This window comes from Podarcis bocagei (genome assembly GCF_964188305.1).
Source record: "Podarcis bocagei genome assembly, chromosome: 1".
NCBI classification, from domain to species: Eukaryota; Metazoa; Chordata; class Lepidosauria; order Squamata; family Lacertidae; genus Podarcis; species Podarcis bocagei.
This window is the reverse complement of record NC_138125.1, coordinates 48,368,936-48,474,199: the sequence shown is the minus strand read 5'-3', so window position 1 is coordinate 48,474,199 and position 105,264 is coordinate 48,368,936. Positions and strand designations below refer to the sequence as shown.

Genomic DNA, 105,264 nt, shown 5'->3' with positions numbered 1-105,264 from the left:
CGACAGCTGGTGGATACAGTGTCTTTAGAAAGCACTCCAGACCCCACCCCATCCATCCCCCAGAACCCAGAGAGCCTTGAAAGTAGGAGAGCAAAGAGCTCAAAGGCAGAGGGCACGTAGCAGCACCCGTAGGAGTGACAATGCGAATGACAAACGAGGAAGTGGGAGAGATGGGGGGGGGGAGATTCACTCGGAGCAACGCCATTATCCAAGAGGCTGGATTCCATAGCCTCTTTCTGTAAATACTGACTAAAAAGTGGATGGTAAGAAAAAATACCTTGTCTTTGTACATTCCTTGCAACCAGCTGGGAGTTGCTGGCAGCAGCCTGACAATATTAGTATATTGTATTGTATTGTATTGTATTGTATTGTGTATATATATGTTTGTGTTTATTAGTATGTACTGGTAAATGATGTTTCCATGCGCTCTGGTTTCTGTCACGGTGTTCCATTGCACCAGAGGTGGTTTAGTCATGCTGGCCACATGACCCAGAAAGCTATCTGCGGACAAATGCCGGCTCCCTCGGCCTGAAAGCGAGATGAGCGCCGCACCCCATAGTCACCTTTGACTGGACTTAACCATCCAAGGGTCCTTTACCTTACTTTATTAGTATATGCTATAATAAAAATTTCTGAGTTTAAAATATTCCAGCAGTCCATCCTTGAGGGTAAAATATAGCATACTGTTGTCACACTGCAACACAGATTAAATGAGAAGACAGAAAGAAAAGCATCCAGTTGAAATTGAGAGATTAAAATATGAGACGGGAAGCCACAAGAGGTGGCAAATTCAAACCATGTGTTGCCTGATTTCTTGGCACCGGGAACCTATGAGTGGCAGGTTTTAAAGACATCAAAAAATGTCTTTAAATGTCTTCACAGACACCCCATGAAGCTTAGGAGAGATATGAAAGCAATGGAATCTTGTTCTCTGCGCATCAAGAACAAGTTCTGCAAGATCTATGATTCTAGTCTTCTATGAAGATGGGTTAGATGGGCGGCAAAGGCAGAGCACCACTGAAAGAAAAACAATGAAGGAAGCAGGGGGATATGCTGTAACAATACAAGCTCAATACACAAATTCTTGACATTGTTAATTAGATGGCTGCCATGCATCCCAGTGAGGAAGCAAGGTGAATTTCAAGTATTTGATTGTCGACTGCAGACAATGCTGTATTGTATTAATTAGATTTTGCCAGTATCAGATCTTTCTAGTAGGAATAGTGAACTTATAAAGCCTGATCTAAAAAAGCAACAAAACAACTGATCCTATCTATTCCCAGTGTGAATTTAAAAAGTGGAATCTTTCTTGGAATATAAGGTAAACAGCATGACAAACTATTAGTTAAAACATGAAATGAATGGTGAGAGTAGATGATCTTAAAGTGGGGGCAGTGGAGGATCCAGTCTCAACCTTCATTTTAAACAGACAAAAATGCCAAAACATTACCAGACAACCCAAAATAAGCTGTACATTGTTCAGACTGCAGCCTTCATCATTTAGAAACCAGTGTTTCTAAAGAGTTTAGTGTTTAGGCAATTGTTTAGAAATATGTATATCACATACAAAAGATTCCACTTATTTAATGCAAAATCAGCCTCCTTGTAGAGTGGTGAAATGTTGTGCTTTTTTAAATGTTACACTGGCAAATGCAGTGGCTGGGATTTGCCCCCTCTTACATCTCTGCCCAAAGCATTGGAGTGGATCTGATACTGACCTGGGTAAATCTATACAGTACTCTTCATAGACTGGATGATGATGCCATAATGCGTAAGGTATTGTGTGCATGTCTAATATTTCTCTGAATCAGGATGTCTCATTCTGAAATTGCACTGCAAGCATTCAGATGACCTAGGCAACCACTCCTTTGACAGAAACCAGGTTGCCCCCAGGTCAGAGTGAGTTGTCTCTCTCATTTAATGTGTACTTTCTAACCACCAGTCCAAAAATATTTAGCTTAAACTTTCAGCCACAAACGCCTTCTCAGGTCTCTGCTCAAATAAACATCTACTCCATGGACTAGACTCCCCTGCTTGGTAATCTATATGCTACCTGAGTTTCAAAACCAGTGGTAACCTTAAAAAAAAAGTCTCAGCCATGCCCTGGAATGTGCCTATCTCTACAATAAATACCTTGATGGACGTTTCCATTCATGTTTGGACATGGACAGACTTTTCGTCCCATTTGCATTGTGTCCTTAAAACTCTTAAAGTCAACAAACACTGTCTTTTGTGGCCATAAACATGCTGACTAAGTAGATAGTCACAGACAAGGAAAGGCTGAATATATCCTTGTCCTAGTCATCACCCAACCCCCTCAGACTACTACTACTACTACTACTACTTCTGTTTTGCTTTAGGAGATGTACCAATCTGTTAATTCTTTAAAACTAAGTAATTGCAAGAAAACAACACACTTACATGAAACTGCCTGTGCTCCCATTCATCCCTTGATACCTTTGCTTCACCCCTCCCTTTGTTCTCACCCCGGCTCCACCAGACTTTAGATTTAGGAGGAATGGTGGAGACTGCCTCCCCACCCTAACCCTTCCAGGGAGGAGGAGGAAGAAGACAGTATAAACTTACAACAGGGGTTTGAGGGAGGTCACGGGGACGCGGGTGGCGCTGTGGGTAAAACCTCAGTGCCTAGGACTTGCCGATCGTAAGGTCGGCGGTTCGAATCCCTGCGGCGGGGTGAGCTCCCGTCGTTCGGTCCCGGCTCCTGCCAACCTAGCAGTTCGAAAGCACCCTTAGGTGCAAGTAGATAAATAGGGACTGCTTTATAGCGGGAAGGTAACGGCGTTTCCGTGTGCGGTGCTGGTGCTGGCTCACCAGACGCAGCTTCGTCACACTGGCCATGTGACCTGGAAGTGTCTCCGGACAGCACCAGCTCCCGGCCTCTTGAGCGAGATGAGCACGCAACCCCAGAGTCGGTCACGACTGGCCTTCGGGCAGGGGTACCTTTACCTTTACCTTGAGGGAGGTCACAGCTCAGAGGCAGATGAGGGGAAAAGTTGGGAAATCATGGAAGAGCCGGAACAACACCCAGCTGACACATTGTCATTAGAGAGCATTCCAGACCCTCCATCTCCCAGAACCCGACGAGCCTTAAAAATAGGAGAGCTAAGAGCTCAAAGACAAAGGGCACGTAGCAGCACCTGTAGAAGTGACGAATGAGGAAGTGGGAGAGACGGGGTGGAGATTCACTCGCGACAACACCATTATCCAAGAGGCTGGGTTCTGTAAAGATTGAAATTAAAAAGGACTGTAATAAACTTTCCTTTGTCTTTATACTTTCCTAGGCGACCAGCTAGGAGCCGCTGACAGCATCCTGACAGCTCCCTGAGGAAGTGGCCTGACTACTTTCTAATTATTCTCATGCTGCAAAACTCCCTGCGTGTGCATTGTTGGGTTTAAACAACAAATAAACAAAAGATCTGGATGAAGGGACTAAGGCCCTGGTGGTCAAAGAGCAACAGACAGATTGCAATCATGTTTAAAAGAGAGTGCACATAGTGTAACGGTTAGAGTATCGGACTAGGATCTGGAGGCCAGGGTTCAAATCCCTGCTCAGCTATGAAACTCACTGGGTGACCTTGGGCCAGTCACAGTCTCCCGGCCTAACCTACCTCACAGAGTTGTTGTGAGAAAACAAACATTTAAAGTGAAGAATATTATCCCAGTCTGTAATAGATTTGAAATTATTTTTATATATAGGATTGTGTAGAGACAATGCCAGGCTAGGACAGGCAAACGGTCTAACATGGAATAAGGCTCCCTCCCATCCCCATCTCTGCTAGATCCATTTTACCAACAGGAAACTAAGAGCAACTTGCCAATGGTGGATATCATGTGACTTCATGGCTGAGCCTGACTTTGGAAGCAGGGTCTCAGGTCCAAGATCGACACTCTGATCGTTGGTCCGGCCATCATGCAAAAGGAAGATACTCTACATAGTGAAACTGATGTTCTTCAGCAGCTTTTTGAGCAGAGAAAATGTTTGCTCAGTTAGACAGTACATTGTAAGACTAGCTGTGACTAACCAGAGTAGTGTGTGTGTGTGTGTGTGTGTGTGTGTGTGTGTGTGTGTGTGTGTTGGATGTGACATTTGTAACAAGTCTATAATGCAAAACACAGAGACTTTTATCTGGATGGTCTCTAGCCCTGCTATGCTGATGCTAAAATTCTTTATCTGTTGTTTAAGTGCTTCCACCCGCTTATTTTATCTCCTTCTCCAGGCTTTATCTGTCTAGCTTTTTCTGCACTAGTAAATCCTGCCATGTTTGAGAAAGTCTGCCTGGCACTACCATCTTCCCCTTAAGCCCTTGTAGGAACTGCTTGCCTTGTTTGTTGTGGACAATGTCAGATAAGTGTTGACACCTATTATAATGAAAGTATCGCTAACTCCCTGGGACAATTTCCTTTTCCTCCTTAGGCAAAGAGAATACTTTAAAATACAGCACTGTGCATTTTAGTGCATGGAATTCATCAAAATGCAATTAAATGCCATCAACAAAGAGACTGATTGAGTCTTTTATACCTGAACTGGATGACTAACGGCAGTCTAGTAGGATTTTCGTCTCTTTTACTTCTATGACACACCCACACACCATATCAGTAATTTATATGATTAAAGCTCACAGGTCCTGTCTCTGGTTTCTACCACACACACCATTATTTGTTGCAGAAACACACGCAAACACCCCCCAAGCCTTTACTTTTTTTCAATTAACCTATATTTTCAAACAATCTATCTCACGTGTCCATGTATGCACACATATGCATATGGAAGTCCTTCATATCATTTTTGTTGTTGTTGTAGCTTGGGGGAACTGCTAATCTTGAAGGGAGGGGGACAAAGTTTTTCCAGCTGGGCAGCTGGGCTTTGGTAGTAACCATGGCATAATGAATCCTTTGACTGTGTCGACCACAGCAAACTATGGCAAGTTCTTAAAGAAATGGGAGTGCCTGATCACCTCATCTGTCTGCTGAGAAATCTCTATGTGGGACAAGAAGCTACAGTTAGAACTGGATATGGAACAACTGATTGGTTCAAAATTGGGAAAGGAGTACGACAAGGCTGTATATTGTCTCCCTGCTTATTTAACTTATATGCAGAATTCATCATGCGAAAGGCTGGACTGGATGAATCCCAAGCTGGAATTAAGATCACCGGAAGAAATATCAACAACCTCAGATATGCAGATGACACAACCTTGATGGCAGAAAGTAAGGAGGAATTAAAGAACCTTTTAATGAGGGTGAAAGAGGAGAGCGCAAAATATGGTCTGAAGCTCAACATCAAAAAAAACCAAGATCATGGCCACTGGTCCCATCACCTGCTGGCAAATAGAAGGGGAAGAAATGGAGGCAGTGAGAGATTTTACTTTCTTGGGCTCCATGATCACTGCAGATGGTGACAGCAGTCACGAAATTAAAAGACGCCTGCTCCTTGGGAGAAAGGCGATGGCAAACCTAGACAGCGTCTTAAAAAGCAGAGACATCACCCTGCCAACAAAGGTCCGTATAGTTAAAGCCATGGTTTTTCCAGTAGCGATGTATGGAAGTGAGAGCTGGACCATCAAGAAGGCTGATCGCCGAAGAATTGATGCTTTTGAATTATGGTGCTGGAGGAGACTCTTGAGAGTCCCATGGACTGCAAGAAGATCAAACGTATCCATTCTTAAGGAAATCAGCCCTGAGTGCTCACTGGAAGGACAGATCGTGAAGCTGAGGCTCCAATACTTTGGCCACCTTATGAGAAGAGAAGACTCCCTGGAAAAGACCCTGATGTTGGGAAAGATTGAGGGCACAAGAAGAAGGGAACGACAGAGGACGAGATGGTTGGACGGTGTTCTCGAAGCTACAAACATGAGTCTGACCAAACTGTGGGAGGCAGTGGAAGACAGGAGTGCCTGGCGTGCTCTGGTCCATGGGGTCACGAAGAGTCAGACACGACTAAACGACTAAACAACAACAACAATGAAGGCGGAACACAGGGGAGCAGAACTTTGGTACATTTTCAGAGCAGGTGCAATGACATCACCAGTTGGGAGCACAGGGATCATTTATGGAGCCTCCTTGGTCTGGCAAGGGAAAGAGGTGATAATGAGGCTTTCAAGTACGCTTGTACTAAGGAATACGCTTTCAGCAGAGACTGTGTTGTTGAGCTCAGGACCTGCTTATAGGTTTCCCACAGGCCACCATGAGAACAAAATTGCAGAGCGCTCAAGCATTCATCCTGACCTGTTTGCACAAAGTCTGCATAGAGATTATAAGGCACCAGCTGATTAGTGAGCATTCAATCCAAGTTGTTTGTGGAGGGGTTATACCACCATGCCATGTCAAGCCACAAATGTTACCCCACATTTCCCAGTGCAGTTCGCCACTTTATTTACCACAAGAAACAACTAATTATTGGGGGGGGGGGAGTGGTTCATTGCACAACAGCTCCAAATCCACTTTAATTGGGCGACTTGAATCCAGTCACAATGGAAATAGGGGAAAGGTGCCATCTGGACACAGCCTTAAGCAGAAGTTAATATGGCCAAGGACCTGGGCAGAGTGGGAGCATGTGGGAACTTGTAGGACTGGGAGAGGCTTGTGACTCTGTTCTGAGGGGGTTGTGGGTAAGCATGGGGGAGTGTGTACAACTGGGCCAGCAAAAGGGATGGTCAAATGCATTGAGGAAAAGGCTATCAGGGGCTAGTAGTTATGATGGCTATGATCTCCATGATGTTGGCTATGATGGCAGTGGGAACAGGAAGGAGATTATCGGACACTAAGGTCCACTTCTGAGGGTCTTCTGGAGGTTCCCTCACTGTGGGAAGTGAAGTTACAGGGAACCAGGCAGAGGGTCTTCTTGGCTGTGGCACCCTCCCTGTGGAACGCCCTCTCATCACTTGTCAAAGAGAAAAAGAACTACACAAATTTTAGAAGACACCTGAAGGCAGCCCTGTAGCAGGAATTTTTTTAATGTTTGACTTTTTTATTTTTAATATTTTTCTGGAAGCCACCAGTGGCTGGGGAAACCCAGCCACATGAGCAGGGTTTAAATAAAATAACAACAACTACTACTACAGGGGTTGTACTAGATGACCCTTGCGGACTATTCCAACACTATAATTCTTTGATTCTATGACACGAAGGACAGACCTTCCAAAGACCCAGAGCCATTTGAGGATGAAAGAAAAAGGCTCTGCATGCAAAAAGCCCCAGGTTGGATCCATGGACATAGACAGGATTTTTGTTTGGGTGGGGGGCAGGCTTTTGTTGGGGGGGGCAGAACCTCAGATTTGTATTGATTCTTTTTATTTTATTTTATTTTATTTTATTGGGAGGAGCAGCTGCCCTCCTGCCCGTGGTGGCTGGATTCCCCCAGCAGCTCCTGGTAGGGCCGGGAATGTCCTCTGAAAAGCAGCTGCTGCCACTCAATGTGGACAATACCGACGAGACTCCGCGCAAGGCAGCTCTTGGACTCTGAAACCAAATGGGCCGATCATACCCTCCAACTTTTGGACTTCAACGGTCCCGCCACTGCCCCCCTGAACTTTGTGTCCTCGCGCCCCCGCTCCAGTCGCTCAGCGCAGCTCCCATTTTGCGGGAACCCCGCGCGTTTTACGCCGAGGTCCCCCTCGTACCAGAGGCAGGCGCCGCCCGCTCCTCTCCCACAGCCAAGCGCAGGCGCCGGAGAGCCCCCACCTCCCCGGTTCCTGGCCCTAATCAGAAAGCGCCGCCTGCGCCTTTAAGAGCTCGCGTACCTAGGCTGTAAACAGCGAGGAAGGTGGGTCGTCGCGGCGCGCGCGTGGCTCGGCGTCCGTCCCCCCGATTTGCCGCGCTCTCCTTTGCCTACTCTTCCCCTGCCTACGTCGCCTCCTCAGATTTTCTCGTTGCCCCTGAGTTCTGGAGCGCCCATTTCTCCTGGCGGCGGTGAATGAGTTCGTGTTCGGGGAGTGAGCTGAGCTGATCCTCGCGCCCCCCCCCCTCGCCTCCCCTCCCGCGTGCGAAGCCAGAAGCTCCTTCCGGGTTAGCCAGCATTGCCCCCTTCGCAATCCTCGCCCCAACATAACACGACGCGGGAGGCGGCAGCAGCCAGACACGCGGCGCGCACGGGGAGGAGCAGCAGCAGCAGGAGGAGCGGCGGCGGCGGCGGCGTCTCCCTCCTGGCCGCGGGAGGATGGGAGCGAGCAGCCGAGCCCAGCCGAGAGGTGGCACCACCAGCCGCAGCCAGACGGGAGGCTGTGGCGCCGCCTGAGTGTCCGGGCGGGCAGGCAGGGCGAAAGGCGGCGGCGAGGAGCGAGGCAGCGGCGGGCATGGAGCGGCAGTACTCCGGCGCGGTCGGGAAGCCCAGCGCGGGCAGCCGGACGGCCCCGGACGGCGCGCGGGGCGCAGGGCCGTCGTCGTCGGTGGGCGCCCTGCAGCGCGGGGGCAGCCAGAGCGCCGAGCCGGACGAGCTGATCCGCAGGGCTCTGGATTTCAAGAGCCAAGGCGCGCAGTGCTACAAGGAGAAGAAATTCCGCGAGGCCATCGGCAAGTACCACCGCGCGCTGCTGGAGCTCAAGGGGCTGCTGCTGGCCCAGGAGGAGGACGACGACGTCGGGGACGGAGACGACGCCGCCGCGCCCTCGTCCTCCTCATCCGGCGGCGGCGGCGGCTTGGGCAGAAGCCTCACGGGCGAGCAGAGCCAGCTGCTGGAGAGCATCGAGATCGACTGTTACAACAGCTTGGCAGGTCAGCAAAGGGGCTCTTTCCTTCCCTCTGGCGGGAGATCACTCGAGGGGGGCGCGCCGTTCCGCTGCTCTCGCCCCGACGGCACCTGGAAATAAACTTTGCCCGGAGAGCAGAGCGTGAGGGGCGCCGGGGAACGAGGGAGGGATCATGGGGAAATGTGCCCAGTCTAGCCCCCTGCTTGCAAGGTCGATTGGAAAGCGCCGCGCCGACGACAGGTGCCGTTTCCCTCCCACCCCATGGCCGGAATTCCGGACTTGGGTGCAGATGGAGGCCGCCCTCCGGTTTCCCCAGGGTCAGGAGAGGCCGCCTCTCCAAGGCATTTCAGGAGCCCCCCCCCTCCAGCGAGGCAGCAGATTAAACGCTCCTGGCTCAGGATGGCAGGCGGCTCTCTCAGGTCTCCGTTGCATGTTGCCTCCTAGTCTTATTTATTAGAAAGAGCCAGCAGGCGATAGAACTACTGCCAGGAGCCCCAATATCTAATGCTCGAGTGTGCAAACGTGCAGGTCAATACACCAGGGAACTTTCTCAAAGTAAAATAATCATGGAGGTAGGACTCTGCCCCAGAAGGTTGCCATTTATATTTTAGCATTAGAAAGGAGGAGGAAATGTCTGTCTTGTGGCATCTTAAAGACCACATTTTTCTCCTGGCATAGGCTTTCATGGACAAGAGCCAGCTTTGTCAAGGGAAAGCCTAGCTCAGCAGTAGAGCATCTGCTTTCCATGCCTCGAGTCGCAGGTTCAATCCCCGGCATTGCCAGGTAGGGATGAGAGAAACCCTGGGGAGCATCTGCCAGTCAGTGTGGACAATACTGAGCTAGATGGCCGAATGATTTGACTCCGTGTAAGGCAGTATCCTGTCAGATGCATGATGTGTTGTCCCTAGTTGACAGATAGAAATAGGTATCTGTTGACTGTGAGTAACACTTCATGCATCTGCCAAAGCGGGCCCTGCTCCAGGAAAGCTGAAGCCACAATAAATCTGTCAGGGCCCCTCCAGACGGGTGTTTTTCTGCAACATGTCATCGAGGCAATAACAGGGCATTTGTGGTGGATTTATACCCGGCTGTCCACACATCATTCTGCTTTATTAATCGCTCTGCGATGCTTCCCAAATGATACTGCATTATTGCCTTCCGGGGGTGCGCTCTTGAGCACAGACCTGCAAAAGCAGAGCAAAAACAGCCCTGGAACAGGGGGGTTGGGTATGAAGAGTCACAGGATTTTGTCAGGAAGTTACAGGACGTTCCCTGGCTGGATGATATGAAAAGTCACAGGATTTCATCAGGAAGTGACAGGACATTCCCTGTCTGGAAACGAAGTAGTCTGTCTACCCCAAAACTCTTGCCGGTGTTGGCAGGATTGAAAATGGGATTGCATATAAATGTCCTTATACCATCTTTTACAAATAACCATAAGATGTGCAATAAGGGGGACACCAGGAGAGGTCCTTCATCTTTAAGGTCTGCGGGTTCTTTCTGCTGTTTTTCATTGCAGCCAAATAACACAGCTCGGTGTAGGTCCCGTGACAGCAGATCTCTCTCTCTCTCTCTCTCTCTCTCTCTCTCTCTCTCTCTCTCTCTCTCTCTCACACACACACACACACACACACACGGAGAGGAGGGAGCACAACAGCAGTGATGTGTGTTTGGAGAGAGTAGGGAAGCAACAGCAAAGTTCTTAGGTCATGGTGTATAATTTGTGTTAGGAGACCAAGAGGATAAGCCAGTGGCTCCACTAAAGAAGAGATAAATTGGAAGAAATCCAGTGGTGGCGGGAGGAATATTTCCCTAACTGTGTGGTGAAGAGAGGGGGACAGGAACAGAGGGGCAGCATCCAGCAGATCTCTCTTGGAAGTTGGAGCAGTCAACAAAACAAGCAAAGCCAACTATGGTGCCTAGCAATGTTCTAACTCTTAAAACCCGCCATGCAGTGGGGTTAACGTCTCTGTTCTTTATGTCTTTCAAGAGCTGTGTAAATAGGAACCTGCAGTTCTGATGTCGGGGGACTTGAAAGTGCTTTCCGTCCTCCGAGCTAATACACCAGCTTTTTCCGCCTGCCTGTTTCCTGCAATTGTTTTTACCATGGCTTCAGTTCAGTCATTTGGTATGAGGAGTGTTGCAGGAGCGGAGTACTTGTCTGTCCTAGGATCAGTCACCATCACATATGTCGGGTGTTTTTGATTTAATTGTAGATATCGAATAGGTCAGTTAAATTTTAATTTGGGCCAGCTGTGGGGAACCAACAGGAACTTGTGGCCAAGCCTGGATGTGCAACTTACAAACAGTTGTATTCTGTTCCTGCAGTATTTACTCCAACCAAAACTGACTTCAGCTGTGTGTGTGTGTGTGTGTGTGTGTGTGTGAGAGAGAGAGAGAGAGAGAGAGAGAGAGAGAGAGAGAGAGAGATGATACAGTGGGGATCATATGCAAGTTTCTTTCTTGTCCTTCCCTCTTTCTCAAGCTTTTGAATACACATTTTATTAACTATATGCTATGAATATATAAGAAGCCTAAAGCACTTTGGTGTAGAGAAGAGTGTGACAGCCCCATGAAAAGGATGGCAGTTGTTCTATACTGGCAGATTTGTTTCTGTGCTTTTTGTAAGGCATGCAATTATTAATAACAAAAAATGTTGACTGTGACCTACGAGATGGCAAAGACTGGCCAATCCAGTCTTTGCACTTTGGAAACACTTTGAGTAGGGCAAAGACAAATGGAAAACCCTGTCAAGAGAGGGTCAGCTGAACGAGAGAGCTCTGGCCTGCTCCCGTGAGCTATGATGGCTGAGAGTGGCTCCAAAGGTCTGGCAATGAGATTCCTACCTTGGGACGACAAGGCAGCTGATTGCTTTGTTGTGCTGGCAGAGCTATCCAGCCCTGCTCGGTGCAGCAGCATCCTTTGCACTGCTGGGTGCCAATTCTCCTTCTCCAGCTCTTAGGAAGAAACAGTGGCCAGTGGGTTGCTCTGACATGGGTGGGGAAAGGAGCAGGGCACAGTAGCCTTTTTGTGCCCACAGGAGCTCTGGAAAAGGGTTCAATTTCTCATAGAAAAGGATCTTTCTATGAATTGCACTTTGCACTCACAGAACAGAGGCATGAGAAACCAAGAATTCAGAAAGCTCTCTTGCTCCTCTCCTGCCTACCTTTTGCATGTTTCTCAGGTCTGCTGGATCTCCATACACCTAGGAACCGTTTAACATGTGCCTGTAAATCAGTTGATGCTCACTGCCGAACATGTGAATTGCCTCCTTTGAGAAGGTTGGTATTTTAATGTTGTCAGAGGCAATGCAAGGTCTCTTTATGGTGTTTGATCTGCAGTAGCTTTTTCTTGCATTCAACCTCTCCTGGGATGTTGCAGTCAAGGAACGATAAACATATATGTGTGAACTCCCCCTGAAGCTATAAGGCTGAAACTCTTTCACTTGCAAGTCAAAGCAGCAATTAGCTTCTCTCAAAACACATTTGATGATTTTGTGAAATGTCGTCCCTTCTTTTCATCCAACATGCAATTTTTCCTTTTGCTGTAGTGGAACATTTTGGAGAGAGAACATCAAATGACTTTGGGTTGTCCTCACCCCACCCCCACCCCAATTCATTCTTGTATATGTATAAATGCTGCAACATTGCTATCCTTATCCAAGGCTAATTCTTCCTCTTTTGTGAAAAGAAGCAACACTACACACATTGATTTGTTTCCCTCTCCTATTGCACTTTGTGCTTGCATGGTACTATATACATTATCAGGGCTGCGGCATTAATAATTCAGCAAATGCTGAAGTGCTCCCTAGTTTTGAAAAATAGATATTGTTAACTGGAAAACATCTGCATGATCGTCAGTACAGAGATGCCAATCAAACAGATCTGAAATGGCTTTGGGTGACGTTTTGGCAGTGCTGGTAGCCTTTCCGCTGAGCCTGCAAGTTCTCTTGCTGAAAATGTCTACCCGGGTGCTCGGAACTGTTTTGCATCACAATAGCGGCGTATGATACGACGTGCTTTTTCTAATTCCTTGTACGGCTTTGTTATTGTTCCTTCCACATTTTACTACAACAGAGGGGCGAGCGCATTTCTTGCACTTTCTCTCGATGTTCCCACAGGGCTTTTTGCCTTGGAGTGGCAAGGATGCCCACTGACAGTTACCAGCCCATTGTTTTGTGTACCATGCAAGTGAGACAAGTTTGTGTGCCGTCCTTTCCGAATGAATCCCGCAGTAGTACACACTGCTGTAGATCAGGTGTACAGGTCTGTGTAGACCTACATGATTTCCTAAGGGTCAGAATGCTTTCAGAATGGCATAAAAGATGCCTTTTGCTCTGACCTGCTTTGTCCTATCCAGGGCAACTCCATTGATCCATCTCCTCCTATTTCTGACATCTTAGTACACCTGCCTGCCATGGCTCCTCTGAATGCACCCAGCTTCCCTTCTGCATAGCTTGACATCCCAAGTCACCTTGCCATGTCAGTGCAAGACAACCGGCCTGTTAGAGGACAGCATAATTAACCTTAGCAGCAAGGACAGTCTCATCCACAAATCACTGAAATACAGATACGCATTGACACTAATGGGACTAAATTAGCTGACATCCAAACAACCTGGCATAGTTTATTGGTGGGTCAAGCCAACAGGGTTTCCCTGGCGACCGTTCCATACCTTATAAAAAATTGACTGTAACGCGTGATCTCCTGCCCCTCCGATGTCTCCAGCTACAAAAGGGAGCACAGCTGTAGTGACTTCAGCGCAGTGTTTCAAGTCGGGGGGTGTCACAGTGTATTTGAAGGATGCTTGGCATATCAAAATGGAATGCCCATCGCCAAACAAAACAGGGCAGGCTAAAATCTTCATCACTAGAAGCCTATTTTGTGTATGTGTGTGGCAGAGTTGATGTACCAGAAGAAGGGATAATGTGTGAGGAGGTGGCTGCTATGGCTAAAGATGCTTCTTAGGATGCATTCCCATCTACCCATCCTTGGAGCAGGTGACACTGCAGACACACACAGTTCATTAAAAAGGATGAGGGGAGCAGAAGGTATGTGGAACTCTTTAGGCTGGCAGAAGCAGGCACCCATTTTCTCCTGCTGCTTTTCCGCTGTGAGTGCCTGCCTGCAGATCTGGGGTGCGTGGGGACTTCAGCAAGATGCTCTCAGTGGTGCCCCCTCCATCAGTAGGCCTGCCTCCTCACTGCTCTCACCACTGCCTGTTTGTTGATTGTCCTAGGAAGTGAAGTTCCTTGGCTACACCTGTATTGCTCTTAAAGACGCTTGACTATGTTCTTCTGAACAAGTTGCCCATTTGATCTGCTAAATAGAGTACGTGGACCTGGGAGAGAACAGGATTCAAAGCCCAAGCTAGTTTACTGATCACTATCACCACATAAGCAAGGCAGCTGCTTCCGGAAACGGTTAGGGCAGGTCCTACGAAACCTAAAAAATCCCTCCTTCAAAACTAAATCCCATCATGTCGGCATATGATTACAAGGCAAACAGAGCTCCAAGCAACCATTTGGTTATGACTCATTGCCTGTCTGTGACTTTGAGCAAGGGAAGGACTTGACCTTCTTTTGCCTCTGTCAGAATGAAACCACAAACAACAGGGGGAAGGGGCGGGAACGATGTCTTGATGTTGCCACAAAACTGAGATTAGCTGGGTCAGTAGGTTAGATTCTAATGGCGCTCTCCCAGTCAGTAACAAATAACCAAATAACGGCTCAAGTGAATAATTGCTCATTTCCACCGTTTTGCTTGCTCTTTTTATCCATTATTGAATCACAGGTGACCCTTCCATCTATTTCTGTTCTTGAGCTGTCCTTAACCTCTTGTTGGCGGTATTGAAGGCACACTGTTCACCATTTGCTGCTTTCCATCTCTTGCCTACCTTGCTTCTGATGTGGAAAGTATTATCTCCTGTAAACATATCAGAACAATAAACATTGATGAAGCGGAAAACAAGAGAGGGGAGTTTCAGAGGAGTTCCCTCGCATGTTAATAGCAGGCATAAAAGGACCGACATTGCACAAACAAGCGTTTTGCTGGGCCTGCTGGCTGCATCTTCCTCTAAGCATATCTTCAGTGAACACGAGAGGGGCCTTAGGCATGTATGAATGGATCTGCCTAAGAATATTAAGAAGAGTCCTGCAGGATTAGGCCTGTGTCCCATCTGGTCCAGCCTCTTGTTCTCATAGCAGCCAACCAGATGCCTATGCGAGGCTGGCAAGCTGGGCATGAGCACAATGGCTCTCTCCCCAACTGTGATTGCCAGCAGCTGGTATTCGGAGGCATGCTGCCTCGGACAGTAGAGATAAACTCCAGATTGTCCTAGGTTATCTACTTACATCTACATGTGCACATTCATGTATGCATAGGGTCCCTTCTTACAGTTGCTGAATGTATGACTGGCAGGTGAGGTCTGGTTGGTGGGTGTGGCAGGGGCAGGGGCAGGGCTAGGCTGCTCTGCAATCCCCTCCTGAGTGGTTTTCATGCAGGGATGGAGTGTGTGATCATCCTTAGGGACTGTCCATGGTCTGTATACATCCGTAAAATGGGACTATTGCTGATCCTAATATTCTCCCGCTCCCCATTATAAGACTCTTTGGGAATGAATAAGGTAAGGACATTTTGTTGCATTTCCTGAACTTAGCAGTTACTAGCAGCTTTTCCGTTAGCACCAAAGTTTGTTTAGGTACTGTATCTTTTAAATATCTTAACTGTATTTTTAGAATACTTAACAGTTTTAACTCTTTTTCATTATTTTAACTGTTTTTAATTATGAATTTTAAATTCTTGTAACCGGTCCTGAGACCTATTGGTGAAAGGTGAGTAGTAGTAGTAGTAATATCCAAAGGGAAATTAGAATCCACTATATCTCTTATCACTTTTATTACAGCTTTTTTAAAAAAATGGTACCGTTATTCCACAAGCACCATGTGATATTTTGATGATTCAAAAGCATCTGAACTGGCTGCCTATATGCTGAACCCAATTCATGGTGTTAATGCTATTCTATAAAGCCCTAAATGATTTAGGACAAAGATACCACTCCCTATACCAGACTGCCTGGTGGTGTTGCTACACCAGCTTTGGTTTCAAATGGATTCTTGTGCTTTGGACTTTGGAGGTCTTGTCCTCTGGGTAGCCTAGAACCTCCATACACGCTGCCCAGGCTTGTACCCAGAGGAGGTCACTTTGGGGCTGCTAATGCAGCTGTTTGACTTCACCCCCAGAGGCGCACTCCATTGTCTATCGAGACAGATGGATGCCAGCAACAACATGTTCTGGGATCATTCATTGTATCAAGTGTGGGCTAGAAATACAAATCAATCAATTATCAGTAAATAAAATACCTTCCATGCAGAAACATGACCTTAGGGCTAAAACCAACCCTGACTTGGCAGAACCCAATAGCACATTCATTTGTCCATTTCCCAATGCTCAGAGAAATGCAAGAGCCCAAAGGGAGAAAAGAACAAAGATGTTTATTGTGCATATTAAGTACAGAGTTGTGAATCAACAGCTTTGGGTTTTATTTCTGATTCACAGGCTTTGTGATCTTGAGCTGGCACTATCAAAAGGAGATAATGAAGCTTACTTACTATCTCAGTGGGGGGGTTTTGCAAGGTTTAATTAATTAATTACACCCATTCCAATTTTCATCTTAATTAACAGAATAAATGTTTCTTTTTTTTTAATCTAAAGAGTTTGAAGAGGGCCATTAGGCACCGTGGCTGAAGGTGCTGCTTGTGTTTAACTGCAAAGGCTTACGGTTATGGTTAGCATTAGCATTATGGTTAGATTAGCATTCAACAATCAGAAGACCAAAATTAGCAACTTTGGGATTTAAATATATTCTCTGATTGTCCTCTCAAATGGAGGATGGGATGGGGAGTAACCAATACAGAATGATGGGCTGCCTTCACAGCCTATTGAAATCGGGGAGGTGTGCAATAAATTGGCATGTTATGTAGGTGCCCAGAGGAAAGATGATGGCAGCTCTGGTCCTGCTGTGCTTACCTAGAGCTAAGCTATGGTTTGGTTCAGCATGTCATCCAAACCAAGACTCACAATCTGTCATCTAGACAAAGCACAAGTGGTAAGCCAAGAATAAACATTGGCTTAAGCGCATGGCTTCATTAGAGCTACACGGACTGTAACATTATGGTTTGGCTCAGCATTATGTTCAGACATAATGCTGAGCCAAACCATAGCTTAGCTCCAGGTAGTGTACATTGGGGAAGGAGCAAAGTGGCAGCCATTTTCCCTTTGGGCACCTGCAGGTCTGCTGCTTCACCCTCAGCCACGGTTTGGCTCAGCATTATGTCTGAACCAAGCCTATGAGTATGGGTCAGGGACTTGTGTTCTCCCTTTGGATTCAGTATCACAGTCTCCAAGGGCAAATGGTTCTTGGTGTGTTCTTTCTCTTTTGTAGCAACTGTAGCTCAAATCCAAGGCTGCTCTGTCCTTTAACAATTGAACCGTTCAAGTTGGTTTTGTGTGAGTATCCTCTAGGGAAGTCAGAGTAACACAGCAACACCACGCCAGCCATCCTGGAGCCTTGTGGATAAGCATCCTTTGTATGTGTAAACAAACCAGTCCTACCCATTGTGGCATTAAAGGATTTCAGTCCACTTGGCATGAAGGCTAGGAACTATTCTGTTCCTAGGACTAGTCATTTTTAACAGATACTATGGACACATTAACCCTGAAGCTTTACACCAACGTGCCATACTAGTCACAATCCCGTGCTCTCCCAGAAGCAAAGTTCAAAGCACAAGAATCCATTGGATACCAAAGCTAATGTAGCAACACCCCCAGCTGCTCCCACAAAGGTCATTCCTTTGACCCTCACCCATCCTCATGATTTTTGCTGATGATGCTCCCATGGTACCAGTGGCATCGCATGAGGGGAGCCAGAGGGGCGGTGGCCCCAAGCACATTTCAGGGACGCATTTTACTCCTCGCCAGCCATACGCTGTGCTGCGCCTCTGCCTGCCCATGGCCCTTGGTGGGTGCAACAACCACTACCACCCCACACTGCTTTGCGAGGGCTGCATGAGGAGGATGCAACAGGGAAGTCCCTAACTCACCAAGAGTTTGAAACCCATCAGCTACCCTCACCTGGTTTAGCTGGCCTGTCAAAGCCATTTCCAGGGTGTGACTGCTGAGTGCAGAGTGGACAAACTACCCCAGAAAGGAGCTGCTGGGTGACCTTGGGTCACACTTATCTGAAGTCTCTCAGCCCCACTCACCCCACAGAGTGTTTGTTGTGGGGGAGGAAGGGAAAGGAGAATGTTAGCCGTTTTGAGACTCCTTCAGGTAGTGATAAAACGGGATATCAAACCAAAACTCTTCTTTTTCTTCTTCTTCCTAACACCTCACACACCCCATACCTTTAAGGCACTAAAATCCTAAACGCATTACATGGAAGTGAGAACCATCAAAACCAGACTTTCTGTGGCTATATCTGCCACTTGGCTGTCCATTTCTTTTGCAAACAACAGCAATGTGGTCAGCCACTTACTAGAGAGGTTCATTCAGACAGAGCATACAAAATAGCCAGAGAACCATGACTGGACTGCTTCAGGGAGCCTCGGTGAGCCTCTGAGGCATCATGAGTTTTGTCCTGTCTTTTTCTGTCATGGTTGTTGTAAGGCAGGTAATGAAGCTCTCAGCTTCTCCATAGGGTTCAGTCAGCAAAGACATTCACAAGAGACTAGCATCCCTTAGGGATAATACGATCATCTGCTGCAGTAAAAACAACAGTGTATTCTGGCACCTTGGAGATGATCACAGTATTATGGCATAAATGGACAAGACTAGAGCCTGTTTGTCAGGTGTGTGAAATGTGTATGTGTACACCAGCCGGAGCAGGGAATGAGATTTCAAAACAAGTGAACATAGATCTTGAAATCAGAGCGGTCAAATTACACTCCAATGGTTTTCTTTAAATAGTCTCACAGTTGGTTCCAAGAGAAAGAAGGAGGAAAGGACAGAACGATGCAAGGGATCTTTCTGGGAAAGAGCAGCAAGGAAGGAAAAGAAAGGGGTTCTTCAGCCAGTCTTCTGGTGCTTCCAGGCAGGAACTTAGTTTGTAAATAGGTCACTGAGATATTGCAAATGGGAAATTGTCAACAGGTGGTTTTTTTTAAAAAGCTTGCTTGGTTTCCTCCAGATAAGGAAGCTCTTTTTTGGTGGGGAGGAATAGGGGCTGGTATTTTGATGCCAACAACATTGCATGGATGCTGCCCAAAAACCTGCATGCATGATGAGAACATGAGAAGAGCCTGCTGGATGAGGCCAGTGTCCCATCTAGTCCAGCATCCTGTTTTCACAGTGGCCAGCCAGATGCCTGTGGGGAACCTGCAAGCAGGATCTGTGCACCAGAGCACTCTCCCCTCCTGTGGCTCCCAGACATTGGTATTCTGCTGTGGAGGCAGAGCTTCGCCATTGTGAGCCCCAATCCCCCAGTCCACACCCACCTAAGAGTCTGCTTCCTGACAGGCCTTGCAAAAGGAGGAAAAGTAAGCCAGGAAATGAAAAGGAAGAGCCTCAGCAGGCTCTACAAGATGAATATTGATTCCGAAAGATAAAAGCGAGGGCAGAGATGATTGGGGTAATTAAAAAACACACACAACAGGAACAGAGATGAAGAAACTCCCCGGGGCATTTAACCTGCTTAATCAACAGTAACAAAAAAAACTGAAAAATCCACAACCAGAATCAAAAGGAACAGTAGAAACTGGTCAGAAAGCAGAGGAGGTTGGTTGGATGGGTGGGTGGGGAGCGGGGGGGGGGATATTCATCAAAGCAACATAAGCTGGTTAATACAGAGAACTGGGTCTTGCCTCTACTGAGTTCCTATTATTTATATGGTTTCAGCTTTTTTAACAATGTGAGCAGTACCCGAACAAAGTAAGGCTAAAAGTCACAGTGAAACTGCAACCTGCAGAAACCCTGGAGAAGGCACTGTGTGCATGTGATGAAAGATGAAAGATGAAAGCTTCCTCTAAGCTGGGTAGCCTTTGAAGTTGCATCCAAGCCCATGCTTTTCCTATGCCATACTTTCTTTCCTTGAACTTGCTTTCTCATTTGCCTTTCCATAAGCCTGGGCTGAATGGAATGGACTTGACTGACCTTTTAAATGAATCTCACCACAAATCACCTGTTTGCTTCAATTGACAAATGGTTCTCATTAAGACTTACTTTAGTCAAGTTTTCATGATTCTGGAGCCTCTCGGAGGACAAAGTAGGGCAAATGGCATAAAGCGGACAACCCAGGGCCTGACCTGCGACATGCAGTGGTCCAGTTGCACCCAGAGGCAGTCCCATAGTTGTCACAGTGGCAAAGAAACCCTCATCTATCCTAGACAAGGAGGCCTCGCAAGGATGCTGGTGTCCCTTACTACCAGCAGAGTCAGGGTCCTCAAAACTGAGCCTGAAACAGCTTTTGTCAACTTAGGTTTTCCTTCTACCAGCCATGATGGCTCTGTTTTACCTCCACTGCCAGAGACATGATGCCTCTGAATACCAGTTGCTGTGACTCACAGGTGGAAAGGATGCTCAGGTCCAGCCTGCAAGCATCTTGTAACGGGCATCTGGTTGGCCACTGTGAAAACTGTGATGCTTGGCTATTGGCCATTGGCCGGATCCAGCAGGCTCTTCTTATGTGTTTCTGTTGGGTGGTGGGGTGGTTGATGCACTAGCTGAATCCCTGTTCTGTCTCCCAGATCCAGAACTGGGCACAAGGAGACAACATAGGTCACCTTTCCCCATGCAAAAGCTGATGGTGGAGATTCATCCCTGCACTGTCCGCTGTCTCCCACACTCTTTCCCTAGGCTGCTGCAGACATGAGAACTCAATGGGAGACAGCAGAGATAAAGTAGGTTTTTCTCCTGCTTCATCCAACCATATCTTAGTAAAGCATGCCAGGCTGGTGGCTTCAACCCATCACTGACCTATCTTTGCACATCAGACGCTATAGCCTCAAAAGCCTTTATCTCCCAGAAATCCCACGATTGCAGGGAAATTCAGAATTTAGGGTCCCAGCTACCTTAGTATTAATTTCCGTTCCCTGGCCTGTAGTTTTATTTATTCAGGACATTTCGGGATATCTATGCCACCCCTTTACCAAAAGGCCGCAGGGTGGTTTGCAAATTTAAAATGCTATAAATGCACCAGCTCCTTCCCCATTCCGAGCCTGTTCTTCCAAACACATCTCTCAGCAGAGAAGAAACAGTTGAAAACATTCCACCCTGTTGTTGCTGTTGCCTCCACCCACCCCATACCCCCAAATTGCTAAGTCTACCTTTGGGCCCCTGAATCTTGCCTGGTGCAGCACAAATCGATTCTGGCTAGATTTTCAGGCTCACACACATTCTGCTGCACTTAGTGCCACATTGTATGAACACTGAAGGGCATAGCTAACATAATTTTAATAAACTAATAGGAAACTTAAATGAATCAGCTGCTAGTTGGAAAGTGGCACTTAGTTTTTTTAATTTTCCCATTTACCACAGTACGTCTGCCAAGCAGTAGTATAGCCAACGGATCTAATTAATGCCAAACACGATCAAGGAGGCTGTAAGTAGCATGTCATTTGTGAGGCGGTTGAAAAACCCTCTTTGTTTGCAAGCTGATAGCAATGGGAAACCTCTTAAAGAGATGTGCTTTGGAGTCCTTAGTAATATGGACAGCTATGCAAAGGATCTTTTTAAGGAATGCTGACAGCACTGGGTCAATGTGGGAAAGGATGCCTATAGGATTAACTCAGGGGTGAGGAACCTCAGACCTTGGGGGCCTCATGTGGCCTTCAGGGCCTTATCAGTGTGGCCCCTGGGACTCTTCCTAAGCCATGCTCCCTTCCAAACTACACCTTCCACCGGATCTGCTCTACATTCTCTTTGACTGTTTTTGCTTGGCTGGAATGGGTCCTTGTTTGCTTCTTGCTTGCCTGGATAGAGAAGGGTGTGTGTTTGTGTGTGTGTGTGATTTATGTGTGACTGGAATGTAGCCTACCCTGTAAAGGTTAAAAGTCACGTCCATTGCACCACTCACTTTTACCTCTGGCCCTTCCAGCCCCTGGCATCTGGCCCCTGAAAGGTTCCCCATGGCAGAATAAAGCACCTCAAGCTGGGAAAGATTCCCTAGCTATGGCTGAAGTGTGATACAGCTATCAGATGAACACTGGGAGCTGCCTTATGCTAAAGTCAGACCATTGAGACATGTAGCCCAGCCCTCTTGACTCTCAGTTGCATTTCCAAAAAGTAGCCTTCCTGCTTGGGCCTCTCACACCCAAAATCAGAATGGTGATGTGGGATCAATAAGCTTGGCCTGTCTCCTTTCTAACACTGAAGCCCAGTCTCTCTCCATCGGAACTGGCAAATCCTCACCAGTGAAGATCTGACAGAGTTGCTAGGCAGGGGTAGGTCTGCCAGATGTCGTTGGGCTACAGCTCCCATCATCCTCTACTGGCTTGATGGGATTTGTAGTTTAGCAACATCTGGAAGGCTGAAGGTCTTTGCTGTAAGGGAAGGGGTGTAGCTCAGTGGCAGAGCATGTCATTTGCATGCAAACACTCACAGGTTCAACCCCAGCCATCTCCAGGTAGGACTGGAGAAAACTGTTGTCTGAAACCCTGGACAGCTGCTGTCCATGAGCTGCGGGTGAGGGACCTGTGGCCCCTGCAGATGTTGTTGGGACTCTAACTCCCCTCAGCCCCAGCCAGGATGGCCAGTGGCAGGGGTGGTGGGAGTTGCCTCCCAGCCACATCTGGAGGCCACCAGGTTCTGCATCCTAAATGTTGACAACCCTGAGCTCAATGGACTGATGTCTTCACTTGGTGCAAAGCAAGTTCCCTGTTAGATAATTAACGCTGAACATGTTGATGCCCGGAGCACTGCCTTTCTTCACCTTTCACACTTTGTATAAGTTTGCTTTCTCCGGACCCTTCTGAGACTATCCCATGCTGAGGGATTGCTCTCCAGTGCTGTTGGACGGGCCTCTTGGATACCTCAAGGGCAGCTGCTGCCAAGGCTGTACCTGTTATTCAACACATAAATATAGAACAGCAGTCGCCAAGCTGTCAAGGGCTCTAGCATGAAATTCACACTTTAAACGCAAAAGTGTTGAGAGAGGGAGGGGGAGAGGAAGCCTAGGCAGATCATTTCAAGCTCTGTTAGAAGTGGGGACAGGAAATCAGCATTTGACAAGCAGGAGAGAATAGTAGTGAATAAAAGAAGCATTTTGCACATCATTTTTGAGGCTGCACCGCAGCATAGTTTGCTATGGAAATCTGCTGTGTGTCCCCTTCTCTGATGACAGCCACCATTTTACAGGTTTACATCTCGCCACAACCACCACAGGGATACAGTCTGTAAAGCTCATTTCTCTGAGATGTAACTAGTCCAGACAGCTGCTTCCTGCCCTGCTGGCTTCATGATTGGCTGCACTGAACTGGAAGCGAAGGACACACGACGAGCAGGAGAAGAGAGGGTTAAAGCTGCATGGGAAGCTTGCAAAACAATTCCTTGGCAGTCCTTGTCGGGAATCCCAGGCGGCAAGGGTGCTCTTGCCCTCATGGGCTTCCTGCGAGCAGGTGGTTGGCCACGACAGGAACAGGATGCTGGACTAGATGGGCCATTGGCCTGATCCTGCAGGCCCTGATGTTCTTCATTTGGACTGTGTCACCCCTGCTGGTCCCCTGCTCTGCACAGTCTTCTGCTGCTTGGATCAGCTCAGGGGCCAAACGAAGGCAGGACCTTTAAATATGCACTTGCAATGCAATGCAGCCTGCTCTAGCACTGAACCGCAGCCCCACCAATGAGTCCTGCCCACAAAGCCTGAAAACAGCCTCCTGCTATGCAATTGCCACTTTGTGTACGCAGTGGGTTTGCTTCTTCAGCAGTTGTTAAGTAGCTCTTAGTGACTCAGAGGCTGAGCTGGGAGTGCCCAGGAGAAATCTTGTCTCTCCCATGAACTCTTAGGCAATTCAGTCCGCTCCTCATTTGCAATATGGGGGGATGTTATATACTGACCCGGCAACTTGGATAAAGGATACTAAGATAATGTATGAGAAAAGCTTTACTTTAACGTGATATGTAGTAGTATTATTAGAGGGGTATAGAGAGTTGGGTGAGTCTGCAGGTGCAGTCCATGAATAAGACCTGCCCAAAGCAAACTTTGACCAATGAACAAATTTTGGGTTCCTATCCTCATCCTTTTAGATGAGGAAGCAGTATTGCTAGTGCATGTGTTATGTCGTCCTTTTAATTCGCTCTAGTCATAACTCACAACATCAAAAGAGAAATCACAAGAGTGAGAAAGATTAGGAATAATGTGTATCTTTGTACTCAGTAACCTATTATGTTCAGGTTTTTTTTTTAAAGTCCTCCCTTTGTTTTGATCTGCTTTGAAACTGCTGGTCACAATTCACTGCCCACATTCACTTTTCCTTTGCTAATTCAAAGCCACCTACCTGTTTTTCTAATGTTTGCTTCTTAGCCCACAGAGAATCCCTGCCTCTTTTACAAGGAAAACAACACCTACCAATGTATGTTTACTGAAATATCTAATAATAGGCCATTTCTCTTGAGATTAAGGACTGACAAACTGGATTTGATGCTCAGGCTAAATGGCCATGCCATTTCCTGAGTCATCAGCATCACCTCTCGCTCGCTGTTTCCCCAGCAGTGGCGAAGAAGGGGAAAGAGCAGCTCTCTAAACAGCCTCACGTTGTCATTCATTTCCTCTTCTCTCATAGCCTGCCTCCTTCAAGCTGAGCTGGTGAATTACGAGAGAGTCAAGGAATATTGCCTGAAAGTACTGAAGAAGGAAGGAGAGAACTTCAAGGCACTCTATCGGTCAGGCGTAGCGTTCTACCACCTGGGAGACTACAACAAGGCACTTTACTACTTGAAAGAAGCAAGGTCCCGACAGCCAACAGGTACTGGTGGTGAGGAGGAACCACTGTCAGGTTGCACCTGAATTTGTGCTCTCTTCTGCTCCTTTCACATTTGTCATCCACAGAGAGCACACACAAAAGCCAGGAGGAGGTATTAAACTTGGGATGGAGTTGCCACTTCAATGTGATGCCTTCTCCTCCCTCTCCCCGTTTACCCGTGTCATAACATCATCGCATGCCACATTTCCCTGCACCATTTCAGCAACGAATGATGATAGAAGCAGGGAAACACATAACATAATGGTGCCTCCGCACAGATAGGCTATGATGGATAGGCCTCCTGTGCTGATTCAAGAGACAGCTGGGAGCACTCACAATTCACAAAGGGAATTGCTAGCAGGAAGGGCTTTCACCTGCCTCATGGAGCACTTTCTCCAAAGCTGATCCTCAGAAACAGAAACCCAACTCTAACCCATCCAGCTCTGAGAGGCATCAGCTCCGAAGCCTCAAATAGAGGGTCTTTCCCAGCCCTGGTACCGGAGGAATTTAAAAGTAAGGCTTGCGAGGAATGGACCTGGGAACTTCATTTATGCATGTCATGGGGACCATGAAGCTGTGGCACATGTTTTAAAAATAATTGGCTTTCTGCCAGAATAAATCCTCTCCACACCAAGGATAGTACATGCATCGGCCCTTGCTGCATTACAGGCACATCACCTAAATACTGCTGGCAGAGTCCATTTTGGTAATAATAATAATAATAATTTATTTATACCCCGCCCACCTGGCTGGCTTTCCCAACCACTCTGGGCAGCTCCCAACAGAATATTAAAAACACGACAAAACATTAAACATTAAAAAACTTCCCTAAACAGGGCTGCCTTCAGATGTCTTCTAAAAGTCAGATAGTTGTTTCTTTCCTTGACATCTGATGGGAGGGCGTTCCACAGGGACCTCTTTTGGACAGAGGTGCTGAGCCACCTTCATGATGCCACCTCCACCAGTTATCAGCGCAATCAAAACAGCCACCAGCAAGCATCTGACTGGCAAATGACTGAAGCAGGGGTGGGATCTGCTCATAAGGACCCATGGATTGGGACTCTAATATCCAGATGGGTTGAGGTCAAGGTCTCTACTTTAGTCAAAGAAATGCAAGATGCATGGTGTTCCGTTTTCCACAAGACATGCAACAAATTTAGGCTCGTTCTGTCCTCTTAATATCCCATGTGAAGCATTTTGTTTCCATCTGTCGTGTTTGGGCAGCATTCTGCCTGAAGCGGTTTCCATTTGGCTTGAGCAGCTGCACACCCTATACATACTCAGCCAGTGTGTTTATACACCCTTTCAACTAGCCTGGCTAGATTAGAGGCTACCATCCCTCCTCTGCCTTTCAGTTAGTTCTAGGAAATGCCTCGTGAAGATGACTACTAATGAGAGGAGGGAATTGAATTACGCTCAATTCTTCTTCTTGAGGTCCACGTAAAGTTCAGATACAGGTCAGTTTTTCCAGCCATTGTACATTGCATCAGAATTATAACCCCTCTACACATCTCTGTTTCCCTTTTATGGCATACAATCTGCTTTTATTCATTTATATAATAGATGTTTGTTTACTTTTTTTAAAATAAGTTGCCTCTAAACCACATTTTTTGAGAAGAATGTTTAAAGACTAGAGTGAGTTCCTGTTTATGTAAAGAGAGAAAGAGAACTGATCTGAAACTGCCAACAAACCATGGTGGTCCACCTCTTTGTTTTCAGAAAAACCAGGACCAGTTGCCACAGGTTAGCCACCCTTAATTTAGGTGCTCCGTTGACCTCAAGGCTTTTATTTAGCTTCCATTATTGCTGTGAGTTTGCCCTGGGAGCTGTCCCTGGTCCTGCCCTGCTTGACCCAACTTTAGCTATTTGGGTCCTGGATATCTGGCTACAGGGATGCCTCCCGTCCTCCAGCCCTTGTTCAGTTGCCCCTCATGGCTTTGCCAGAGGAAGTGTCTCCTGGATCTCTGCATTTTGAGGGGAGAGTGGTGCAGCCAAGAAGAACTGAGACAGCTCTTTTTTAGAAAAATAAAAAGGCTGGAGTGGTGCTATAAGAAACTTGGAGCACTTTCAACAGTAATGTGTTATATAAATGTTTATTATGACTCTAACTACCATTCTAGCCTTCCTTGCCCCCAGTTTTTCTGTCTGTGAAATGGTGGCATTTATTTCTCTTTAGCTTTTTGTGAGGCCTCACGCTTGAAGTATCCCAAGAGTGTGCTGTCTGAGTATATCTATTTAATAAGGATGCATTAGGACAAGCCGGTGGAAAATTACTTCCCCGAACAAAAGAATTTCTTAAATGGCCAGCAGGAGTTTGCTTCACAGAAGGCTCCTCTGTTCTGAAAGCCTGCTGGTGGTGAAGCAAATCTCTTAAAGCTATTTATTTTCCTGCCAAAGGCTTACAGAGCTGAAAACTAACCTGCCCAAATTGCTTTTCTCCCTGCCCTTTAACCTCAACCCACAAAACAAGCTGAGAGGGATCTGAGGTAATTCTGCAGTTCCCTCATTAAACAAGGCAATCTGAAGGAGGACAGCAGGCCATTAAAAAGTTGTGGTAGCTTCTCATACTCCTGATATGAGCTAGGCTGTTGGTACAGCTGAAACTTTTGACTCTTCTTCTTCTGCAAGGATCTCCCTGTCTAGAGAGCCTCAGCATACCTAACAAGAAACTAATTTCTGGCAATTTCTTCTCTGGAAAGGTAGGCAGAGGCTGGCTCCAACCATCAGTCCTACATTTACAGAAAAGAGGAAAGGCCTCCTCTTTATGTTGCTCCCACCATCCCTGACCACCAGCCAGGCAGATGGGACTTGGGATCCAAGAACCTATGGGAGAAGGGCAGAATAGAGGATATTATTACTAGAACTGTGATGGTGATAATGTCTTCTTCTTACTCCTCTTCTTCTTGTCGCCGACAGAGTACAAGGCACTTTTCAACATACCAGAGGATCGGGTCCCTGCCTCAGGGAGTTAACAGTTCAAAATTTGACATATGGGAAAGAACAGAGGGAAGGGGAGGAATGGGCAAACAAGGGAGTCATATGCAGCTATTTCAGTGGCGTGTGCTTAGCCTTAGTTACAGGCTGGGTCGCAGAAGTTCATGAAAACTAGGAGGTTGTACCAAAAGCTTCACAAAAAAGGTGGTATGGAGGAGGAACTGAAGGAACTAAGAGATGTTGCATCATGCAGGTATTCAAGGAGGCAGTATCAAGCATGTGGGACAGCAACAGAGAAAGGGTGGAACTATTGTCAGTTTAGCAATGTACTGTTTACTTGCATTCTTTATTTCCCAAGTATGTCAGCTCCTTTAGAATATAAGACCTGCAGACCAAAGGCACATCTAGTCTAGCACCCTCTTCGCAGAGCGGTCAGACAGATATCCCAGGGAAACCCACAAGTGGGACAGGAGCATAGAAGCAACTCTCCCCACTGGTGTTTCTCCAATAACTGGTGTTCAGAAACATGTTGGAGATAGTACACAACCCTAAAGACTAGCAGCCATTGGTAGCCTTATCATGAAGAAATCTGTCTATCACTTTCAAAGCTGTCCCAAGTCGGTGGCCATCACAAAATATTGTAGCAGTGATGTGGGCTGTGACCACTTTGCCGTACTTGCAGTCATGCTTGGTGCCTTTGCAGTACACATTCCCAGACCAACAAACACTCTTGTGGGTGCCCCAGCACACACATAAAAAATGTAGCATTGCAAGACATTAACCAAATGGAAAAGAGGTAAGGGATGTTAAGTTGCAGTATTATCAACTCCAACTGAATGCAAAGCCATTCGTACTCAACTCCTAAGAAGAGAAGAGGGCCTATTATCAATGGAAATGTTTGCAAAAAGATCTTGGATCAAAATTTCAGCGAAGAGTTTCTTTTCGCGGGGATCTGGGCTTGCAGGTGGCTGGGGAAGGACTAGGCCCTGCAGCATCTTCCAGACTTTGCTTCTGAGAATATAAGTGGTTTGTTTGTTTTTTTTAAAAGTCTGAGATTCTGTGCTAAGACTTGCCTGAGAGACTTTTAGCCTGAGAGTGTCTTCTGGCATGTTAACTTGCTTCTATTCTGCCCCTAGCTCTTGAAAACAGAATGTCTTTGATAAATTATCTACGTGGATGGATATGTGCTGTGGTGGGTCACTGCTTCTCTTTTTTGTGGTGCTGATGGTCTCCAATTGGCACATTACTGGGCTGAACCTTCATCTATTCCCCCTTCTCCCTCCACTTTTAGTTATCTGGTTGCTGCAAGCTTCAGCATGTGTGATTTCCTAGCATGCCTAGGCAATTAATGCTCACTATGTTCACTTGGCATGCATTCAAGATGTAAATGTATGTCATGAGGAAATTTACAGAGGATAAGAGAGGAAGCTACATTCATTACTTTGGTTCCATTTGGGGGTTAAGATCCATTAGGAGTATAATGACTTACATTGTAGTTCCACGTATTTGAAATTTTCAGCAAGGAGTCAAATCCGGTTTTCTTTCCTTAATATGAAGGGTGCTGAAGGGATCTGATTAGCCACAAAGCTAGTAAAACATGCACAGATTTTCCTAATTGCCCATGATGTTATTTATTTTGATGCTGCTGTTCCATCCAAGGACTCTCAAAAGTGGTGTGCAGATAATTAAAACAATAAAATTTGAAAACAGCAATACAAAAATAGGAAACGGTACCAACAGCAATACCCACATTAAAACAAAAACAAAAGAACTGGGACACTTAAGATAGGAAAAAGATGTACTCAATATGTGCACAAGTCTTTTTGGCTACAACTTCTTCAGCCCCTGTTGTATCAAGTTGGCAAAGACTGCACTATTGGCCCAACAAATGATACCTCTTATCTGTTTGAACTGAGGATATAGCATTTAAACCGAGAAAATAGCTCCAAAGATCCAGCTGACAAGATGATGGTGGTCACCAAGGGAGGCTAGGAGAGAATTAGATAGACAGACCATAGAATCGTAGAATTGTAGAGTTCGAAGGGACCCCAAGGGTCATCTAGGAATCCTGCCCTGAGTGAGCCCAAACTGCCAACTTTCTGGTTAACATTGACCCATATTGCCACTCTTCTCAGGCTACACCTCAGTACCAGTAGACAGAGGGAGATGGTGCATTAAAGAGAAACAACAGTGAAGTCCTGAAATATATACAGTCATACCTTGGTTGTCGAATACCTTAGTTGTCAAACAAATTGGCTCACAAACAATCGAAACCTGAAAGTAAATATTCCAGTTTTTGAACTTTTTTTGAAAGCTGAATGTCTAATGCAGCTTCCGATTGGCTGCAGATCAGAAGCTGCACTTTGGTTTCCGAACGTTTTGGAAGTCGAATGGACTTCCGGAACAGATCCCGTTCGACTTCCGAGGTACAACTGTACTGAGACTGGAAAGGGCATCAGATGTTTTTTAAAGGTGATTTTAAGGGATCCCTGGGTACAGTTCTTTGATCATGCAGTATTGTCACTTCAGACTGCAAAATGTCACGGGCGCTCACCCTGAGTGCAGGTGGAGAATCAGATTTCTTGTTCTCTTCTGTCTCCCCCCCAAGGTTAGCTGCTAGGATCTCAGTTTTCATATTTCTTAGACAATGAATCTGTGCGCACTTGACTTCAGTAATTAAAACCACCCTTCCTGTATGCATGATCACGTTACAGGGCACAGTTTGCCGGGAACACTGCAAGGTTGCAGCATCATCTGCATAGTATCATAACTTCCTGAGCATTTGACATTTACCTAGCAAGATGGGTGGGGGGAAATTGAGAAGGGAGATGAAGAAGGGCATGGGTAGAGGAAAAGAAAAGATATGCAACAGAGGCCACAATTCCAAACAGTTCCAGAGACAGAGAAAGCAATTTTGCCCTATTCTCTGAAGCAAGTACTAGAACCCAAGAACCCTGTTAGGCTGTCAAGTCTAAAAGTCCACCAAGAATCCTGTTTCCAACAGTTAATCAGACAGAAGCTTCCAGAAGGCCCGCAAGCAAGGTGCAAAGGCAGCACCCCTCTTGTACCCAGAGGCATAGCCTGACCATGGCTAGGAGGCATTTGATAGTGCATTTTGGTGTTGCATTTGAAGTGCAAGGATTCATCATGACAGTGCCCTCCAAGATGTGCCCCAAGCGAAATCTAAAAATTCAGGCAGTCGCATTAATCCATGCTTACACACAATGCGGCCCACAAAAAAAACAGTACATAGCATAATGATCAGTTTATTAGGCTCACTATGACTGCACCTTGTGTCTCAGAAGCAGGTGCAAGAAGACAGGGGCTATTGTGCGCAGGACCTGCTTGTGGGCATCTCGTTGGCCACTGTGAAGACAAGTTACTGACCTTTGCTCTTATTCAGTGCTATTTTTCTAGAAAAAGAGGTGCCAGAACTCTCCAGGAATGCCTCCCTTGTTCTCTTAATAACAGCAATGGTGCTCACCTGAGAGGTGCTGGAAAGAAGTTCCATCGAGTTCCGGCTGAAAAAAAGCCCTGCTTTTATCCAGCAGGTGTCTTCTTAAGTTCTAGCGTGCACAGCGACCTGAGAGTAAGGCTGACTGAACTCAGCAGTGCTTACTTCTGACTGCATAAGTTCAACTTGTTAAACAGAGTGAGCTTTAACAAAAGACCTTCAGCCAGCTGAAATCCAACCTTGAGCTTTTAATTAGAAATGAAAATGATTGCACAAAGAAGTGTTCGAATTTAAACTGCTAGCTCAAGGTAGGAAAGGAAAAGAGGCACCTAGCTTTTTCTCGATGATCTCCCTCTTCTCTGGCTCCCTCTGTGCTAACCTGTCAGATGCAAACGTTTTCACTTCACACAGCAAAGAGGGCCCATCAATTATCCTGGCTCTCTGGCAGGTGACATCATTGCTCCTGCTCTGGAAAAAGTCCCAGAGTTGTGCTCCTGTGTGTGTGTGTGTGTCCCCTCCCCACTGCTCTGCACCAGTGCCTCTCAGGCTGTAGTTGCTTTTCTGACATGTTCACCTGGAGTCACTTAGCAAAGTCTAGCATGTCCAAGAAACAGAACCAGGCGGGGTTATGCAGATGAAGGGGTGGGGTTATGTTGATTGGAATGGACTCACTTCTCAGCGGCTCTATGGGACAAAGCAAATAATCTGGAGGACAGAGCCTGCCACATGTCTGCCATGGTGTTGCTAGTGATCCCTGCAGCATGTAGACCAGCCTTCGCCAACCTGATGGCCTCCCGATGTCTCAATCATGCATATTTCACACTTAACAACTATGGTCTAACACAGGCATAGGCAACCTCGGCCCTCCAGATGTTTTGGGACTACATTCCCATCATCCCTGACCACTGGTCCTGTTAGCTAGGGATCATGGGAGTTGTAGTCCCAAAACATCTGGAGGGCTGAGGTTGCCTATGCCTGGTCTAACATGACTGGTGGCTGTGCTAAGCTGGTGTCTTTTGACCCTCTTCCCCCTGCAGATACCAACGTTGTGCGGTACATCCAGTTGACAGAGATGAAGCTGAGCAGATGTTCCCAGAGGGAAAAAGAAGCTTTGTGAGAAGGCGTTGGACTGCATGAGAGGATGTTTCCTCCCCTGAACGCCCCTCAGGCGGACTTTTCCTCTCTCATGGCTCCACCTTAGCTGACAGTCTCTTCCCACCAACTTCCTGCTTTACTTTTGATCCCAGCTGGAGTGGGGTGGGTTGGGGTTGCTCATTGGTATTCGAAAGAAGAGACTCAAAATCCCAGTTCTGGCTTTGGCTGCTTGACGGCACAAATCGAAGCCCTCAAAGCACAATCGATACAGCCAATGGCCTTCCGGGACTTCTATCCAAAGGTTCAAAGGGAGCAATGGAAGGCCATCTCCTCCACCTTGTGCTTTTACCATTCGCTGCTGCTGTCACACTCACCAGCAAACAGAAGGATCATCAGCCTTTCTTCTCAAATCCAGAGGCAACAAGGAGGGCTGAGAGTCTGCAGCCGCCTCACAAGAACCAGACCCCCATTGGGCAGCTTTCTACACCTGCAGATTTTTAAGTTGCAGCAAGAAGCGGCCTCCCATCCCACAGAGGCTTATTTGGCAATACATTCTGATGAAAGCACACTGGGGAGAAATGTACTTTAAGCAAGTACTTTATAGAGTCCAAAAACTGGGTGGGGCTTTAGGGACATGGAAGAACCTGAAACAGAATGTGAAAGGACACTGTATTGTTTGGGGAATGGAACTGTGGAATGGTTAACTAATATCAAATACATGTTGTTTAACAGGCAGCAACCCCATATATTATAATAATAATATTTTTCGGAAGGTGCACCTGGTCCCTTTGACCTAAAGAGGCAGCATGACCATGTAACTAGTCTCAGCTCAGACAGTGCAAACTGGAGCACCAAATTATGATTTTGCCATCATCTCGATAACCACCTGTGGGCAAGTCACTTACCCTTTCTGTGCCTCAGTTTCTCCATCTGTACAGTGGGGACTATAATGCCTCCCTACCTCACAGGGGGTGTTGTGAGGATTTGTTTAGTTGATGTTTGTACAGTGCTAAATATTATTATTGGTACGCTGGACTGAGTCTGCAATCCTTCCATCTCGTATTAGTGCCTCTCTGAATCGTCTCTCTTTCATTTGTACGGGGAATGCTGATGCCAGGAAATGGTTATGCAGTGAAGACACCTTAATCCAAAGAGCCAAACAGGAGGGATGGAGCAGGAAGACTTGTTTCAAGCCTCCCCTCCAAATCCCTCTCGTGGCCTAAGCCATTATTATTATTATTTATTAAAATTCTATATCACCCTTCATCCAAGGACTACAGGTCAGTTTACACTATTAAGTGCACGTGCTTTTTAGGCTCACTTATTTCATTGGGAAACTAAACATTTTCTGAATGTTCTCTCTCATAGAAATCAGCTTTAAAAATGTAGCTCTTCACTCAGAGGCACATTTATTATTGCCGAGTGGAATGCTGTTGTGTGTCATAATCACCCAGCTCTCAGACATTTTCTGCAGTGTGAATGGTAGAAACACACTTCTCTTCCTTGTAGCACTTCGTCATTTAAAAAAATGCTTTTGGGGGCACAGCCCAGCACTCTTACACAGCTCCCTGTGGAGCAGCAGACGGAAACCTATCGTTCTAAGTGTTAATAACGGTCCTGTTTTATGGGCAAGAGTCCCTGTCACATCTTACCATGCAAGTACCTTCTCACAGGTATACCAGGCTTTACATCCAACGCTATGAAATTGGCCTAAACAGTACTTATAGGCTGCAGGCCAGTCAAAATCCTCATGCTGTCTTTGCATCCTGATGATGAAACAGTATTTTGTAGGTCATGTTTTTCAGTCTTCTGTAAGCTGTGGGCTATTTATTTTTCTTGAGGTTTGTGCAGTGCCCCTTGTTCTGTAGTAGCACATCTCCATCATCCTGAGAAAACCCCTTCATCCTGATTTTATTTTATTCTTTGTTAGATTTACAAAAAGAAAAACACACACCAGTAAATAAATTTTAGAAACAGAGAAGATTAGAAAGCATTTTTTTAATTAAAAAAAATCGAGACTCCTTGCACTCCGCCCTGCTCCTCTTTTCTTCCCGCCCAGTATGTCATGTGGGGTTGGGTCTGTTGGGATGCGTCCGGGGAGACATGGGCATTTGGCAGGCCCCCAGTTGGCTCCAGCCACCGGCGGCAGCCGGGCGAACTCCGGTTCTTGGAACAGCATCAATCAACGACTCAAGCCTCAGAAACCTTTAGATACTGAGCACACTCTAATCAGCAAAGTGAATAACTTTTCACAACGGAAGTAGCGGACAGAGGCATAAGTAAGCATATTTACAGCATTTTATTCAGCAGCAGGACAAAGGAAAAACATGTCTGCTTCCCTTCGTGTCCAAGCAAACAGCAGTATAGCAAAAGCTATATACAACGGAAGTTCCCAGCAGACTGTGCTGAAAGTAAACAGACATGTGACATACAACAACTCCACACGCCTGTTCTAAAGGTGGAATGGAACTATATCCTAACAGGGCCCCGGGGGCAGCAACCTCTCCTCCTCCTCCTCACCTGCTCTCCAGCAGCTGTTATGAGCTGCCCAAGAGAGGAGGCCAGCAGCAGTGGCCATAGAGAGGGCATGGAATGCTCCTTTGCTGCCACTGCTCAAGAGCAGCGCCAGCTCATCCTGCTCCTTGAGCTTGGTGGCAACAGCACTTGTAGGAAAAACAAAGACATTGCGGGATCCAATCAGAAGTCAGGATGGCTTTCATAATTCCAGGACTGTCCCTTGAAAATCAGGGCACTTGGTGGGTATGGTAGTGGTATGGACCTGGGACCTCACTTTTGGTGAGCAAGGGTAGGATTTTTCTCTCTTTTTAGCAACACGTATTGCAGAAATTGTGTTAGCTTTGTGAATCAGTGAGCCACAAGGAGCCTTGTTTCCTTTCCTTCATGTATCAGAGAGCAGAGAGCTGTCAGTGGGAAGTCGAGGCAGAAGTGAGTGGCAGGCTGGATGGAGGCCGAAATCCCTTCAGGATTCCACACAACTTCAGACTTTTCCTGGTCTGGAGCCGGCCATTGGTTTCCTCATTCCAGCTTTAGGGGAAAAGAGAGACCTCTCAGCAGTAATCTTCTTTTACCATTTCCATAATTGCATGAAATCAACTGGTTTATAACCATATGTGATTGAGGCCTTGCTTGTCACATTAATTTGCAGTGCATTATTAAGGCCATTATGGGGGGGGGCAGTCTTTATATCATGCCTTCCTGCATCCCCGTGTGATAAATAATATGCCTCCATGTGTGTGTTTTTTAAGTATGCCAGAATCCATTTCAGTTTTCAGAGTTTCCCCTTGACACGGTGAAGACACACAAGAGTGCCTTCAAGTATATTATTGACTACACAAACCTGATACAGTGAAACACACACGTAGCAACTCCTCCCACCCTTAAAAAAGGGGGGGGAGTCACAGGTGATGTTTGGTGAAATTACTACAGCCGTTGGACAGCTTTTTCACCACACATATGCTTGCATTTGAAGAGACCAAAGACATACAGAGAAAGAAGCAAGCCATTGCCAAGACAAGAGTAGAACAAAACATGATTGGAACGGGCCCCGAGTGAAGGCAATGTAGATGCACAGAGACTGGCTCCCCTTGCCTATCCATTAAAAACAACAATACTCAAGTCGCACAGAGACTTCTAACTGTTATCAGATGGAATTGCCCTTTAAAAGTTTCTAAATGGCTACCTTCATAAAGTTATTAGCTTGACTTCATTCACTTGCTCAGAAGGATGCCCAGCTGAACAAAGATCCAGGTCTTGACAAGCCTTCCAAAGAAAAGAAGGGAACTACAGGGAAGTTACTCGCTTTGAAGTGGAAGATGATTGCGTGACTTGATGCTTTTTCTATTAATATTTACCGTAGGTGGAAATGAAAGAACACCTGCAGATGTAATGATACCACTCACTTCACATTTGCTATTGGGCAGGCATAAATTTCTGTCAACCATTATATATGTGTGGGTGGCTGCTTGGCTGTGTGTGTGTGCGCGCGCGCGCTCGCATTCAAGCACACAGGTTTTCGTTTTGTTTCTAAAGCCACAGCAAATGAAGAAGACTCAATTGAAAAATTAGTTTGATGAGAAAAGTAACAGGGTGCGTCAAAGACAGAGCATGAGAGGAATAAGAACTTGATTGGCTTTCAACCAAACTAAGGACGTGGCCCATGCAGAAAGGAATACCCAACCCTTTCCATGCATTTAAATCTGGCAATTGCAGGAGTGCTTGACTAGTCTTAAAACTAAGGTGCATGTGGGGTCAATTTTACCATGTGCATGTTTGTGCTCTGCTGTTTACACAAGTGCTTTCAGTTTTATGTCTCCAAAATAGTGGATGAACAGTGGACAGTGCTTTAATTTTTGGTGTGTGTGTTCATGCTGTGCATTGTTGTCCCCTCCCCGCGGTGCTTCTCCAACTTCTGTGAGTTCCCCAAACCTGAGGTCAGTTGTGAGCATGCACACATGTATCTGTTTACCTGTGCGTGTGTACACCTTTTGAAATTAAAAAAGAATGTATGTGGAATTGTGCAACAACAAACTTCCACCAAAGCCAATGTAGACGAAATAGTCATTCTTTTAAAATAAAAATAAAAAGAATATACATTTTTTATCTACCAGATTAGTTCAAAAGAGCAGGTTAAAATAATAATAATAATAATAATAATAATAATAATAATAATAATAATAATAATAAGAAGAAGAAGAAGAAGAAGAAGAAGTGTATGTTCTACCCAGCCACACCAGCAGCCCACCCAGAAGTGCCTTGCAAGGGCAAAGAATAGCCAGACAGGTGGGGGCCTGGGCACCTCTGATCCACAAGGGAGAGAAAAGGAGAGGTCCTGCTTTGTCTCGGGGTTCTGCAATTGACTAATTGAAAACTGCTCACATTTCTGAAGGCTGTATAATCATCCCCCGCTGCCCCACACTCCATTCATGTGCTGCACTTGCCTTTTCGCATGCAGGAAGCAATTTTCATTTTTTAATACAGCTGTTTTGCGCTAGAGCAAGTCTAAAAAAGCAAAAAAGCTGTTTTAATTCATTCATTTTTAATCCACAAATGCAGCATCCTTTCCTCTGGGGTGATGGGAGCAAGGAGTGTGGCAGTAGACGGCACCCGGCAAAACATCACCACACACATCAATGAAGCCCCTGGCCAAACAAGGCGTGTCAGTGCCTCCACAGCTGGGCAACATGCAATTTTATATTGGATTCACTTCTCTGATTGGATTGTCTCTGGATCAGGAAGATCCAGATTGAACAAGGGGAAAGTGCAGGCTGCCCTTTGGGTCAGGGGGATGTTCATGTGGGTGACACTAAAAAAATGAGGCACAAGTAGCTTCAAATCCACATTAAACTCCCATGTGGATGATGTAGGAATAGTCAAGCTTGGATTAGACAAGAGGGCAATGCAGCTAAGAAGGGAATTTGGAAGGGAAGACTTAGGTAATATGGTGCCTTGAGGGAGGACAACATTTGATTGCCCCGCCCTAAATAGTTCTTTTTTACATGGCCTCCTCCCTCTTGCCTTCCATCCTGCGCCCCTTTCTTGGCACCTCCTCAGCTGGGCACCCTGTGCAGGGGAACTGCCTGCCCCACCCTCGATCCAGCACTGGGTGCATCATCATCATTTGGGTCTTGGAGAAATGAAGATTGTTATGCGTTACAATGTGATAGACTCTCTCTAATTTTTAAAACAACGGAAGCTTTCTTCATATGTTACTAGCCTGAAGGAACACAGACAACAGAGGGCTGTGGAGCTGCACATTTAGACTTGGCCTTGAGGTTTAGGGGCTCCTTCCAGTCCATCACATGCTGAGGGATAACCTCTGCAGCCAAAGAAGTAGGCGTATATAAGCAACCTTTCTAATAATAATATTAATTCCCCCCAAGGCAAAGTGTGAAAAAGAGATAATAAAAAAATAGACGAAAACCTCCATCAACATTAAAATTATGAAACAGGGAACAATAATTCAAAGCAGTGAAAATGCAATAACGTCATTTCAATTTAGCCAGCGTAAAATTTAAACAGCCGTGAGAAAACATAATACAAGCCTGACTTTGGTGATGGTTGGTGCACATTGGGACTGGTAGGGTGGAAAGCAAGGAGATCAACAGCCAGAGACAATGACAGGCACAGCCAACTCATTCTGGTTTTGTTCCCATCCTCTTCCCTGCTGAGATTTACAAGTGCAATACTGAGAACAATACTGAGGAAACTGTCAGGCAGCTCCATCTCCTGGGCTGGTTGTAAGAAGGCAGGCCAGTAGGGGCTGACTTGAAGGCAGACAGAGATTGATGGGGCTGTGTCTCATGGACACTGATGGACCAGCCTCAACTGCCTAACCTACTCTCTTCCTTAAAGCACTGCAAAACAGAAGCATTTTCAAGACTCATGTATCTCCTTAGGAAGAGAATTCTGTAACTGCCCAAAATCTTTTCTGCCTGGCAACCTAACCATCCCCTCCGTGGCTGTTCTTTATATCTGGGCAGGTTCATATGGGCGCAGACAATTCTTTGAGTAGCTTGGCCCCAAACTGTTTAGGGCTTGAAAAATGAGAAGATGGAGGGCTTTGCAGCAGCAAAAGGGTCTTGCTTCTTCCACAGCCACAGCCTTGGATCCCAGCAGAAATCAAGCATGGGTCTCTCTCTGCCTTGCCATCCTCCCGCTCTCTCATCTAGCTTCTAGCTCAATTCTCAACTCTCTGGCCATTTGTATTTCTAACTAGCAGACAGTGAGGGAACTGTCTCTGGAACAGAGGCACTTCCTTTGTTCCTTATGGATCCATACTTAGGGGGTGATTAACAGGCTGGCCTGGATATTCCAAGAATTAGAAGGTGGGCCCAAGCATTATAAGGGTCTGGGCCTGCCCCCCTCCAAACTCATAACAATACAAGGGGCGGGGCAGTTTCATGGATGATTCAAGTTTCTCTCCTTTTCTGTTACTTGATAGAGATGACAATGTGTCCTTAGCAGTGGTATAACCTTGCTTCAGCCAACTTCAGACTTCTCTGCTAGCTATTTTCTGCTCTGAACAACTTCTTATTTATAAATCCATGCATTCTCAGCAACCCCTACTCGAATGTTGGCATTAAGCACGCAGTTTAAATGCATTGTAATTGCTGACAGAACTTTTAATGTTCGGCTTACCCAGAAGGAAACATATGGACAAATGTCTCTCCCGATTTTGCTTAGCAAAGGCAGCTGGGGATCTGAAGCTGGAGGTAGATGCTGATCACAAAGGGTTTTTCCCCCTCCTCCCCCATGCCATCTTTCAAGCAACAATGGCTCACAAGGGTAACTGATTTGTCAGCCATTTTCATTTCCTTTCTGGGTTTTGACAACCTGAGACAGACAGCTTGGAACGAACTTGGGGAGAGTCAGCTTCCTGGGCAAATTGTAGGAGTCAGCTTGTCAGCTTGTTCAGAGAACCTTGCAGAAATAATACAGAGCCATTTTGCAGCATTGCATTAATCAGTAAAAACTATTCCTGGGGTGTTTTGAAGTGTAACAACTGCTATAGGAAGAAGGCTAACTACTTCCTTAAAGCAGGCTAGGCAGCTGAGAGACAGAGCCACACCTGATTATGGGAGAAACAAGACCCTCTTGGGGTGTTAATGCTGTGAGCCCCTCCATCATAGACTCAGGCTGTATGTGTGTGTAAATAAACCATACTTTATAAAAACACAGCAGTCTCTGCTGTTCCTCATTATGAGGAAACCAAATCCTGGGAACCCCTGGAATCTCACACCACTCAGAGATTGGGGTGGCATGCAACAATTACAAGTGAAAACAATAACCCCCCAATTTTATTTTGTATTCATATTCTTTGCCACTGTATTGTATTTCATTTAAGCTGTTAGCAGTTCTGGGTGCTCCATGAGTAGAAAAGATGGGGTAAAAGCAATCACAGAATAACTCTGCAAATTCTCATATTTGCTCATTTTATACCATTAGCATAATTCATGTAAATTGTAAAATTAAGATTTTCTTGGGAGAACGTTTATTCAATTTTGGGTCCCCCTACAAATTGGAAGTTTGGTTATAGCACCATCTAAGCCACAAACTCATGAGAGAGTTCCATTGCTTGACAGTTACTCTATTTCAGATTGCCAGTGTAGTTCTTCCTTTCCTTCTAGCAGACAACTGACAATCTCACTAAGTGGGGAAAGAACAAGTGGGCTTTTAACAGCAGATAGTATTTCTGTGCTAACATCAGCAGATATGATTTAGCTCTCAGAACAGGGAGATATTGCTATTTCTCAGGAGCCCCTGTCCCGGGAATATAATTAGAAGACGTTCTTAATTGGACTGTGAAGATGGGTTCTGTATTTCTTTTTGCTTGTTCAGCTTATTGTATGGTCGAACAAGACATTAACTTTAAGAAGGGATTGCAGACTTTAAAGAGGGAAAAGCAACTGTCAGCTCAATGTGCCTTGTCGGAATCTGAACAGCTATGATTTCACAAGGCTGAGGAATCCCTCTGTCCTCTTTTTAGAAACATATCATGGGAAATATTCAAATGAAGAAAGATGATTAATCTCCAGGGGTGGCTGTGCAGTGGATGAATATTAACATCATAAACTCTGCCTGGACTGCTGGACTACTCTGTATTCACAAAGGCTTTCGTTTCTGCAGTATCCAAAATGAAGACAACACATTAACTAGAGTTAAGATGAAACACTCAAGTGACATAGAAGCCACACCTGCAGGAACAAGAAATATAAATGGGTAAGGGTATCTGAGCCAATCCCTACAGTTGGAGTGGCTTTAGATCAGTGGTGGCTCATGTGTTGTCCCCCAGATGTTGGTGGGACTCCAGCTCTCATCAGCCCCAGGCATTATTGCAAATTTGTATTATGATGTTTTGAATGTTTGTTGTAAGCCACTTTGGGCACAGCTGATGGTGGAAAAGTGGCATATAAGTAATCTTAATCAATTAATCAATCAAATCATCAGGAGTGGTGATGATAGAGGAAGCCCACAGAAAACTTTTGGACCCTTAACTGAAGCTGTCATATCACTGTCCTGTCAACACAGGTGGCAAGATTGACATGCTGTGCACATTTTTTATATGTTCACACAACACAGACTAAATCAGAATGCCTCAGTCATTCTGGGAATCTTTTATCTCCATTCTCATTGAATTGCTGAGAAAACTGCAATGATTTCCACAAAATCGTTTGAGCATGCTGGTAGCCACCTATTCCATGGCATTTGCTTTATTTTGTATACTTAGTCAGGGTAGTTAAGAGAAATGAAAGGGGGAAAGCTAGCGGAGCGCTGCGCTAATCCTGAAGCTTGGGGCGTGCGGAGCTCAGCGTGCCCCAAGCTTCTGGGTGCAGGCAAGCTCTCCGCTAGCCCTGGGAGAGCTGGGTCTCCCACGGCTAGCGGATAGCTTCCTGAAGCCTGGAGAGCGAGAGGGGTAGGTGCGCACCGACCCCCCTCACTCTCCAGGCTTTAGCGGAATCCTGCATTCGCCCCATAGGACGCACACACATTTCCCCTTCATTTTTGGAGGGGGAAAAGTGAGTCTTATAGGGCGAAAAATACGGTACTTGTCCCTGCTATTCTACCAGAGCTTTTCCCAAAGATGCTGCATTTGCTTCAGCAGATGTGTGAAATCCCAAAACATATTACACAATCTGGCCAGAAAAACTAAAAACATAAAGGTCTTTGTTGCCACTTTGCAAACAGTACAAGACTCTGAAAATGGACTCTTGGATCATTGCATATACAGAATTTTTCAATATGGCATCACCTACAAGGTCCACTGGGAATTGCTGCCCATGAGAGCTCCTGATCAGAATTCCCTTGGACAGGTGATCTCTGCCTCGAGCAGGGCTTGCTTTTGGCACTGCATTTAGCATCAAATGCAAGACCTGCCCCAGATTCTTCTTTTACAGAAAGGGCTGGAATGGAAGACTCGGGAGTGCATGCTCAGTGTGCTCCCAATTCTTCCTTTGAAGCATAATCACCTGATGACAAATGACATCATGTGATTGGCAGGTGGGTGCCTCTGCTCTTATGGCAAAACTGGCCGACAGAAGTTTGGATGTAGTCTGCCTGCAACTTCCAGTTCATCCCTCCTGCTCTACATAGATGGTTGTTTGAGGAACTGAGCATGCAAATCCTTGAGCAGTCCCCCTAATAGGATGGGACAGATATACCATTGCTCGTCCCCCCCCCCCCCACTGCAGGCAGCTTTTTAACTGAAAGAGAATATACACCATTTATATCAGTCATTAAAAGGCAAGGGAAGCAAAAGCAGAGATAGATGGTGGTGTGCTAGAGTGTCTTAATAAACATGTGTGCTCCTGTTTCTTCAATAGGAACATGCAGAGCTTCTGTAGTCAGAAACACCTCTTGCCAAAAAGATAAAATGTCAAAGTGTTTCATCGTGTAGCAACGGTGAGTAAAAACCCTGTGAATTGCTTTCCGTCACATTTAAAACTAGCTGGAAGGAGCTGCAGAAACTCAAGCTACGATTGTTGCTGAATACAAGAACAGCTTCCGATGCTGAATAATTCATCTGAAGCCAGGAACAGCCAATGAGTCAACGAACAAAAGCAGTGTACAATGCAACATAATTATGAAGTGGCGGCAGCAAGTGGAACACACAGATGGAGCTTTCAGATCCACTGATTATGACATCAGACACCAGGCAATAATACCAGATGAGCACCCAAGTCTGTTTTCATTTTTAATAATGGTGCTTTGTTCTTGTAAGATGAGCCTCTTAAAACTGCTTTTAATCCTTGATTACACTTCACAGGATCACTGTGAGACATCCAAGCAGCAACCTTTCTAATCACAGGGAGAGAAATTATTTTTAAATGCTTTCCCCACCTTTAAAGGTCTCTGCTGGGTACTGATGCTTTGCTGTTGACTGAAGAGTGAATACAGCTGCACAGAAAACACTGATGCATGATGCCAAACAATTTACACCTCAGTGATAAAGTGCAAGCTATAAACCCTGGGTACCTGAATTGCTAAAGTAGTTCTATACTAGTGGTTGCCATACATCTGGAATTTCCTGTCTGGATTTTCACTTTTTGAAATACGACAACCCTACCCTATATATGGGACACAGATGGCACTGTGGGTTAAACCACAGAGCCTCGGACTTGCTGATCAGAAGGTCGGCGGTTCGAATCCCCGTGATGGGGTGAGCTCCCTGCTCCTGCCAACCTAGCTGTTTGAAAGCACATCAAAGTGCAAGTAGATAAATAGGTACCGCTCCGGTGGGAAGGTAAACGGCATTTCCATGTGCTGCTCTGGTTTGCCAGAAACGGCTTAGTCATGCTGGCCACATGACCCGGAAGCTGTACGCCGGCTCCCTCGGCCAATAAAGCGAGATGAGCGCTGCAACCCCAGAGTCGGCCACGACTGGACCTAATGGTCAGGGGTCCCTTTACCTTACCCCATACATAGCTGTCAACTTTTCCCTTTTCTTGCGAAGAATCCTATTCGGAATAAGGGATTTTCCCTTAAAAAAAGGAAAAAGTTGACAGCTATGACCCTATACCATAATGGCATATAGATAAAAGGATTTTTATTATGTTTGGTTTAGCAGTTTACATTAAAACCAGAGAAAGGAAAACACCAGCTGCTGGGAAGCTACGTGGGTAGTTTGATGTTGTGCTGTCCAGAACATACAGGGATTCTAGGAAGAAGCAATAGACATGTTAGGGTCAAAAACCACCTGTCTGCGAATTATGCAGCTCATCCCTTTATAACCTCCTCCCAGAAGGATTTCAATGGTGAGCATAATGGTGCCAAAAGACCCACTCTCATTCTTATTTCTTCAGCATAAGACACTACAAGAGCATTGGATATGAGCCATAAACTATTGTGTAAAACCAATGGTGAATTAAGAGAGTTTTCCTGAATATAAGCTGGCACAAAGGTAAATGGTTTTGTGGACCATTATCCATCTGGCCAATTGAGCTATAGCTAGGTCAGCTCCCACATCTCTCTCCCAGACTGCCTTCAAACCCATAAAATGAGAGAACGAGGCTTCCAAAATGACAGAATAAATCAAAGAGACCACGTCCTTCTGGTGACCTCACCGCCAAGCTTTCAAAATCTATCAGGGACCTCTTTGCTTGACCTTTAATGGTGACATCTGATAGAAAATAGCTGGACTGATGAAGTTTTTTTTTTTTAAATGCATTTTTATTGAAGTTATGCACAAAAAACAGACATATATGAAAATACAGAGAAAAAATTACAAAGAAAAAAGGAAAAAAAAGGAAAAACCACACGTCCGGAAAAAAAAAGAAAAACACACAATCTGAACTTCCCTCCGTCCTTTTGATAAGTATCGAATATCTCCTTCCATTACGTATTTGATTTTCAATCTATAGTCTTAAGTTCACTTGCTGGTCGTATTGTTCTAACCCCGTCAATTCACTTTAAGCATTTATTCCAATATATTTCCAAAATTTACTCCAATTTTTCAGAAATTTCTGTTCATCCTGATCTCTTATTTTACCTGTTAGTTTGTCAAGCTCAGCATAGTTTACCATTCTAATCTGCCAGTCCTTTATGTTGGGGATGGTTTCCACTTTCCAATATTGTGCCAACATAACTCTCGCTGCTGTGGTGGCGTAGAGGAATATCGTCCTATCTTCCTTTTTAATTTCTTTATCCATCATTCCCAACAGGAAGGCTTCAGGCCTCTTGGGAAAGGTATACTTAAATATTTTTTTAAGTTCATTATAAATTAATTCCCAAAAGCCTTTCACCTTTTTACATGTCCACCATAAATGATATAGGTCACCCTCCACCTCGCCACATTTCCAGCATCTCTTATCCTTTAATCTATACATTTTGGCCAATTTCACAGGGGTGTGGTACCATCCATATAGCATCTTCCAGATATTTTCTCTCAGTGCCATACATGCTGTGAACTTTATGTTACAATTCCAAACTTCTATCCACCTTTCAAAATCAATATTATAACCAAAGTCAATTGCCCATTTAATCTTGCCTCCTTCACCTCCTCATCTTTTGTGTACCACTCTAGTAATATATCATAGATTCTGGACAGGGTTTTATTTTTGCCTTCTATTACTTATATATTAAATTTTGACTTTTTATCAGGACTGATGAAGTTTTAACCCATTTTACCGTATTTTGCGCCCCATAAGACGCTCCGGCCCATAAGACGCACCTAGTTTTTTGGGGGGGAAATAAAGGGAAAAAATTATTTCCCCCCCAGGCGCGGGGCTGGGGCAGCCCGAGCTTCCCCCGACCCCAGCCCCCAAACAGGCAGCTCTCTGCAAGCCGTGGGAGCCCAGCGGTGGTTCCCGCTGCTTGAGGAGAGATCCGCGAAGCCTGCACGTGCTGGGATCAGCGCTTGCAGGCTTCGGGATGCCTGCAACTCTCCCCAAGCAGTGGGAACGTTCCCGCTGCTTGGGGAGAGATCCGCGAAGCCTGCACGTGCTGGGATCAGCGCGGGCAGGCTTCGGGATGCCTGCAACTCTCCCCAAGCAGTGGGAACGTTCCCGCTGCTTGGGGAGAGATCCGCGAAGCCTGCGCGTGCTGGGATCAGCGCGCGCAGGCTTCGGGATGCCTGCAACTCTCCCCAAGCAGTGGGAACGTTCCCGCTGCTTGGGGAGAGATCCGCGAAGCCTGCGCGTGCTGGGATCAGCGCGCGCAGGCTTCGGGATGCCTGCAACTCTCCCCAAGCAGTGGGAACGTTCCCGCTGCTTGGGGAGAGATCCGCGAAGCCTGCGCGTGCTGGGATCAGCGCGCGCAGGCTTCGGGATGCCTGCAACTCTCCCCAAGCAGTGGGAACGTTCCCGCTGCTTGGGGAGAGATCCGCGAAGCCTGCGCGTGCTGGGATCAGCGCTTGCAGGCTTCGGGATGCCTGCAACTCTCCCCAAGCAGTGGGAACGTTCCCGCTGCTTGGGGAGAGATCCGCGAAGCCTGCACGTGCTGGGATCAGCGCTTGCAGGCTTCGGGATGCCGGCAACTCTCCCCAAGCAGTGGGAACGTTCCCGCTGCTTGGGGAGAGATCCGCGAAGCCTGCACGTGCTGGGATCAGCGCGCGCAGGCTTCGGGATGCCTGCAACTCTCCCCAAGCAGTGGGAACGTTCCCGCTGCTTGGGGAGAGATCCGCGAAGCCTGCACGTGCTGGGATCAGCGCTTGCAGGCTTCGGGATGCCGGCAACTCTCCCCAAGCAGTGGGAACGTTCCCGCTGCTTGGGGAGAGATCCGCGAAGCCTGCACGTGCTGGGATCAGCGCGGGCAGGCTTCGGGATGCCTGCAACTCTCCCCAAGCAGTGGGAACGTTCCCGCTGCTTGGGGCGAGATCCGCGAAGCCTGCGCGTGCTGGGATCAGCGCGCGCAGGCTTCGGGATGCCTGCAACTCTCCCCAAGCAGTGGGAACGTTCCCGCTGCTTGGGGAGAGATCCGCGAAGCCTGCGCGTGCTGGGATCAGCGCGCGCAGGCTTCGGGATGCCTGCAACTCTCCCCAAGCAGTGGGAACGTTCCCGCTGCTTGGGGAGAGATCCGCGAAGCCTGCGCGTGCTGGGATCAGCGCGCGCAGGCTTCGGGATGCCTGCAACTCTCCCCAAGCAGTGGGAACGTTCCCGCTGCTTGGGGAGAGATCCGCGAAGCCTGCGCGTGCTGGGATCAGCGCGCGCAGGCTTCGGGATGCCTGCAACTCTCCCCAAGCAGTGGGAACGTTCCCGCTGCTTGGGGAGAGATCCGCGAAGCCTGCACGTGCTGGGATCAGCGCTTGCAGGCTTCGGGATGCCGGCAACTCTCCCCAAGCAGTGGGAACGTTCCCGCTGCTTGAGGAGAGGTCCGCGAAGCCTGGAGAGCGAGAGGGGTCGGTGCGCACCTACCGCTCTCGCTCTCCAGGCTTCAGCGAAAGCCTGCATTCGCCCCATAAGACGCACCCACATTTCCCCTTCATTTTTGGAGGGGAAAAAGTGCGTCTTATAGGGCGAAAAATACGGTAACTTGAACCCCTAAATCTCCTTGAGTGCTGTAGTTTAGTCACTGGGGAATTGTTGGGAAAATTTTAAGGCATGCACTTAAAACTGTAACAATGAAAGAGAGATCAGTGATGCTTCAAATCAGAGATTTGTCCTACATGAGATCCTGTACACATGTACAGTTGTATGTCTACTTTGTCCAGTCAGATTATATGGAAGCAGCTGCTTGCTTTTTTAAAAAATGAAAATCCATATCAGATTTTTTAACTTTGAACCTTTCAATCTTTTTTCATGAACAAGGAAGAGAAAGGAAACCCGCGATGCAGAGCATAGGGCACACAGCTTGCAGCACTTATTGGCAAGGCGTGTTGCAATTTAACTAACTTGGCGTACTGGCAGAAGCCAGCGCAAGGGCTCATGCTAGCACAATGGGGCTTCTTTGTACTTCTCCCATGATGCCTCCCCCAAATCTACTCTGGAGGGTCAGGAATATCGCCCAGAGCAGGGCACAGAGGGAACTTGTGCTGATGGAACGATCAGAAGACTGTTACATTGAATTCCCCTCCTAATTTCCCAGTATGTCCTTTTAGGGTGGTCTTCAACCATGTTTTACTCCAAGTACACCCATTAAAATTCATGAACACAACCAAGTTAGGTCCATTAATTTCAAGGGGTCTGCTCCGAGTACAATTTAGCTGAATACCAATCCTGATGTTTTAATTTAGGTATCAGAGCATTTAGTTTATTGTGCTAAGGTTTTGGTTATGGGGGAGGGATGGTTTTTACTTGAAATAACAGAGCTTCATGTGAGATAAACAGGAGTTACTTACCAGGGACTAAGGAAGGTGGCGGCTGAGTGGGGGGTTAAGAACAAAGCACCTATCTGTAATGTTGTCAATTGATGCCCCAGTGTACCACAGAGTATAATCTCTTGTGCTTCTACGTCTCAGAGGATTTAGGCATATTTCTGATATAACTTAGCCCTTCCATATATTTTTCCTTGAGCAAATTTGTACCTTAGATATTCTGTCGTTGATCCTAAAGGCAAGTGATGGTCTGCTGCACTCAGTCGCTCTGAATAAATTTCCTGGCTACAAAAGGCCTTCAAGATGAGATTGATCTAAAAATGTGGGATTTTCTTCTGATGTTCACTCATCTATTGCACACAATAATAGGTTGCCTGCTGAAAAACTGTCTTGACATTAGAAGTAATGAACAGGATATTTTTTTTGTTCATAACTTGCCAAAATGCTGTAACCCATGGCCTCAAAAGCAGTGAGCAGAAAATGGATCATATCTCAAGAGACTGGTCATTCACAAACAAATGTTTAAGATATTCTCAAATCTTTTCCTACATTGTCATAAAACCCCTATGAGACAAAACCCTGTGGGCGTTTCATCTTCCATTTCCTTACACACAGTCACTACGTCCCTCAGGAAATTAAAGGCATTTCTTGACCGGATGCCACCAACAGTTTAATTAAGATAGTTTCTGAAGTCTCATTTAATTATCTAAATTGATGACAAATTTGGCAATTAAGGAATTTATCTACGTTTCACTTTGTTGAGCAGGGAGGGAGAGAAGGGATATGGGGGCATGTCTAGCAACTGCTTCTACTACATAACACAGCTTTAAAATTGTGTGGTTTAGTAGTAGCAGTAATAAATTATTATTTCTACCTCACCCATCTGGCTGGGTTTCCCCAGCCACTCTGGGCGGCTTCCAACAAAAGATTAAAAATACATAGAACTAGGGAGGACTGGGATCCAATCCTTGTTCTGCTAGGTGGTCTCAGAACACTATTGCTCAGTCTAACATTCCTAACTTAACTCACAAGGATGTTCTTTGAGGATAAAATCCCAGCAAGGCTGTCACAAACTTCTTGGGGAAAACAGAAGGATACAAATAATACTGTTATGAGTTTGTGGGTCCCAGGCCCCTTTCCCATGAACACAGCAAGCATTAAAATCTAATCAAGCCTTCTGATCCCTAGGTCCATCAAGTGTTAAAATATAAGCCAGGCTAGTTTCCTGTTGGGCCATTAATTACAAATGAAAGGGGGCTCTGTGCCAGGCGGCAACTGGGTGGGGTCCCTCTTTCAACTCTGAGATAGTTAGAAGGGCAAAAGCCTGAGTTTAGAATTGAAAGGGGCTAGAAGCAAAGCAGCAAGCTGCAAAGCGCTGTCAGACAGCAATGTTTGATTTCTATTTGAATCCAAAGCTGTGGCTATGGAAGAAGCAAGACTCTTCTGGGCTGCTGATGCTGTGAACCCCTCCATCGTAGGTTCACGTTCTAAATATGTGTATGTGTAAACAATATATCATGAAGACACCACAGATTCCACTGTGCCTCATTCCAAAAAGAAACATGAACTCTGGCTAAGTGCTCAGAACTCTTGAAATCTCACACCTCTTAGAGATAGGAGTGGCATGCAACAATACTGGAACACAAAGCCCTGGTTCCAAGGGACAAAGCCAGAATACCTCAACTCTATTCCTCAAACTTCTTTTGGCACTTACCCAAACAACTGGTACACCTATGCCGCAGCAACATGTCACCTTCCAAACTGGGGTGGGGAAGGCAGAAGCTGCAGAGCTATTGCATGAAGATAGTATCAAACACACATGTAATAGACTGTGTATGTGGCATCTGGAAGCGGGTTAGCTTTGCTACAAAACTATGGCTCATTCATGGTTTTGTTTTTTTTAAGTATCAAGGGAGATAAGCAACATGAGCAATGGAGCATCTAGTCTTCAAAGCTCTAAAATAAAAAAAAAATAAAGTTCACAAAATGTCAAGCCGTTGCTTGCTTTTTAAAGGTACCAATAAAAAACAGCAAACAAATTCAAGTCTGCTCACTTTTCACCACCCCTTCCTAGAACTTCTGGTGCTTGCTCACTTCGCTAATATACTAAAGGCAAAGTACCGTATTTTTCGCTCTATAACACGCACCCGACCATAACACGCACGTAGTTTTTAGAGGAGGAAAATCCGTAGGCATGCCACCCGTAGGCATTCCCTCCATAACACACACAGACATTTCCCCTTACTTTCTAGGAGGAAAAAAGTGAGTGTTATGGTGCAAAAAATACGGTATCTATTATCTTCCGCAAAGCACCAGTTTTACCAGGGCCATATTCAAGGATGCTGTTGCTCTCCAGAGATGCTCAGTTTGCAACGTCAGTCTAGCAGTTGGATCTCAACCTAAAGCAATCGCTTTACATAAATAATAAGTGTGTATTAGTTGAAAGATTCCTGTATTCTGATTCATGAAACTGATTTATTCCCAAGGAGTAGTTGTGGAAAAATAGTTTAGGTTCAAAGGTAAGGAAGTTCCATACGCCCACCAAATTCACATTGTTTGCAAACCTAATCGAGGAGGATTGTAACCACTGGGAATTAAAAGACTAGCTCCTCAGAAAAATTAGATTTCCACATGACTTGTTCAAGCTAAGGCAGCAACAGTTCACAGAGTCCCTAGAAAAGCTTATAGATATTCCCTACATACAGTAGTGCCTCACAAGACGAAATTAATTCGTTCCGCAAGTTTTTTCTTCTTGCGAGTTTTTCGTCCCATAGGAATGCATTGAAAATCAATTAATGCGTTCCTAGGGAAACCGCCTTCAGACCAGGTCTGGGGACAGTCTGTCCTCCGACCTCTTCTGAAGGCTGGCGGTGGGAAGAAAAGCCCTTCTTCCCACCTCCCGCCCCGCAAGCTCCGGGGACAGGAGGGCTTTGCTGCCGACCGCCAGCATTTTAAAAGCCCCTGCTGTCCCGGGGCGATTTTAAAATGCTGGCGGGTGGGAGCGAAGCCTCCGCTGTCCCGGGGAGATTTTAAAATGCTGGCGGGCGGGAGCGAAGCGTTCGCTGCCGACCCCCAGCATTTTAAAATCTCCCCGGGACAGCAGAGAAGCTCCGCCCCGCTCCCGGTGGCCGTGCAGAGCTGCCTGCGGTCCTGGGACCAGCGCAGCTCTGCGCCGCCATCCCGAGCGGGGCGCTAAGTCCCGCCCCGCTCTGGATGGCGGCACAGAGCTGCCTGCCGTCCCGGGACTGCAGGCAGGTCTACGCCGCCATCCCGAGCGGGTTGCTAAGTCCCGCCCCGCTCGGGATGGCGGCACAGAGCTGCCTGCCGTCCCGGGACTGCAGGCAGGTCTACGCCGCCATCCCAAGCGGGGCGCTAAGTCCCGCCCCGCTCGGGATGGCGGCACAGAGCTGCCTGCCGTCCTGGGACTGCAGGCAGGTCTACGCCGCCATCCCGAGCGGGGCGCTTCGCTCCCGCCCGCCAGCATTTTAAAATCTCCCCGGGACAGCAGAGAAGTCTCTGCTGTCCCGGGGAGATTTTAAAATGCTGGGGGTCGGCAGCGAACGCTTCGCTCCCGCCCGCCAGCATTTTAAGATCGCCCGGGGCAGCGGAGAAGTCTCCGCTGTCCCGGGAAGGCCGGCGGGGGGGAGCAAAGACTTTTGCCCCTCCGCCGGCCTTCAGAAGAGGTCCAGGACCTCTTCTGAAGGCCGGCTGTGGGCGAAAGTCTTTGTTCCCGACCGCCAGCAATTTAAAACAGGTCCCCGGAGATTTCCCTATGGGCTTTCGTTTTGCGAAGCAAGCCCATAGGGAAATTCGTCTTGCGAAGTGCCTCCAAAACAGAAAACCCTTTCGTCTTGCAGGTTTTCCGTCTTGCGAGGCATTCGTCTTGTGGGGTACCACTGTACCTGATATCTTCAATTCCTTTAACATCTCAGTAGAATAATCCTAGTTGCTAGGTATAATCCAGTGAAAAGTCTAATGGAGCTGAATAATCAATGGACACAATCTCTTCAAAATGTATTACTGCAGAATCTAAATCCTTGCAGATTCATCAGCTATAGCTGGAGATCCTGAATACTCTCTGCGATCCCTTCAATCTAAAACACATTTTTGCCACCTTTGGGCTGCCTGAACATACTGTAGATAAACGTTCCTTTATCAGCAGTCACTGTGAAACAGCAAACAGCAGCAGAACTTCATTTTTTGCTTATCAGACTGTACAGAACTGCAGAAACCCTGAACAGCTGACTACAGAGGCTACCTAAGTCCAAGTGATGCAGAGTTCAGTGTATTTCAAACTTTGTTATCAACAGATCAAAGTAAACCTCTCCAGCTGTAGTATTTGGTCTCAGATATAAGTATGGGGGACCACCAAGGAGGAGGGTCAACCCTGAAAAATGACCTCTCTAGTAAAAAAAGAAGAGGGAAAAGTTGGCCTATGTGTTTACTGGGGCTTGACTGGCATTGCTCTAGAGCAGGGTGGTTCAACATGCAGCTTGGGGGTTGCATGTGGTCTTTGAGGCTGTTTTTGGCAGCCCTCAGCAACATTTGATGCCCTCCTTCATAGTCCTCAAGCTGCCTTCCCAAAGCCAAGTACAGTGGTACCTCGGGTTAAGAACTTCATTTGTTCTGGAGGTCCGTTCTTAACCTGAAACTGTTCTTAACCTGAGGTACCACTTTAGCTAAAGGGGCCTCCTGCTGCCACTTCGCCACCGGAGCACAATTTCTGTTCTCATCCTGAAGCAAAGTTCTTAACCCGAGGTACTATTTCTGGGTTAGTGGAGTCTGTAACCTGAAGCGTCTGTAACCTGAAGCGTATGTAACCCGAGGTACCACTGTAAAGGAGGTCAAAATTTGGGTCAAATGACTTACATCCCATCCTTCAGGTGAACTTAGATCCTTCAAACTATGTGGTGGAATGCATCTTCAGTTTAAGGACTGGGGGGAGAAGTCTGCTTCTATGGCTATGCATCAATTGAGGATAATTCTATACCAACAGCCCCAAGGCATTTTCATTCCCATGTGAAAGTTTTTAACATATATTATGTCACAGAGTTAGAACAGATTAATTCCAGGATACTTGCATGCTGGATACATGCATCACGCTTAATCCATTCTTCCTGATCTCCAAAACTAATTTCATCATCATCTTGAGTTCATCCATTCTCTTTCCCCTTCAGTGCTTTTAAAATCAGTTTATAGGACTGCTTTATTTCCCCTCCCGAGAATATGTGGATTTTTATCAAGTTATCAGAGTCCACTCATCCATGCTTCTCTCTTCTGTCTCCTACATCAACATATTTTTAAAAATAGGCTTAAAATGAGAAAGACCTCCACAATCCGAGCTCACAGAGTTTAAAATGGCATCAGCTCCCCTACAGTTGCTTCCAATTAGTCCAACCCTCAGCACTTAGGGTTCTCGAAAGGAGAAACTCATTGGCAATTGACTGCTGTTCTAAGCTGCTCCTGACCAACAAATGTAGTGGACAGAACTAGTCTGCATTTTATAGAATGAATACGTTATCTCATAGTTAAATACAATGCACCATTTGCAAAGACAGAGGGAAGGGAAGCATTTCCAGAAGAGCAGCTGTGTTGATCTGTCACAGAAAAAAAGCAACACAAAGTATTGTGGAACCTTACAGACTAAAAAAAACAACCTCAAGCATTTGTGGGTGCTGCAGTTCATTTCCTGCCCAACATCATTTCATTATTTTCAGTTCACCAAATGCACAGCTTATTAGGGTTGCTATTTTGAATAAACTAAAAGCCTTTCATCAGACTAAAAAAAAATGCCCTTGAATCAATCAATTTTATCAGAAATCGAAATAATTCATTTTTTACAAAGTTATTTAAAACCTGCAGGTGGTGGGTGCCCTTTTGAAAGTGGCACCCCCCTCACTCTCACCCACAGAGAGGGGCTCCTAAGGCACTGCCTGCTGTTACACAGGCGTGTTCACATTTCGAACCCTACTTTTGTGCAGAGGAGCTTTACTGGTTGTGTAAATTTACACAGAGATAATAGACAGAACTGCAAGTCCTCCCAAATCTGCAATTGTACACCTCCTCAGCAGGCTTTACTGCACAGAAAGTAGAACCCTGCCCCAACTAATTCGGCTTTTCTTCAAGACAGTGAGTGTCATTCTTCCATTTCTAAAGAGGCTTACATCTGTCAGATTTTCATTAGAAATGAAGGGGAATCAATGCTCATTAGTATTAGCTGTGTCAGATGGAGAAGTGTGAATTTTCCTTCCTTAATCAGATTATATTAGGGGAGCTACTAGGAAATTCTGAAAAGAATGAGTTAGTGCTCAGACCACCTTGGTTCACAGGAGAATAAAATGGTTTCTACAGTGCAGTGAGCGCCATCTTCTGGCTACTGTGAACTTTTTAAATTTAAGAGATGGCAAGAAATATTAACGTTTAGGCTGCTGTCCTAACCATGTCTATTTAGGATTAAATCTTAATCAATTCAGTAGGGATTATTCATAGGTAGGTGAGGGTTAGGATTACAGCCTTTCTCTTCTAAATTAATCCAAGAGATTACAGGTTAAATTAGCAAATGCTGGTGAGATTATGCAGCCTGGGTCTCATGGAATTAATAAAAGAAAACTATTTGTTCTGGATTCAATTTGAGGTGGGTGGGGATTCAATTTGAGGTGGGTGGGGGAGAATGTTAAGCTGCATGGAGTGGAAGGAGAAGAAAAGTATAGAATAAAAATGAATCACATCAAAGAGTATGGAAAGGGGGGGGGGGAGAAACAAACTTCTGACCAAGTCTGGAAAAGCATGTTGTATGGTGGGGAGAAGAAATGGCTAGCAGGTGGAGCGAAGACAATATTTCATGTCTATGCCACTTGAAGTACAGTGTGGGCCATATTTATCCATTGCCTCTACTTAAAATGCTAAAAGCTGCTTACTAAACACACATAAGAATAAAATCACTAGGGCAACAGAAAATATATAGCCTACCTCACCAGGAAACTTTAAAAGATGGAGAGAAAAATGATTCTCCTTACTATATTTGCTGTTCTGTCTGAAGTTTGTTTCTGTTGCTATTGATGCTGTCTGCCCTTTGACCTTAGGGGGGAAGGTTGATACAAATCCTAAAAATAGATAAATAAATCCTGCGACTATTTACCTGGAAACGAGCCCCACTTGGTTCAATGGGACTTCCATAGGCATAGATCTGCAACTTTTCCCTTCAAGTAATCAGTTTTGCTTAGTACCCTTGCATGTGTATGGAGAGCTAAACAGTCAAACAGAAATATAGTAGCTTGTCTATAAATGGACAATCTACTGTGTATGAGGCACATCAGCTGCACAGTAAAAAGTTTTTGATTATGCTTCTAGCTGTATAAAGCCTCTGATTAGCAGCAAAGTAGTATGTTTTAATTGATAAAGCAGTGCTTGTTCAAGAAATATATGCTTTTCAAAACGGGAAAACTTATTTCAAAATCTATGATTGAAATAGTCTTGACTGAAATCAATCCACGGCACTCAGGCTCCAGACCAAAGAGAACACACAAAGGGTGCTCTTCATCAGAAATTACCTGTATTGACAAAGCAGGTTAGGATATGATAGAAAGTGAGCACAAGGATATAACACACACACAACATCATTAAAGCCCAACATTTCTAGGTAACATTTGCAAAAAAGAGAAAATGAAGCTCTCACTACAGAATTGGTGTTTATAACGGTTTTATTCAAGTTTGTGTGCTCTAATCTTGAGACAAGGCCTAGAATAGCATTACACTGTAATACAATAATAAATGTAGCCATTGAACCAAGCCTGCTTGGCATCCTTGTTTTAATTTCCCATCCCCCACCATACATCCAGGGAGGGGAAGCAAAGAGAAAAGCAAACATATATTATCAACTTCAATTACCTCCATTTTAATTTAGTTATTATTCTCTAGCATAAATTAAAAATGTATCAAAGGTATACACATAACACATTGACAAAGAACAGAGATACAGTAGATTATGCAAAAGTATAACCTGTAGATGTGTTAGCTACAGTGAAACAAACCAGTCACTGATGCCATTTAATTACCATTTTTAAGCCCCAAAGGGTAAGAGGCAACAGGTTGTGTCGCAAAGCTTGTTTTTTTTTTGGGGGGGGGGTCAGTCATTCCCACTGCCAGCTTACAGCTGAACCGAAGTTAAAAGGCAGGCTCCAACATCACTTAACCACCATCACAAAACAAAGCACACAGTAGCATTTATGTAGTAAACAGACTGTAATATTAATTTTGGGACTGGGTTGGGGAGTGCTTTCTAATGCTACTGCGTTAGAGATACTTTTGTGAACATGGCAATTGGGACAAAAGCCCTGAGGGGGGTTCAGCACAGTAGACTGAATCAGCAGATATCAAGAACCAAACTCTCTCTACAAGGTGCCTTACAAAACATTTGTCACATTGCACCTACACAAACATCAGACGTGAGAGTATGCTACACCTGGGCATGCAAGATCACAGGGACTAGCCTATGAGAAACATCCTACATGCGGAATTACTCCACATGAACACAGCCTTTCAACAAAACATAAATCAGACCCAAGCAAATCACCTTAAGTAGTTAAGTGCTGGCAAACATGAGCTCTTCAAGAAAGTTGATTTTGCAAGCCAAAAATAAATAAATAATAATAGTTGTTTTGGATTTGGCATCCTGATCAAAAATAGAAACACAGATATTAAATTGTTATTAATGTTAAAGTGGTCATCTGCAGAGTTATACAAATGGGATCTCCAGGTATGCACAGCAACCTCCAGAACCACAAGAATTTGGGCTGACAACCTAGGATGCCTGCCTTCTCCTCTCAGGAAGAGCTTGGGAGAAGAGGAGTGAGCACCTTTCACTCAGCTGTTGTGGAAGTAGTGAAGAAACTGCAAGAAACTCTTGCAGCAGAAAATGCAGGGGGGTGTTGTATGATTGCACAGAGGACCATGCAAAGAACAGTTACAAGTAGGAAACTTGCATACTGTGGGCTTATAGAAGAGATTATATACTAGGAAACTGATGTTCCTGAAGGACAATTTCGTGTCCTAAAAGGCAACAGCTTTAAAGAAATGGTGTACTGAAAGCTGCATTTGATGCAGAATGTACATCAGATGCAAAGCTGGCTAGCTCAGTTGGTAGAGCATGAGACTCTTAACCCCAGGGTGATGGGTTCAAGCCCCATGTTGGGCAAAAGATTCCTGCAATGCAGGTTGTTGGACTATGATTATTTAAATCCTAATGGTACTCACACAGTTTTAGTAATGGGCCTGAATTCTTTAAAAAGGTATAGTGCCTAAACATCACCATGAAGTAGGAACAGGGAACCTGTGGCCTTTTGGCCTTTTGGGCTCCAACTCCCATCAGCCCCAGTCCTCATGGCCAATGGTCAGGAGTTATGGAAGCTGTAGCCCATCACTATTTTGGGGGCCACGGGCTCCCCAACCCCTTTCCTAAAGTTCAGAGTTCAAGGGCAAGGGCAAGACCCTGCCAGGGCTCGTCTTATCTTTTTTAATGGATGCAATCTAGAATAAGGAAAGTTGCTGACTTCAAATTACCAGTACCAGAGTTAGGAATGAACCACCCTTGACTTGCAGGTGCTTATAACTGCAGTAAGTTAAATGCTAAGCAGGGCTTGACTCTCATGGAGTGAGCCAATTAGACAGTCTACATGTCTTCAAGAAAATATAGTTTATATTGGCTCATCTGGACTGGCATAGAGCACAAACTCACCTTGAACTAGCAGATCACTTACATAGCACTAAAACTGCCAGAGGGGGACTGCTTCCTCAGCATACAGAACTCAATAAAGTTACAAAGTTGTATAGCCCCACTTCTATTTAAGGTGCACTGATATGGTTCAACTTGCACAATAAGACTACACTTCTGCTGCATGAGGTAGCTCTTGGTACAGATGGAGAAACTGAGGCACATATGGCAAAAGTGATTTGCCCAATGTCATACAGCAAGCTGGTGGCAGAACCAAAATTAAACCTGAACTAGCACAGATTTTCAGATTTTTATTATTTAGATGCTAGACAACAATATGTCTACAAGTTTACACGATACCCCTTAAGAGTGACCACTTTTGATTTCTAGTAATGATCTATACCCACGTTTTCAACAGAGATAAGTAGTAAACCGCTATAGATACAATTCATGACACGTCAGGAACATAGGCAAAAGGGATTTATGGCCTAGGAATAAAAAAAGGAAACATACATGAGAGAGGTTTTAAACACCTTTTTCAAAACTTCAGATAGGTCTTTATTTTAATATGGCAACAATAATTTAAAATCAGATGGGAGAAATAGATCTAATCATAAAAGAGTGTGATAGCAGCAGGGGTCCAGGGATTTGGCTAGCCTCAGTAGCTTGCCAAAATTCATGCACACCAAAGGTCCTGGAAGGGGCCTTAAATGACAAAATGCTGAACTTTGGAGGCACAATGTAGTCCTCCTGAAATCTGAGATGGTGGGGGGGGGGGGAGATCGCAGAGGGCAGGGTAATAAGCTCTGTTATGTTCTGAGCACTATTTGATACTAGACCAGTGGGATTGCATGTGCTCTTCAGTTCCTGCTGAGACCGGGAGACAAGTATCCCCAAGCACTGTCATTAAGGTCAAGTGTGCAAACTGTTTCTCTCCACCAGAATCTCTATAATGCTCACTGTGATTTTTCTTTTCGGAATAGCCATGTACATGGTATTGGGGGTAGGCTATTTGTCAGCACAACATTGGGGAGACAAATTGATTATTAAATCTGGAAATTACTTACCTAAATGAAGTAAGATTCAGGGGGGAAAGGGCATATCCTGACTTGCAGTTTTTCATGCAATGTACTACCAAAATTTATGAAAGAATGCAACGTTTCATATCAAATTACAAGACTGATCATTGTGTTTCACCACTTCCTGGTTGTGTCTCATTAAACTTCATATTTATGTATGATGGGTCCGAGCCAAAATCTCAGAGTCCCACCTCTATTTCTCCACTATCAGAGCTCCACCCTGTTGCCCCAATCCTTTTGCACCACTGCGACCTGAGACATCCCTTTTCTATTTAACATTTAGTTTCAGAAACTAAGAAACAGGTGGCTCCGCCTTTTTTCAGCACGATAGAGGTGGGTGCTATGGGTCATTGGCAAGATCCTGAATGCCCCCCCCCAGCAGCCAGTTCTAGTAGGAGGAACTGTATGCATACCACAAATGAGCATTTGTTCTGGGACGTCAAGGGAGAAAAGCTCAATCAAATGCAACAAGAATGCTGGTTCAGACACACTTAAACCTTTATATATATTCCTGCATTGTAACAGTGTAGACAAACACTGCTTATCATTGCATTTAAAAGGTAGGAGTTGAGGTTATTACAAAACCCATACCAACAGAGGGTATCTGAGTTCTTGACGGTTAAGAATGGAGGCTTACTTGCCCACATTACTTGTTGCAGTTTAACACTGTAATGAAAATACAAGGAAGACCACAGGAAACCCCACAAGAAGAGCCAGCAGCTCTGTGTAGCATAGCTACATGTACTTACAAAAGGCCAGGTACCCCAGTACCATATCTGTTAGTGGAAACAGCACTGTGATATGACCTCAGCAGCATCTCTCTACTTCACCTGTCTTCAAAGTGCATTCTTAGTGCAAGAAGTAGAACTGAATCTAAAGGAGCTTACCAATCCCTTGTGGATTTCATGCTAGGACCAGAACTCTTGCTTGAGTTCATATGCTGCAGGTTTGCGTGTTCTGAGTTCAGTTCTGCATAGCGGCACGGTGCTGTCCTGGCTCTGCCCTTCAACATCCATGTCCAACAGTGTCCGCTCCTCTTCAGGCAATCTGACACGGAAAGAAAGCAGTGCAGGCCTCTCTTCAACAGTGCTGCTACTGCTGGCAAAGCAGGAGTCCAGGTTACTGGGAGTTTCAGTACTGGAGCTATTAGCAGAGGACTCACCCCTAGCATTACTGGGGGATGCAAACCACCAGGGGTCAACCCGCTGCCTGTTAGCTGAAGGGCGTGGCCTAGGTAGGAATTCCAAGGTCTTGGGTCTCTCCAGCATGGAGTCTTGCTGAGCATTATAGCGCCTGGGGGTTGGAGGAAAGATGAGGTTGGGGTCTGGCAGACGAGGGACTTCATTTGGACCCTGACTTGGACTGGGAGTTTTTAATACACCTATTCCCCCACCAGAAGGAGGGAAAGGGGGGGAAACACAATGAACACAAGAAAGGAAGGGGGAGGAAGGGAGAGAAGAAAGAGAAACCAACTGGTTAGACAACACTGATGAAGAAGACACCGGGCTCATTAAGTAAACAAAGGGTGATGTCAGACAAAGGATTGATTCAGTTCACCTGATGCATGCAAACCACATGGGAGCTGCAATGATCTTCATGCTGATCCCTGCAAGCTAAAATGGTAGATGTTGGTGGTAGCAAGGCAACAAGGCTGACAGAGTCCAGATATGTAACTGTCTAAGGATTGTTGTGTGAACGCACAATATGCATCTCTGTACCTCCTTTTTCCTTGATTTTTCTTCCCACACCAGCATCTTAGTGCCAAAGTGCAACCAGCAGTATGGATGCAGCCACAGACAGGGAAGAGGACAGCATACTTAACGTTGAAAATATGTTGGATGCTCATAGTGAAACATGAATCTTATGAAGCTAATTTGCTTCTTTACTACAGAAATGTTACAATTACATTTTATTTACCAACTGTTCGCAGCTCTTAGGTAGCTGTGTCTATCTATCACTGGCAAACATATCCCAGGGCCAGAGAAAACCGATGAAGGTTCTGAAGTTTCTCCCCATAACCACTGCTGTCTCTAGGTAATACATACATATTTTCAGGGGAGGGTATAGGTTTTATAATTAGGAAGCGTTAACTTGTGCCCAGAAACTTGTGCTCCCGTTTTAGAACCAATTTTGCAATTCAAAAAAGGAAAATGGAGAAGGAAAAGACTCAGCTTGGAATAGATATCTCCCATTTTTAAAGGATGGTATTGCCGTTTTTACTTGCTGAGGAAATTTCACAATTCTTCCCAGAGGGAGTTGTGCAAGTGGCTGGGTCAGTACCAGATATCTTGCACCCACTTCAGTTTGCTTATTATAGTTGGAGCTGTACAGCACTGAAACAGAATGTTAAGGCAGAATGAAGTGGTAGGAATGGTTAATCCCAAGAGATGACAAGTTGATGTTAACTGATTAAAGATTTATTTCCTTGACTGTCTGGATTTCAATCAAATTTATCAGTTAATTTATAGAATTCAAATGAATCTTTGTATTGCAAAGCCTAAAAGGTGGAAGAGAAGGTGAGTTTCCCTTAAACTGTAACTGTAGTTACACCTTTAGCCAACACTACCATTCACTGTTTGAAGTAAAACGAATGTTCAATTCCCCCCCCCCATTAAATAGGGAACAAAGCACTCCTATTACAGTTAACACATCTAGACCAAACGGACTTCAAACTAGAGTCACATTCAAGTTATTCTTAGGAGTGTTACTGAAGTTTCATGCTTAAGCTGCTAGTTATGGGTGACAACTGGAATTAAAAAGTAATCTTATGAGACAAGAAATGTAATTTTATTTTGCCATTCTTACTGTGTTTTATTGTATTAATTTTATACTGTAAGCTGCCAAATCCAAACCAGATCAGTATATGAATGCTAAATAAAGAAATTAGGCACAGGGGCTGATGCAATATAATTTATACGGCTACAGGCTTTCTCAACAATGTAAGAGTATTTACTTTGCTTTAGAAATTACATTTTATATTCCACCAGATCCTGTGTCTAAAAGGTTTCTTATGACAATAGCTAATATTCAGTTTAGGGAAGAAATGCCTATATTGGACTATTTTGCTTTGATAGTCCAAGCCTGTGTTGAAAATAAATCCCCCATTGAATGTCTATTACACTGTTAGTAAAGGGAATAGATTAGGATTTTATGTTGCAGCAGTGCTGTTCTACCCAAAGTAGTATTTCTTTTGAAATACAGCAGAGGGGATGCTCAGTGACTTGTCATTTACCAATAAGACAATATATCAAGAAGCAGAAATTCCTACTGGCATGAAATTTAAGCACATTCAAACAATTATGGTGAGAGACTCTGAATCACTTCCAATGCCAAATCTGATATTACATGCACCAGATAGGGTTAATTCAACACATTTTTAAAATGGGAGAGGAACTGGGTTTGAGGAAGAGAAGGAAGCAATCATTAGGGTGGCAAGAATTCTTGAGAGGAAGAAAACACTTGAGGAGAACCTGGATACGTTCAATTTGTGTGGCATGGGAAAAATGTGTTTAAGGAGGGAAACCATATTAAGGGAAATAGAGGAGGAGGGGAAGCTGGAACTAGCAGCCACACAGAAGGCTGCAAAGTATGAGGAAAGATGACTGAAGACCACACAAAAGCAGCCTTCATTACTCCAGTGGTTGGGGGATTCTTCTCTACTGTCCACCCTACCCATATATGGAGGACACCTCCATCCTCAAAGAATGCTCTGTTGTTGTAAGCATCGGTCTGTCTCGAGAGACAATGGACTGCGCTTCTGGGGGTGAAGTCAAACCACTGTGTTAGCAGCACCAAAGTGACCTCCTCAGAGTGCAAGCCTGGGCAGTGTGTATGGAAGACCTGGGCTGCCCAGATGACAAGACCCCACTCCCTGCCTCCCTGAGGTGGTCCAAAGGAAAGCAGAACAATACATTTGGCACCAGCTTGGCTGCAGGAGTTGCCAGAAGTAGGCATGCAAGGCACTTTCCAATCATCTTAGGGACTCCACTCCAGAATTGTGTAGGGTTTACTCATTAGTCTTATGGCTAAGACACAAGGCCGCAGAGGTTCAGGATCAGAGTTTTCCTTCTCCTAGATTGGCTACTTTCCCAGGTTGATGAGCCCCACCTACCCCTCACTTCCCTCTACATCATGTGCAGAAACCGCTCTCTTGACTGCTGAATCCACTATTGGTCTCATCCGCTCAGTCCACAGAGCTTGTATTCGCATGCAGGGGAAATCCCTAACTCACTGAGGGTTTGAGACCCTCAAAGTACAGAAGTAAAAATTATACATAGTGCCTCTCGTTTCCGTCAGCTATTGCCTTCCTTCAATCTTACCTCAGAGGCAACATCTGCAGGAAGTGCAATGGCAAGAGCATTCACTTTCTTGTACAAGGATGGAAAAGAATAACGTACCTGATCCTAATGCTGCTGCAGGAGAATTCCTGGAAGGGGATCCATTGGCAAGCGGACCAGTCACATTTATGGCACCATCAGAGGGAGTCCGTCTGTGCCCCCTTTGCCGGGCTTCAGAAGAGAGAGTCATATGTGTGGGAGTCAAGGACTGGTTGGGATCTCGCTTGAACCTTTCAACACAGATATTAACTAGGGGGTTACTAACTACTGGCAAGGGAGCCTTCACTGTCACGGGGCTGACTGGCATCTCATACACCACAATCTCATCACTGTCTGAGCGTAACAGGGAACGGGTTGAGTTACATTCAGAAATGGAAGACAAAGAGAGAAGGGTCAGGGAGTTGGATGGCTCGCCCAGCAACAATGTGGGCTCCTCTTTTTTGAAGAGCTTCCTTGAAGGTGGGCTGGTGCTCCGACGGGAACGTCCAGCCCGCTGGAAAATACTATCACGTTTCTTCTTCTCTTCCTTGGGGGCATCCAGCTCATCTTGGCTTAGCAGCTGGCACTTGCCAGCCTCCAAAAGATCAAAGCCCAGGCCAGCAGCAGCTAATACAGCCCCACAGCCCAGAAAGGCAAGCTCGCATCGTTTGTGCTGGGAACCTCCACGTTTCAGGCTGTTAGTGGGGGTGAGCTGAGGGGTGCTTGTGGTAGAGTTCATAGGAGTGGTTTCCTCATTGGCATCACTGGACTGGCCATCCCCGTCCTCACTTCTCTGAAATGGGATGCAGAGGTATGATTGGTTAGACCCAGGTGATTGCTGCATCTTGGTCTCTCCGTTTTTCAAAGAATCACTGTCTTCATTCTCTGCAAAAGAGATACATACACACACACAAAGGAGTAGGGCTTTAGCATTTTGACTATGAGTAAGAATGGGTTATGCTTCATCTTGTGTGTAAAAGTAGAAACACACTGCTACCATGGAAAAAACATGTTTGCATTTTGAACAAAGAATATGGAAACTTCGCCCCTTTCAAATGATGGCAGCTGTCAAATGTACATGCCACATGCAGTTGGATTCCAATAAGAGTTCCAATAAGGAGTTGAGATTTGAAATAATGCACAGCTAAAGCAGAAATGAGCCACTTGTTGCTCAAAGCAGCCACACATGTTTCTAAGGAAAGCTCCCCTCAGCCTAGCCGCTGAAGCAACACAAACAGAAAAGAGGGAGGAAAAAGGAACCCTCCGATATAAAAATATTGCATGGTTTGTGTGAGAGGGTATGTGTACACACACACACATAGCAACTTCTCTCAAAATAGTCCACCGCTTCAATGGCTCATATATATCAAGGAGAAAACACCTGAAGGTGAATGACAGCACACACATCTACCCAGCGAACTGTCTGAGGAATCACATTCTATAACACTGGAATTTAAGTTTTTATTTTGCCATTTAATCACTATTTTAATAGTGTGTTGTGCTGACTGTATAGCTCCTTATTGTTTTAAATAACCATGTACCGTATTTTTCCCTCTATAACACGCAGATTTTTTCTCCTAAAAAGTAAAGGGAAATGTCTATGCGTGTTATTGAGCGAATGTGTGGTCCCTGGAGCCGACTGGCCTGAGTGCATCACACATTTTCTTCGAGGGTCGTCTTCGTTGCGGTCAGCAGAAGCCATGGAAGTGCTTGCTAGGAGGTTTGGCCACTCTGCAGCGCGACTGTGTGTTTGCTAGTGTGTGTGCTTTGTGAGTGTGTGGTTGCCTGTGTGTTTGTTCGCTAGCGTGGGTGCTTGGAGGGAGTGAGAGAGTGACTGACTGCTGCATCTTCTCCTGCAATTTGCCTTTTTAAAAATTGGAAGCAGCGGGGCAGTAAAAACCACCTCCGAAAGCCCCATTTTTCCCTTCTAAGGCTGCAGCTCGGCTTTGGGAGCCCTGAACCCCTGCCTTGTTCTTGAGGGATCTTTGAGGTTTTCCCTTTAGCTTTAACCCAGCCCCCTTATTTTACCAGTTTATCTTCATTCTCGGTGTGGTAAACTGATTGCAGGCAGCCACACGTGCGTTGGAGCCTCCCGAGAGAGAAAGCTGTTGCTTTCCTGCATTCTGCCTCAGGGTCTTACTGCCCACCCTCTTCTGTTTCGTTACTGTGTTTGCTCAAACGGAACAAAGAGCAGAGAAAACCCTCCCCTCCAGGCAAGCAGAGGGGAAAGCAGAGCGTCCTTCCTTCTACCATAATTCCTCTCCGTGCTCTGGTGCTGCTGCTGCGTCTAGGGACTCGCAGGCAACATGCAGGTGGGGGGGGGGAGAGAGCGAGTGAGTGAGAGAGAGAGAGAGAGAGAGAGAGAGAGAGAGAGTGCTAGCTGGCTGGCTGGCTTGGGTGGGTGGCTGGGGAAACTTTTGCCTTCCTTTCCTCCCTCCGGTAAAACCCCTCTCCTGCATTCTTAGCCAGCTGCTTCTCCGCACACCCCTCTCGGTGCTCCTTGTCCCTTCTATGTTTTTCCTTCCCTCCCCACTTAAAACGTGGTTACAAAGCACGGATCCACATGGCTCCTCAGGATCTTTGCATTGGGTAACCCCAAATTCACCATCAGATCACATAGCATATCCATGGCTACAGCCTGCACCAAAAAAATCACGCACCCACTGTTGCCTGGGGCTGCAATGGTACAAAAACGTGGTTACAAAGCATGGATCCACATGGATCCTCAGGATCTTTGCATAGGGTCACCCCAAATTCAACATCAGATCACATAGCATATCCATGGCTACAGCCTGCACCAAAAAAATCACGCACCCACTGTTGCCTGGGGCTGCAATGGTACAAAAACGTGGTTACAAAGCACAGATCCACATGGATTCTCAGGATTTTTGCATTGGGCTACCCCAAACTCACCGTCAAATCACATGTCTGTGGCCACAGCATGAAGCACAAAAATGATACATTCACTGTTTCATTCAGAATTTTTTTTTCTTGTTTTCCTCCTCTAAAAACTATGTGCGTGTTATGGTCAGGTGCGTGTTATCGAGCGAAAAATACGGTACTTAAAAGCCATAAATGGCTTTGGACTCAGGTAGCCTTTCCCCACATGTACTTGACTATGCATTAAGTTAATTGTTGGACATCTTTATCTGAGTGTTCCCAGTTTCTGAAGTGACCTGATAAATCTGGGAGGGGAGGAGCAGAATTGCATTTGGTCCCAACCAGGCCAATGGTGTGAACAAAACTTTCATGATACTGTACATCTTTTTTTTAAAAAAAATGTGCAAGTCTTGAAATTTAAGATTACAGAAGCAGATTCTGAGGTTTGCTTTTTTGTAAGAGGTAAGTGTTGGTGGACAGAAACAAACATGAGATTGAATACAGTGCATTTAAGAAATTCATTTAACAGGTACTTACCCATCTCTGTTAGGCTTGTAAATCCTGGGAAAATGACTGGTGTTCTCTGAACTTTTCCTAGATTTGGCGCACTAGATGACCACTGTTTGGATCCATCCAAACACTTTAGACTAAAGTAAAGAGAAGAGAAGACACATTTAAATGCAGATACTTTATTTCCTCTGTCTGCTTTTATGACCAACATTTATCTTCTCATTCTTAACTATTCTAATTATCACAAATATTAGTTTATTTAGAAAAATAAGCTACCATGGCGACATATAGTTAAAAAAACCAAATTCAGTGATATATAAAAATACAGAAAAACAGCAGCATCACATTCAATAACTCATATAAAACAAAGATAATTATTATGCATGCAAGAATATGTGGATGTTAAAAAAAAAAATCCCTGGACTCAAAAAGACACAGCATACATCACACTAGCTTTTCTAGCATCTTTTCAAAATGTAGCATTTTGTCACCACCCCCCTAACTGCAGATGGTAGTGGGACTCTTGAGGGGGACTTCTGAGAGCCAAGCCTCTAGTCATTTAGGGCTTTGCGTATAACCATCAGCACTTTGAAATGTGCCTGGGAACAGACCATCAACCAACTGTTTATACAGCATATCTTGCCAGCTCTTCTAGCAGATCCTAGTTAGTAACTTAACAATCATATTCTATACCAAGTGAAGTCAAGCCTATAAAAGCTTGTTTAAAATGTATGGAGGCAGTCCAGTCTTAAGGTTACTAGGGTAACCTTACCCCCAGAGCATATGGTTACCCTTTGATACATTTTCCATCACACCAGTAAGGCCTAGGGTCAGGTTAGAACATGCCTTTTAGCACACAGCTTTCCAAACTGTCTGTTACAACACATTAGTGTGTTGGCTGCAGTGTGTAGGTGTGTTGTGCGAATGCTCCCCATGCTCCTCCCAGGGCTGGAAAGGGGTTAGTTTAACCTCTGGTTTGCTAGTAAAACTGAATTACTGTGTCACAAAAAGATGCATGTCTAAAAAGTGTGTCACCAACACGAAAAGTTTGGAAAGCTCTGCTTTAGCATATTGTACCCTCACAATGAGCCTGTGAGATAAGCCTAGAAAAGTCCAGTGAATTTATATAAAAAAATTCCTTCCTGTAGCACCTTAAAGACCAACTAAGTTAGTTCTTGGTATAAGCTTTCGTGTGCATGCACACTTCTTCAGATACACTGGAAGTGTATCTGAAGAAGTGTGCATGCACACGAAAGCTTATACCAAGAACTAACTTAGTTGGTCTTTAAGGTGCTACAGGAAGGAATTTTTTTATTTTGACTATGGCAGACCAACACGGCTACCCATCTGTAACAGTGAATTTATGTCAGTTTTAGTTATAACCATATACTCAAAAACTTATTTTCCTTGCAGACCAACCTATTACTGAAGGAATCAGCCTAACAGAAGATGTTCATGTATTGAATATTTGCAATAAAAATTATATTTTATGAATTTGCCTTTGCAAGTGCATTATTCTCTATGTTTCATTCATCCTTAGAGATATAAAATTATAGGAAAAGCATACTTGCAATGTTATTTATCATCTCATTTATACTCTGCTGTTTCCCTGAAGAGCTCAGAAAACCTTTGATATGATTCACAGTTGGTTTCTTATCTAGGCAGTTCATAGGGCTAAATCTGTGTACCTTTAGCATTTGAACTGCAACATAAACCTTACATTCAGCGCATTATATAAGGAGGACCGCAATTTAAGTACCTAGATAAACATCACTAAGCAGGCGACACATACAAATGTGGAGTTAGCATGCTCACTTCAAAAATAAGAAGAGCCAAGGTAAAGTATGTAATTTGGTAGAAGGCTGTATTCTTATCCTCCACTCAGTTAGAAGGTTTGTGTTGCATTTCTTGGTTTTGCCTACTACAGGCAAAAAACCCTCTCATATATAGAGACAAAGTATAGCCTTCATCTTGGTCTTGAGTGTTACACAATGTTCTGAGTTGTCCTTTGTAGCATGGCAGAGCAAATATTGCTTCCTTCATATATGAAAACAGAGGACGACAATTCTTTGGCAAGCCTTAGCTGAGGAACAAAACCTGTGAGTTAAAAAAAATATTTTTTTTTCTTATTCTGGAAAAGGTATTCTATTTTCCTGGGTTGTAAAAAACCAAGGTGGTCACTAGAGGGTGCTAAAAACAATTCAGTCTCTTCCCTACATAGCACAGCAATTAATTTACAATAAAGTAGATTGTACTTTATACCTTGATTCCATAGTGCCCTGGAATAGGACTTACTCTGAGGCCTACTGAAAACGAGGGCCTATTTGAGCAGTGGGGTCAAGTATAAATTCCAAAGTATATAAAAATATGTGGCAACAGTGCCCTTCCTGCCAATTCCATCATTGCTGCACTCTTTAAAGGAATCTCTCCCTGCCTGCTCATCACCCTCCCACATGGTCTTCCAGCACCTAGTGCTTCTTTCCCAGACAGAATAGCATGTTGTTGGTCTGCTCTATTTCTTTCAAAGAGATGCTCCTTTCAGACCATCATAGCAGGACGTCTGAACTATCACAGCTCTCCCCAGGCTTAAAGAGCCAGGAGAGGGAATATATTCCCATAAAAGCCATTTTTTGTGCTGTGAGTGTTCATTATTTCTTATTTAGGGAGCAAAGTCCAAAAAATCTTTGAAGACTTTATTGTCTAAAGACCTCTCCCTCCCTTTACATTAGGGTTGACATACGGCTAGAATTTCCCAAACATAGCCAGGATTTAGCTGTCGGAAACAGTGTCTGGGCAGAAAATGCTGAAATGTCCGGAAAATCCAGACATATGACAAGTCATTTTGGAAGTGTTGATTTTGGTGAATTTCCTTAAATAGCAGAAAAACTGGTTTTTTCCGGGGGGACTCAACAAATTTTGTGTCTGGATTTTCTCTTTTTTAAATATGTCAACCCTACATTACATGAAGATGGAATACTGCACTATTGCACTGAAAAATCTGAGTGTCTAAAATGTAATTATAGAACACTTGACATGATTATGTGGAGAGACTTTGGTTTTGATGCCTGACATAAGAAACCAAGTAATTCTTGGTTGGAAAGACCAACTAGCCTGAAACTTGAAAAATCCTGTTCTTAAGAAAAACTCAAAGAATAATCCGCACTACTGCTAGTAACTGCTACTTAACACCGCAATCCAAAAGGAAAGCATGTGAGCCATCTCTCAAATTTGATGGGAGTTTTACTTGCAGAACCTGTTTCATCCACATCCCCCATTTTCTGACCACATATACAAACTGTGTATCCAATTCAGCAATAAGCATCTTCTAGATTTCACTCTTACATATTTATGAAGGATGCGATCAGCTTTTGGGAGGATAGCCCAAAAGATATAGAGAACTGATTACATTAACAGCTGTCACTTTTCGCAGTGGTACAGTGCTCCTGAGGGTCCTTGTAGTAATCACAACTTTGCCAACAGAAGGCTTAAAGATGAAGTTTGGCTGCTTTATTCTGAGCAAATGAGTCTGAATCATAAAATATTCCTCCGTCATCTTCCCTCCTCAAGGTAATCCTACAAACTGGTTGCAAACGTTACAGGCTGATAAACCACAAAACAGTAATCTGGGAGAATCCACTGCCCGAGGAGTCTCCACTGGATATAAGTCAATTGCACAGATTGAAGGAGTCCTTCTGTTTGTTGAACAGGGCTGAATCCACCCAATATGGTTCTTCCATTAATCCTACCTACCACAACAGCCATTTGTATCAATAGATTTAAGTTCTTGACTCATGTATACTTTATTACATAATGTAATCCAAAGTATGAGAAATGTAACACAAAACTCAATTGAAATGTGTGCCCCTTTGTCTCCTAAGAGAAATAGGTTTGTCCAAATCAAAGATGATACTACTGTATTAATAGGACAGATATTGCAAAGATGGCCAAAGCCCAAAGCACTCAAGAAGAGCTGGATGTTTTGTTTGGATGTTTTTGTTTTTCCCCCAGGACAATTAGATGCCCAATTCTCTCCCAGCCAATTAACAGAAGCAACTTCTGCCTTTCTCATTTCAGGAAAATGCCAAAAGTCCGTCTATTTTCTTCTGAAGGACAGCAGGAGGGTCATGGTGAAAATTCTGGCTAGTTACCAAAGCAAGCCAAGATTTGTTGAACCTTGTTTTGAAAGTAAGCTGCCATGAACACACTGTTTTTGGCTTCATGGAATATTTGATTGCTGTCAAATAGACAACTGCCATTATTTGGCTGGTCAAATGACCAGATGGCCAACCCTATGACAATGAAAGAATAATTTATAGCTTGAGTCAGTGACTTTAGCCAAATTCTCCCTGTCTGCATTCACCTAAGTGCCAGACTACAGGACAGGAAAGAAAGGCATTTCTATACCTAGAAACTGAGAAATAAACATAATTCTGATTAAATGGGGTGGGCAAGGGAGCATGGAAATACTAAGATTACAGAACAATCTTTGAAGTAGCAGAGATGTTACTGGGAAATCAGACTGGCTAAGAGGAGATGGGATTTTGAACATGAATCTCTTGCAGATGAGATGGCTGATTTTGTATGTTTTATGCCTCTAATCTAAAAAAAAATAAGAGGCAATCCTCTCCCCGTGCGTTAACGATCAACTAAAGAAATGATGCTTCAAACACCATCAGATTACATTGTTAAAACTGAGAGCAAAGAATGCCAACACCTTCTCTGAGACAGTTGCACCTTTGTGGAATAACCTCCACACAGATCCCCATGAGACCACATTGTTGTAGTATTTAAGGGGACATTTTTTTGTTTCAGGTTTGAGTTGGGAAATTTTCAAGTATTAACAGTCAAGAATGTTCTGTTTTATTTTTAACAAGTAGGCAGTGGTGTGAGCCTTTTTTCTTTCTCTCTCTTTTTGCTATCTGCAGTGAAGTATAAATATTATTATTTATTAAATTTATATACCACCCTATACCTGCAGGTCTCAGGACGATTCACAAGATAAAATCACAATATAAAAACACAAAACACATAATCAAAATAGAAAAAAAACAACCCAATGCCCCCCAACACATTTTAAAAGGGCATATTATTATTTATTAAATGTATAATTTATTATTGGAATAAATAACATGAATGTAAACTGCTTTGGCAAACAATTATACCAGCTAAAGTATGGCAGGTTGGTGGAGAAAAAAGGAAGCTGGACTGAGGCTTTATGGCACAGTGGCAGCTAAGATTACGCTTCTCACCCATCCTCGCCTGCTGTTAGCTCCTTGTGACAAAGAGAACTTGGGCCCCATGTGCGACCTTTCTTCTTCTGGCCTCTTTTTTCTTCTTCTTCACCTTCCTCTTCCTTCTGGCATACAGAGTTGCGCCCCCATGTTTTGCAGCTTTCACTGGGAGTTACTGGGAGGGGACAATAGTACAGAAAAACATGAGCATGCATTTATGCCATTATTTTGTATTACTGCAAGCAAATAATCAGACGCCCATAGATTTTATTCTTCACCCTATGTTCTTAACCAGCACTGATCAGTACCATACTGACTGCCCATATAATGAAAATAGACTACAGGGGAGGGGGTATCCAGTGTGGTGTAGTGGTAAAGAGTGGTAGTCTCGTAATCTGGGGATCCGGGTTCGCGTCTCCACTCCTCCGCATGCAGCTGCTGGGTGACCTTGGGCCAGTCACACTTCTTTGAAGTCTCTCAGCCCCACTCACCTCACAGAGTGTTTGTTGTGGGGGAGGAAGGGAAAGGAGAATGTTAGCCGCTTTGAAACTCCTTAAAGGGAGTGAAAGGCGGGATATCAAATCCAAACTCTTCTTCTTCTTCTTCTACTGTGGAAAAGATGGCCATTTGCCACTTTTGATCTTGATTTTTTAAATGGTATTAATCTAATGGGTTTTTATTTTATTTTAATGTTCTTATGTGGGTTTTTATTAATTTGGTGGTTTTTTTAGCTGTAAGTCATTTTGAGTTGAGACCAATAAATTCAATAAAGTATTATTATTAATTATTATTATTATTATTATTATTATTATTATTATTATTTGGAAGGGGGTTTGTGGGGAGAAAATTTTGCTTGGGGGCCAGATCAGGACCTCTAATTGGGCATCAGCCACCCTGCTATACAGGAAGCATTGTGGAATCCTGTCCTAAACAGAAATCATAACCTATTGGCACTTGGCCAAATTTTATAGCAAACTACTTACACTGGATGGCCCTGAGCCTGGGAATGATGGTAGGGCTGGCAGGAGGGCTGGAGCAGCTACTGATCAAACTTTTCCTTTTATCCATCGTTGGAGAAGCCTGTACAGTGAACTTGTGTTGGAAATCTGTTAATAAAACAAGACCTGATATACTCATTTGTCACTTCACTATGACATCACCTAAGGAAATGAATTCCTTCTTTCTGCTATAGCATTTTAGCAGCATTGTAATATGAATTTAAATTTAAATCCCCAGTGAGATGTACATTTTTCACTAAATGATCCAGTATGTATTTTTAGTGAATGCACTTTTTTCACACAAGCCCAAGAGGAGGTAATAATCAATATGTCTTTCTTTGTCAACAGTTGCAAAGAGTGTTTTGGCAGGTATGGCTAAAATTCTGTTTTCTACTCAGTTATAATAGGCACAGGAACCAGTGCCCAATACCCTGCCTGCTCCCAAACAAGAAGGTGACAATTAAACAAACAATTAAACTGTAGCCTGTAGACAAATCACAATGCATTTTCAGGTAATCTGCAAAAGTAAGATGAAAATGTTAGCGGTCTCTTGCAGAGTACACAGTGAAGAACGAAGAATTTATAAAAATGCATTATAGTTACAATGAAAAGCATGGGGAAGAGGTGGCTTAGTGGAAAAATGTTTGTTAACTTTGCACATACCCCATGTGATGATACATTTGCTAGTCAGATATGTATACTAAAAATGTATTTGTAGTAGTCCTTTTAGGATATTTCAACCACTGTCACCAAGGTCACACAGAGAATATTCTATATACATGTCTAGAAGGAAGCTACAGCAAACGATTACCGTACTTTTCCATGTATACGACTATGCTTTTTTACTCTTTTACTCTAAAATAACGTTCAAAATCTGGGCTCATCTTATACATGGACAATATCTCCTCCCATTTTCTTAAATGGGAGTCCCCAAAAATAGGGGGTGTTTTACATGCAGGTGTCTTATAGACGGGAAAATACGGTATAGGAGTGCAAGACAGAACTTTGTTTAGCCCTGTTATACTGGAACGTACCAGAAGGGAGGCTGATGCGATTGCCATCTTTCAACTTGAGCCGGTTTTTCCTGAACTTGCCCATACGTTTTTTCACACGCGGCTTCTCCTGACACAGTTGGTGGATAATTATGTTGAGTTCCCTTTCCAATATGTCAATCTCCCGCTCTGCCAGCTCCTGCTCCCGTCGCCGCAGAAACTCCTCATGGTTCTTTTGCTCAACAGCAGCTCTGGTTAATTCTTCTTCCCATGTCCGCAGTTCCTGCAAGGAAACAAGGCAATATTCCAAATTAGAAGTATAATATATTATCTCAGTTGCCCACTGAAAAATGGCAGCAATTATGATTGGTAATCTTCTGCTCTTTAGTTCTAAGGCCTAAGAATGAAAACACTGGAAAAGGTTTACACTAGAGGTGAGGAAATGCATCTGGCTGGATCCTTAACTCTCCCACCTCATGGGCCAAATTTATCAACCACCTGGTGTCACCATGACATGACGTGACCTGTTTTCCTCCTGTGTGGTGCACAGCACTTTGAAACCCTGATAATCAGCTGTGTGGTACACAGCTCTCTGCAGGCACCAACCATCAACTCTATCTGCTGATGGATGGCCACACAGACTCGGCCCCGGGCACACTGACCAGATGCTTGGAAGCTGTGGCTGGATAGTTTCGTGGGAGCCGACTGAAATGAAATCCTTCGAAGACAGAGGTCCTATGGCTGGGTCAGGATGGCATGGGGATGAGGGGCAACTCCCTTCTCTTACGGGGGCCCAGTTAGTGCCATTGCCTTTCGTTAAGAGTTTGGGTGTAATCCTTGATGTCTCCCATGGAGGCGCAGGTTACAGCAACAGCCAAGGTGACATTTTTCCACCTTCACTGCATCAAGCAGTTGGTCCCTTAACTTTCCCGCCCACAGTGATCCATGCGAGGGTCACCTCCAGGCTTGACTACTGTAATTCGCTCTATGTGGGGCTGCACTTGAAGCTGTCCCAGAAACTCCAGCGGGTGCAGAATGCTGCAGCGAGGCTCCATATGGGGTCTCTGCCATGGGAGCGTATTCACCCACTGCTTTTCCAGCTGCACTGGCTCCCGGTGGAGTACAGGGTCAGATTTAAGGTGCTGATTTTGACCTTTAAAGCCCTTCACAGCCTAGGACCCACGTACCTACGGGACCGCCTCTCCCAGTATGCCCCACGGAGGACCTTAAGGTCCATAAATAGCAACACCCTAGTGGTCCCGGGCCCTAAGGAAGTTAGATTAGCTTCAACCAGAGCCAGGGCCTTTTCAACTCTGGCTCCGGCCTGGTGGAACGCTCTGTCTCAGGAGACCAGGGCCCTGCAGGATCTGATTTCTTTTCGCAGGGCCTGTAAGACAGAGTTGTTCCACCTGGCCTTCGGCTTGGAGCCAATTTGATTCCCTCCCCCTCTTTCTTTTTCCTTTCTCCTCCTGTGATGAGGATGCATTTTAATGTTTCAATATTTTAATGTTGTATTTTAATCTTGTTTTTAAGTTGTATTCATTCAACTTGTTTTTATTATTGCTTGTTAGCCGCCCTGAGCCTGGCCTTGGCTGGGGAGGGTGGGGTATAAATAAAAATTATGATTATTATTATTAACAGTCAAATGCTGCTACTTGCAAAGACACACGTAGCACACAATACACAACGCTTTGCAGGTGCCACTGATCAGCTAATTGGTGGTGTCTGCAAACTCCTTCTTGGTCCAGCCACATCTTCAACTTCTCCATGTTTAATTTCCCAGGGATAAATGGGGAGGCCTGGTGAGCCTAATTGGCCTCACAGGTCCTCATCACTGTGCTGTCAAACACTGCAGAGAAATGGTAATCAGTGTGCTGTAGCTTCTGATGGTGGTTTAGTTGCGTATACGTATCATCTGAATAATAAGTCTAATTTATTTTTAAAAATAAAAGTCATCATATTGATCAGACTTTAAATATAGTACTACTGGATTATGCCTGTCTACTTCAGTACAGTGGTGCCTCGCAAGACGAAATTAATCCGTTCCGCGAGTCTCTTCGTTTAGCGGTTTTTTCGTCTTGCGAAGCAACCCTATTAGCGGCTTAGCGGATTAGCGCTATTAGTGGTTTAGTAGCTATTAATGGCTTAGCGGCTATTAAAGGCTTAGCGGATTAGCGGCTAAAAGGCTATTAGCGGCTTAGCGGCTTAGAAAAAGGGGGGGAAGCGGGGGAAAATCGGAACACTCGCAAGACGTTTTCGTCTTGCAAAGCAAGCCCATAGGGAAAATCGTCTTGCGAAGCAGCTCAGAAACGGAAAACCCTTTCGTCTAGCGGGTTTTCCATCTTGCGAGGCATTCGTCTTGCGGGGCACCACTGTATTCCACTTCTACCAGCAGACTGAGGAAGAAATCTGGAGGAATCACCTTTTTTACAACCTTCCTATGTTCTTTTGACAAGTGCTCAGTCTTCAGGTAGAATTAGATCTTTCATGTAGCCAAATAGCACATAGTGTTACACAATATCTCATATTGATAATATCCTTAATTTTAACAAGAATTTGCTTTCAAAATTGAATATTCACTGGACATTTCCAAAAGATGTGAATATTGGCAGTTTTTGCTCGATAAATTTGTGAGTATACATTCACGCAAACCACTGACCCAAGATTTTATTTTATTTTTAATTTATTTATATCCCGCCCTCCCCAGCCGAAGCCGGGCTCAGGGCGGCTAACAACAATAAAACAGTACAAAAGTACAGCACAAACAACACTCTAAAATCATTCATTATAAAATTAATTCGTATCAAGCCACTGGCAACCATTGGGCCAGAGCTCCGCGAAGATTGCCAAGGGAGGGAGTCAGGCTGTGCCCTGGCCAAAGGCCTGGTGGAACAGCTCTGTCTTGTAGGCCCTGCGGAAAGATGTCAAGTCCCGCAGGGCCCTAGTCTCTTGTGACAGAGTGTTCCACCAGATCGGAGCCACAGCCTCGATCTAGCTGTCTACGAAGATCATCTGTTAGGGCAACCAGAGCCGTCTCGGTCCCATGACCAGCACGGAAGCCAGACTGGAATGGATCCAGAGCCGATGTTTCATCCAGAAACCCACCAAGCTGTTCAGCAACCGCTCTCTCAACCGCTCTCTGGAGGTGACCGTCGCGTGGATCACAGTGGCTAGCTCAGGGCGAGAGAGGTAAGGAGCCAACTTAGCTTGGCGGAAATGGAAAAATGCTGCCTTTGTTATAGCTGCAATCTGCGGCTCCATGGAAAGGGAGGTGTCGAAGATTACACCCAAACTCTTAATGGACGGTGCTGGCACTAATTGTGCCCCCGCAAGAGATGGCAGTTGCCCCCCCCAATCCCATATCGTCCTGTCCCAGCCACAGGACCCCTGTCTTCGAAGGATTTAGCTGCAACCGGCTCCCACGTAACCATACAGTCACAGCTTCCAAACATCTGGTCAGTGTGTCTGGGGCCGAGCCAGGATGGCCATCCATCAACAGATAGAGTTGGGTGTCATCGGCATACTGATGGCAACCCAGCCCAAAACTCCGGATAAGCTGGGCGAGGGGGCGCATAAAGATGTTGAAAAGCATCGGAGAGAGTATCGCACCCTGAGGTACTCCACACACCAAGGAGTGGCGCGATGACAATTCCCCCCCCCCAAGCGCCACCCTCTGTCCCCGACCAGAGAGAAACGAGCGCAGCCATTGAAGGACTGTGGCCTGGATCCCCACGTCGGCAAGGCAGTGGTCCAGGAGTTCATGATCGACCATGTCGTAAGCTGCTGACAGATCTAAAAGAATCAGCAGCCCCGACCTGCCTCGATCTAGCTGTCTACGAAGATCATCTGTTAGGGCAACCAGAGCCGTCTCGGTCCCATGACCAGCACGGAAGCCAGACTGGAATGGATCCAGAGCCGATGTTTCATCCAGAAACCCACCAAGCTGTTCAGCAACCGCTCTCTCAATCACCTTACCCAGGAACGGAAGATTCGAAACCGGGCGGTAACTGGATAGATCTAAAGGATCTAATGATGTTTTCCTTAAGAGCGGGCACACCACTGCCTCCTTCAGTTCTCCTGGGAATATCCCCGTGCCAAGGGACAAATTGATGATATCCCCCAGGAGGGCCCGCACCTTGTCTGGACACGCTCTAATCAGCCAAGACGGGCACGGGTCGTGAGGACAGGTGGTGGGCTTTCCAGCTCGGAGGAGTCTGTCCACATCGGCTGGGGATATCCGGTCAAGTGGTCCAATACTGGACCCGAGGACAGTCAAGGGGCCTCCAGTTCCTTTATTGTATTCAAATTGGGAGGGAGGTCATGGCGGAGCAACAAGACCTTCTCCACAAAAAAGCTCGCAAATGCCTCACAGCTGTGTGTCAAATTGTTATTTAAATTTGGCTGTCCCTCAAGGGACGTTAAAGACCTGATTATACTAAATAATTGCGCCGGGCGAGAGCTAGCGAATGCAATGGAGGCCAAGAAGTAAGACTTCTTAGCAGCCTTCACGCCATCTCGTAGGTTTTCATGTTCTTGAGGCTCCGTCACGGGCACCCCGCCATACTCGCTCTAGCCGTCTGAGGTCCCGCTTCATTTTCCGGAGCTCCTCGGTAAACCAAGGAGCCCGGTTTCTGCGGGGTCGCAGAGGGCGCTTAGGTGCGATCTCATCGATGGCTGCCAGGAGCTGGATATTCCAGTCCTCAACAAGCTCAGTCAATGAGTTGCCAGGGGGAGCAAGGTCCCGCAAGGCTTGGCGGAATCTCTCAGGGTCCATCAGCCTCTACGGGCGAGCCCAAATCGGCTCGCCACCTAAGCAGGGTGGGGCTGGAAAGTCAATCCAGGCTTTCAGAGTGTAGTGATCAGACCATGGCATCTTCATTGAAGGAGACATGATCACATCTATACCTAAGCCAAAGATCAAATCCAGAATGTGGCCTGCTTGATGCATTATTTCTACCAGCATTGCAAGATCAGCTCTGATTAAAATAAAATCACTTAATTAATATAAAATACAATAACAACATGCTTAGTATAAAATCAATATCCAGTGCCATTTACGTTTTCTTTGGCCCTGAGTTGGTCGAACATCTCCTGGATCTCAATCTTCCAATCTTCTTGCAAGGAATGGAATGAGTCCTTTGGCATTTCAAAGAAACCAGACTCTTCTATGTTGGTTAGATGGTTTAAAATATTGGCAAAGGAGGGCCTTGAATGAGGGTCAGCATTCCAACAATCTAAACAGATAAAGACAAGACAGAACAACAATCTACTTCAAAAGTTGCAAGGTTGCAAGAGTATTTCTGGGCCATGCCAATAACCTGTACTCTCTCAGTTGTTGATATCTTTAACCGTCTGGTCTACCACTCTTGAATTCATATGATTATACCCCATTTGCCAACTTTTTCTACACAACAGAATCCTAAATAATCTAAATTCTACACCAGAAACTAGCGCATTAGCATTATTACAACCATCTCTAAACAAAACGTATTGTCATAGATCTCTCACATCATACCTACTTTGGCCCCATATTACAAAGCTTTCCAGAAATGCTAATTAATGCACACCATTCTACATCAATTACTCACTTACAGGTTCTTAATGCCTAATTCAGAAAAGTAAATAATATACTCACCATAGTTTGCCCCATCATTCCTAACAGTAAGAAGTTTCACAAAAAAATACGTTGAATTTAATAAGGATCTACCTACACCTCTGACTTTATACATTTCCTTACACAAATTTGAAATTACCTAAACCAGGGTGGTCCAATGCATGGCCCTAGGCCTTTTTTGGTTCCCCTCAGCAACATTTGCCCATGAGTGTAGTCATGATTTTTGTTAGGGGGAAGGCTTTTTTGGGGGGCAGAACCTCAGATTTTATTGATTTGTATTGATTTAGGGGGGCAGCTGTCCCCTACCCTCCCACCCTTAGCTACGCCCTTAGCTACGCCCATGCATTTGACTCCTGCAGACCTTTAAAAAAAAAATTATTAATTTTTCAACAGTTTAAACACAACACTACAGAAAACAAAAAAATACAATACAATACAATACAAAAAACACTACAAAACACTAACACAAACAACTAACAAAACAAAACAAAAAGCATTTAAAACACAATCCAATTTCAATATCTTATCTTTCATTCACTTATTTCCACGACCTCCTCACACCTCCCTTTTTGTATTCCACTTCTATTAATTGTTTCAGCAATTCCTTTCCATCTTCCTCTGTTTTCTATCCTATAATTATCTTAACACATTCTAACCTTATTTTTCCCTTTAATACTCTATTACTCTATCTATACTTAATTCCTTATAACATTTATACTAAAGCCATATAACTTCATTCCAACATTTTTCTAACATTCATTAATTTTACAGTATTTCTGTAAATAGTCTTTAAACTTTTTCCAGTCTTCTTCCACCGATTCTTCTCCCTGGTCTCGGATTCTGCCAGTCATTTCCGCCAGTTCCATATCGTCCATCAACTTCATCTGCCATTCTTCCCTGGTGGGTAAATCTTGTGTCTTCCAATACTTCGCGATGAGTATTCTTGCTGCTGTTGTTGCATACATAAAAAAAGTTCTATCCTTCTTTGGCACCAATTGGCCGACCATGCCCAGGAGAAAGGCCTCTGGTTTCTTCAGAAAAGTATATTTAAATATCTTTTTCATTTCGTTATAAATCATCTCCCAGAATGTCTTAATCCTTGGGCATGTCCACCAAAGGTGAAAGAATGTACCTTCAGTCTCATTACATTTCCAACATTTATTGTCGGGCAAATGGTAAATTTTTGCAAGCTTGACTGGTGTCATGTACCGCCTATAAATCATTTTCATTAAATTTTCTCTTAAGGCATTACATGCTGTGAATTTCATACCTGTGGTCCATAACTGTTCCCAGTCAGCCATCATTATGTTATGTCCAACATCTTGTGCCCATTTAATCATAGCTGATTTCTCAGTTTCATCCTGAGTATTCCATTTCAACAGCAAGTTATACATTCTTGACAAATTCTTAATTTTTGGATCCAACAATTCTGTTTCCAATTTTGATTTTTCCACCTGGAAGCCAACTATTTTGTCAAAATTGTAAGCCTCCATTATTTGGTAATAATGGAGCCAATCTCGCACTTTGTTTTTCAATTTTTCAAAGCTCTGCAATTTTATTCTGTCTCCATCTTGTTCCAAAATTTCCCAATATTTTGGCCATTTGGCCTCCATATTGAGTTTTTTCTGTGCCTTCGCTTCCATTGGTGACAGCCATCTTGGAGTTCTCTTTTCTAACAAATCCTTATATCTTATCCAAACATTAAACAGTGCTTTTCTTACAATATGGTTTTTAAACGCTTTATGTGCTTTTACCTTATCGTACCACAAATATGCATGCCAGCCAAATGCATTATTAAAACCTTCTAAATCCAACACACCTGTGTTTTCAAGAAGCAGCCATTCTCTCAGCCAGCAAAAAGCAGCTGATTCATAATAAAGTTTAAGGTCTGGCAGGGCAAATCCACCTCTTTCTTCAGCATCAGTTAATATCTTAAATTTTATTTGAGGCTTCTTGCCCTGCCAAACAAATCTGGAAATATCTTTCTGCCACTTCTTGAAACAATCCATCTTATCCAAAATTTGCAATGTTTGAAACAAAAACAACATCCTTGGCAGCACGTTCATTTTTATCACAGCAATTTGGCCTAACAATGATCACTTCAAATTTGTCCATATTTCTAAATCCTTTTTCACTTCAGTCCAACATTTTTCATAATTATCCTTAAATAAATTCACATTTTTTGCAGTCATGTTAACCCCTAAGTATTTCACTTTCCTAACCAATGTTAGTCCTGTCTCCTCCTGAAATTTCTCTCTCTCATTCACAGTTAAGTTTTTCTCCTGCAGACCTTGTGCTTCCTTCCCAAAGCCAGGTAAGCGAGGCATTGGGCTCTGGGAAGGACATGTGTGGGCTCTGACAGGGCTATAGAGTTCTCCCGCCTCCTTCCCAAAGTCTAGTTAGTGCTTTCCCAACTTGTCTCGTGCCTTGCCTAATTACGCTTTAGGAAAGCAGTACAAGGGATGTGCAGGGTCAAATTTTGGCCTTGGTCCCCCATCACCTGTGCAGCAAGGCAGTATGAGGCCCACAGGTTCTATGTCAAAGCACTCTTGCGGCCAACTTGGTATGAAAAGTTGGGCCGCCCTGATTTAAATACAGCTGAGTTCTTACTTAATATCTTACTTGATTTCTAGTAAACATCCATGTTATTAAACCCACTGATTTCCATACGGTTGCGCTTATAAAACTTCTGAAAGAATACTTGTTAAAGCAGAATCCCAGTAGTTATGTGAGTTTGTTACCTATCCTACAGAATATGCAAAAACTATGAAAATGAATGGTTTTTGGCGTCTCAGTTACAGTTGTCATCAGTAACAATTTAGCTTGTTTTTATTTCTACTTCAGTTGTTAACTGGTCCCTGAACAGTGCAGTAAAACAAGATGAGAGAAAGGAAACAAGGCCCTGCATTATTACAGGGTTCTTTTGGCTCACTTCATTTTTATTTCAATATATTCAATAGTGTAACAAAGCAGCATGGTTGTTGTTATTTGAGAGTCATGCAATGCAGAACAGAGAACTACTAATGATCCACACAAACATATCTACATTTAAAAGCCATTTAAATTGGATGGTCCCATGGACCAAGTCCCCATTTCGCTTTGGTTTTTCTTCACTGGGTTTTGTTTTCCACTATTGTGTCATAATTTAAAAAGCACCAGGAACTTCAAGGGCCTCATTTTGGACATTCAGATAGAAATATTTATACAAACCTTTAATTAAGAAAAATAATGGTTAAAGATGCAATCATAACCCCACTTATCTAGGAATAAGCCACACTGAATTCAACAGGACTTATTAACAGGAGTAGACATAGTTAGGATTGCACTGTTAATTGGATCAAAAGTGCCACAGAAAGGGGGGGTGGTGCTACTCATAGCTGTCAACGTTTCCCTTTTTTAAAGGGAAATTCCCTTATTCTGAATAGGATTCCTTGCAAGAAAGGGGGAAAGTTGACAGCTATGGTGCTACTTTTTTGCAATTTTTCCTATTCTTTTCTCCCCTGTTATTAACCAGTTACTGGCAATCAGCAAAACAGACATATCCTGAAGCAGCATTGTGCCTGCCTCTTTGCATCAGGATTATGACAAGAAAGGAAACATGGCATACTGTAAAACGAAGTGCTGCTGCCAACAAAATGCATGAGTAAGCAGGATAACTACAATGCAGGTGGCCTGTGCCTTTTCAGTTCCCCAGGCTTGAAACTGTCACAGTATTTGCACTAATGAGGACTGCAGTGATATCCAAAAACCTCTTTAGGGACAAGAAGGCATGTTTGGTATTGTTAGCTTAGTGAAGCCCACCAGCGTAGTTAATGGAAGAACAAAATAAAAACTGAAGTTACACAGTGAGAGAATTAATGGGTTTGAGCAGCACTTTATAAAAGGTCTGAAGTTATAAACAAGGTCTTCATCTAGTTTTATTATTTAAAAATCTTGAAATAACTGCAATGCATTTCTCAGTTCTAGTATAAACCACAAGAAGCCCTTTTGTATTTAAAGAAATAATGTCATCTCTATTCTCAACTAATTTTGGTTTTAAAATTAAGACTACTGGCCTATTGCTATAAACTTAAGATGTTCAATATTTTCTTTGGTTCTCAAAAGTGAACACAATGCATTATATAAACTGTGTAATAACACAAACAAGTGGGACCTGCAACAAAACATTACACTGTGGAATGCTTCCATTCAGGGCTCCAGTCAGCCACTAACAACTTCTTAAAGCACACTCCATACCACCTCCAATTTTCTATCTCTTGCTCTCATCAAATCAATGTTCTGTGCCCACTGAGTATGCTCAGGCTTTATTGAATGGTTTGGGGTGTTTCCCCCTCACCTTCATTTTTTTCTTTCCTCCCCGAACTTCTGGAAACCTTGGGTTCCTCAAGCCAGTCGACAAAAGTCTTACAGTGCAATGCTGTTTATGTTTAGTCAGAAGTAAGTTAAACTGTTCAGTGAGATTTACAAGTTTACCGAAATATTTTTCTGGGCACTGTTGGGGGGAAAATGTACTCATGTCAAAATTCACAACAAAGATAGTGATTCAAAAGCCGTATAAATGTAATTGCTTTCATGACAGTATAACTTGCCAATGGAGAATTGTAGGTTTATATATGCAGCCTTTAGGAGTCAATAATGGATTACATCGAGTGCAACTCAAATCCTGGCACAATCTTTACTAGGTGCAAAAGCTTCATCCATATAGCAATCTGCTATTGCAGCAGAATACATACAGTAGAAGAACAGCTTTCTTAAGAACATAACAGACTCCTGGATCAGGCCAATAGTCTATCTTTTCCAGCATCCTATTCTCACAGTGGCCAACCAGAGGCCTGTGGGAAGCCTGCAGACAAGAGCACAACCGTATTCTGCCCACCTGTCATTTCTGGAAACTGGTATTTTAGTAGTCAAAGTAAACAACATACTACCTACTTGGCTGAAAAACTACAGAAGCCAAATTGTTTTGCATCTTCATAAAATCAGTACTGTACTGAACTGTGTCCCAATAGTAGCATGCATCTTGTCAGGTCCAATGCAGTCAACACTTACCTTCCATCAGTCTGGCAAAAGGTTCCGGGCAGGTTGAAGGGATAGGAAGGGCAAGTTTATTCATGGCAACACCATATGCTACTGCTAGGCCATCAATTCCTCGAAATGGTACTTCCCCAGTTAGTAGTTCCCAAAGCAACACACCATAGCTATGAAAAGAAAAGTTTAATAATGTAATTCTCCCTTAAAACCAGCCAATTCTCCTAGAAGTGACAGCAGCAATTAAATACACATGGATGTAATGAATGAGTTCTGTGGAGATGTCACAGAGGGGATGGTCAGATGCTGAGTCGTTTGGGGAGCTGAATGAACTGGTAAGGGTCCTAGGGGAATGGGGGAGGCGAAACCGGGACTCCAGGAAGTGTCTGAACCTAGGTAGAGGGCCTGTATTCTGGAAGATAGACAGGTACATCCAAGCAGGTTGGTGAAGGAAATGTTCCACCCCTGTGACATCAAACATCCCTGCCCAGATACCTCTGCCTCTTTTTGTCTAGGGAGGGAGGAGCCTCCCCTCCTTCTAGGGAGGCAACTGAGAGTAAATCAGATGCTGAGCTGCGCCAACACCACCTTCCATGACAAAGAGACACCTCAGAGACCAAATCTGTTTACTTGCCCAGTGTCCAGATTATGGCTACTGTGCCTGCCACGATATTCAAAAGGAAGATGCTAGCGGCATGGCACTGCTGGATCAACATCCTAGTTTGAATTAGCCTTGTGTCTACAGCTCATATGTATCTGCTTCACCTTATAACCTGTGCCATGACCATGTACCAATCCTATTTATGAACTGAAGCCTTTGGCAGAAACAGAACTGGGATTTTTTAGTTCTTTGCCCAGCAACGAGGGCCAAGATAATGGACAAAAGGTTAACACTATAAATATAATACCTACACTATAAATATAAAGACAATACTTGGAACAAAACTGGAACATCGGGTTTTTTAAAAAGGGCATTTTGGCATTTTACTGATTTGGTGATTCCAAGTTTTATCACCTTTGACAAAAAATGTATGAGTCAGCAAGTTTCATGCTAGAAAGAAGGGTATCTATTTTAAGTAACTGACGTGAACCTGTGCCTGTTGGTAGTTTGTCTATTCTTAATACAGAAAACTAATGTATAAGCCAATGTACATCTAAATAAAAGTGTAAGAATTTAGAACAAAGCAGTCAGAAGCACAGAAAAAAACAGTATCAAAACAAGATGTGGGGGGAGCGATGCTTTGGTAAATCAACTGTTTAGGAATTCTCTTCAACAAGTAAACATAATTTCAAGCACAGAAAGTTAAATTAGGTATCCAGGAGCTACAAGTTAACATTCCAATGTGTTTAGAGCCAATATACTTACCTCCACACATCACTGCCTTTAGAAAACATGGAGGAACGGATGACCTCAGGAGCCATCCAAGCATACGTCCCAGCAGCACTCATTTTAGTCGTCCTATGCCATTCTCTGGCTAAGCCAAAATCTGTGATCTTCAAGTTCTTGTTGTTTAGGTCTCCATTTTCTACTTTCTCAAGTATCAATACTGGCACACAGGGAGGAAAAAGGTTAATGTTTAGTGAACATACAATTTATACTTAATGCTTCCTCAAAAAAAAAAGTCAATTTTTAGATCTTGTCCATAGGTGCAGGGTTGGGTGGGGTGAAGAAGTAACAGAAGCTCTGCTACTGCACATGTCACACTGAATGTGTCTAAAGCACGGGTGTCAAACACAAGGCCCGCGGGCCGAATCCGGCCCGCCAGACCTCGTCATGTGGCCCGTGTAGCCGCCGTTCTCGCTGCTGTTCTCGCCCGCCCAGTGCACCATCGCCTGGTTGTGCGCCGCGTCGCCTTTCAGCACGAAGGAGGTGGTGAGCAGAGAGGCCGCCTCCAGAGGTCCCCCACCGGCGCGACCCCGCAGGCCGCCCGCCTCGTCCCACGGGCTGTCGCGTCTCTGGCGGCGGCTCCGGTCCGGCGGGTGCACCGCCCAGGAGGCGCCCAGCGCGAGCAGCAGCAGCAAGCGGAGCGGAGCTGCCTGGCCGGACGCTCCTCCGCGCGCCCCAGCAGCTGCTGCTGGCGCCATGCTCGGCCTCTGCTGCGCCGCCACCGGGCAGGGATGTGAGTCTGGCAGGCAAGGCGCGGAGGACGGGAGGGAGCGAGCCGAGATGGAGGCGGGAGCGCGGCGCGGGAAACAACGTCCCAGCAGGGCTTCCATGCCCAGGCGAGGCGCAGCACCGCCCTCTGCCGGCGGGCCCCACCGAGCCCCGGAGCCCAGCCGGCCGCCTTCCCCGACGGCTGCTGGCAGCAGGGCTGCAGCGGGCGCGCCGGAGCAAGTGGACGGAAGCCCGGCGCCTGGGCAAGCGAACGTCCCCCTCAGCCTCGGCTTGCCACGGAGGGCAAGGGGAGGCAGCTGCCTCAGGCAGCAGGATCCACAGGGGCAGCTCGGCCCGTCGTGGAAATGTGCTTCCTCCACCAGCGCCAGATTTGGGGCCGCGCAGGCGCCTCACCCGCCCTGAGCCAAGGGAGCACAAAATAATGATAACGATGCCTATTTATTCTATGGGGGGGGCACCAAATTTTGTCCTCACTCAGGGTGGGTGCCATATTACCAAAGTCGGCCCCTGCCCCCCCTCAATGGGATTTGAAATCCAGGGATCTGAAATCCAATAAATTCCTAGGAGTGCCCGTGTCCGTACTGAGTAAGCCCCTCAGCCCCTAAAAGCAGACGATACCAACTTTTCAACATTGTGATAGTGATGTTGTGATACGGTAGTGATATATTGCAGTGTTAAAAGCATAGGGAGGAGCAAGCAGCATTGGCCCCTGTCAGAAACTGGGGTGCAACTGGCACATCTCCCCCCCCACCAGCGCCTGGCACAGGGAGGAGGCAGTAACAAGCGGAGAAGGAAGAGAAGGCGCAGACAAGCCCCAGCAACAAGACACAGTCCAGTAAAGGTGCCCTCAGACTGGGCCTGCACAATGTTATGATACATCACCACAGGGGCAGACTTTAGTAATCTTTCATAACAGGGGTGTCAGCCTGAATAAAATATTGAGGGGGGCAGGTAGGCCCCACCTCACATCATCATCATCATCATCATCATAATTTATTACTGGTCAAAGACCAGCTCGAACCTCACATAATTTATCACATGCCACACACACCCCATTTAAATGTAAAAGCCCATCAACTTCAGGGGTCTCAGCCTGCTCAAATATTTTAGGCCGATACAACCGGCCCTTTGAGGGTGACCAAACTGCTGATGCGGCCCCCGATGAATTTGAGTTTGACACCCCTGGTCTAAAGTATAAGGGTAGAGGAGAATTTCATTTGCTCAGCATTTTTACTTAAGGTTATTTTTAAATTGCTTGATATATAAAATCTCTAAGTAGTGTACACCAAATTATGAACACAAATATTACAAAAATATACCATAAAACAATCAATACAAGCTACTGATAAATACGCTATTATCTGTACCATCATTAAATCATAATCAATACCATTCTTAAGCAAATCAGCCTAATTCACATCTCCCCTAATGGGAATGTAACAGACAAGAAATGCACTTATATTACAACTCTATGATTCTATGAGATAGCAATGAGAAATATATCTGGCCACTATGAGATATCCATCTCTACTAAAGAGGCTCTCTGGAACACAGACAAAGTGGGTAGAAAGTGTCATTCCTGGCAAGCAAAAAGCCAGGCTGAGAACTAAGACACCAGCAAAGCAGCAGGCTGTACTCCTATGAACTTCCCACTATACTATAAGGACAAATACCCAATATCAAGACACTGTATGGTAAAACATTTGAATATTGCAAACTTACTGGTAATTTTTAATAACTTTGAAGATTAAGATGATGATTAAATCACCCTTTATCCAAAGATCACAGGGTGGTTCACAACATACACAAAATAAGAATACAAAATACATAATAAAACAAAAACAGCCCCAAAGACATTTAAAATGCCATAGAATGTTAATCAGTCAAAGGTCTGGTTGAAGAGAAACATTTTTGTGGTAACTCCTGCAAATCGTTGGATATCTTATTTATAAAGTCTGAAAAATTTCATTTTTTAATTAGATTTGTCAAACAGTCATCTGTTAAGTACACTTTTTAAATACCTTTCTATAGAGGTAAGATGGAGGGGATAGAAACAAAGTTTTCACTTTAAAATAGTTAATTTTAAAAATAAAATAAAAACTGATTTAAATTGGGGGGGCAGGATTGAAAACATTATGCTTTGCTTTTAAGATACAAAGCCTGAGATTGAGAGAGCCCTAAATCTATTTGCTTTTTCTACAAATCTCATCCACCAACTCAAGGCATTCTCAGGCTGTCAGTCTTAGTAACAGCAACAGAACTTGAGGGAAAAGAAGCTCTTTGGGTATACAAGGCCCAAGTCATTAAGAGCTGCATAGATTTGAAGAGTGTGTCTTGAGTTGTACCCAGGAAAGCTATAGGAATTTGAAGCAGACACTGAGGCACTGATGTAATCTGCTCCTTACAAACCACTCTCTGGCAGGATGCCAAGCTAGGTATACCTCAGCCCAGTGTACCTGAAGGAGCGTCTCCACCCCCATCGTTCAGCCTGGATACTGAGATCCAGTTCTGAGGGCCTTCTGGAGGTTCCCTCACTGCGAGAAGTGAAATGAATGAATGAATCTTTATTTGCGTCAGCCATCGGCCATAGCAATAAAACAACAATACAGTATACAAAGAATAGAAATAAAAAGTCAATTATATAAAATACATTTTAGGGTTTTGAAACTGCGAGAAGTGAGGTTACAGGGAACCAGGCCTTCTTGGTAGAGGTACCCGCCTTGTGGAATGCCATTCCATCAGATGTCAAGGAAATAAACAACTATCTGACTTTTAGAAGGCATCTGAAGGCAGCCCTGTTTAGGGTAGTTTTTAACGTTTGATGTTTTATCGTGTTTTTATTGTTCTGTTGAAAGACACCCAGAATGGCTGGGGAAACCCAGCCAGATGGGCAGGGTATAAATAATATTTTTTTTTTTTTTAATGTACCAGTTGAAGCCAGTAAATGGCGCCTTGGGGACAACACTCTACAGCAGCCAACCTGGAATTTTCCAAAGGCTCCAACTCCCATCAACCTGACTGCCAGCATAGCCAGTGGTAAGGAATGATTGGAGGTGCAATCCAAAGCATCTGGAAAATGCCAGGTTGGGAAACGTTACGCTACAGTAGTCCAACAGGACTTCAAGGTTACAAAAGAAACAAATGAAATCCCTACTAAATATTTCCCTGTGGTGCAGTTCTGTTATCCCCAACCTACGCTTTTAAGATTGCTCAGTTTCCAGAGTCCAATTATGGCCACTTTGGCTGCTCTCAGTTTCTGGCCCCTGGGCATTATTTTGGTTAAAGTACTGCACTTGAATTAGAAAATGCTGGGGATGCCATGCACAAAATGGCTCCCATGGAAGCATGACATAACACGAATTAGAAACACAACAACCCCAATAGCTGACTTCCCATGGTAAGCATAAGCTTATGCGCTGCTAGCCCGGATTATGGCTCTCTCTCACTTTCGTATGCAAACATACACAAACACACGCCACACAAAAAGAAAAGCTGAGAGACTGGAACACCTGCCCAGAGTGCCAACAGAAGCCTTCATAGGCACCATGGTGCCCACAGGCACTGGATTGGTGACCCTTGGTTTAGAACCTAAAATGGTTGAAGACAACTGATCTAGGCCACTAGGACCACACATAGAATTGTAGAGTTGGAAGGGACGCCGAGGGTTATCTTGTTTAACCCCCTGCAATTCAGGAATCTCAACTAGATCATACATGGAAGCTGGCCATTATATCTCCTCTCAATCTCCTCTTTATCAGGCTAAACATACCCAATTCCCTCAACTGTTCCTCATAAGGCTTGGTTTCCACACCCTTATCATCTTGGTTACCTTCTGCACACATTCCAGCTTGTCATATTCTTCTTAAATTGAGGAATGAGGACATGATGGGACCTTATGGAATAATGAATACCCATTAATGAAAGTCCTTTCCGTAAGATCCTGTTCAAACTTAACTTTAGTGAAAAGCTGAGATAAAGCGATATTCTGTTCTCTTTAACCTGAAATGCTTCCATTTACACCAACAAAATGCCAATGTAACTGCACGCTGACACAGATATGTGACTGCAGATATTTTGGATAGATGCAGCTAAACAAAAGCAGATTCAAAGCCAAAGCTCCATCTACAAACTTCCCATCTAAAAGGCATCTTACCCAAGAGGGATCACAGTGATCCTGCAAAAGAATCCTTTGGCAAAAGAATCCTTTGGCAACTTGCATTTCACTGCACTTTAGCTGCCTGTGCTGCTTCATAGTTATCCATTTTTCATCTGCCTCTCCTATTGCTGAAACACAACACCAAAATGAATTGTGATAGATAGTAAATTGCATGCAGTGATGTCAGCAGAATCCATGGAGTAAGACAGAGAGAGGATACTGATTAGCAGTAAGTTCAATGCAGTTTCAATGAAGCATATTTACTCCTTTAAAAATGATATGAAGCTGTTAGAAAAACTAGCAGAGCCAGTTAGAAAATATCATCATAGGAGGACAACTAAAATATTATAGAGTAGAAAACAGCCTCTGTCTCAGTTTTCATGGCTGAGGCACTTGGAGAAGGATGCCAATTATTTCAGCAGAATGGCAATATATGGAAAGCAAGCATGTCTTCAGGTATGCTTGTAACCATATGCATCAGGACTCTGGATAACTTAATCCTTCCTCCTGGGTGGAACCAATAAAAATCACTTTTTTAAAAGATAAAAAATATATATATTTTCAAAATGGCGAAGTCACTTCTGGTAGAAACAATGTTGAGACTAGGGCAGGCAGGGGAAAGGATTCATTTCATTGTTTTATATCCCACCTTTCCTTCAAAGAGCTCAAGGCAACATACATGCACCCTCACCCAAATTTCATCCTAAAACCCTGTGAAATTAGTCCACATCTCTCAGCCTAATTTACCATTTAGTAATCTCCATGGCTGAGTAGAAAACTGAATCAGGATCTCCCTAGTCTACTATGACATTCTAATCACTACATCAAGCTGCCTCTACAATGATTAAACTCTTACTCCCCATTTCCTGATGCTGCTTATGCTACCCACAAAGGCTATTATTTACATTTTTTATGCTTGCAAATGTTTAATGAATTCACACAATTAGCATCATATTAACTTGGGTAATTAGGCTCCAAATTCATTCAATATAATACAAGGTAGGGCTCCAGACACCTTCCTAAACTTTGCCACAGAACTATCTGTCACCAAGTAGAAATGGATATGAGTAATTTTATCCTCAAAATCTTTAGCAAACATGTCACAGCATACTTCTGAGGGTTCTTTCACCTTGACAATCCATCTGTGAGACTGTTAAACCACAGAGAAAAGTTCCAATGGATAATGCCCTGAGAATACGCACGTAGTGGAGAAAAACTGTTTTTCAACTCTATTATTGCCACAAAGTAGGTTAAAAACGAAAACTCTGTTGGGTTGCATCCTCACTGAATTTTGGGCTGGTTCATAGCCCCCAGTTCACTGGTAAAGTAGGGTGCCAATCAGACTTTGTACATGTCTGCATTATAAGCTGTGTTTTAAGCTGTATTTTAAGCCGTATTTTAATTAACTGTTTGTTTGTTTGTTGTTTTCTATTACGTTTTATTGTAATTCATATTTAGTGTTAGCAGCTCTGAGCCGAGCCCTGGCCAGGGAGGGCGGGGTATAAATAAATTATTATTATTATTATTATTATTATTATTATTATTATTATTATTATTATTATTATTACTACTACTATTATTATTTCTTGAATAATGTGAGGAACTAAAACAATAACAGGAACTGAGAACTGTTATACTTAAGCTGTTTTAGGACAGGTGCTACCAATTTGTCAAATTCTACCTGTGCTTATCAGGTAAGCATTTCATTTTACAACTAAGGAAGTTCACAACTATTCTATTGCAATACTTAAGTCTGTAGCCCTAAAAATTTTACATCAACATTCTTACTCTACCAGCCTGCCAATATGCTACCATGAAACACAAAGTTGTCAACATATTAAAAGACATGCACTCTAATTATCATGTATAGAAGGTCCTCAACTATCCTATTTCAGAAATGGCAATTCAAATATTAAGATTTTGTGCAACAATATGAAAGCATCAGAGGTTGAGGAGTCTTCCCAAAGCAGTATGCAAAGAAATTAGAGCTCCTGTTCACCTGTTCTTAAACAGATGGAATTACTTTGGTAGAACAATTTCTGATTACTCCTATGGAGATTAATCAGACACTTCAAAGAGGAAAATAATGCTTAATATATAGGTTAAATTCCAGTTTGGAAGCCACTTTACACAGTAGACCTACAACTTACACTCTTTTAACCTGCGCGCATTCAGCTTTACACGCCTAGCAAAAAATAATGTATTTTTTTAAGGGATGGACATCCAGGAAAAAAAGACTTTGGCAATCCCACCCACCACTGCACCCAATGTGTTTGACTATATGCAATTTTAACTTTATGTGCTAGCCCCAGAACGTAACCCCAGCATAAGTTGTGGGTCTACTGTACAGTACTGGAGACATACTTGTTCTAAATTAGAACAAGCCCACATTTAACCAAGTATGAACTAAGAACAGGAATATGCCAGTTTTGCAAGTGAGTTCACAGAAGTAACTCTTGCTCACTTACCTACCAAGTGTATCCCCATTGTAACTTAATGACAATCCTTACCTACTGCAGGTGACCACACAAGTGGCTGTTTAAGAGCCTGAACCCCATCTTCAGAAACAAATTTGGGATGAAAATCCCAGCAGCTAATTTGTTATTGCAAAGCAGAACAGAGTTATTTGCAGGTGAGAAGTAGCAAACAAGTGCCTAAACTTTTTCCTGTACACTTCTTCCCAACCAGACTACCTGGTACTCCAAGATTCACATCAGTTGCCAGAAAAAGCTAATGATATTATTTTTCCTAAAGTGTTGCCCTTAAGATATTTTTACTCCTATATCCAGATTCATGTACTGTGGAGAAATAAAACGAAGACAGAGAACTTTGAAAAAGTTTGCAACTATGCTTTGCAACTATGAGGGACAGAAAATGGATTTAAACAAAAAATTGTGGCCACTTTGTTACACACTATGGATAAGGACATGTCACAGCTTCTTGCTTGTAGTGGAATTTGTCACATTCACTTCATGTAATATGGCAAAAATAATGCTACTGAGCACAACTGTTGTAGCCCTACTATACTTTGCTAGAAAACCTATTTGGTCATGTTTTGTAGTTTGATATTGAATTTCACAGATATTTAACTAACTAGTTTTACAGAAAAAAGGTTATTTAGTCACATCTCTTATCCAAAGTTGTGAAAATGTGAACACATCTTATGAAGCACTTATCTGAGCACTGAACTAACTAGTTCATGTAGATCTCTCCTTAATACAAGGAGCAACAAATACCTAAATGGTTCTAAGACAAAATTATTTCCAAGGTCAAAGAGATTTAACACACATTGACAGCTAGCATCCTGCTAATTGTATTGGAAACTGACAGAGAGGAGCTTTGCTAAGAGGTTTATTTTTAATTAGTTACACATCGGCTGCCAACAGTGTCTATTTTCTCCACAGTTAACAAACTTCACTTCTAACCAGTTTAATAAAATTCCTCACAAATTTAAGTGAGAAGCTGGTGTTGCACACACAAATGACAGGAGGGTTCTAACAAAATCAATTTTATCATCCTAGATATACTATACCAAAGAGGAGGAAAAAAGGAATCGAAATTAAGTTTGTTTGCTTTCTCCTCCACATCTAGGATACCTGCTCACCAAGAGTCTCACAAGGCTATCCCAATTTGTGTTATACTCTCAATATTACACATTCCCTCTCATCCACATGCTTGATTCCATCTTTCTAACGTGGAAGGAACAGTTACTTATTAATGCTGCTATACTGACCCATATTGAAAATTATCCAGATAGAGTATGCATGAAGTTCTAAGATAGATAATTTAATCAGAGTAAGTCTCCTGTGATACCGTTACTTAACAAAACATGTGGAACTGCTTCAAATGTTATACTTTTAGTCTATACATAATTCAGGTCCATAATATAGATAACATTAATCTCCTTTCTACATCATTTATTTCAAGAGTAATTTGCTAAGATGCTTTTTACAAATCAGATTTATTCAGATATGAGAGAAAAGGCTTAAGTAACTACCCAGAGTTGCTGCCCAACCATTCTACTGTTGCCAGTCTCACTCCACTTTCTGGAAATATCCTATGGGCTAGACTGGCAGCAGGAATAGACCAGCATAGTGGTACCTCTGGTTAAGAACTTAATTCGTTCCGGAGGTCCATTCTTAACCTGAAACTGTTCTTAACGTGAGGTACCACTTTAGCTAATGGGGCCTCCCACTGCTGCCACCACACGATTTCTGTTTGTCATCCTGAAGCAAAGTTCTTAACCCGAGGTACTATTTCTGGGTTAGCGGAGTCTGTAACCTGAAGCATCTGTAACCCGAGGTACCACTGTACTTGCAGCTTTCATACGGCAGCCCAGTGTTATAGAAAACTGCATATATGACTGTTGTCAAAGTAAGGGAAGTCATTCTTTCTTGATCCAAGTGACGAGAAAAGTGGTAAATTACAGAACTGTCTTCAAGGTTCAAAGACTTCATAGGTAATAGAAGTCATGAAGTCTTGACTCCCAGACTGCTGATATGCTTCATGCTCATAGAAACGGGGCAGAAGGAGAAAAGACAGACGAGGGGGAAATCAATCTACATCACAATGTTCTTGCCACTACCATTTTTGACATCCAAACAAGCAAGGGCAATTAACCTTCCATCACCTTCACAACTCTGTTCTAAGTGTCACAAGTTTCTCTTAACATACCAGAGATGACAACTGGCAACAGTGCCTTAAAAGAAAGAGCGAGAAAGGAATTCACAATTGTGTTGGTAAAATCTTCAATACAAAAAATAAACTTCTAGGAGAAGGCTGTTCTCTAAACCAGGGGAAAGGAACCATTAGGCCAGAAGCGTCATAGAATCATAGAACTGTAGAGTTGGACGGGACCCTGCAGAACATCTAGTACATCTAGAACATCTGCAATGTAGAAATATGCAGGTGTCCCATATGGGAATCGTACCCGCAACCTTGGTGTTATCAGAAGAAGAAGAAGAGGAGGAGTTTGGATTTGATATCCCGCTTTATCACTACCCAAAGGAGTCTCAAAGCGGCTAACATTCTCCTTTCCCTTCCTCCCCCACAACAAACACTCTGTGAGGTGAGTGGGGCTGAGAGACTTCAGGGAAGTGTGACTGACCCAAGGTCACACAGCAGCTGCATGTGGAGGAGCGGAGACGTGAACCCCGTTCCCCAGATTATGAGACTACCGCTCTTAACCACTACACCACACTGGCATGCACTGTGTCATGAAATACCTTAGGAATTATCCTATAGCCTCCCCATCTCAGCTCCCTTCCCTAGCCCCAATCAGCAGTTGGGCTTAAGTTAACCTTCACATGAGTGGCAAAGTATTTTATCTAAGCCTAATTACAGTGAATGAGGATTTTCAGATGCTAGGTAAGAGGAGAAAGGGAAGAAGAGAAAGACAAAAAATACATGGCTCATCACCAGTTCTGGCCAAACCCACTTTATCTATGACCTTGCCAATTGCTGACTCCAACCCCATCCATTATAACTCCCAAGAGTTCTCCTCTGGGGAGACAACCCTCATAATCAGAAAGGTTCCCCATCCTTCCTCTAAAGAAGAAGAAGAGGAGGAGTTTGGATTTGATATCCCGCTTGATCACTACCTGAAGGAGTCTCAAAGCGGCTAACATTCTCCTTTCCCTTCCTCCCCCACAACAAACATTCTGTGAGGTGAGTGGGGCTGAGAGACTTCAGAGAAGTGTGACTAGCCCAAGGTCACCCAGCAGCTGCATGTGGAGGAGCGGAGACGCAAACCCGGTTCCCCAAATTAAGTATCTACTGCTCCTAACCACTACACCACACTGTTTTCTTGCCATTCTCTTTTTGTTCATTAGCAGTTCCTTATTTGTTTATTATATCCCACCATTTCTCCAATTCGCTCGCATAGTCTGGCATACATAGTTCTCTGTGCTTTAACTTAACTCCTCTGTGAGGTAGTTCAGGCCACGACACAATGACTGGTCCAATACCATACAGTAGGATTAATGGCTGAATGGGGATTTGAATCTGGGCCTCCCCAATCCGTCTGTCTAGCCACTACACCACTGGCTCTCATAAGAGTAAGTCTCAGGGGAAACTTTCATGCCCCTGCCTTTCATTCTAGCCTACTCATCAATTTTGTCCTCAAGCTTATGTGGCTGGAATATATTTCAAGTTACTAACATTTTATCTATGCTGTCCACTTCTCTGTAAGTCCCAACATCACACCCGCTATAGTCCCCACTTACTGTTGCTGGACTTCAGATCCCGGTGTATAATAGGAACAATTGCTTCATCATGCAGATAGTTCATTCCTCCAGCAATCTGGACAGCCCAATTCACTAGTATGTCTGGTGGGATTCTTTTACCAGACAGCACCCTATTCAGTGACCCTCCACGGGCAAACTCCATGATTAAGCAAAGGTTAGGTTCCTTTAGGCATACGCCTTTAAGTGCAATTATGTTGGGGTGTTTTAGCATGGCAAAGAGCTTGGCTTCTTGATGAACATTCTCAATAGCCTCACTGATGTCTTCATCTGGATCATACCGAGCTGCCTTGACGGCAACTTCTTCTCCAAGCCAAATTGCACGATAGACCTTCCCAAAGCCTCCAATTCCAATGATTTCCTCCAGAACCAGCTCAGAGAAGTCAATCTCCCGTACTATAAATGGAGAAACATAGAAATATAAGTTATTTTACAAGATTAAATATTGTCAGTAGATAGCTTCAGCATTATTCCTTGCCTTAAATAATATTATTCTGCCATTTAAATGTAACAGTTTAGGCTTGTGTCAACAAATTCTTAAGCTCTTATTGCTATCAGAACTTGTCTGGAAAAATTGTACCAAGGTAGTATCATTAAAATGCCCTACGCAATTTTGTTGTAAGCAACAATTCTATATACCTATTTTAGATCATTTTATAATAAAGTTTTATTGGTGGCTTGAATTATAAAGTTGTATATATTCAGCAAAAATACAATGTTTTGTTGCTAAAAAGATACACACATGTTTTACAGGTAGCTACAAATATATAAAAGAAAACAAAATGTATTTCAACTTTTCTTTGCTTGTGCTTAACATGTAGTTATTTCCATCAATATAAACAATTGTTATAGCAATGAAGTTTTTTGTAAAGGCAGACATCTCCCTTTACTATTCTTTACTACTTTAGTTTACCCTGTACTACTCTTTTCATATGAGAAGCATCGGCTATAAAAATGTATAGCTGCCAGCAGCCTAATTCAAGTGTGCCAAATAAACAGAACATTTTACATTTTCGTTAACTGAGCAAGTGCCACACGTCAGTACTCATATTTAATGGCACTTTAAGGTTGCAACATGATATAGTACATATACTGCAATAAAACTATGACCAGTATGGTAAGACCTCCCCAGAAAAGGCAGCAGTATTATGAACAATTTGTTTATATTTTAACTCGCCTCCCACCTGAGGTTCAAGGCTGGTTATTTTCAGGTTAGACTACTGCAATGAATTTTATGAAGTGCTGCCCTTGGAGCCTGGTACTATTACACCAGTGTTGTATCAACTGCATTAATTCCCAATTTGTTTCTGGCCACAATTCAGACTACCTCTAATGTTTTAATAGTTTGGGGCCTTTATGCTTGAAGGATCAACTCCCCTTGCATGAATCTATCCACATGCTGAAGTCTACATCTACCTCCACCCTGTAAGATGTGGAGGACAGAACACAGGCCTTAAGGCCATAGCACCCAGACTACACAGAACTAGTACGCATCTCTTCTGATGGTTGGTCAATTACATGAAACCTATTGTAGCCCATCTGACTAGGAGTCATACTACTGAAGACTCACTAAAAGAATTCTGAAACTTAAAATACAAAGGAAATTTATGTTGAGAGAAAAACAGGAAATCTGCATGCCAGTACCAGGAAACATTACTGCCAACTCACATACTTTCTTCACTTAGGGAAAAGGAAGTTGAAGTGTGTCATAATGCCTGACAGACAGCAGGAAATACAGTTCTGAATTCCCTACTTAAAAGTGCTTGAAATTACATGAAGTCCTTTGGTGAGCTATTTCAGGAGTAGTGAGAAGCTCTATTACATTGAGTAATACTTTGATGTGACATACCATGGGAGAATTTCTCAAACTGTAGGCCAAGGACCACTACTGGCCCTCAGCAGTACGACCTACCCCCATCATGCAGTAGTCTTTTCTACTGTCTTGGGAGTTTGAGCCATTTGGCCGTGCAGATGCTAGCAGCATCAGCTATAAAAGTAGTAGTGTAGTAATCTGGGAAATAGAGAGGAAGGGAATGAGAGGAAAGATGTCATAGGAGAAAGTATTGAAAAGAGGAGGAAGGCTGAAAGAAATTGGCAATTTGGAAGTGGGTACAGGATACAAGTTTGAAAGGAAAATATGGAAGAAATAAAATGTTTTTAGAGATATACAGAGGGTGGGGGAATAGATGAATTATTCACTACTTGAAACTTCTGGATCAGCAACTTCTGGCTAAAAGGGGAAGAGTGAGTCATGATACCTCCAGAGCCAAAGCCTGTGCTTAGCTTGAGGAAAGCTGAACTATGGAACTCCCTATAGCAAGGAAACTGCTGTAGTAAAGAATTTAGCAATTTCCAAAGAGAAATGAGGCATTAATAGAAAATGGTATCAGTGATTGACATGATCAGCTGACAATCTCCACCTCCACTTTCTTATTGGCTCCACCCCCTGTACCCCTATTTTGGGACTGGCGGGCCTCCATAATTTGGGCCCTGGGAGTGGAATGTCTGCTGTAAGATGCACACTAAACATCTCTTGAGCATTCTTGGAGGGAAACTGAGGATCTAAACCAAACAGTGCTGAAGGGACAGCTCCTTTAATGCTACAAATGGTTGTTAACACGGCAGCCGGTATTCTTAACGTTCTAATGTAACCTTGCTGTTTTTGTGTTCTGAAGTGCCCTCTAACTACTAATGCATTATTTACCCTGCCTCAAATGCAAATAGAGTCTGAAAATAAAACATGCTGCTTTTTTGCGGGGGGAATGTAGGTACAAAAAGCCTAGCACACACCATCTCAGTTACTTTGCAAAATAGTAATATAAAAAAAATAGTTTAAATACATATTAAGTCAGTAAGAATGTAATGTTTAAGAGACACTATGCCCTCATAACTTGCCTTTCACAGTTACTTGCAAACAAGTACTCAAATGACAAACCAATTCAAGCCCTTGTCTCTAAAGTAAAGACCAAGGTATATAACCAGGTCAACTTTTAACAGGTGAGCACTGAGCAGATTGCATGTACAAGTCAAGAGAGATGGGCCTCTGAACCATTAGGTAAGGCTGTGTTATATGTTTTCCCTCTCTAACATCTACTGGCCTTCTAAGACAGAAAAAATCTCATATGCAGTTTGTGATAGCAGTTACAGGAACTATGCTGCTGCTAATTGCCTGGTTTCCTGATCCTAATACATCAGTGATAATCTGTCCTATTCCTTTCCTACCTCCTAGAAAGAAACACCAGTCCCTGGCCATGAATAATTTATAGATTAAACCCCAAAAGGAAGATACAAAGTTTTACAATCCCTTGCTCACAATATATTTATAATGAAATACTAATATTTCAAATATAATTTCATACAATAGAATAAAAGTCACAATCCTGCATAAGTTTGTGCTTCAGTTCCTTTACATCTGCTTGCATTCAAGGAGAGCAGTGCAACATCAACATTGACAGAACGAAGACATCCTCAAAACAAGCCCACTCGAAGGCAGCTGATGCAGAAGAACTGTGAGCAATGGGTTAGATTTAGAAGTATATCCATGTGTAGGGGTGAGAAAAAAGGAAGGCCTACAAGACAGGACATACCCAAAGATACAGGAAGTTGCAGTCTCTTTGCAGCTTCATTGTAAGAAGTAATGTATCTTCCTCATCAACTCTCAAAATGTGTTTTCTCTGACTTCTCCTAGCACTGAACTTTAGGCTATGCATTATTTAACTCCTTCAGAACAAGTTACTTTAAAAATATGTAATTAGCAAAAGTAAGAGTAGATTGTGGAGAATGAATCACATTGTGATGGATTTGAAAATGGAGAAACACACCCTGGACATAACAAAATGTCTGACAATGAAGAAGAATAGTCAGCTGGACAGATGGAAAATGCAGCTATATTCTATAGTTTTCATCTCTACTGAGAGGAAGGACAACTTTTGTTTTCAAGAACTATAAGGTAAGCACACATATACACTCATTCAGTAACAGATGACAGTACTGAAAGCTGTCCTGGTTCTATCACCAGGTAGTTACAGTGAAAATACCATCAGACTGAATAACATTCATCTGACCTGAAGCAGCCTGGCATTTAATTAGCTTATTAAGAAACCCAGATGAGAAGGGGCAGAACAGAAGAGCTCTTCACTGGTGTTGAGAGCAAAGCTGAGACAGAAAAAGCAGTGGCAGGATAAATATAACCCAGCGCCCAGTGCCACGCCCCTTCCTTCCCTACCTCTCGAAGCAGCAAGGTATATAGGCAAGTTCGCGTCCTTGCAGTTTCGTTAAACGGGGAGAGGTAAAAAAAAGTAGGTACAGGGACAACTGCCACCTCTTGGTAAAGATCCCACAATCGATCAAAATGAGCTAAAAATCCCACTTAATTGACCAACATGCGGCTTATATAGACGGCACAGGTCGAAAACTCCAGCCACCTCGTCCTGCCTAGAAGTAAATACTGTAACGCCGAAGGGTCGTCTGCAGCAGGGAGTCCCTGGAGCTGGGAATCCAGCCTCTCCCAGGAAACAGGGGCCTAAAGTAATTAAGGGATAAGCACTGTTGGCTTCTCCGCCCCCCCCCCCACCATGCCCTCCTCTTCTCCTCCCGCCTTCCCTCTCCTACACTGTATGGCGGGCGTCTGCGAGTAGCGGGACTGGAGCTCGGCGGCGCCCCCCTGGCGGAGGCAGAGGCGACTGCTGCTGCTGCAGCTGCTGGTCACGTAGTTGCTGGGGAAGATGCCGACGCGCTGGTCGAGCTGGCCGGTCCACCAGCCTTCGTCTCCGGACACCTGCGAGTCCTGCGAGAGCACCTGCACCACGTCGCCCGGGCGGAGGCTCAGCTCGTCCTCGCCGCACGCCTCGTACTCGAACACGGCCGTCCACAGCAGGCCGCCGCCATCGCACGAGGCCGCTCTCGACGCCGCCGTCCTCCAGCTGGCCGTAGCCGCCGCCGCCGCGCCCTCATCCTCTTCGCCGTCCGCGCCGTCCGCCGGCAGCGGCGGGTGAGCTGGGCGGCGCGGGCTGCGGACTGCGAAAGGCTCCATGCGGGGAGAGGAGGAGGAGGAGGGCGACGAGGGAGCGGCTCCTCCATAAGGGGGGAGGCGCTGCCCGCGGGAGGAGCCGCCGAGAGCTCATGCGGCTGCCGGCGGCAGGTACGACCCTGAGGGGGCGCCTGGGCCCGGAGCGGAGAAGACGCGCCTCCTCAGTCCGCGGTGACGAGGCGGCGGCGACACCCGGCCTTCCCGCCAGAGCCGCGTCTCTCTCAGCCGCCGTCGGCTCCACCACAGGCTGAAGCACCAACCGCGCATCCTGAGGCACCTGACTGACCGGCAAGCCGGGGGAGGAGAGGGGAGGGGCGGCCTGTAAGGCCCGCCTACCCGTCCTTCAGATCTCCATCCCCGTTCGCGGTTGCAGCAGTCCTTCAAGCTCCTCCCTTTACCTGATTGAACACCGGCTGCCCAGACCCCGCCCCCTGCTTAGCCGCAGCCCACTCAGCCGCTTACAATCCCCGCCCCATAGACTCTTACTCGCACTACCCCCCCCCGCACGCGCTCCAAAGTTCCTCTTCCCATTGGTCCGTTCCGCGCCGACGGTGGCTTCCCCTATTGGCTGGGATCTCGTCTTCTCCGCGCAAGGAACTAAGATTGCATCTGGGTTAAATTATCCTTTCCTTCAGCACTACTCAGATAGAGTTACTGGAGCTTTCATTGGGCTGCGAATGAAAGCGCGTGGCTCAGAAAATGAAATAGAGGGAGGGAGACGGGGTGGGGTGGGGAGACACGTTCTATTTGGACGGCTCACAGGAACAACGCTTCTTCGTTTGCCATTGGTTCATTACGGGAAAGTATGTCCAATGGTTGGTCTATAATTCTATATTTCATCCGGCAAGGCCGTGTGGCACCTGCTAGGAAAGCTGAAAGGACTGCAGCTCTCTTACCTCTCTTGACAGCAGACGAGATAGAGAGAGAGACTGCCACGAGAATAATTGTGATAATGATTTTTATTAGTTTTCAATTACAATAATCCAATAATAGCCTCATTATATCAATGTCAAAGGACAATACAATTCCCAATGTCAATCATTCAAATACCAAATTACATAATTTAGGTGGCACCCCACGTGCTAGAATTGATGGTTTGATGATTTACTTTATTTCTGCAGTCCAAAATCTTATTTCAATTACATTCCAGTCACAATAGTAATCCCTTATACAACAGCTGCAATATTTATAACTTTTACTCGTATTGAGGCAATTTATAAGTACAAGAGAAGATCTCATACTGTGTATGACATTTATTCTGTCCATGTTGTTTCTTCCTGTCCTTGTGAAATATTTTGTCTGTCTTGGTTTTTGCTCCTATCCGTCATGCCTTGCGTGGAGCTGGTGTCCCAATGTTATTTCAAAAGTTTCTCCCTCACTGCCACAAGATAATTGGTGCCTTAGTTCCTTGTTTTCAGGCAGCATGTGATACATGTTGGAATACAATTTAAATCCCTATGCACAAGGGTTATCTTTACAAGAACAGTCTCTTAAATGCATGTATCTTAAATGCATGGAATCTTCAGGCTGATTCATGGGAAACAAAATATATGTGCTGGGTTTTTTTAAGATATGTATACAAATATAGAGGAACACCATCAATCTCTTGCTCATGTCTGCTGTTGAATCGATCTTTCAAAATATGTGATGTCCTCCTTTATGGGTTATTTTAGTATGCAGAATACATGTACACCAAAAACATAATATGAAGTTGCTATCATTTACTAGAATGACAAAACCACTAATCTAAAACATGCATTTAACTAAAGAAGGAAATGCTTTGAGGATGTGGTAACTTCCAAAGCATCCCTACACAACAATGATCAGCAATCTGTTTCTCCAATTCCTCTAGTCTAGCAAAATACTGTACTTTAATAACTTAAAAAATAAGCAGCACTGCCTTCTTGTGGTTGACATTGCAATAGCTTTTCAAACCTGATGTAAGATTTGTTTTTCTTGGCAAAGCAGAAAAAGACTGCAGTCCTAAAGTGGGCATCAATGCAAGCACAGTTCATATTAGTGGAACTTTTCTTGTGCGGCACTGGAGGACGGGTAGAAACTATTCTTAATTAAATTGTACTTACCAATAGACAAACAAGGACATTAAATCTAGAATTGCTTTCCACAGCTTCTCGAGTTAGAAATACTGTCCTAGGAGCAGGCTGCAGAAGATCCCATTGCTCAGTGACAGTTTAGGGGCATAACTGAGGTTTGATGGGGAGGGAGCGAGGACTTAGAGGCACAAGTGCCATAGCTCAGCAGTAAAGCATTGGGTTTCTATGCAGAAGATCGCAGGTTCAATCTCCAGCATCTCCAGGCATGACTGGGAATATCCCTACTCTGCAACCCTAGAGCAAATGTCCTCAAACTTTTTTCTCTAAGCCACACTTTCAGAATAAAAATTTGCTTGTGCCACACCTATTTCTGTATTGATAAGACATACACTGGAAAACAAAACTGGTTGCTGAAGTTACTGGAGGCAAAGCTGATATAATGGACTGGAAGAAAACTCATTGCTGACATTTATTAATAATAATAATTAGACAACCTGTTTTGGAATTTTTGGAAAAAATAAAATGAGTTAATTTGAGACATTTGGGTCTGAAGAAATATTGCTTAACAGAAAGTAGAGCAGTTGGATTCATCCTAGAGCAGGGGTCAGCAAACTTTTTCAGCAGCGGGTGGTCCACTGTCCCTCAGACCTTGTTGGGGGCCAGACCATATTTTGAAGAAAGAAAAAAATGAACGAATTCCTATGTCCCACAAATAACCCAGAGATGCATTTTAAATAAAAGGACACATTCTACTCATGTAAAAACATGCTGATTCCCACTGTCCGTGGGCCGGATATAGAAGGCGATTGGGCCAGATCCAGCCCCCGGTCCTTAGTTTGCCTATCCATGTAGTGATTGTTTTGAATAATTTCTTTTATGTAACCAACCGATGGAAATTGGAAATCCATTGTTCTTTCTTTCTTCCTTCTATTCTTTCCTTATTCCTTCTTTTTTATTTTGTTTTTCTTTGGTATCCCCTGCTCTGGGCCATTATTAAGGTCCAAGGATTACACACAGATGAAGGTGGTGGATGGATCCTGAGTGAGAAGCAGGGAAGGGAAGACCTCCCAGAGTGAGAGCCTGGGAGAGGGAAGGAAAGCTCCCAGGTAAGAGCTGGGAGTGTCCATCTCATTCTGTGAGAGACAAGAGTTAAGATTTATCTATGAGAGATGATTCTGTGTTTTCTTTTTATTTCCCTTTTTTGTTGTTATTGCATTCTGAACAAGCTTTGATAAAATCTTATTTTAAAAAAGGAAAACAAAAAGAAACAACTCCTAGCAGTGCCTGAATTATATAACATAGAAGACAACCGCTTTATAATATGATCATGTGACACCCAGAAAGTATAAAACAATGCAGCTACTTAAGAACAGGAATCATTCCTAAAATTTAATTGCAGTCGTA

At 44.3% G+C, this 105,264-nt stretch overlaps 2 protein-coding genes and 1 long non-coding RNA gene across 9 annotated transcripts; 2 read left to right on the top strand and 1 right to left on the bottom strand.

The window, feature by feature from the left end:
- Positions 1-662: 662 nt before the first annotated feature.
- MAP3K9 (mitogen-activated protein kinase kinase kinase 9) lies at positions 663-102,516 on the bottom strand. Of its 7 annotated transcripts, none has more exons than XM_081185918.1 (12): positions 101,389-102,516; positions 96,760-97,173; positions 85,630-85,810; positions 84,285-84,433; positions 78,680-78,855; positions 73,664-73,904; positions 72,615-72,737; positions 71,650-71,806; positions 66,428-66,537; positions 63,092-63,895; positions 59,582-59,792; positions 663-1,017 (listed from the first exon to the last, which is right to left on the bottom strand). In XM_081185918.1, the coding sequence occupies exons 1-12, from the start codon at positions 101,807-101,809 to the stop codon at positions 990-992; spliced, it is 3,015 nt and encodes a 1,004-aa protein (XP_081042044.1). In that variant the 5' UTR covers positions 101,810-102,516; the 3' UTR covers positions 663-989. The 7 variants fall into 7 exon arrangements, with proteins under 7 accessions (XP_081042044.1, XP_081042043.1, XP_081042045.1 ...); XM_081185917.1 differs by having other exon boundaries at positions 59,582-60,075; positions 101,389-102,515; XM_081185919.1 differs by having other exon boundaries at positions 59,582-59,789; positions 101,389-102,515.
- On the top strand, positions 8,298-33,173 carry TTC9 (tetratricopeptide repeat domain 9). Its single transcript, XM_081186481.1, has 3 exons — positions 8,298-8,730; positions 24,478-24,660; positions 32,083-33,173. The coding sequence occupies exons 1-3, from the start codon at positions 8,313-8,315 to the stop codon at positions 32,160-32,162; spliced, it is 681 nt and encodes a 226-aa protein (XP_081042607.1). The 5' UTR covers positions 8,298-8,312; the 3' UTR covers positions 32,163-33,173.
- LOC308582993 lies at positions 47,457-73,117 on the top strand. The gene is made up of 4 exons (XR_014005987.1): positions 47,457-48,375; positions 68,415-68,499; positions 70,475-70,585; positions 72,978-73,117. It is a non-coding gene; the product is annotated as an uncharacterized lncRNA (long non-coding RNA).
- Positions 102,517-105,264: the final 2,748 nt, after the last annotated feature.

What these genes read in the sequence shown, in the direction of transcription:
- TTC9 (XM_081186481.1), top strand. Translation starts at nt 8,313, where the DNA reads ATGGAGCGGCAGTACTCCGGCGCGGTCGGGAAGCCCAGCGCGGGCAGC. An exon ending in CTGTTACAACAGCTTGGCAG is followed by an intron (nt 8,731 to 24,477) that starts GTCAGCAAAGGG and finishes CTTCTCTCATAG; the next exon opens with CCTGCCTCCTTCAAGCTGAG. An exon ending in AAGGTCCCGACAGCCAACAG is followed by an intron (nt 24,661 to 32,082) that starts GTACTGGTGGTG and finishes TTCCCCCTGCAG; the next exon opens with ATACCAACGTTGTGCGGTAC.
- MAP3K9 (XM_081185917.1), bottom strand. Translation starts at nt 101,809, where the DNA reads ATGGAGCCTTTCGCAGTCCGCAGCCCGCGCCGCCCAGCTCACCCGCCG. An exon ending in AACTCAGGGCCAAAGAAAAC is followed by an intron (nt 73,905 to 78,679) that starts GTAAATGGCACT and finishes GTTTCCTTGCAG; the next exon opens with GAACTGCGGACATGGGAAGA. An exon ending in TACAAGCCTAACAGAGATGG is followed by an intron (nt 63,896 to 66,427) that starts GTAAGTACCTGT and finishes TCTCTTTTGCAG; the next exon opens with AGAATGAAGACAGTGATTCT.